The sequence below is a fragment of the Rhinolophus sinicus genome, linkage group LG14, assembly GCF_036562045.2.
Source record: "Rhinolophus sinicus isolate RSC01 linkage group LG14, ASM3656204v1, whole genome shotgun sequence".
In the NCBI taxonomy this organism is placed as follows: Eukaryota; Metazoa; Chordata; class Mammalia; order Chiroptera; family Rhinolophidae; genus Rhinolophus; species Rhinolophus sinicus.
The window spans coordinates 47479861-47601756 of record NC_133763.1 but is presented as its reverse complement, the minus strand read 5'-3'; the positions used below and the strand labels follow the sequence as shown (position 1 = coordinate 47601756).

The 121896-nt window shown below is 37.5% G+C and overlaps 1 protein-coding gene across 1 annotated transcript; it reads right to left on the bottom strand.

Moving 5' to 3' along the window:
- Positions 1 to 1818: 1818 nt before the first annotated feature.
- On the bottom strand, positions 1819 to 116652 carry MAN1A2 (mannosidase alpha class 1A member 2). Its single transcript, XM_019730603.2, has 13 exons — positions 115689 to 116652; positions 97614 to 97869; positions 91003 to 91099; positions 80559 to 80677; positions 74732 to 74812; positions 59246 to 59340; positions 48811 to 48934; positions 47768 to 47861; positions 29875 to 29990; positions 26449 to 26665; positions 23369 to 23541; positions 19833 to 19948; positions 1819 to 7474 (listed from the first exon to the last, which is right to left on the bottom strand). The coding sequence occupies exons 1-13, from the start codon at positions 115988 to 115990 to the stop codon at positions 7342 to 7344; spliced, it is 1923 nt and encodes a 640-aa protein (XP_019586162.2). The 5' UTR covers positions 115991 to 116652; the 3' UTR covers positions 1819 to 7341.
- Between the last annotated feature and the right edge of the window lie 5244 nt (positions 116653 to 121896).

Sequence of the window (121896 nt, the reverse complement as noted above, 5' to 3'; positions counted from 1 at the left end):
TTCTATACAGTTTTTAAGCTGCTTGTTTCATATATATTATGCCTACATTTGCCTGTCATTAAACTTTTTTATTAACAAAACTGTATGAGTTTATTTCATAGACTCATGAATGAAAACTGAAACACAGCCTTAAAGAACATCTCGTGCTTTCATTTACCCTCTTTTGGTTTCACTTTCCTTCTGAATAAAATGAGGAAGAACTGGTTTTCTTGGCTCTGTCTGTCCTGTTCGAATTGCACTTCCCCATTATTAGTTTCTTTCTATTGCTTTAGGGATGATGACTGCAATGTACTAATGAAGAGAATGAAAAACAGTAACTAAAGTTGTGAGCTTATTTCAGGCCAGGTACATGGATTTTTCTTTTAATTCTCCTAAAAATCCTGTAGTATCCCCTTTCTAAAGGTAAGAAAATTGAGATTATTTTGGGGCTAAAAAGTTCAGATTTTCTTCGGGGCCAGAGAGGATGTGGAATTATTGCTTAATGGTTACAGAGATTGTTTGGAATGATGCAAAAGTGTTGGAAATAGCGGTCATGGTTGCACAGCATTGTTAACTATTGCCACTGTATTGTATACTTAAAATGGCTAAAATAGCAAACTTTGTATTTTATCACAGAAAAACATTTTAGTGTATGTGCTGCCAGAGCGAGCACCAGAAAAACATTTTAAAAAATTGTGTTAGGTTAGCCAACAAGATACTGTCTCTCAACATCTGAACTTGTACTTTTAAAAAGGTTTTAAGATATAATTGGCAAAACATGGTGTAAATTAAGGTGTATATTTGCTATACAGATATATTATGCAATGATTACTATAAAAAGATTAGTTAACACATCCGTCACCTCAGATAGTTACTTTGCGTGTGTGGTGAGAACTTTTAAGATCTATTCTCTTAGCAACTTTCAAGTCCTCAATATTATTGATTAGTCATCATGCTGTACCCAGAACTTATATATATGGGAGTTCATACCATTTGACAATTACCTCCCCATTTCCCTCTAACCCCGAGCCCTTGGCAACCGCCAATCTACTCTGTTTCTATGATGAACCTATCCTCTTAACGTGAATGCTATCTGCATGTTACAAGTTTTTTGTAACCCAATGAAATAATGTAAAAATTTAAGGTGTCTGGCAAACAGAAAGATGCCCGAATTTTATTGTACTCAGGGACCCTTATTCTTTCATCTGGTCCTGTTTTAGTTGCCTCTGAAAAGGAAAATCCACAATTAATTTGATACATCCACAATGTAAAATTTCCCAGTTTAAAATTTTGATTTAAGTTGCAATCCACTGTCCCAGGAAGAATTAGACCTCAAAGATGTAAACTGGCTGTTATTTCGGGTTTCACCACTACCTTATTTGATGGTCTGTGGGTACAGGGTTTTAACCACTATCTATCATCTAGCTGATCTTATTCCTCAAACCTCTTAGGCCTATCTTTGCCCAAGAATCCCTTAAGCAGGATCGGGTCAGATTTTAATGTGACAGAATGATATTTTGTGATTAAGGTATTTTTAAGCTCGACAATCTCAGAGGTTGGGCTAGACTAGGTCTTAGAGATAAGAGGCACAGTAATACTGTAAGATTGTCACACAGCTCTATAGTTTTTCTTAAAAGCAGATGGAATAAAAATTACCCTATAAGCAAACTCTTCATCTTTCTGTAATATCAAAGAACGTGAAGATTGGCCCACCCGAAAGAAAGAAGTCTCTGAATGTGGGAGACTGAAGACTACCATTTGCTGGAACAAACTTGTTCTATAAATAGAAAGACTGAGCTGCAATGTCAGTGGGTACAAATGAAGGTTAAACGAAGCCTGTTCACTTGAAGAACATCTTTATTTGATCTTTAATATACAATATTACCTTTAATTTATAAAAATTACATATGGAGGACGACACAGGATTGGTTCAGGAGCGGCCAGTGGATACCGATTTAAGAGGTTACACTTATCCCAAAAATTCTGTCAGTGAATGTGAGACCAGTGAGACTGAGGAATGGCATTTCAACTTCCAAATCCAGGAATTAAAACCGGGGATACTTTTAAAAATTAATCCAACGAAAGCTCCTTTCTAGATTTTCTGAAAAATCACTCTCCCCAGGAAAGAGCTGAGCTTATCTCCACGGAGTTTTCTGGTATGCAATCTGCAGAATTCTGTAGTCGTCAGAGCCGTAAGACATTTGCAGTTTCAAATCCTCTGCATATTGAACACGCATGCGTGTGGGTTCATGGGTTTGTATTCTCACCTACTTTCACACTGAGCTGTAGAGTATGTCGGACCTAGAAAAGCAGCTCATTTACAATGCGTGTGGCCTCCCCCTGTCACTCTGAATACAGGCCTCCCCTCAATTCCCCCAAATACTGAAATATTTGACAAACTTTGAGTGAAAAAAACCTATTATGTCTCAGGGTGATTGGTGCATTGCAATGTATCGGCTAGTCATATGGTGTTGTGTAATTTTATGAGTTCTGCTGGGCTCGGAGTTTAAAATGGATTATTGGTTAAACAGTGGAAGTGTAAGGTTGACTTGTAAAGGATTTGAGGCGAGTTATGCAAGGAAAGAAGGGGAACTGTCCTTTTGGATACATCTTTTCTCCACAGTCCTCAGATTGTAGAGGTAACAGGAACAATACCTTGCTGCAGCCTAAAAAAGGGGTAGCGGATGCCAGATAGTAAATGAGGCACATAACCCATTTTCTGCGGCTTAAAATTTTTCAACAGATTGGTTTCTGCAGCACAAAGGTCAGAAATTCCATCGTATTCTTGTCATCGAGTTCTCAAGTGGAGGAATTTCTGCTCCAGCAATCCAGAGTCCTGGTCCAAAGGTCAATGAGCAGGCAGAACTTAGAGAGAATTACCATTTTGACACCACAGAAACGCTTTATTTTTACATGGGGACTCTGGAATTGTGGCATTGAATGACAAGGCAAGGAGACTGGCTGACAGCATACCCCAAGAACAAAAGAAACGTGCCTCTTTCTTAAGAGTTGCCATCATATTGAAACCTGAACCGAGTCCAGAGGAGTGCATCTATTTTCAAGACAAAATATATAGCTTTAGGTTACAAATACATACAACCAACCGTACATACACACATCTTTTTGCTTTAAAAATCAACTATGTAACTCAAACACAGAGATAAGATGTAGATCAAAGACTACAGGGTCTTACACAAATTAAACCTGGGATCAAGGGTTAACCACCATGACCTGTGGGCCAAGTCCAGACCTCCTTGTTTTTGGAACACAGCCAAGCTCCTTCATTTACATATTGTCTATACCTGCTTTCATGTTTCTATGGCAGAACCTGAGGAGCAGAGATAGAGGCTGTATGGCTCCTAAAGCCTGAAATATTTATTATCTGGATCTTCAGAGAAAAGCTTGCCGAGCCACTCAAGATCAAAAAGAACATCTCTGTCATGATCAAAACAAGCTGAAGTAACAGAAAATCATCGTCGCCCATGTTCTTGACCAGAATAAGGCCATTAAAATATCTCCAGATCAGATTTGGTTATTCAAATATTCTGTGTACAATTTGTGCAGCCAAAACCAGTTCATAATTGTTTGTTAATTAATCGTCACAGACAGTATTAAAAATCTGTGTAGAACTACTTAGGTAGATATCTATGTAAAGAGTGATAACACGGGTTAGACAATTTGAGGGTAAGGAGACCTAAAAGAAAAGCAAGAATATGATTACTAGGAACTGTTATGTGGAACGCAGAAATAGTTTAGTATATTTTTCTTTCATATTTAGTAGCGTGGGACCACTAGGAGACCCACAGCAAAGCAAAAACAATTTACTACTGCCAAGTTTTACCCATGAATTATGGGACAAAAATTTTTTGAATATAAAATCACCAACATTTCTATACAACATTAATTTTTAATTATGTAACTAAAGTGATAGAGCAAAAGAAGAATGTTCTTATTTATTTCTAAATATTTTAGTCAGTTGCATCAGAAGTCAAGTATTTCTTTGACATTTTCCAAGAGACTTTAGTTATGAACTACAATGATAGCTGTTAGTATTATACAGTAAGACAATGCTTAAAATATATTATAAACACTTTCTTTTTCATTTAAATGAAATACAAAAATTAAGGATTTTGTAAGGTGATTCATACTGGAAAACATTTAAAATGGTATGAACTACTCTTACACAGAAATGCCACTGGAATCACAAAATGTTCGAATGCTTGAAAGTGCATTCACATAGTAGGTACGCCATGGCACATAGTAGGTACGCCATGCTTGTTCACTCACTCTCTCATTCACTCATGCACTCATTCCAAGAAATCCAGGTAAGGAGAAGTTGCGTAACGAGAATGGCAAGCACAATCTTTTATCAACATGCTTGTTGACAAAGACTTTGGCAATGGAGGTGAAAAGATGACCAATATTTCAAACGGCTAGGTTAAAATTTACCAAGTGAAGCCCAGGGCTGCCCTAGATGACATCATAGAAAATCACGGTCAATATTCCACAAAAGGAATACATTCCTTTGATAACCCGGGTTTTACTTTTATATATAAACATCTCAAAAGATAGGAATAAGCTGGTGTCAGAGACACAGAACAGCATAAACCTACCAGAGAGTAAGAACCCTCGGACAGGATTTATTTTCCTGCACTGGGGCTTCTTTTTGGGTAGGGCCACATTCTCTTGGCTTTAACTTTATACTGGTCTGAACAAAAACGTGTGATCCTAAAATTGTAAAAGAGAAGTAAGTGTAGAAATGTATAGGAGCGTTCGACATCTCTATTTGTTTTCTTTTATGTACCAACTGATCTATCTATTTTGCACATTTGTGCCAAAGGCATAAAGCAAGGTGTCAGCTCTTCGAGGAGACACCTAGAAAGGAGCATATTTAGGCTCTTTGCAGAAGGTCTTATAAACGTAATGAGTTATTTAACCTGAGTAATAAGGTCTATAATATGCAAAGGACTGTAGAGCACAGAAGAAAGTAAAGAATACTCATGGAAACTAAGCAGAATATGGCATAAGGATTGATCTTGGAGAAAATCATGTAAAAAATCTGTAACAAAAATAAAACATGACACTGGCAGGTCATTTGTAGCTGACTTTAATCGCCTTTGGTATTCAGAAGGAAAAAATGGAAGCATTGTTCTAAGCTCTAGTCTTCTCCTCATCACAGGCAGGCAGGTGGCTGGTGGTGAAGACCCGCCCACTGTCCCTGTCAGTCTTGACTTGTTCCGGAACTGGTCCTGCTTCTCCACGTCTCCCTCCTCGCAAGCTCCAGTCATCTGAGAAAGCGACAGAGCACTCAGGAGTGGGGCTTCTGTCTTCTCACTCCTTGAGAAGCTCCTGGGAACCAAGAAGGCCCCTTTACTCTGCATTTTCTAAACAAAGCGAGGGAGGCTTCGTCACCATCTACACAGCTGCTCTGGGTCCTTGCCAGCTCGAGCTCTTCACTTTTTCTGAGAACCAAATACTTTCCCTTTCTCTTCTGAAGCTATAGTCATCTACCCTTCTCCTTTAAAAATTTTAATTGTTCAAGTAGTAGAAGATATTACAATTTCAAAACGTAACTCTGCAACTGGCTCCACACCCCCGTCTTCTATGAATATGGGGAAGTCTCGGGGTGGCTATCAATACTGACGTTGGGCCGCACTGTAAGCTCTGACTAGTTGTAGCATAAGATGATCCCCCTTGGAAAGCAATAAATTACATTAATTTATTAAATCTGTCCCCAATGTAAACCTACTGCATGCTCATAAAAGTTTAAAAAGAAAAGCTATCAAAGTAAGGGAATAAGCCTTCAGAATTCCAAGGTGGGTTTCTTGCACAGACATTTGTTTCAGGAAAGCTTCAAATTCAGAGTAAATATTAGCCTAATTATACTATTCCCAACTTTTATTCTCATTGGAAGCTGTTTGTATTAAATGTAAAGAAGAAAAAGTGTCTTGCACTGTGACACAAATTCAAGGGACAGAAGATTTATAAGTGTTAGATATTTATCTTATAATATAGTTCTTGATAAAATTTAAGTTCTTTCTGCAAAATCTACTGATGCTAAGAGAAAGTCCTTAGCTATATTCCAAATTTTGTGTAATATGATTAATTACAACACACTTTTATCACTAAAAATTATTTTGAAGCTATTTTGGATTTCTATAACTATCCTTAGAGAAAATAAAAGTTGAATTTATTTCTTGCATAAAATATTGGTGAAAAGCTCACTAATCTGATGAGATAATAAATAAAGGATCCCCCTGGCTCCATTTCAGATAGACTATTTCAGGAAGTTTCGCTGTATTTTGTCTTTGATTTAATAAGTTGTAAAAGTAATTTGACTCATCAAGGTAAATTCAGAGCTGCATAATAGTATAGTGAATTTGGCCAAGCCACATAAATAGAGTTGTAAGTTGCGGGATTCTACTACGTTTATAATGAGGTTAAAATGGATAAAATTTACTTGGTAGATTTGCTGGTTTGGGAAAATTATCTCCTACCAACAAAACCAAGGCTTTCTCTTAGAACACATTTCAAGGTGACAAAGTGCGGCGTTTCCCCCGCTTTCTGCCATGCTACCAACACTAGACTGGCCCACATGCACAACATCCCAAACCCAGGCTCCTAAGTAGCGGTTATGACAAAACAGCAGTTTCAATGATCCGTATGGACACAGACTTGAAGAACATTCTTTGTGAGATCGTGCCCCCCGAGAAACCTAAATTTAACCAAGAAGTTGCAATGGAATAGACTGGGATTTGAAATGGCTGCCGGTCTGACCACCTGACAGGGAACGTGAAAGCTCAGACAGGGAGAGGTGCTTCTGTTTCTTTTCCAAGTCTTCTCGCTGCCGGTGCAGTTCTACTGTTCTTTTGTCCCTATTATTTTAGTTCATTCCATTATTAAAAACGCAGAAAAATGGGATAAACAATGCGTAAGTATCGGACTTGAAAGCTGCTCCTCTTTGGGAGGAAACAAATATAAACTGGTTCCAAAGGCCACCTCTCACTCCTGCGACATGCCCCCCATTCCTGGCTTATGCTTAGGGAGTCGAGCCTCCAGATTCCAGGACTCTAAACACGATATTGTAGCAACGAGCAGAATCTCTCTGTGACCACCTCCTTAAGAATCACAGCACAGCAGGTCTCTGTCCCACACATACCCGAGTATGTTTTGGTCAGGTACAAAATGGAATTATTTCAAAGCTGAGATATGTACAAGTGGACAAGTCTTCTGGGGAGTCATGTTCCGCCCTGCCATGTGGACTTCAGAGGTCCAGGTTTTCAAAAGTCCCCTCTCCAGACTAACTTCTGTAGTGGTCCATGTAAACAAAACACAGGTGAGAATGGTCTTTCGGAGCTGCTTTCATCGAACAGCAGGATTTCCTGAAAGTGTGGTGTTGGCTAAATGCAACACAGGCAGAGGATGGGCCTCTGTATTAAACACCCAGTGGTCTAAAGGTAAAAGGTCATCGCCGGAGAACAGCAGATACAAATACCTGAGAATAGAAGGAGGAGAAATGAGGTTCAATTAGCGTTCAATGGGAAGACCAAGAGATCTCAGTTGTAACGGCAGAGGACACCGACACCTGTTGTGAGCAGCTTTGATGAAAAGCACATCAGAGGACGAGCCTCAGTCACTCAAATAATCTAAAACACAAGGATAGTGTGTTCCAGAATAGTGCACAAATTCAGTCAGCCGCACAACAAGACCTCTGAAATAACATAGTTAAAAAACAAATCCCACACACCTGTCTGACACACATGAAACAATGCTATAAAATGGTATAAGAAAAACCACATCACCATTTTTCAGACACCCTTTTAAAAATAACATAATATCAATCATATGTTTTGGCAGCTTACACAGTATAACTAGAAAGTAATTCGCCATTATAAATAAATAAACACTGAAGGAAATAAGTAAAAGTACATTATTTGGACATAGCAAGGACTTTCACACGCTCCTAATACATCAGTAGTTTTTACAGGTACTGCAAACTGTTAAATAAAAGTTTCAGAAACATGGACTTATAGGAGATTAAATAGTTATGAGTCTCTTTTCGTGGGTAAATCGCAGTGTTTAAATGAAGGCAAGGGTTCCTGACCTCTCCACGAGCACTGCAAGCCACAGTGGTTACTTAGAAATTAAAAATGATAGATTTAACACACACAAAGCTGCTTACCTAGAATGCTGAGCAAGTTCCAATCTGAATTCTTTTAGTGGGTCATGCGCGTGAACATAAAAAACTAACTTACCAAGTCAGGAAATTTAGGTTCTGACCCTTGATCTTAGCAACAACTAGCTGGGCCTTACGAGGCTCCAGGGAAGAATTCCTTTACAGTAGTTTATCTAAAATGTATTTATTTAAAAAATAGGCACATTGATGTCTTCTCTGATTACTGTTATAAGTCTGGAGGAGAGTAAACACACAGCATCGAGGTAAATGGGAACAGCGTGGCAACTTGACATTAATAACTGGGAAAGCTGGGATAGAGGGCACCAGGGAGTCCAATCTCACCCCTAGACCGTGAGACCCGCTTGACCTTGATTTACTCACGGGGTTGCAGCCGAGACACTAGACCTGGAAAGACAGACTCGGCTGGCTACAGCAAGCGTCTCTTCTGTCCGCTGGCTCTGCTTACTGTACAAGCTCTTGGTGTCTGGGCACAAAAATGTCCAGGAGAGCTACATTCTACGCGATTCCATGTCTCTTCATGTGCCCTGGTTAAATATGGGCTAATAGACCAGGCTCTCTCTCATCTCATCACTTCTTGGGAGAGAAAATGCACGAGTTTCCTGAAAAATGAGTCCTTTCCATGGGAGGTGTTACGGAAGTACCTCATGTCAACATAAATGTTATAAAAATCAGTAAGATAATGACTGTGAAAGTTTTAGATAACAAAAAATGGTATTATTGTATTAGAGCCATCATTTTAAAGACAGGATCTTAATTAACTATGAATACTACTTTAGGGGGCTGAGTAGTGCCTCACCCCAACTCATTTCCACCTGGAGCTAGAATGTGATCTTCTCTGGAAATAGGGCCTTTGCAGAGGTAATCATGCTGGACTTAGGGTGGGCCCTGCATCCAACGACGTATATCTTTACAAGAGAAAAGAGGGGGATCTGGACCCAGAGACACAGAGGGAAGAAGGTCATGTGAAGACAGGTAGACTGAAGCTATGCTGTCACAAGCCAAGGAACGCCTTCAGGGGGTGCTGATTTCAGACCTCTGGCCTCCATACTGAGCATAAATTTCTGTTATGCCCCCGAGTTTGTGGTAATTTGTTACAGTGGCCCTAGGAAATGAATACAGCTGTCATCCTGCCCTCTAGGACAGCCCAGGACCTTAAGCACCGCTGCTTGGTCCTGGGGTTTTGGAGCAAGGCTGACCGCTCTGGGAGAGTCGGCCCCCTAGAGAGTAGTGGCTGACACTAGACTTTTAAAAATTTATAACAAATCAGTGTTGGAAAAGCAGTATAGCTAACAACTCTTTTTCACGTTGGATTACACATTCAGAAAAGGATGTCAGGGACATGATGCTCTATTACTGATTCAAATGTAAGGTTTTTAACCTGGATTTTAAACATGGAACAATTGGAGAATGATTTTTGCTGTGAAGTTGAGAAACGTCTACAATCTAAATTAGTTCTCATACTAGGTATTTTTTCTTCTAATAAAGATTTTTTTTTTTAAACTATAGTTCAAGGTTAAAGATAATAGATGACAAATGGCATTGACAAAAGCCTGTAGGTAGATGCGTATAAAAAGAGGCGAAAGCTCTCTGCGATTTGCCATGAGAATACAATGAGAAGTCGGCAGTATGTCACCCAGAAGATGGCTGTCACCAAAACTAGACTATTTTATGACCCTTATCTTGGACTTCCAGAACTGTGAGAAATAAATGTTTGTTATTTATAAGCCACCCAGTCTACACTACCCTGTTATAGGAGCCCAAAATAAAACCAATTAATTTTCAAAACAGACAAGGAAATCCTATCACACAATAGCAAAACTCAAGTAACTCAATTAAAAATGAGCAATGGACTGCAATAGGTATTTCTCAAAAAAAGAAAAAAAGACATAAAAATGGCCAAGAGGTATATGAAAAGATGCTCAACACCACACTCATAAATCATCAGGAAATGCAAATGACAGCCACAGTGAAATATCCCCTCACACCTGTTAGGATGGCAATTATAAAAGATAAATACATAAAAACAACCAGTGTTGGCAAGGAAGTGGAGAAAGTAGAATTCTTGCCCATTGTTGTTGGTTATGTAAAACGGTACACGCACTTTGGGAGCCAGTACAGACACATCTTGTCTTTCTGTAAGACGGACACGGAACGCACACAAGTGCTATTTGCTGGATTTGGGCCCTGGCTCCTGACTGATACATTCTAAACCTATACCATACTTGACTTTGCCAGGCTACTTCTAAATATCTGGATTTTTGATTCATGCACATTATGGTCTTGAAATAGTTTCTTAAAATGTTCACATTACTTTTGGTATTAAAGACATTTATAATTTTAGTCAGTTTGCAAAATAAATGTACCCAAATGGAATCAGACTGACCAAAACTTTAAGGTATCACATCCAAATGCAGCTAAGGAATCTCCATCTTCCAACCCCTAGTATAACTCCATGGGAATTAATTTACTCTTTTAGTCTTCCTTTTTTAACACAGTAAAAAAATGAAAATAAAAATAAATAAAGAAAGAAAAAGATGCTTAAATACTTCAGTTTTATTGGATGTCCTGCTTGCTTTTTGGAGCTATTTTTAAATGCTGTTCCCATACATCTCTTTTTATCTTTCTCTTATGTAAAGACAAAACACTCAGAGGAGATGGTGGTGCCAGATGTGATTAACATAAATATTGGTGTTAACCGAATCGAGAAGTTTTTCAGAAAGAAAGGTCAACCAAATCTGAGGAGAAGCATTTAAGTGTCTACAGAAAAATGGTAAGGCTAAAAGAACCAACTACCAAGTTCATGGGCCCTTCCTTAGTCCTTTATGTTAATTTATGAAACAAGCCTTGAGGACTTTTCACAACCATCAATGGCAGTCTCACGTGTATCATGGATGTGACAACTCTAAAAAGAACTGCATTAAGGACTACGAGGAACTCATAAGACTATTTGAAAAATAATTTACTTAAAACTTCCATTTCATTTGTACTTCGACTGCTTAAATAATGTCTTTGGAACACACTGGTTAAAAATCAAATTAAATGGAAGGGAATTAGATGATGCCTTAATGCATACAATTATTAATCTCTCCAAAAGATCTGCCCTCTGCCCTCTGCCCTTCTCCACGTCTTTCATCAAATCTTAAAGGTGTTTTCTGGGGAAATACCCCAGAAAGGATGAATGGAAGGATGAAGGAGTGGGAAGAAAAAATAATGAAATAAACATGGGGATATAATGGATTCAAATGCGAAAGACACATGCACTTTTTAAAGATGGACTAGAGGCAGGCTTTTCCGCCATCTGCCATGGTTTAGGTTTTGTTCTGAGATATAAGGGAGCTAAAGGGAATTCACTGACCCCTCTGCCTTTAGGGGTCAAATAAGTCAGGATGACTTTGCTTACAGGACACAGGATACCTAAACCGCAGACACAGTTGGGGTTATCTCATATAACAAACAGACCAGAGGTAGCTGGTAGCAAAGGTCGCTTAAGTCAGCAGTAAAACATGGTTGGAGCTCCCTGTTTTGTGAAGGTTAATGAAAAAATATGAAAATTTTCCTGCTGCTAAAAGACCTTAACTCCTCTTTCCATTTTCTTAGATCACTGCTTTGAAAAAACTTGCAATTGTACCTTTGATTTGTATGTGTATCTATTTAAAAGCCAAATAAACCTCCTGCCAGTTGTGCAATCCAGGAATGTTTTTCTTCAAGGCCAAGGAGCGTGTCTTTGAAATGTAAACACGGAGGAAGATAGCACCCCAATCTCCCTGTCACTGTGGGAGGTTTGCTTATGTGCCTTTCTCAAAGCTGTAATGAAGACACAGAAGTATTATTTTTCCTTTGGATAAAGGCAATTAACTAACACAAATGCCCCCCCAGTTACCACGTGGGTTTCGAATGAACTATGTTTAGCAAGTGGTGCTGTGGAGAAAGTAGTCTTATATAAGGACAGTCGCCAAGTATCTTCATGTAGGTAATGGATTGTGTCCAACCTGGTTGTATAGCAAGGTGAGCTTTCTTTCTCTTTACAACCTGCCTGTGACGTAAATTAAATTGCAGTTGGGCTTAATGCTTATTCAACAAGAAAATGTTTTCTTTCTCTGCTACATTTGTGGAAAGGATTTTCTGGGTTGGCACGTTTTGTTTTTAAATTTTTTTCCACAGTAATCAGGATCTCGGTTATATTCATGACTTTTTCCTCGGAATTTTAAGATGTTCCATGCCTACAGCTCCGCACAAAAAGTTCAAAGTCAGAAAGTAAAGGCAGACATCTCTTCAGGTGCGGGTCTATGCTGACATTCTAACAGGGTGTAGTGATATCTCTTTGTAGTTTTAATTTGTACCAATGATGTTGAGCGTTTTTTCATGAGCTCATTTGACAACCTTGGATCTTCTTTGGTGAACTACTAAACTCTTCTGCCTGGTTTTACATTGGGTTGCACGTTACCTTATTGTCAAGTTTTGAGAATTCAATTCTAGACACAAGTCCTTTATCAGATATATATTTTGCAAAGATTTTATCGTAGTCTGTGGCTTGTCTTTTCATTGTTTCATTTGATTATCTTTCATTCTCTTTCAAGTGTCTTTCAAAGAGCAGATGTTTTTTAATTTTGAGACGACTCGATCAATTTATTCTTTTATGGATTATGCTTTTGATGCAATATCTAAAAACTCTTTGCCCAGCACAAGGTCACAACATTTTTTTCTCCTATGTTTTCTATTAAAAGTTGTATACTTTTAGGTTTTCAAGTTAGGTCTCTGATCCATTTTGAATTGATTTTTGTATATGCATATAGAAATTCAATGATTCCAGCAGCTTTTATTGAAAAGCCCATCTTTTCTCACGGCATTGTGTTTATGCCTTTGTCAAAAGTCAGCTGTCCATATACGTATCGGGTTTCCCCACCGGACTCCCTATTCTGTTGCACTGGTAGATCGATCATTACACCAGTAGCACTGTGTTTTGATCTTTACAGCTTTGTAAATCTTAAAATCAGGTAGTGTTAGGCTTTCAACTTTGTTCTTTTTAAAATTTGTCGTGGTTACTCTAGGTTCTTTGCCTCTCCACTTGAAGTTTAGAAACAGCTTATTAATTTCTACAAAAACAAGCCTCCTGTGATTTTGACTGGGATTGCGTTGAATCTATAGATCAATTTGGGCAGAACTGACGATATTGAGTTTTCAGAACCATTAAAAAAGGGAATCGCTCCATTTATGCTTAGGTCTTCCGTTTCTCTCAGCAGTGATTTTTAGTTTTCAGTGTATAGGTTTTTCATGTAAGTTTTCTCAAGATTTATCCCTAAGTATTTCATATCTTTATGCTATAGCAAATTATTTTTTTAAAATTTCCATTTCTGATTGTTCATTGCTAGTATATACAATTGATTTTAAAATATTAATCTTGTATCTGCAACCTTGGTAAATTCGATCATTAGTTGTAATGACTTTTTGTAAATTCCTTAGTATTTTCTACATTGACCATCATATCGTCTATGAAAAAAGACAGTTTTACCTCTTCCTTTCTAGTCTGGAAGTCGTTCATTTCTTTTTCTTGTTTGACTGCATTGGCAACAAACTACAGTACAAGGCTACACAGAAGTGAAAAGAACAACCATCCTCATCTCGTTCCTGAGCTTAGGAGGAAGACATTCAGTTTCTGGTATAACGCTTAGCTGTATGTTTTTCACAGATGCCCTTTATCAAGTTGAGGAAGTGCCTTTCTATTCCTAGTTTGCTTAGAGTTTTATCAGAATGAATGTTGGATTTTGTCAAATGATTTTTCTGTGTCTACTGAGGTGATTATATGGTTTTTGTTTTTCAGTTCACTGATTGATTTTCTTCAAAAACTTTTTATTTCTGTTTTTCAATTATGGTTGACATTCAATATTGTATACGTTTAGGGGTACAGCATAGTGCTTTTATATAACTTACAAAGTGATCCCCCTGATAAGTCAAGTACCCACCTGGCACCACACATAGTTATTACAATATTACTGACTATATTCCTTATGCTGTACTTTACATCCCTGTGACTATTTTGTAACTTGTAACTATTTCGCCAATTTGTGCTTCTTAATCCCTTCACTCTTCCACCCAGCCCTCTAACCCCCCTCCCATCTGGCAACCATCAGTTTGTTCTCTGTATCTATGAGTCTTGTTCATTTATTTTGTTCTTTACATTCCACAATGATTATTTCAAATAATTTGATAACAGTTATATAGTTAATAACAGCAAATTAGATATTAGTTACCTTTAAGGAAAGAATTTAAAAATTCCTACAGAGAAATAATTAAGAGCAAGACACAAACATAATCCCATTTTTTCCCTGATTCCTTTCAAAAGCATATGACTAATGAACCAATAAAAAAATGAATGTATAAACAAAATGTAGTATATCCATACAACAGAATACTGCTTACTGATGGAAAAGAATGAACTACTGACACATGTAACAACACTGATTAATCTATATAATACTATGCTGGAAAAAATGACAAAAAATAAGTACATACTGCATGATCCCAATCATGTGAAACTCTAGAACAGGCAACCTACAGTGACAGAAAGCAGCTATGCGTTTGGCTGGGACTCACTGCAAGACTAGGACAGAAGTGACCCAGGATTATATATTGGTATTTGCCAAAATACAATAAACTATGCACTTACAATACTTCAATAACACTGACTTTTAAAGTTAAAAACGAAAGATTAATGGAAAAGGATGGAGAAAACATACCCGTATTATTTGCTATTGCTACATAAGAACAATTTGGGTTGTAGCTCCCTCTACTGTCGCACAGACAAAATTGGCAAGCATATTTCAAAGTACAGTTTTGAAATTGAAAAAAAATGTTTATATTGAATAGTACAAGTGAAATTCACTCTATATGTGTGTGTGTTTCCTAGTGTATAATATTTGGATCGCACCGTGACACTGTGACAGGTCCTCAAAGGGATTAAACAATGTGGAGACCATGTTCTGGTCCCTCAGGCTACCCTCCGAGGAGACGGGGTTACATGAACTCGCAGTGAAACAATGCCGTGCCCACCTGACCTCCTGGGGTACGGATGAATCCCTTACTCTCTATTTGCTTCCACAGAGGGTTCACTGAGTCACAGGCATCAGTGGGTCCCAGTGTGACCGTCCAGACCAGCAGCATCACCTGGGAACTTGTTACAAACACGCAGGTCCTACTTCAGACCTACTGATGAGAAACTCTGCTGGCGCAGTCCAGCCCTCTGTGCTCGCTTTCCAGGTGATTACGCTCCAGTCTGAGAACCTCTGCCCTTCTAACTTCCAACAAATAAAAGGCTGTTAAAAGGGTATGTACATTATAAATATATATTTTATATGTTTGTATATACCCAGAACATCCCTAAAAGGATACATCAAGAACTGTTTAATAATAGCTATCTCTGGGAAGTGAGACCAGATGTAGGGTACAGAGAAACTTACTTTTGATTTTTTCTTGTCCATACTATTTAATTCATTTTGCCATATCCACATATTTTTATAATTTAAAAAATAAACTAAAGCAAGAAGGAAGCATCCTGCTCAGTGTCATGTTCATCGTTCTGAGCAGCTAAAGCACATGGATAGCTACCCTTTAATGAATTCACAATAAATTTCAACTATTTGATAGAATACACAATTTTAAATTAAGTTACTCAGCTTCTCACAAAGCCTATTTAAATTAATTCATATTTGAGAAAAATCTATGGAGTCATATTCCTCTTCATTCCTCCATAGAGTTTTAAGCGCTATCTTAATAAGAAAAATATAAACCTACATCAGTCTTCACAGAAATGTCTTGAATCAATTTTATTTCAGTATTATGCCATCAGTTTTTATAAAGAGGAAGTTTAACATTAACAGTGTTTTTGCATCTTCTGTAACATCAATGTTTGAAGGTATTTATTATATCATCACATATTAGGTTGAACCATATGAAATTGCCAGTACTCAGTTTTTTTACTTTAAAAAAAAAAAGCAATTTCGTATGGTTCATCTAATAGTTCAGTATTTTTTTTTAATGAACTATCAAATTAAGTCATCTTACAATTAAGCAGTAGGGAAAATTCTTGTTTCACCTGTTAAAGTAACATGTGCTCCTAACTCAACAAGATAAAAATGACACCGAGCAGGATGCTTCCTTTTTACTTTATTTGCCAGGAAGCTCAGTGCTGAACGCAGTACTCAACTGCGATAATTTCCTAGTCTGGGTTTTGTTTTAATTACCTATAAGATCCCACTGGTTTGGTGTTTTCCACTTTTGCTTATCCAAATATATATGAGTTTTTCTGAAAGTATTATAGCAATTATGTACATATAAATGTAACTGGTTATATTCAGGAAGCATTCTTCCTGAATTTGGCAAGAAAAGCACCACGGTCCACTGGTGTTAGTCCATATATTACTGGAAGGGAAAAGGCAGCAGTGCCACACGTTTGCAGCCCTATCCCATGTGATAAAGTGCTCAATGTCTGTACTGATGAGGCATTTAAGAATTAGTCATGAAAGACAGTCTGCAAGAGATGAGGTCTGAACTGAATTTAGAAAGAAGAGAGGGACCAGTAAAATATGAAATAGTGAAATGCAAAAAAACAAATTTTATCGGTACGCATATACAGAGGGTGCCAAAAAATGTACACACATTTTAAGAAAGAAAAAAAAAAAAACCTATTAATTGTTAATACTCAATATATACCGATAACAAAAAATGAATACAAGTCACGTTTGACTTCTGCAATTTCAAGAGGTGCTCAAAGTGGTTACCATCAGCGTCCAGACACTTCTGATTATGGTGAACTACTGCACGAGCAACACTGACCAAAGTGTCCACTTGTATACATTTTTTTGGCACCCCCGGTATATACCCAACACCAAGAACAAGTCAGGTCTTTGGGTAGGGCACACTCTAACTTTTAAGGGAAGTGGAAGTAAAATCTAGACTGATTTTACTGGGCTGGAAGGAAGGCTTTATGTCAAAAATTTGCATATCGCAGCTTTTGCAATCTTTCCTCTCTTACTTAATGACACTTTCATTTCTTAGTTGCTCAGACCAAAAAGTTTAGTGTCATCTTTGACTCCTGTTTCTCTCACAATCCACATATGACCCATGAGCAACACAGACCAAAGTGTCCACTTGTATGCATTCCTTTGGCACCCCCGTATATCTATATATGCACATGTATGTATGTTTATATATATGAATATAGATTAGCTTGGTTTTAGATTAGAATATTTAAATAAAACAAATGAGAAATGAAGGCAGAGAGGAATGAACCACTGTAGCTTTTGAGGAGGAAAGTGACATAAAGAAAATGGTATATGAAAATCAAAGTAATTTCTTTTTAAGACTAAAAGAGGCTTCCATTAGCATTTTACCACCAACTACTATAGTAATATCTGATTCAGGCAAGATGCTAATAACACTGGGTGGAAAGACTGTTGGGAAAAGGATATTCACAGTCTCGAAGTTATCACTCTATAGATCACTTATTAATTATAAAAAAAGATTCTTTATATGACCTTATACTCAAATCTAACCTGATGATCAAACTTAAAATCACCAATCATGGGCTAAATTATTATCATGTGCCTCTTCAAAGAATGCAATGAGAACACATCATCTGTATAATATTTATGCCAAAAATTGTAAACTAAACCCAATCATAATGAGACAATCACAAATATATAATTGAGGGACATTCTTCAAAGCAACTGGCTTAAATACTTGTGTCAATGTCATAAAAAAACAAAAGTAGGGAAACTTGGGCCTAGTTAAATGGGAATAAACAGACATGACAACCAAATGCAACACATAATCCTTTGGTGGTTAAAAACAGTTATAAAGTATACTATTAGAATAATTGAGAAATGTAAAAATGGATTACATATTAAACAATTGTATGAATGCTAAGTTTCCCAAGTGTGATAACTGTTTTGTGATTACGTAGGATTACGCTCTCTTCTTGAAAACTCTTGTGTTAAGTATCAGAAATCTGGCAACTCTCAAATTATAGAGTGTTGCAGGGTTCCACTGAGCAAAACAAGAAAGAACCACATGTGCTTTCGACTTCTCATGCATGGCTTAACTCTGGAGTGTGACATACCTGCAAAAGCAGGATATTAGGTTGCTTTGAATCAAAAACAAGGTTTTCAAATATTAATAAATAGTAAAAGTGCGTGTGTGTGTACAAACATATACAATAGGGGGGAGGGAATGTGGCAAAAATTAATACTTGGTGAAGGATACACAAATACTCCTATACTATTTGTACAATTTTTACGAAATTTTGGTCTTAAAAAATAAAAGATATAAATTTTTACGAAATTTTGGTCTTAAAAAATAAAAGAAGATATATTACATAATCTGGGTCAAATTCCAGTTTACAGATGTAATAACTGACAGTGAGGAAATTTTATTTTGACATGCTCATTCAGCTAGGTTCTAACAAGTGTATAACTAAAGCTCCATGGCTTTATTTTCCAGACCAGCGCTCTTTCAACTCTCTCACAGGGTAAACCAAACAAGGAATGACTAGAGGTAGGGAACCGACCCCCATGCAGATATTCTAAATCATCTCAGCAGTTCTCAGGGTGTGGGTTAGGGTCAACTGTAGATATACAGAGGAGCAAAATAAAGAAACAACGTAACAAGAATTTAAAGACTTTGTGACCTATTAGGTGAAAAAAGAATAATGCACAAGCTGAAAAGATGGGAAAATAGTAAGAGTACAAGGGATAATGAAAGAAAAATTGGAATAAGATGGCCATTTAGAATAAGAAACTTAGTTTGAGACATACAAATTTCAATTGTAATATACCAACTGTAAGCTAGAAGTCCACTAGCATGAAAACTTCAGGTGAGTAGGAAATTTTGTCCTTTGTGTCTACCATATATCCCTAAGTAACCTGAACAATGCCTGAAAACACACTTATTTTTGAACAAATGAAGTGATAGTTTATGAGGCATTCAGGTACAAATAGAAATATGAAATTTAAGAGAGGGTATCAAGAGATATTTCCTTTGTAGTCTTTAGGGAAGTGGACGTATTTAAGGTCTCTGCCTTCTTCCAGTTAGTTTAGTGAGAGCTCTGCCGCGAGTTCTGAGTATAATAAAGGTGCCTTTTTTCTTCTCCACTGTTTCCTTTATGTATATCTTTATGGGAAACTTCACTGGAAGGATGGGTGGCTATGGTCCTATACCCTCTAGTGCCATCAAAACTCCATGATTGTTCCTAACAGATTTCATTAGCTAGAGCAGGGAGTTCAGGGGTGTTTCCAGGACCAGCACCACCAGCACCACCTGGGAGTTTGTCAGAGATGCAAATTCTCAGGTGGCACCCAAGACCACTGAATGAGACACTCTGTTGGTGTGGCCCAGTGACCTGTTTTTTAAAAGGCCTCTCAGGTGATTCTACTGCATGCTAAAGAGCTAAGGACAAAATAAAGGTAAGAAACTCTTAATTTCACAAAATATTTACCTCATAGTCATTCTTCTTGAGATGAGCTAAAAATTTAAGACCCAAATACATAAAAAGGTATTTGTACTAAAATTTAGTGTAACATATTACGTAGTCATAATTCCTCATGTATGGACCACACAGCAAAAGCAGCCCACAATAAAAAATTTTAAAAAGGCATCTACGTACTTTAATGTTTCAGCAAGAAAGAAGCTCTGCTGTACATCGTCGTGTGCAGGAGTAGAAGAGTACACGTCCTTCACCCCAGAAAATCCACCACTGACGCGACAATACTTTTCAATAGCCTGTGAAAGGGATCAGACAGAAGAATCAATTCCACAGACTTTAAAGTTCTGAAGGTCAAGTTAAGGCACCACAGTCAAAAGTTCACAGGGAATGACAGCTAAAGAATAAGATTTATCATCAAATGGAAATATTCTCACACTGGAAAAATTAACTGAGGCATCCTCTTTCCTGTGGCGTTTCCCCCTCTTCAAAACTCTTTAATTTTTTTAAAGACACCTTATATTTTCCTAACTTAGGAGTCAAATTTAAGCTATTCACACTGAATTATAGACCAGTATAGCACAATAAAGCCTCATAAATTCTGACAAATTAAGAGGGAGGTCACTGTGAATTAAAACTTTGAAATGTAATTTTATCGCTTCCAAGGAGACACAGTAACTCAAAACATACTGAAAAAGTATTTTTTGAGCTTAGGAGTCTCCATAGTAACAGCGATGAGATGATATTTACTTGGAAACCTACTAAGTGACAGACACTGGATTATCATCATCCCGAGTCAGGCGTTACAGGTGGTACCAACTGACAGGAAGCGCCCGCCCCACACACCTACCACAGTAATTACACTATGAAGAGCTAACAGTTATGAAGTATTGACTATGTGCTGAAAGCTCTTCTAAGAGCTTTATAAACATTAACATTGAAATTTCCAACAACCCTAGGAGGCTGTCTTAATAGCTCCACTTTTCAGATGGAAAAACTGAGGCAAAGAGTAACTCTATGTTATTATTAACTGCTGAGCTGTACTGGCCGACTGGGAGCTAAAATCCTTAATTTACCTCTCTTTGCATCTTTGAACATGTCTAAATAAAATACACCAAATCAAATGGGATCTATTCGAAACCCTGCTTTTACTTCAAAGCAACCTAACGTCCTGCCTGTACAGGTGTGTCCCACTCTCGAGTTAAGCTCCGCGTGAGAAGTTGAAAGCACACATGGTCCTTTCTTCTCTTTCTCTGTGGAACCAACCCTACAACACTCTGGAACGAAGATACGGGGACCATTGTTCCTGGTCTTGCTGCTTTTCTTCTTCTTCTGGGCCTCCTCCTTCCTAGTGAAAAGCTAATTAACACTGAATGTGTTTAATCAAATTGTTCTTTTTTACATAGTTCCATTTTGATTATGGCTGGGTTTTCAAGTCTTCTTACCAAAGAGCTTAGCACTTTATCTAAATATTTTAAACATAATTTGGATACACAAGTTTTGAAGCACCGTGTTCTTTCCAATGACCTCGTGTCTCCTACCACAGAACTGGCGAAGCAGTTTAGGAACGCTGAGAAGGAGCAGGGAGGCACGACCAACCATCCAGCCATTTAGAGTCATTTTTTTCCTGCATAATATACTCAATTTTGGATTGGCCGAAGCTCCAGAAGACATGAGATACTACTGCTCTGTCTCAGCCTGTTTTCCCTTTACTTCCTTCACACCCAACAGGGGAGGGCAGTGGTGGGCAAGAAAGCAAATTCTATTTACGATGTGAATCCTCCTCTTTCGTCTCCAACCTACCCCTTTTCTCTTCACCTGAATTTGAAGCAGAATTATTTCCGTTCTTGTTCTTTATACTTTGAATTTGTCTGTATTCATACAGGCTATATAGAAGCAAAATTCTAACTCATAATTCAAATTTGGACAGGTTCAATTTTGAGCTTGTCAAACCTCTTTTTAACAGCTAGGAGTAGAGCCAACCTTTAAGCAGGTACATGGGAAAAAAGGGCCTTAGGAAAAGGATCAATTATCCTATAATGTTTCAACGAGAGGACATGTTTCTGCCACCACCCCTCACCCTCCTGACTCACATGATTCAGGTTTATTTCCCCTGTTCCTCTAAATTAAAACTATTAAATATTAGTGGACACTCAAATCAGATTCATTGCAGGATTGCTTTACCTATTCCGTCTCTATGAAATACTGCTTGATTTACATAAGCATTAGTCAGCCACTGCTGCCAACAGACGTGTGCGTCCAGCTCCCCAGCCACGGGGGCAACAGCTTGGCCCTCTCCTCAGCTGCGGCAGGATCCTCCTGCAGTTTCCTAACAGCTGGGTTCCCAGTTCTGGAGCCAGGTGGCCTGGGAAAAGCAGCAGCAACACGTGCTGCATCTGCTGCTGTTCTACGTAACCACGTTTTCCCCTTCACATTGGCTTATAGTTACGCTCCGTAAGGGCTACCTAGAGACGTGTGAATGACAAAGGACACATGAGTGTCTGTACCTTGGTTCCAATCTTGACCGTGTTATTCCCGATTATTGCAATGGGCTCCAAAAGCCACCAGGTTGCAGATCACAACCAACCCTTTGTTTGGCTACTCCCCACTATGACATCTTTAGTAGTTCCTTCCAATTTGAAAATCCTATAATGGATTCTTAAAGCTGGGGAGCTTTGGTGCGTAGGAGATGGTGAGGAGAAAGAAGATCTGATGGGCTTTTTAGGTGCCAGGCAAAGGGCTGTCTTTCCCCACGTGAGAAACCTTACGTGGTAACAGAGAAGTGAGTGTTTGTGTGTGTGAGTGTCTGCTGGTCCTGCAGCACTGAGTAAAGCAGACAGCCCTTCACCGGTATGTAACGCCACCCAATGACTGCAAACTTCCCTCCCGCCGGTTAGCACTGTGAAACCTTTTTACACAAATTGCTCTCCATTCTGCCCTAAAACATATCCTGAACATTCTTGTCTGAGCCTACTAACACTACTTATCTCACCTAGAATGCCCTCATTCTGTCTAGACTGCAAGCTTAAGTCAAATGATTTGAATACGAATATTCACCATAATTAGTACTATTTATCATAATTAGTGTCTCTCGGAGAGTAAAACACTCCCTCACTCCCAGGAATAAGCTCTGCTTTCATGAGAAGACTAATCATTTCTTCCTCCCCACGTACTAATAGCCCTGGGGTTCTCTGAAAGGTGAGCATTTTAAGAGTAAACAACTTGCTTCCTTTACTTACTAATCATTAAAAATTCCTCATTTCAAATATATGTATTTGTCCTTCAATCTGGAAAAATTTTAACAAGTCACTGATTGTTCTTACAGCAATCCACTACCGAGTTACTTGGAACACAAGCTAAAATGAATAGGGGGGAATCCACTCAGGCTGTGAATCTGGGCAGATTTATAGTAATTTTGTTTTGGAACTTCAGCAGTAATTGTATAAAAATTGTATAATCATAGTGAAAAACTGCCTTTAAAGGAGTCTCTATAGTTATTCAATAATAATGAGTGCATACGAGTAGGAAACTAGTTCCAATAGAGAACTAAACTGGATTCTAAGGTTTACTTCTGTTCTTAGGAAACTTATGTGTTCCGTCAGATCAACGGAAGTAGCCCTATAGTTACTGAACATGAGAACATAGATGAGGAAACACGACACTACAGGAGGGCCTGATTTAACACTCTCGCACATGAAATGAAAAACTGGCGTACTTACCAGTGCTGCTTCCCAGCCCCACTGCCTGTATCGCGGGTCGTGAGTGAACCGCCACAGGTACCAGTAGGTTTCGATGACTTCTGGACGCAGGATGTAATACTTCTCAGCCTGCCGGACCGCTACGGCCTCTACTGCGCCATCAAACTTGAAGGATTCGGGACCCAGCTTCAATGCTGTAACATGACAAAAGAAACAAACGAACACAATAAGCTATCTGTGTCTGGATGCCAGAGCTTTTTTTCTGAGGGAATGGGGGATGAAGGAAAGTTATTTTTGTTGTTTGTTTTGTTTTTATTTTGCTGTTTTGCAAAACCAGTGACTGTAAAAGATCCACATTTGGCTTATAATAGACATACATATTCCTCTTATTTTGGCAAGAAATATTTCTCATAAATAATGCACACCAACATACTGCTGAATCTAACTCTACTGACAAGAGTCTAGCAATCCTTCGGAAACAAACGAAAAGCTAGATGTAAGCACATTCATTGTATTTCTGTTTTGGTACAAAATAAAATGAGATAGATAATTGCACTGCGCAGATTATTTTTAAAGAAAGTCAAGACAGTTTTAAAGTCCTTTTAATATAACACACACATAAGGAAACATTTCAGAGCTCAGATCTTGAATCAGATTTAGTTGTAGATTACATATTTTTAAAGCACACTATAGGATATAAGAAACAATATATTTTAAAACTTAAACCAGTTTTAAAAATATTTCTCTTCTATTCTATATACAGCAAGGAAGGGGTCAAATTGCCAGTCACCAAGAATTTCATCAGTAATTGCCCATTTATCAGTGTGCATACAACATGACCATTACACATATATTTCAACAAGACATACTGTGTTTCCCCGAAATTAACACCAGGTCTTATATTAAGGCTTGCTCCAAAAGATGCATTAGGGCTTATATTCAGGGGATGTCATCCTGAAAAAATCATGCTAGGGCTTATTTTCCGGTTAGGTCTTATTTTCAGGGAAACACGATACTACTCCTTGAATGCTATGATTTCCATTCAGGCTGGAATACGCACTACATGAAAAGCTCTTAGAGAAATTCTTTCTAATCACACCCAGAGCCCCAAACCTGGGCAATGTAAAGTCGTCTTTCACTGGGGCACTGAAGTCACACACAATTACCAGTCTCAGCTGCCATCTTTCTTTTTTTACTAGGTTGCACTGGTGGCAAATACTTTCAAGATCTCTCACGTCTTTCAAGATAATGCTGCACATTTTCATATTTTCTCAGAAAAGAAACGGTAGCACAAGGACTATAATGCTGGTGGACCATAAACAAAATCACAACATCCTGAGGAAGACGGGGTGGGTATGATTATCCCAGCTTTTTGCAGATGGAGCAACTGAGATAAGGAAGGTTAAATGATCTGCCTGGGGCTCATGGATAATAAATAGTGGGACATGAGATTTTAAAATCCTAATTCACATGTTCTTTCTATAATGTTACAGTGTTTCATATCAGCATCAGTTATGTCCTCATGAAATGTGAAAGTCAGAAATATAATATGGAGAATTCTTCCATAACTCTGGCATTCTATGAATTCCTCAGAGGCAGGGGTATGTCCTGTTCATACTTTAACCTGTAAGCATCCAGCATAATACCTGGCACATAACAGGTATGTTTAATGGAGTGAACAATTAATTATAATTACTATGGTGTATCATATTTTTAACATGTCTGCTTTATGAAATCTTACTATTTTACATCTTTTTGATTTGTGGTCAAAATATGCATAATGGTAAATCTTATTATCATGGGTCCTAATGCAACCGCTGAATATCCATTCTAATCCTCAATGTCTTACTAATTTGCTCTGTATTTTAAGTATATTTAAGTATATATTTTAAGTATATTTAATACTCTATGTCATCAACATGCTAATATAATTTAGTTTCTATTTGTAACTCAGATCACTGACTTTACATGTACTACACACTAACACTTAAACTACCCTAAAATAATACCTGCTTCAATGCCCTTTGACTTAGTTAGATTTTGTTAAATGGAATCCTTGATTTAGTTACTGAGGGAATTAAAGGGTCGATTTGACCATAAGTTCAATTCCTTATTACATAAAAATAACTTGACAGGTTTCAAACCAGAATAAACTTTAAGCCAATCATATTTGTGTGATGGTACCTGATGATGAGTTAACCCTAAGAGAAATTCAGTTATTTAATAAAAACAATGTAACTTCTGAAATCACAAAAAGAAATCACTTCAATTTTTTAGGGAACTCAGTATCCATTATTTCACATAGAAACATACATTTTTAAGTCAGAGAAAACTGTAGAAGCTCTAGTCCAATGTTTCTCAATTCTATTTTCAGGCTTCATAAAACCCTGCTTGCCTTCTCTCTCCATGAAATTTTAATAACATATACTGTTTACCTGTCTATGATAGTACGCATATCTATGCTTTGTACATAACATTTTTTTTCACCCCAAGAACTAATTTTTGTCACCACTGAGAATCATCTCATTTTCCAGGTAAGGATGCTGAAGCCCAGAAATATTACATATTTGCCTAAAGCAATGCCAAAGGATCTTTTTAGGTAAGGGCACAAATAACTCAAAAATTATTGGTGAACTGACTAAGAGACAAACTACTAGTTTCCAAGATACCAATTATACATTCAATGTAACTACTATTATGTTTCGGTTATTCTTATTTTCTCAAGAGGACAGGCAAGGTATGTAACCTAAATTAGTCCAATTTGTGTCCTTCTCAATAACTGTTTTTATAATAATGAGTGGCTAACTGGATTCTTACTATATGAAAACAATGTTATCCCAGGCATCCCCAGATGCGCTACCCGTTGTCTTTAAAACAACTTCTTCAAAAGCTTTATTAACAACATCAGTAGCAGAATTCAGAAATAATAAAAAGAAATGATACAGAACACATTTCCAGAATTAAAATTCAATTCTTAAGAAAATGATTTACTGTATTAACTATTTTGAAGTAAAAATGCCTATGCTATGTGTTTTCTTTCTAATTCCTGGATATATTCTTATAGGTTATTTTGGACTTAGTAGTGTTATTAATGTTCTTACCAGTTCTGTCATATGACTCATGACATGTACGTGCAATTTCCGCCCCTAGCTCTAAATAATGACCGGCTTTGTCCTTGGAACCATCTGCTCCTAGTGCAAACATCCCCCCAGCGAAGCAGGCCAAATGCCCCATCTTCTTTTCCAAGTGCCCATTCTTCCATTCTCCAATAAAGGTAAGACCTCCACGGGACTTCTTAATAAGATGTTTTTCTATAGCCTACAAGAAAGAGTAGATATTCCAAGTTTTAGAAGCAAAATGTTAAGTGTTCAAACTTACTATATCCTTCTGGCTATCACAAAACCTTGGTAATAAGATATTCCACAAAGCAGTAACTTTCCCAAACTGGAAGGCTTCATTTACAGTAAGTAAGCTTTGGGATGAATAATCAAGTTGCACAAATTTGAACAAATACCCCCCTCACTACTATAACAAGACAAGGTGGAAGAGGGCAGACTAGCCTAAAGATTACCTTTCTTCTTGAGCTAAATGAAATTCATAATTATCAGTCAATTGAGATCATGATGGAAGTTAGAACCCAAAAGGCTCTGCCGATTTACTTTCTATTTCATACAAGATGGAAGAATACCTAAGTTAATCAAAAAAATATAATTTTGATAATTAGTTTAAAAAGTTTCTCCTTTTCCAAGTAACTATACCGTCCGTCAAAGTACTTTGAAAAGGCACCATGAGGTGAGACACCTTATACGCTATAAAGCTGACAACACTCCTTTGAGTTGACAGTTCAAACTCCTCAGTCCCAAACTTAGGCAGCTGTTTTGGATGCTGTGTCACGTTTAAGAAAGGCCACGTGGGAAACACAGTCCACCCTCCTGGAAAGGCCATTTTACTCAAAAAATCATGGAGCTGGTGAGGGAAATATTTTATATTAAATTTAACTATAACACAAAGTAGAGTCTAACAGTTACATTTAATTTCAAAAATGAAATTTTTAAGAGCTTTGTTACTTTGGACTATGTTCTCACACTTTGCTGAGGAGATATGGATTAATTCTCTACCTCTAGAGGTTGTTCTATGGAAAAGTGTAAGAAACTGCATTAATTCAGTTTTATTTGGTGGAAATCGTTACATGATTAGCGACTATACTTTTCTGACAATAAAAAAGAATTAGAATTAACCCACATTTTTACTGTGGGGTGCTCTCTAACAAGCTTAGTAACAATCACCTGTGGAAAAAATTATTCCACATTCTTGATAATAATGTTTTACAGAACTACAGGGACTATGCCTTATCACCTTAGACGCCACAAAGCCTGAAAGTGTTATATGCACTCAGTAAGTGCTTAATTAATAAATCATTTTATAAATAAACGGTAGACAATTGTATTTGGCCTGTTAGGAGAACAAGGACTGCTTGATACACAAAATCAGGGACTGTGTTTGGATTATAAATTTTAATTGTTGGTGTTTGTTGTCTTTTACCCATAGTGCTCTGAAGTGCCTATGAAAAGATTAGTGTTTTGAGTCCTGGGACGATGTTTTTCATCTTTGTGGACCCCATGGCATCCAGCGTGTTTTCCACATGTAAGGTATTCAATAAATGCCTCAAGAATGACAGCCATAGTTTTGCTGTACAATATTTTCATCATTTTGTTATTTCTGTTCATTATAACATAAATCATACTGCATTATAATTAAAAGATATCAAACATATCCCCATGGACCTACTAGGATTAAAGTAAAACATAGGTAATAATAAGACTTTTTTACCAGTAGTTCATTTGCAGACCCCTGAAATTTCTTGTATAGCTCTCTTTTCTCTCTAAAAATATGACAAATGTCTAAAAGTTCAACTTATATAAAATGCCAAACTGCTAAATTGCCGTTAAGAGTAACAGTATTGCTCTTCTATTAAGTGTTAAACCAAACTTGAGGAAATTTCAAATATAATGTTCTTTTTCCTTTAGGAAGAATTAAGTAAAAGAAAAAATGGTTTAAGATTCAAAATATCATAAAAAGGCAGCAAACTATGAAGAAAATGATTACATGGTATCTGACATGTCACACTTTCTCAAAAATAAAAATATTAAATATGCTCATTAATTTATCAAATACTTACTGAATACCTAGTGCTTTGGGTATTGTACTAGGTGCTGAGACAATGATAAACAAACCAGTGTGCCTTCAAGGAAACCACAGCCTAGTGGGAATGACTAAGGGCTATTTTCAACACTATTATTCCAAGAATATTACATTCTTCCTAGAGAATGACTTTTTTTAGATCATAAAAATTTCTAGACAAAGTTTAGTAACAGAGAATAAAACTCTTCAACTTTTCAAAACATAAGACTTCATACAGAATTTTAGAAGTCACATACTAAAATGGAAATTGTTGATTACACATCAATTTAATTTAATTTCTTAAATTAAATTAACACAATTTAAGTTAACTTGTGTCAACACAATTCCTCAAGAAACTTATCTAATGGCTGCAATGGGCAAAGCACTATACATCACATTCTTAGTTCAATTCCTGAGCATTTTCATAAACAATTATAGAAAATTAATTCCCTAAAAAGTAAAGATATAAAATGGGTAGTAAGATCCTTGGTTTAATTTAAAGACAACAACAACTATAACTCTAAATATTGATCAATGACTATAGTCACAATTGTATATAATTTGCAGTATATACTAAATACATGACTTTTAAAAAGTAATTAAAATCGTTAAAGGGATATGTGTTTATACTAGATCAGGAAGCAAATAACTCACTAGCTAGTTAACACGCTTTTTTCTATTTCACAATTTTTGCTTGAAAATATTGCATATTAGTGTTTCCAAGAATGAAACTGGTTCCGATTTTAAATGGTCACAACATTGTGGTATGAGCTTCTAACAATACGAAACCATACAATGCAGTGGTTAACAGCACAGGCTCTGGAACCAGACTGCCCATTCCAGGCTCCATCACTTACTAGCTACGCAACTTCCCAGCAACTTAACCTCTTGATGCCTTAAGGTCCTCCTGTATAAAATGGTAGTCAAGATTAAATAAATGATTTCACATATGTAAACGGGGTCAGAACTGTGCCTGGCATGTGGAAAAGACTATATAAATGTTTTGCCCTTATTATTTACCCATAAGGCTCTCAATGTGCAGGTTGAATGAGTCATTGGAAAGAAGAAATACTCATGGAAATGTATGTGAAGTCAGAGGTTTTCAGTCCCTGTACACAAGAACTGAAAGTAATTAAAATTAAGTTTTCATAAATATGCTACACTAAATTCAACAATTTTTTAAAAATACCACATAAAGGAAAACTTAATATGACTTCTATATTAAAATACTAACAAACTCTCCAATGAATGTATATAATAAAATGCATGTAAGACGTTCATCTGTCACTATTAACCACACTGCACATTCGATATGTTAAACAGGTAAATGTTCTGATAATAATTACCTCAATAGCATCATCGTACATTTTTCTCGCCTCCTGGTCTGTTTTGTCTGACATCAGCCATGCTTTCAGTAAGTATTCATAAAAACTGTCTCCCAGCCCGCCAACTGATGTATGATCTGTAATGTAGGTGGAGAAAAGAGAGAAGACAATGAAATATAATTTTTCAATTATCATGACTATATTACAGGTCAGTAATTTTAAAATTATATTGACAGCCCTATTTCTAACATACTTCAAATGTGGTCCAGTACGAGTATACCATAATCACTCTCCTCTGCATGATTTCTGGAAAATCTTTTTCTGCTGGATGTGGCATTTCACATATTTAGTTGTCTTTTCTTCAGTCACATACATAGTTTGTACATTGTCACACATCCAAACGTTTCCAGAACTGAAAGTAATTATGTTTCATATACTAATGGCTTTAACTATACAGACTATAGGATTAAATATAAGAGACAGACTTAAATCTGATGTTAACCAAAAAGAACTCATTTTTCTATAGGATGGTTAATGGTGATTTCTATGCCTCAGGCAGAAAATTAAATCTACAAAAAGAAAAAAAAGCCCAAGAATTCCTTTGTAATATCACCTTCCATAATAAGCTGTTGAATTGATACCTTTAATTACTATTTATACAAGTTATTAGTACATATTTGTTTGTCCTAGGTATGTTCTTATTCTATCCTACCTATACTTTTAATGTTAATAAATTTAACACTGTTACCTCCAAGGCTATAAACATAAGCTTTTATCCCTAACTTTCTATAAATTCTGCCCTGTATCCTTGAAATTTGTTTCAAAACTTTCATCCTCCCTGTATGAAAAGAAAAATACCACATATCTTAGAACCTTTCAATCATTCATACAGTATTATCATTGGTTTTTCAAATTAGTGAGGAACGGTTGGACTATTTGGCAGTTTATGGGAACAACTGTCTATTTGGGGGGAAATGCATATTAATATTTACATCTTTAGCTCACAAAAATAAATGTGTGGTAGCTTAATGATTTAAAAGTAAACACAAAACTTAAGTACATCAGAAGAAAATATAAGAAAATGTCTACTCTTCCTAATCAGATGAGAAAATGTCTACTCTTCCTAAACAAAACACAAAATGAAGGAGCCATAAAGGACAAGATTTATAGTGTCATATGGTAGATACAAGCTATCATAAATGAGTCTGTAAGACAAAAAAGAGAATGGGAGAAGATATCTGTGACATATCTAACAGAAATAAGGGTTCGTATCTTACACAAAAAGATCTGACAACTAGACAGGGAAAACTGATAGAGGGCACACACAAGTAGTTAACCAAAAAAGGAACACAAATTGATACTTAACATAAGGAAGGAAGCTCAAGTCCACTACAGATCAGAGAAAAGCAAATTAAAACAATGAGATATCATTTTTGTCTACTTAAAGGGCAAACATTTTAAAAGACTGATAACATCCAATATTGATCAAGTTGTGGTTCCTAGTTGCTGGGATTGGAGGGCAATTTTGTGGTAGCTGTTAGAACTTAACCTAGGTTTTCTAGTTCTGGAATCATCCTGTAACAATACTTGCACAAACATACAATTACAGATCTAAAAGGAACAGGTTCATCACAGCACTCTTTCCATTAGTAAAATAAATAAGATAACCTCAAATATCTAGGAAAGCAGCCACATAAATTACGGTATAAACATACTACAGCAGACCCTGAAATCATTAAGGAGAATCAGGTGACTGTGATATTGGAGGGTAGCTGTTTGTACGCTGTTGAGTGTGTGTGGGGAAGCAAGTTTCAGAATAATACAGTTTGACAGCACTAAAACTCTGTATGTTTAAAGAATGTTTTGTGCACATAGAAAAGGTTTGAAAAAACAATTATCAACAATGATTATCTCTAAGGAAGAAGCCCTTCAATTTTTACTTTATATAATGGCATATTACCAGCATACATGTAACTTATATAATTAAGTCATATTTGAAAAACAAAATAAAAATTATAGTAGGTGAGAAATACAAAGAAACTCATAGAGTTTGAAGTTTCTGTTTCTTGGAAGTGAAGTAAAGACATCTAGAAGTTTCCTTTCTCCAAGGTAACGGGGAAAGCATTTACTGTGGTGGGGACTCTGGGTATAAAATTGGTTTCCTAGATTAGCAGGAGAAAGCAGAAAACAGCGGCACAGCTGAGACTGGGATAAACTGCTACATATTTTGGGAACTAGATATGTAATATCCTTAGAAGAACTGAGAGCCTAGTATAAAAATGACCAAGTTCTGAACTGACGAGCCAGTTGAGGTATTAATATAACTGCCCAAAACGGAGGAATAAGTGAGGAGAATGGAAAGGAAAACAAACATTGTGAAGCTCTGACTCTAGATGAGCTTCCAAATGAAAATGCCAACGCACACGACAGAAACCAGTCAGGAAAGAATTGCTAACAAATTCAACTACACAAAATAGGAGAATTCACTATATCAAGAAAAAGCAAATAATGGAGCAACCTTCTGAAAACAAATTTAAAGTAAGTATATTTTAAAAGTGGACTAAGAGAAAAAGTAAATATACATAGCCCAAACTGAAAACTACATAGAAAAATTGGCAAATATAGCTTTTAATACACCTATTTGAAAACTGATAGCGCAATCAGAAAAAAATTAGATAATGAATCTGAAAAGTCTTGTTTAATATGCTGAAAAGTCTGAATTACCTAAAAAGAAATTAGATTTTCTGCTAAACGATGAGCAACTTGACAACAGACACTCGTATTATTGCCTTAAGCTTCTTTACATACCCTACAGCACCCAGCACAATTCCAACTTACAGTAACGTGTGCCTAATAAGCAATATTAAATGAATGACTGAATTTCCATTTTCAAGTATTAATAGCATTTCACAATTATAATATTATACTTATCTTTAAGGTACTTTTTCTTTTTTTAATGAATTGGACTTTTTTTTTTTTTTTTAAAGAATACATTTTCATAGCCTCACACTCTTTTCCATTTTAGGGGGAAAAATACTATGAGGTAAATAATAATACCTAGCATAATACCTAATACTTATAAGTTCAACAAAAAATGTTTGCAGAATGAATGCATTAAATACCTGAAGTACTCATTTTTTTCAAGTTTTAACAAAATTTCCATGTATACATTTTAAACTTTCTTAATTCCCTCAATACTAAGATGTTTATAATTATAATGTATTTAATTGTTTACGTGAAATAGCCATTGAAAAGGTAATTAAAAAAAAAACTTGTAATACTTCATTAATGTGAATTATCAGAAAAATGCACAACCATCTTGATCCTAAGATTTTCCTTTTGGAGTTTTTAAATCTCCTATAAACACATCTTGACGCCTGAACTTTTTAATTGTCACATAGCTCAATGTCCAGATAAAATATTTTAAACTACTCAGGTGACTGTAGCAAGAATACTCAAATACCTAATTCCATCCCTCTCCCTCTTTGAAGAGTTTGTACTGATTGCGGCTTCTTTCTCATCACCCACTCGCTCCTTAACCCCCTACAACTGGCTTGCACCCCGCAGACAAACCAAATGTCGCTCTGCAATAGTCACTTCTCAGTCCCAACACGTAAAATAAATTTTAAGTGTGGGATAAGGTGATTGGATCATACAAAGAGCACTGCAGAGGGTGAATTCGTAAAGGGAGGTACTGAACTGAGGGACAGAACTGAAAGCCAAAATTAACCAAAGGGAAAAAGAAATGAAGGAACAGATGTTAGAGGTACTAAAAAGGTAAAAGCAATAGGACGGGAGTCTGGTCAGAGACCCCTAAGTTTCTGGCACAGGCCAGACTATGTAGAGTGTGGGTAAATTAAGAAGCCACGAGGAAGACTGAATTTTAAATAAGAGATAATGAGCTCAATTCTGTGCATGTTGAGTTTACGGTACCTACAAAGCCTACAAAGTAACTGGAAACAAATATCCTATACATGTGGAGATATAGGTTTAAGGCTCAAGACAAATCAGTAATGAAATATATTCCTTGTTTTGTTGTGCTTCACTTTATTGTGCTTCGTGGATATTGAGGGGTTTTGTTTTTACAGATTGACCACTTGTGGCAACCCTGCATCTAGCACGTGCATCGGCACCAATTTTTCCAACAGCATTTACTCACTTTGTGTCTCTGTGTCACATTTTGGCAATTCTCACACTATTTCAAGCTTTATTGTTACCATTATATTTGGTATGTTGATCTGTGATCAGTGATCTTACTACTGTCATTGTTCTGGGGTGTCATGAGCTGCACCCTGTAAGATGATGAACTTAAAAAATGCTGTCTGCGTTCTAACTACTCCACCAACTGGCCAGTCCCGTCTCTCCCTCTCCTCAGACCTCCCTATTCCTTACTGAAATTAAGTCAATTAACAACCCTACAATGGCCTCTAAGTGTCCGAGTGAAAAGAAGAGTTGCATGCCTCACCTTAAATCAATGCCTGGAAATGACTAAGCTCAGTGAGGAAGGCATATTGAAAGACAAGACAGGCCAAAAGCTAGTTCTCCTGCACCAATTAGCCAAGCTGTGAATACAAAGGAAATTAAAAGTGCTCCTTCAGTGAATACACAATTGATAAGAAAGCAAAACAGCCTTATCCCTGATACGAAGAAAGTTTTAGTGGTCTGGATAGAACATCAAACCAGCCACAACATTCCCCTTAAACCAAAGCCTAATCCAGAACAAGACCCTAACTCTCTTCAATTCTATGAAGGCGGAGAGAGGTGAGGAAGCTTCAGAAGAGACGTTTAAAGCTAGTAGATGTTGGTTTATGAGGTTTAAGGAAAGAAGTATCTTCACAACATAAAAGTGTGAGGTGAGGTGAAGCACAAGTGCTGATGGAGAAGCTGCAGCAAGTTACCCAGAAGGTCCAGCTAAGATAATAACATGGCGACACTAGACAACAGATACTCAATCTGGATAAAACAGCCTCACACGGGAAGAAGGTGCCGTCTGGGACTTTCATAGCTAGAGAGGAGCAGTCAATGCCGGGCTTCAAAGCTTCCAAGGCCAGGCTGACTCTCTTGGTAGGGGCTCATGCAGCTGGTAACTTTAAGTTGCAGTCAGTGCTCACTGACCACTCTGAAAATCCTAGGGCCCTTAAGAATTATGCTAAATCTACTCTGTCTGTGCTCTATAAATGGAACAAAGCCTGGATGACAGCCATTGTTTACAACATGGTTTACTGAATGTTTTAACCCCACTGCTGAGACCTACTGCTCAGAAAAAGATTCCTTTCAAAACATCACTGCTCACTGACAATGCACCTGGTCACCCAGAGCTCTGATGGAGACGCATAACGAGATTAATGTTGTCTTCAGAGCTGCTAACGCAACATCCATTCTGCAGCCAAGGGATCAGGAGTAATTTTGACTTTCAAGTCTTACTATTTAAAAACTATGCTTCATAAGGTTAAGGCTGCCATAGTTAATGATTCCTCTAATGGATCTGGGCAAAGTAAACTGAAAACCTTCTGGAAAGGAGATCACCATTCTAGATGCTGTTAAGAATATTTGTGATTCGTGAAAGAGGTCAAAATATCAACATTAACAGAGTTTGGAAGAAGTTGATTCCAACCCTCATGGATGACTCTGAGGGTTCAAGACTTTAGTGGAGGGAGTAACTGCAGATGTGGTGGACATAGCAAAAGAACTAGAATTAGTAGTGGAGACTGAACTGCTGTAATCTCGTGATAAAACTAATGGGTGAAGAGTTGCTTATGGATGAGCAAAGAAAGTGATTTCTTGAGACAGAATCTAATCCTGATGAAGATGCTGTGAAGACTGTTGAAATGACAACGAAGGATTTAGAATATTACATAAACTTAGTTGATAGAGGAGGGGCAGGGTTGGGGAGGACTCACTCCAATTTTTAAAAAGTTCTACTGTGGGTAAAATGCTACCAACCAGGAACTGCACGCTAGAGAAATTGTTTGTGAAAATAAGAATTGATGTGGCAAACTTTACTGTTGTTTTATTTTAAGAAATTACCATGGGCACCCCAACCTTCAGCAGCCACCACCCTGATCTGTTACTGCCATCAATATAGAAGCAAGGCTCTCCACCAGCAAAAGATTACAACTTGCTAAAGGTTCACATGATATTTAGCATTTTTAAGCAATAAAGTACTTTTAATTACAGGACGTGTATATTTTTAGACATACTGCTATTGCACACTTAAAAGACTATAGTATAGTGTAAATATAACCTTTACAGGCACTGGGACATCTAAAAGGCTGTATGACGTGCTTTATTGCCGTGGTCTGGAACCAAACGTGCAATATCTCCAAGGTCTGCCTGTACTGATTACAAGGGGAACAATTTTTTTCTCTAAAGGGCCAGATAACATAATCTCTGTTACATGTTCTTCTCTTTTGTTGTTGTTGCTGCTGATAATGATTATTTAAACAGCCCTCTAAAAACGTAAGAACCATTTTTAGCTCATAGGCCACAAAAAAAGGCCTTACTAAAACAGGCCACAGGTTAGTCTGCCATAACTTGCCAACTGCTAATTTGGATATCACCAATATTTAGGACATAGTTCACCCTGTAAGAAGAGATGAGGTTGGCGAGGCAACTATGGAAAGGATAAGAAGTAGGAATACTAAGAACATCAACATCTAAGAAACTGACTGAAAAAGAATATGAAACAATTCCCATCCCTTTAAAGTGGACTGGCCTTGTATCTTGCTTTGTGCAACCAAATGTGATCAAAAGTAACAGTGTTTCACTATCAAATCTAAGCCTCAGGAGGCCCTATAGACCTCACTTCTTTTCACGGGACTCTGTTCCTGTCATGAAAAGAAGCATGGCATAGCCTAAAAAATGGTGAGAAGACCACAAGGAGAGGGCTGACTCTACCCAAATGGGCCCATGCTGGATCAGCCAGCCTCCAGCCAATTTGTCAGCTAACTGCCAACACGTGAGCAAATCCAGGTAAGATCAGCAGAACCTCTCAGCCAATCTGTAGACTTTGGAGAAATAATAAATTGCTGTAAGCCACTAAGTTCTACAGTGGTTTATTATAGAGTCATGTACCTCTTAATGATGGGTATATATTCTGAGAAATGCATTACTAGGTGATTTGTGTCATTGTGCAAACATAAGAGTGCACTTACACGAACCTAGACGGGACAGCCCCCTACACGCCTACACTGCATGGTATATGGCCTCTTGCTCCTCGGCTACAAACTACAATCTCATGTACAAAACAACATGAGATTAAATCAAGCATAAGAGAAAAGGGCGCGATCAAGAGATGTGGTAAACACAAGACGTTTGAGACTGTTGTCGGTATAATACAGCATATTACATTACAGCAAACATTTTTCGTAAGTAGAAAGCATACACTCTAAAATATCGATAAAAAGGTAAGTAGTGACAAAGAAGATATAAAAAGATCCAACTGAACTTCAAAAGATGAAAGTTACAATGTTAGAGATAAAAATACACTAGAAGAGATTGACAGCAGATTAGACAATGCATAAGAAAAGATTAATGAACTTGACAACATTGCAATAGAAATTATTCAAGATGAAACAGAGAGAGAAAAAAGAATTTAATAAAACAGGAAGTAAAAAGCATCAGTGAGCTAAGGAGCCTAACACACAGATAACTGGACTCTGAAAGAGGCATGACAGAAAAATTATTTGAAGAACTAATGGCCAAAAATTTTCCAAGTTTGGTAACTGTAAATTCACAGGAAAATAAAAACACAACATATCAGAACTTATGGGATGCCATTAAATCAGTACTTGGGAGGAAATTAATAGCACAAAATCTTTTCAAAAAAAGAAAAGCTTTTCTTTTCAAATCAATGACTTCATTTCAACCTTAATCAACTAGAAAAAGAGCAAATTAAACACCAAATAGGTAAAAGAAGTTAAGTAATAAAGATCAGGACAAAAATCAATGCGACAAAGTCTACTGATGTTAAAGGAATAATAGAATATTATGAACAACTTTATGTCAATAAATTAGAAAAATCAGATGAAATGGATAAATTCTCTGAAAGACAGAAATGACAAAAACTCACTCAAGAAGAAACAGATAATCTGAACCACTTTTTATCTGTCAGTGAAACTGTAGTTAAAAACCTTCGCAAAAGAAAACTCCAGGCCCAGATGGTTTTATTGGGAAAGTATGGCAATCATTTAAGGGAGAAATAATATCAATTCTGCACAAACTTTTATTTAAAAAACTGAAGAGGAGAGGTGATTCACAACTCACTCTAAGGCCAGCATTGCAATGATACTAAAACTAGACACAAACAAACAAACAAACAAAAACCCAAGAAATTGTAAAAGGATAAATGCATCATGAATAAGGGTGATTTATCCTAGGAATGCAGTGCAAGTTTAACGTTTAAAAGTCAATGGATGTAATTCATTCTATTAACAAACCAAAAAAGACTATAAATGCAAAAAAAGCATTTGACAAAATTTGACTTCTATTCCTGATAAAAACTCTCAGCAAACCGGGAAAAAGGAACTCCTTCGACCTCCCCAAGGGTTTGTAACAAGAAAATCTACCGCTGGTCTCATACTTCATAGTGCAAGACTAAGCACTTTCTCCCTAAGATCAAGAATACAAGACACCGCTGTTCACTTTCATCCCTTTTCTTCAACTTTGGACTGAAAGTTCCAGCAAGTGCAATTAGGCCAAAAAAGAAATTGATTAAAATGCATTTAAATAAATGACATTCATGTTGGAAATGAAAAAGTAAAACTGTCTTAAGAATTAATACGGTCGTCTATGTAGAAAATTTCGTGGCATTTACAAAAGAGCTACGAGAACTAAAAATGTGAGGTTAGCAAGTTGCAGATACAAGATCAATATACTAAAATCAATTTAACTTGTACATATTATCCACAAAATATCAAAAACTGAAATTAAAAATACCATGTTTAATAGCATCAAAAATATGAAATATTTATAGATAAATCTGGAGAACCCTGTGAAAGACCTGTACACAGAATATTTTTGAGAGAAAATATAAAAAACAGCCAAATGAATGTAGAGATGGGTATAATTTGTGTATGGATAGAAGATATCAGCAGTGTCAGTGTTAGGATAGTTTAAGATGTCCATTCTCCCCAAACTGATCAGTAGATTTCAATGCCATCCCAGCCAAAATCCTCACACTTTTCTATGAAAATTGACAAGGTCATTCTAACATTAATATGGAAATACAAAGGACCTCAACAGCCAAGGCAATTTTGAGAAAGAACAAATTTGGATGGCTAACACTACTTGATTTCAAGACCTGTAATAAAACCGCATTAATGAAAATGGCATGGTACTAGAATAATAATAAGTAAACAGATCAACAGAACAGAATAGAATCCAAAATTAAACTCATACCTATACAGACAATTGATTTTTGACAAGATGGAAAAAAACGCAGTGGAGAAAGAATAGCCTTTTTAATAAATGGTGCTGGAATAATTAGATGTCCACATGCAAAGCCACAATAACAACAACCTTTGATTTCTATACAAAAGTCAACGCAAAGTACATCACAGGCCTAAATATAAAACCTGTATCTATAATGCTTTCAGAAGAAAACATAAGCGGAAATCTCTGTGACTGGGTTAGGCAAACACTGTGTTTCCCCGAAAATAAGACCTAACCAGAAAATAAGCCCTAGCATGATTTTTCAGGATGACGTCCCCTGAACATAAGCCCTAATGTGTCTTTTGGAGCAAAAATTAATATAAGACCCGGTCTTATTTTTGGGGAAACATGGTACTTCTTAGATATGACACCAAAGAACAATTCATAAAACAAATTAATTAAATGGCCTTCCTAATTGCAATCTTTTTCTCTTTGATACTGTTAGGAAAATGAAAAGACAATTCAAAGACTGGGAGAAAATATTTGTCAAAAATATATCTGATAAAGGACTTGTATCTAGAATATGTACCAAACTCTCAAAACCCAGAAATTAAGAAAACCACTTTTTTAAAAACAACGGGCAATTGGAAAGAGGTCTGATCAGACAACTCACCAAAGAAAGTAAGTGGATGGCAAATAGCACATGAAAACATATTCAACATCATTAGTCATTTGGAAAGTGCTAATTAAAGCCACAGCAAATTATCACTACACACCTACTAAAATGGCTAAAATTAAAAGACTAACCATATCAAGAGTTGCTTAGTATGTGGACGAACACTATCAATGGGAATGTAAAAAGGACCATTCACTTTGGAAAAGTTTGGCAGTTTTTAAAAATGTTAAACATACACATCTACCACGTGATACAAACATTAAACTCCTAGGTATTTACTCAAGAGAAATGAGAACCTATGTCCACACAAAGGCTTGACCATGAATCTTCATAGCACTTTATTTATAATAGCCCCAAACTGGAGATAACCCAAGTGTCCATCAACAGGGGAATGGATAAATGAACCGTTGTATTCCACAAAGTGGAATTCTACTCAGAAATACTGATATACACAACATGGACAAATCTCACAATAATTATGCAGAGTGAAAGAAGCCAGACAAAAACAGAGTACATAGAAAGGATTCTAGTTATATGAAGTTCTAGAAAATGCAAACTTATTGAATGACAGAAAGGTCAGTCGTTTGCGGAAGGAGTGAAAAGGGGAAAAAAGATTCATAAAGAGTATGAGGAAACCTTTTAGGGTGACAGATATGTTCATTATTTTCATTGTGGTGATGGGCTACTTACTTAAAAACTCATTAAGTTGTACACTTTATTTTTTAATTATTTTACATGAAGTTGTGCCCTTTAAACATGTCCTGTTTCACTGTAGGTCAATTATACCCTAATGAAGCTGCTTTTAAAAAAGCAAGAAAACAAAAATACATTTGGAATTAGTCCAAAGCTATCAGCAACATCAAAATCGCTCCTTTTAACTCAGTTTTTAAAATACTGAGACTCTCACACGTGAATGTAATGAAAAAAATGTTTAAATCTACATAAATACTTTTTACTAAAGACATACCTAAACTAAAACTGCCCAGGAAACTGAACATGATGAGCAAAACAGAGCTGGGAATTGACAGGAGGTTTATAAACAAGACTTAAGGAGAGTAAAGAACAGGAAAGTGTTCCAAGTTAAAGAATTGTCAGGGGCACTGGCCATCCAGTTGGAATTGGCAATTGTAAGTTATAAATAGTGACTTTAAATTGCACCACGGATCATTTTCATCAGCAATGCCCAACTGAACCTGTACATGAAGGGGAAAGGTAGGTGACTGGGTGATAGTTTGGGGATTTCTAGGACAGATCAAACAGAAGGGTACAGGTATGCGAGTCTTCTCACATTGGTTTGGATCCCAGGCCGTCGAGGCTGGACAGAAGAGGAAGCAGCAAGCAATCCTGCCCAAACCTTCCGGATCCTCGCGCCACTGTTTGGCTGTTGCACCCAACCCGTAAAAGCCCAGCCCAGATGTCAGCCTGCTCTACTATTATCGCCAGTTCACAATTTTCACCATCCATGAGGACTGCAACATTGCTTTCAACTTTCCCATCACTCCGTGATGCGTGCTCTTTGCCATTCTCTAAAGCAGATATTTGAAATCTCTTCTTCCTCTACCTTCTTCCTCAAGCTCAGCAGACAGCAGGCCTCCGAACTCACAGGAAAAACACAGACCATTAGTTGGGCAGGAAGGAAAACAAAAAGCAAAAATATCTTTCAACTTTGCACCCCTACCTATCATTTGATCTGTTCCCCTCTGCTTGTTAAAGAAATGCTTCTTCTCTACTCTGCATACCTCATCTACTCTGGCCCCTAAACATGACACTTCCTTCTCAGGAATCCTCTCGTCTTGGTCTGTCTTCAACTTCTACCCTTCAGCTGAATCTACCTCTTAGCATTTAAGGGCTTATTATTCACATCGTAAAATAATCTAATAATATTTCTTGACTCTACCCCCATCTTTTAGCATGACAACTATCAGGTGTTTACTGAAAGAGTGAAGAAAGAGCACTCACAGGTGATGTCTGGATTTCTGGCTGGGCAAATGGGTGACCAATGGTGCCCATCAATGACACTGGGATACTGGGGTGGGGGAAGTGGCTTAAAGGGGGAGGGGGACGACTTTTGGGCGGGATGAATTTGAGGTGCTAGTTGGATACCTAAGTGGATATGACAAACAGGTGATCAGGCATGTGGAAATCCAGAGAGCGTGCTAAGTTGGCGGTATGCGTTTGGGAGTTATCAATACATAAAATGGAGTTCACTCAGAGAGAATGCATGGGGTAATTAAAGGACACAAATGGTTCTCGGGGGCATGACGCATATACAAGTAAGAGTCATTCAAATAACATAGAGGGCGTTTTAAATTTTTGGCCTCATACATATAATTCTGGACATGCTATAGATTTAAGGAAAGAACAAATGAGCAGAAAAGAAAACAAGGTGAAGAAGATTTAAGAGAATTAAAGGTGAAATAACAGGGCAAAAAGCAGAGAAAAACAACAGTCAGGCATGGTTTAGGGAAAATGTTTTTCAGGTCTGTGAATCACTGCCAGAGTTTACAGATTTAGTTGAATGTCACTCAGGTTGTAGGATGTAGTCCCAGTGCCACCCGACAGGTTCTTTCCAGCTCTTCCAGACAGTTGCTCCAGTGGGAGATTAAACACATATGCTCTATAGATGAATCCACAGCAGGAGCCTGAGACCCATGGTAACTACGGAATGTATCCCTCAGTAGTCTGACTTTCTTACTCAAACCACTGAATCATGCCTGGTAAGGTGTCAAGTTCAATGAACCATGTCACTCCAAGGTACTTCTGATATTCGGAAATCGATTACACATTATAAAGCACTACTAAATATCAATGATTCATATAATCTATCTCAGCATGTCATGAAGTTAATGGCAGGTTTCTAACACAAGCTATTTCTTGAAGTGTTCTTATAGAAAATTCTAGAATAAAAACTAGTATTTATATCGGGTATTATAGTTTATGAGGCATTTTCAAATACATCATTTCATAAACATAACCCACATGATCAGCCTATTAAATAAGTACAATTAGAACAGATGAAGAAACAAAGGCATAGAGATGTTCAATAACTTACCTAAATTATTAAGCAGGAAAGTCAGAATTAGTCTCCTAACTCCAAACATTCTACCCATTCTTGGTTTTTCCCACAATTTTTAATTTAGTAGTATACAATTTAACGACTCAGTCATGACCAATTTTTATATTTCCTTCACTTTAGTCATTAAATGGCACAGGCTAAGCATTGTACTTAGAAAACTAGTGAAAAAATAAAGTAAAAAAAAAGAAAAAAGAAAAAAAATACTAATGATATGCCTTTAAATCTAGGTTCCTTACTATATTCTTTTGTATCTGCTGCCAAGTACTTTTCCTGAAGGTAATTACAAGTAATTATTCTCTGTGATTGCTATCTGCATGTCACAGACGTTATCATTACTCTAATTATAATAGTTAGCCAAAGCTGAATTGTTAAATTTCAGTTCAATTCACTATTTGTTTTGCAGACTATTTATAGATATGACAGATGTATACTGCTCAAAGATAATAATGGAATTTGATATACTTTTCAGAAGCTGGTATAAAATACACAAAAACATTAAAAGGAACAAATTGGACAATGTAGCAGGAACTGCAGCTGCTAAGGGGATATCAGGGCATCTCCCCCAGGATTTTGAAGACCCTCTGCCAAAATAACCAGTGACTAGATTTCTACAACATTCACAAAATTAATAACTGGTAAGAGTGAATACATTCTAAAGAAATAATTTGAATTTTATTTTGTGGGGAACAAACAAGGAAGAATGAAATAATTATTTTTATTGCAATCGTTTATTGTGGTATACATAACATGAAAGTTGCCATTTTAACCATTTTTTTAAGTGTACCATTTAGTGGCGTTAATTACTTCACAATGCTGTACAATCATCACCACTATTTCCGAACTTTTCATCACTGCAAATAGAAACTCTGTACCTATTAAGCAATAACTCTCCATTCCCCTCACCCCAGCCCCTAGTAACCTCTAATCCACTTTCTGTCTCTATGAATCTGAATACTCTAGATATTTAGTGTAAATGCCATCATACAGTCTCTCTCCTTTTTTTACTGGCTTTTTTTTAAATTTCGAAAAATGTTCTCAAGGTCCATCTGTGTTGTAACATGTATTAGAATTTCATTCTTTTCATGGCTGAATAATATTCCATTGTGTGGATAGACCAATTTTGTTTATCTGTTCACCTCAAGGACACTTTGGCTGTTTCCACCTTTTGGCTACTGTGAATAATGCTGCTGTGAACACTAGCATACCAGTATCTTTTTCGGCCCGTTCTCAGATCTTTTGGGTATATACCTAGGACTTGAATTGCTGAAACACATAGAATTGCATGTTTAACTCTTTGAGGAAACATCGGACTCTTTCTCACAGTGGCTGCACCACTTTACGTTCCCACCAGCAGTGTGCAGGGTTCCAAATTCTCCACATCCTTGCCAAGACTTATTTTCTATCTTTTTGAATGCAGAGATCCTAGTGGGTGTGAAGTGGCATCTCACTGTGCTTTTGATTAGCATTTCCCTGATAACTAATGATGTTGAGCATCTTTTTCACGTGTTTAATTCCATTTGTGTATCTCCTTCGAAAAAATGGCTATTCAAGTCCTGCTCTCACGTTTTTTAATTGGGTGTTGTCTTTCTGTTGTTGAATTCTAGTTCTTTATATAGTCTGGATATTAAAACCTTATCAGATAAGTGATTTGCAAATATTTTCTCTCATTCTGTAAACTGTCTTTTACTCTCACGATAGAGTCCTTTGATGCACAAAATTTTTAGTTTTAATGAAATTCAATTTATCTATTGTTTCTATTGTTGTCTCTGCTATTGAAGAAACCATTGCCAAATCCAAGGTCATGAAGATTTGTCCCTGTTTTCTTCTAAGAGTTTTATAGTTTTGGATCTTAAACGTAGGGTCCTTGATGCGTTTTGAGTTAATTTTTGTATAAGGTGAGGGCCCAATTTCATGCTTTTTCATGTGGCTATCCAGTTTTCATAGCATTTGATGAAGAGAAAGAGTTATATTTTTAATAATTAAAATGCCATCAATGCTATATTGCTGCTCATTTCAAAGGCTGGCAATTCTCAAGCAGTGACTGATTTTTTTCAGTATTCTAAGATTTTGGTATAGAAGATGGCATCTTCTTTCTTTCTTTAAAAATGTTTTTAACCTTATTTCAAAAGTAATAGATGTTCATTATCAAATTTAGATTAATAAAAGTAATTAAAAAATAAAAGAAAAATAAACATTCATAAAAAAACACAGATAACACTTTGGATTCTATTTTTATAGTGTCTATTTTCTCTCTCTTTCTAATTTCTAGATATGTCACATTCACCTACGAGTATGTCAAGTATTCTATAACGTAACTTTTAAGGCTGCATAATATACCACATCTGGAGGGACTGGAACTTACTTAACCAAATCTTTCATAGGTTTAAAAACTGCACCGTCTAATGCACTAGGCACTAGTCACAGTGGCTATTTAAATTAACAGTAAATAAAATTTAAAATGCCCAACTGTACTAGCAATGTTTCCAGTGCTCAATAACCACATATAATTAGTGATTGCCGTATTAGCACAGATATAGAACATTTTCCTCATCATAGAAAGTTCTAGACAGGACTGCTTTAGAATGTTTCCAAATTATCCCAATTATAAACAACTCCAAAATTATTGTAAGCAAACTTTATATACCTACAGCTCTGCAACTTTCTTTAGAATAAGACCTAGAAATAAGTCACTAGTTCAGCAGGCACACGAATTTCCACACTTTTGAAGCACGGTGTACAGGGATGTGTTCATTTCCTTTATCAATTTGATAAAGAATAATGTCTTCTGTTTAAAAGCCACATGGATTTGACTAGGGAGGTGGCGAAGTGGAAAAAGAGAGGGACAAAGAAAGCTCTCTGGTCTGTGGAGATGCTACAAACATAGTAGCAAACATGGTCTCTAAATTCTACTATAGTAGCATCAGTCTGTACACAAAGAGGGTTGTCACATTACACTGGCCCCATGTACACGCCACTTTGAGGGTTAAATGTGAACATCTGTTTATTGGCCCATTTCTGTTTTGTTTCTTCATGACTTTTCTCAGTCTATTTTCCTATTGGGGTAATCATCTTTTCCTTGTGATCTTGTAAGAGTTCTGGATATCGAGAGGATATAAAAGCTTTGTTTTCCAAATATGTCCAAATAAATTTGCTTAGCTTGCTACTTGCCTTTTGTTATGAACTGTAGGAGATTAACATTTAAATATGTAAAAACTGATACCTTCTTCTTTACGGTTTCTGCTTCATGTGACATGCTCAGAAAAGGCTTTCCTGATGATAATCAGCCAATTTTTCGTACTTTTATGGTTTCTTTTTTTCTTCTTTTTTTTAGTTATACCATATAGAATATATACTGGTTTATGACATAAGGAAGGAATGAACATAATCCCCCCCTAATGTCAGAATATTCCCAAATCTTAATATAAAACTTAATATAAAAAGGGGAAAAAAATTCACCCAAATTACTGAGCAGACATCCAACCAGTCATCCGTAGCTAAAATAAGAAAAGTATATTTTTATATTTTAGAAATGCTGCTCCCATGGTTTTGTGTTTTCAGAAAGTATCATTTTCACTCAGTCTAGGAAGCTGACCTAGAAGATGAGCCACTTGTAAAGAATTTCAGGAGGAAAAGAACAGCACATAAGAGAAGCCAAAAGCCTGAGATTTAGACTCAGATCCATGAAAGACGTACCTGCATTGACCAGTCTTCTTTCCTTTCATAAAAAAAAAGAACAATTTCCTTGATAGGAGCCCCAAAGACAATTCTGTGACAAATGTTTTCCTACTCTTAGTAGCAAATACCAGCATAATTTCCTACTGACAGGTTCAACAGTGTTTCCCACACATAAAATAAAGCGATTGTTACTTCTACCTGTGTTTTTTACTACTTCAGTGTGACGTGATTAGTCTCAAAAATAATTCAAACATGGTACACTAGGGGGAAAGTCACAACTTCTATTTGTTTTAGGTTTCCTATCTTTCAAGAGAGGGTACCACTGATAACCCCTAATTTATTAAAATTCTGTTAAGTTCCACATATTTATTTTTAAAAAATTAATTCCTTCAAAGATCAAATCTAAAGCTACAATAAGAAAAACCACCCCCTCCCCAAACAAAATACTTTCTCTTCCTACATAGGGAGTCCCTTCTGCCATCGTCTCACCTAACAGTTCGTCCATTCCTCTACTGTAATACTTATCACATTATATTCCTACTACTTCTAAGCGTGTCTGCCTGCCTGCCCTGCTGGCCTGAGAGCTCCCTGAATTCAGACTAAGTCCTTCCCCATCTCCAGTTTTATCCAAGAACTTGGCACCGAGCCTGGTAAGTAACAGACACTGATACCTTCTTATAAAATGAATGACTGGACAGAGCTTGTCCAAGAGCAATCGTCCTCTTTTCTAATCATTTAAGATACTCATTTGTTCTTCATACGCCTTTCGTAAATACCTACCACGAGCAATGCCCTTACTTACAAGAAGATACGTCTCATAAACAGGGGCTTAAAGTATAAGCCTTTGCAAATGCCACATTATATTTTAACAAATAACTTATACATACATGAAATAAAATACTCTTGTGAGGCAGGCTGTTAATGTTTCCATTTGACAAGTAGAAAAACAAGCTACGAGAGCAGAAACTTGCTGAAGGTAACAGCACTAGGAGATCACAGGGTTAGGCACTAATGGGGGCTTCTCACTCTCCGTGCAGTGTACTTTTCACTACATCAAGCGAACGTTTTCAGACATCATCTTTTAACAAAGCATCAGCTGTACTAGAAATACTTACACTGACCCCAGCGACCCGTTCTGGGGTTCAAATAATTTGGATAAAGACCATTTGGACGATCCATTTTCTGAAGTAGTTTCCGAATGTGCATGACCTATACAAAATAAAATTCAGAATGCAATTAATAAAAATTAACGTGATCATGGCTTTATACTAATCTAGGCTTTGTGTTTTATCCTCACTCAAAACCTACTCCACCTCCCCTGCTTTTTTCTGGGTGTGTGCGGTGGTCAAGAAAAGCTCTGTTTTTCAAATGGCTCATTTATGATGACATATGATCATCTTTCAAAATCAAAGAACAATACAAAGAAAAAAGCCATTGGTGTTTTGATTGGCATTGAATTGATGCTACAGATCAATGTGGAGATGACGGAATTCTTATGATGTTGTTGAACTATACATGCACATGACATACCTCTCCATTAAGGTCCTCTTCAATGTTACTCAACAGCTTTGAACTTTGTTTACCTTTCGTTAGATTTATTTGTAGGAAATTTACACTATTGTTCCTAGCACATAATGTATGTTTTTGTAAAGTGATACTTCCTTGCCTGTTGCAGCTGGTGCAGAGAAATTATTTTTAATATCTATATTGATCTTGTATTCAAAAAATATATTCAGCTTTTATTTCTAATAATTTTAGTGTAGACTGTCTTAATATTTTAGGTAGAAAGTCATGTAATTTGTGATTAATCACTGTTTTCTTTCCTCCTTTTTAATTTAGTTCAATTCTTGAACCTTTTCTTCATTTTGTTTTTCTTGCCCTACCATGCTGGCTAGGAATTTCAGCACAATGCTGAACAGAGATGGCAATGACATTTTTTAAAAGCCTACTAGTAGTTACAACTTCTCAAATAACAGTAAATATTTGAAATACGTTCTAAATAGAAAGGACATTTCTTTCGATAATTTAAAAAGAACGAAGGCCAGAGTCGGATAAACATAGTTCGAGAAAGGCAAACATTTTCTAAGCATTAATCAAGTCTTTTGGTAAATCTTAAAGGACTTTTTTATAACAAAGAAAAGAAGACAAGAACACTAACCTTTTTGTAGTAAACCGGGTCGCCTGTCAAGTAGCTGAGGTGGACAAACTCCATATGTAACGTGCCGAATTCAGCCAGAATGCTGCTACCTGCCGATGCCCAGCCCCAGTTTCGCCCCACTCCACTGAACGACAGCACAGGTAACAGGAGACAGAAGGAAAAGGACCAAAACATTTTTTTAATGAACACATAAACTTTAAATAAATCTCTTAGAGATTATTGTATCTAACACAATTTATATCTAAAATTGTATTTTATTATTTAAAAAATATTCTTGAATAGTTAACATAACCACCTTTCAAAAATTGAAACAATATAGAAAAGTATACAGCAAATATGTTTCACTCCAGAAATCTCATCTCTCTTCATGTCACCAGGTCCCACAGATAATCACTTTCAGTAGCTTCTCATGTATCAGGACAGAATTTTTTATGCATATATAAGCAATCCAAATATATATTATTTTCCTCCTGTCTTAAACAAAACTATATAGCAAAGTATACTTACTGCTCTGTAACTTGCATTTTACTCTTAAGATGTACCTCAGTGGTCTTTCCCTATCAGTTCACAAATAACTTTCTCATTTTTTTTACAGCTGCACAAAATTCCATGATATTAATGATTTGCAATTGGAATGCCCTACCCCAGAGGCATATGAAAATGTGTGAGAGCATTCCGAGTTGTCCCAAACCTTGAAGATACAACTTGTGTTTACTGTGCTGGGGACAAACATGTAACATATCCTGTAATGGTCAGGACAATATTCTACAATAAGAAATTCTCCATTCCCAAGTGCTGATAGTACCTGTGAAAACTACCACAATGTAGAAATAAATATAATTTGATTAATCCTCCATTTGTGGTCCTTCAGCATATTTCTGGTACTTTGCTATTATGAAGACTTTTACAGTGAATAATCTTACATACAATTTTTTGTTCAGATGTATTTCTAGGATATCTTCCTGCTATTTTTTTAGCCTGCCTTATAATTTTTTTACTAGAAGCCAGAAAAAGTGTAAAAGTGTAGACGCTTTGGACGTTATCATCTAAGAAAGGTAAGTTTCTTCTGAAACAGAGGGTGAGTACAGGCCAGTTACCTTGGTTTTAGCCTTTGTTAAGGATAGCTTATTCCCTCTATTGTTAGGGAGTAGCCCTGAGACCTCAGCTGAAAGCTTGAGGTGTTTACCAAGGGACCTACCTCCATCCTGCTAGCCTTCAACACTAACCTTTGTGTCCCCAGTACTGTGTGGCTGTTAAATTTTCTCCTTAGCCCTTTAGCCTCCAACTGCCATTTTCTGTTGGGTTTCCTTGAGTCTTGCTCCATGTGTGTGAAACTTAAGGAATATTTGTACATAAATTTGGGGGTTTTTCCTCTGTAATTTCTTCCTGTCTTGAGAGTTTGTCCCTCAGGTCTCAGCCATTTGGCAGCTCCACCACCCAACCACAGTCTCCTCTGCCCCAAGCGACCACCACTGTGGCTTGGCCTCTACTGCCCTGCATCACGACTTGGAAATTGTCCTCAGAGAAAAAGCCAATGTTTATATGGAGATGACCTTCTCTTAGCAAGTCCTACATGACTTAGTTGCTCTCCAGCCCTCAAACCATTTTGTCAAGCTTTTACGATTATTTTTGATCGTATGTATGGTTAGTATGGTATGTCGGGTTAGTATGATATAAGCTATTCCATGGCTGGAACTGGAAATCTAGATTAATTACTCAAGTAGCGGAGTTTATGGGTTATTCCCACAAGAACTCTAAACCATTCTCCAGGGTCTTTTCTACTTGGAGGAGGAAGTAAAAATTTAAGTCTTTCTGCCATTTTATATCCACTTGTATACTGCCAATTCAATATGACATATTTTAGAGTTAGAGTTGAGAAAACAGGTATCAGCACATATCACTCTACCTGGCTTAAAGTTCTTTAATTGTTTGGTGCTATTTGTATGTTGTCTTTGAAAATATGGTACCACTAACAGATTTTTTTTGTAGCTAGAAGTGAGAATCAAGGAAGAAACGTGGATATGTATTAGTAAGTAACTACGTAAGACAGTCATTCATTTCCAAACAGTAAGTGCCTATGAGGCTCCAGGAGATACAGCAGTGAACCTGATACATAACATTCCTGCTCCCATAATAAATAGAAAATATTGTTATGAACAAAATTACACAGCGAAATAGAATAGTGGGCACTAAGGAAAAGGTGAGTTAACAGAAAGGCTCTTTATGTACAACGTTCAGAGAAAGCGTTTTGAAATGACACAATTTGAGCTGAGACCTGAATGATGAGAAGCAGCAAGTGATGAATGAGCTGGAAGAAGAAATTCCTAGCAAAGGAGACAGCAAACGAGGAAAAGGAAGGGGGCCGGTGTGGCTGGAGCTCAGGAAGCGAAAACAAATGAGAGGAGATGAGGCTGGAGAGCTGGGTACAATCCAGACTGTGCAAGGATTCTGTGAGGCATCGTAAAAGTAAAAAAGTTTATTCTACGTATGATGGAAAGTCATGGAGGCTTTTGAGGGATGCAACCTAAGATTCAAGGACTAAAGCTCACCACTTAGAAAGATTACCTAGGTGTCAGCATGGCCAGCGAATTACAGCACAGCCAAGTATAAACGTAAAGTCCCTAGGAAGTCCAACAGTTTACTACTCGTCCCTTTAAAAAATCTCGTCTAACAACTCAGAAAAATAAGAAAATCCCTAACAACAAGATATAATACTGATGAGGACTAAAGAACTTCTATAACTGTAAAAATGCGATGAGCTGCCAAAAACCAAGCAGCTCATAATTTCATGCAAATGCTACGACTTTTCAATTCCGGCTTTTACATGTACTCCCTTATTTACTCTTTCAGCCACTCTTCATTGCTAATGTGGATTTGCCTTTCTGTCTACTGTCATTACAAAGTTTCTTTAACATTTCTAATAATAGAGGACTGCTGGCAATAAATTCTCTAAGCTTTTTATTTGTCTAAAGATGTCAATTTCACCTTCAGTTTTGAAAAACTAGTTTCAGTGGTTACGGAATTCTAGATTCACTTTTTTCTTTCAGCACTTTCAAGATGCTGTCCATTGTCTCCTGGCTGGCATGGCTGCAGACGTGAAGCAAGCAGTACTTCCAACCTTGTTCCTTGTGTGTAATATCTTTTTTCCCTCTGGCTGTTTTTAAGACTTTTTTTTTTCATTTTCATTGATTTTTCAGCCATTCATTATGTTTCTTTATGTCTATCTTCTTTGGGTTTCATCAGGTGTCTGGCACTTGTGGGTTTATAGTTGGTCATTAAATTTGGGCAATTTTTGGCCATTACTTCTTCAAGTAGTTTTTCGGCCATTCCTCCTACCCCTCCCCCAAAGCACTCCACTATATGTAAGTTAAACGTTTGATATTTGTCCCACACGTCACTGGCTATGTTCCTTTTATTTTTCTCTCTGTGCTTCAGTTTGGATGGTTTCTATTGCTGTGTTCAAGCTCACTGATCTTTTCTGATGCGGCATCAAATCTGCCGGTAAGCTTGTCAAGTTTATTCCATGTATTTCTCAGACTAGAAGTTCCATTTCGTCCTTCTAAAAATCTCTCTTCTCATTATGTTCACATTTCCCTTTAAATTCTTGGGCATACTTGTAATAGCTACTTTAAAGTCCTTTACTGCTATCTCCATCATCACTATTATTTCTGTATATGTTTCTATTGACAGTTTTTTTTCTCCTCGTTATGGATTACATTCTCCTGCTTCTTTGCATAAGTAGTACTTTTTATGGGATTCTGAACAGTATGAAAATATGTTGCTGAATATCTGAATTTTACTTTCTTCTGTTAAAGCCTTTTCAATTTTCTTTTGACAGACGGTTAAATAACTTGTGGGTAGTTTAGTTCTTTCAAGGACTTGTTAGGCTTTGCTAAGACAGGTCTACAGTCACCGTTACTTTACTAAGACATACCTTTCTGTAGTTTTGATCCAATATCCCTGATGTTCAAAAACATGTTTTAATTTTTAACTGACCAATTTACTCAACTCTTTTATTATTCAAATGGTTTTTTAATTGACCACCTTCCCCCCCCCCCAGGAAAGCAATCATATGATCTGTAATGAATTATAATTTTGTCTCCAGTCCATTATTTTTACTTTATTCCTTTTTCCTACTTGGTTACACTTGTTAAAATCCCCAGAAAAAATATTAAACACTGTCTTGTTCTTGATTTTAATGTGATGTATCTAACATTGCATTCACTCTTTTCTTTAACAAAGACCTGTTGTTAAAAGAAAATGGCAAGTAAATAATACACTATGCATATATAATTACGTAACATGTCTGGAAGGATACTCAAGAAATTTTTAATAGCGGTTTCCCTGAAAAACTAGGGGTTTGGAATTGAAGGCTTACTTTATAGTGAGTGTGTGCTATTTCAATATATGTACATTCACCCAATACATGTATTTCTTTTTCCAATTAAAACATCTAGCTACATAAAAAAAGAGAGAGAGAGAGAGAGAGAGAGAGAGAGAGAAAAGTGAGGGCGAGAAAAGGAAAGAAAAAGCGAGGAAAGGAAGAAAGGGCGAAAGGGGGTGAGGGGCGGAGGAAAGGAGAGGGAGGGAGGGAAGGAGGGGGAACAGAGAGAGGAATCTATTTTACTGTTGCTTATGTAGTCTAAGGAGAAGGGAGAATACGTAAGAAAGTGAATTCTGATTTCTACTTACGAGTAGCCAGCATGATAGAATATGCTTTACTTAACACAAAACTGGGTCATATTCTTATATATGTTGCTTTTTCACTTAATACATCACAACTATCATTCTTCTCTAAAAATTCACTTCCAGAACATCATCTCAAATGGCTGTGTCACGTTCCACTGTATGGACATGCCACTCTTTTGTATTTAATGTGTTTCGTTCTATGTTCATTAATATAAACGTCACTGCCATAAACATCCTTACAATTAAATCTTTGTACATACTTTCACTTACTTCATTACAATAAATTTCTATAAATGAAATTACAAGGTCAACAGGCAGGTATATTTCAAGGTTTCTGAAACCTACTACCAATCTACCTTCTGAATTAGTCAAATTTCCAATTCCAACAAGTGTATATGGTTTCCATTTCTTCATTATGCCATTCCTAAATACCATCATCCTCCTTTTGTCAATTTTCTAGGTAAGAAAATAGAATCTTATTTTAAATCTAATATTTTTATTACTAACGTGAAGATTTTTTGCTTATTTTTAACAGTATTTCTTTTTTGAATTACCCATTCATGTATTAATATTTACCAGCTTTTAAAATAATTGGTGGGTATTTTTCATAAGTCTGTAAAAGCTATTTATATGTTAAAAATGAATTCATATGCTTTCAATATCATTATTGCTATTAACACTTTTCCTAGTTTGTTATTCCCCTTAAATTTTATTCACGATGCCTTAGAATATCTTTAAGTTCAATATGATTGAAAAATTTGAGAGAAGTATATGCTTAAAATTTAAATATTTCCTGAAGTAAAATTTTGTCAAATGCCTGTTTCCTCTTCCTCTTTGATTGAGTTTTCCAAATTTTAAAGTGTAAAATCTTCTTAAAGGTCCTTATTTTTATCCACTTACTCCTTGAATAATGAGAGATCAATCCACACTGAGTATTTATCCAAAATCACAGTAGACAATTTCCTCTTAGAACCCGTCACTGAGCCCTGGTTGATAACAGAACTTCCTTCTCTGGGCAAGATGGAGAAACTCAGTGACGTAGCAGTTTGAGGGTTGTATGGAGGCTGCCTAAGCTGTTGGCTGGGAAATTTCATCTCTGTGTGGTTTCTTCTCTGTTTGTAATGAAGCCTTCCATATATGGTTTTCTGCTCAGCTCAGCTTCTATTCTGCGCATCCACTTAAGTTTCATTCCGTATGCTTTTACCACCCATGTTAGAATCATACCACTGCTTAACAGACTTTTATCCGGGATAAGTGTTACCTGCATGCATTCACCATGTAAGTGTTGAGTATATATTGGTGAACAAAACAGGCATGGTTCTGCTGGATGGATGTACATGTACATAGTAAGAGGATTTCAAGAAAAGGACTTCCAGTTTGTCCCATCAGTTAACTCACAGAATTAGGGGCCATTAGGGATGACAAGGGCTTTATCTATGCCTATACATCTTGCTACCTTTTTAGAGAAAAGAATTTCAAATACACTCTCCAGATCTTCCTTCAATATCCTGATAATGAAATTTATCTCAGTAACTCCAAGGCGAACCTTCTGGTTAAAGGTTAAGCTTCTTCACAGAAATGGCACTTTCACCCTTTCATAAATCTCCTTACTTAAAGGATTAGCTGAGGCATTTGGAGGGTCGTATATACTGCTTCCCCACATTTCATCACCAGCCACTTCTCTAAAAATCCAACTTTCTTTCCTATATTTTTTCATCTGCACATCTCTTTTTGGTTATTTCGCCCACTTCTGATGCTCTACCCATCTGTACCACCTATTAACATCTTACTCCTCTACAAAAGCAAGTTAAAGTGCTCCATGAAAACTCCCTAATCTTCTTGGATACGTATCATGTTGATGCCCTCTACTTTATCGCATAGTATTTGGGTACCTGCCATGTTACTCCACTGACTATCACAACCACGTAGCCCTCTGAAAGTGTGTATTATTCACCCAAAATATCAACAGTATCTTGCTTAGGGTACTGTAGAAAAAAATTAATTAAATGCCATTCTTTACTGAGTGTACGATATTAGTATAAAAAGGAAAATATGTAACATATGATAGAGAGCAAACAAATACGAGGATATAATTACTATATTATGTCAGATGAACAAAGTCCTAGGAGCGTAACATTAAAATTTACTTAAAAATAAATAGAAAACAAATTATCTAATGTACTTTATTTAAGTGATAAAAGACATTAAATCAGCAGTATAAAAACTCTCTCAAAATTCTAGGACCATGTACTTTACCGTAAGTTTCTACCAAGCCTCTGAGGATAAAAACAATCCTTATACAAACTCTTCCAGAGGAGAGATAAAGAAAGACTATTACCCAACATGTTTTATAAGAGAAGCACAACCTTGGTGTCAAAACTGGACAAGAATATTAAGAGAAAAATACAGATCAATATCAGATGAAAAAAAAAAAAGATGCAAAGGTCCTAAAGAAAATATTAGCAAACAAAATCTGGCAATCTATAAAGAAAATAGTATATCATGATCAAATTGGGTTTATTCCTTGAATACAATAATAGTTTCTCATTGGAAAACAAACAAATATAAATGACCGTAACGAAGAGTTTTAGGAAAAGAATTCTTAACATTTCAAAACTACAAAAAATGTTTGAAAAAATTCAATAGTACAAGATTTTAAGAAAAACTTTAAAAATATTAGAAATAAATAGAACTGGTTTAAACTAGTAAGAGTTCTCTACAAAAAACCTACAGCTAACATCCCGGTAAAAACCTCACTTTCTATTGAGACAAGACTCCTTGAGCACCATTTCTAGTCAATCAATATTGTACTGTAAGTCCTAGCCAGCACAGTAAGGGGGCACAGGAAACAAAACTGTCCTTGTTCAGAGGTGACATGATTATTTGTAAAGAAGATGCAAAATAATCTCAGATAAATGATTGCTATTAACAGGAAAATTCAAATTCAGCAAGATTATTGAATTCAAAATAAGTTTACAAAAACAACTGCATTCTATGTTTAAGCAGAAGATAAAAACTTTAAATAATACAATTTATCATAGCATTTTTAAAAAAATGAAGAATCTAAGAATAAATCTAACAAAATTTTTTCTTATTTCTGCTTGCATGACCCTGAAATCTTTTTAATGACTGAATTAGTCTCGCCTGCAGAAAAAAATTATAAACTCCACACAAAATTCAAAATGACAATGACCTAAAGTCATTGAAGAATGAACAAAAGCAGGCAGATTCTGAGGACAGTGAAAACCTGGAAAAACAGGCAAGCTTGGGGTCAGTTTCCCATTTTTTAAATAGCTTTTAGCCCAAAGACAAAGGCCATCATACTAGGCAAAAGAACTAAAATCTGATAGAAAACTTGCTGTCTTTCTGTTTTAAAGAACTGGAAGCCAGATTTTACAGCAATTACAGCTGCTGAAAAAAAAAAGGGAGGAGGAATCCTGGGGAGGAGAGAGCCAGAGAGGGCAAGCCCCTAATTCTGTGTATGAACTCTGTCCTTGGATGCCCTATGAATCACGAACGCTTGAAAACAGACTCAAAGCAACACAGTAAAGAAATGAACTGAGACAGTTTTAATTTCGATTCCAACTAAGTGACTATTTAATCTCTCTCTCTCTCTCTCTCTCTCTCTCTCTCTCTCTCTCTCACACACACACACACACACACACACACACACACGCAACCTGAGAGAAATATAACAAAATCCAGAGTCTACACAACAAAACTTTCAGAACGTCCAGTGTACATTCAAAATGTTACCCAGCCTCAAGTGAAAAGATAATCAACTGAGACCAACTCCAAGATGACCCAGACGTTAAATATACAAAGATTTTAGAACAGTTATTCTAACTATGTCTGATAAAATACAGGGGAATGTGTTCACAGCGAATGAAAAGATAGGAAACATCTGCAGAGAATCAGAATCTAGTAAAAACATCTAAACAAAATTCTAAAAACTTCAAGTGTACATTTCTATAATACACCATCTATACATCACATTGTATGTTCACCACTCAGAGTCAGTTCTCCTTCTATCTTCATATATTTGATCCCTTTTACCTTCATCTACCACCCTCCTCCCCGCTTACCCTTTGGTAACCACTAAACTGTTGTCTGTGTCTATGAGTTTTTGTTTCTTTATTTGTTTCTCTTGTTCCTTTGTTGCTTTCAGTTTTATATCCCACATATCAGTGAAATCATATGGTTCTCGACTTTTTCTGTCTGACTTATTTCGCTTAGCATAATTTTACTAACCATTGTCACCCCAATAAATTTTAATTTTAATTTAAATAAATAAATAAATAAGATGATTATCAGAAACCAAAAAAAAAATTCACGGATGGGCTTAAAAGTAGATTAGAGCAACAAAGGAAATAATGAATTTGAAGCTAGATCAATGGAAATTATTCAATCTGAAGAACATAGAAAAAAAATGATTGGAAAATAAAAACAAGAGCTTCAGGGTCCTGTGCGGCAGTAACAAGAACGCTAAAATACAAGTAATTGGAATTTCACACGGAGGTAAAGAAAGAATGTGGCAGAAAAGACATTTGAAGAAATAATGACCAAAATTTTACCATTATATTTAGTGAAAGACATATCAGACTTCACAAGCTCATCAGCAAAGCCTATGCGGGATGCAGAAGGAACAAAATTGGACAACAGCCATTCAAATTCTGACTTATCAGAAACCATGGAAACCAGATGAGAGAGAAACAACATCTTTAAAGTGCACAAAGACAAAAAAACCATCAATCAAAAATTTGACATACACTGAAAATATCCTTTAACAATGAATGCAAAGACTTTTTCAAATGAAGAAAAACAGTAAGAATTCACCCTATCGTTGAGCACCACAGGAAATGCTAAATAAAGCTCTTCAGGCTAAAGTGAAACGATACCAGGTTAAAATTCAGCTCTTCAAAGAGAAACAGAGAACACTAGATATACAGGCTGGTAAATATTAGGGTAATTAATAGACTAGTTTTCCCCTGGGTAAATATTAGACTATTATTCCCCTCAATCCTATCAAATAAACAGGTGCGTTTCAAACTAATATTTTAACAATGTATTCTGAGATTTATAATATATTTGATGTAATTCACTTGACAACTATAGCATATAAATGATGGGAGGGAGACAGTAAATGGACAGGTATGGTTGAAATGTTCCTATACTTTACACAAAGTGGTACAAAATTAATTCTGTTCACTGAAAAATTATTTACAGTGTGATTCCTATAGCAAACTCTTAAAAAAGCTAATAAATAAAGATCCTAATACAAAACTAAAGTATATTCATCAGATACTAAAGTATATTCATTCGTTAGATAAAAAGAAATGAAGGAAGAGAACTTAAATCAGACCGCATTAATAATTACGTATCAATAGACTAAAAGGCAGGTATTGTCAGACTGGCAAGATTCAACTATATGCTGTCTCCAAAAAAAGGACTATAATTCAACGATACAGTTAGGTTGAAAACAAATGAGTAAAAATGATATATGTACCATGAAAATCGTAAGCATAAGAAGGGTGGAATAGCTGTACTAACATCTGATAAAACAAACTTGTCAGAGAAGAAGCGGGACACATCATAAGGATAAAAGGGTAAAATCATCACGAAGATCGCAACTGTGTAAGTACCTGACAGTGGGGGCAGATCATTAGAAATTTCTAAGACTAAGAAGGGCCAAAAAATCAGTCTAATTATTTCAGAATAGGAATAACCACATACAAGTAGAATTTACCTCTTTAGATTCACCATCGCCCAGGGAATCCCAGTAGGTGTGTTAAAGGCAGGAAGGAGTTTCTCAGCCAACTGGGCTGCTTTAATCTTGAATATCTAAGATGAAACATGAATATTCATGAATTACAATTATCAATTCATAAATTATAGCCATCACCATTTGCTGGTCTCTCATAGGATACACGGCAACGTACTGGATACATAGAAGAAGTACAAGTGGGAAAATAGCATCTCTTTGGTATCATGCACCAAACAGCAATCAGAAAACAATGTTTGTACAATGGATAAGGAGGAAAGCTGCCCAACGTGTACCGGCCTGAAATAACAATTAATGGAAAGGGAAGGATATGGTTCTTGTGTTGACAGTATCTATATTTTCAACCGGCAAAAGATCTAAGAGAAAACATCAGACTAAAACATTCATCCATGGTACACAAGCTTCGTACAAGTATTAAAACAAAAGAGATGTTAAACCAATTTGGATAAATACCCTTAAAGTACTATAATCACGTCTATGTCTCCACATTTTCCATCAAGGTTTATGCAAATGATTAAAGGAAAACAAGTTTGAGTTCGCATTCCAAGTTTAATTTGAGAGTTATAAATTCTTCATCACTTGGTCTCTATTGCTGCTTTTATTGGTACTCCCCAAAATAAATTACCTAAATATCAGTGGTTTCCAAACTTTTAGAATCATGTACTATTAACAAAGATATACATATTGCAAAATTTCTAATATTCTTAGCATATCAAAATTGATAGGTTTGTGTACCCCACTTTGGAGACTATTGACTTAAGAGGCTCCAAACTGAGATGAGGTCGTAATATCCTATTATGAAAAGTGGCACGTTCTCCTGTATGTCGCAAGCCTATCTTCTGCCAAGTTGATTTCAAATTGATTGGTTATTTAAGGAGCCATCTTTTCACTGCAGTCGAATGTTTTTGATAAAATATTATTAGATGCTTCAAATAAGTAAGTAGTTGAAGGACAGGAACAGATCAAACTAAGGTTATAGTAAATAAAGCACACCACTATTGGGGGTAGAAAATATTAGAGAGAAATACGTCCAAGTAGACAAAGAAATATGTGAAGATATTTGCAAGGTTCCTTAAAGATGGGAAAACTTCTTAGCAGAACTTTTAATTAGATATTCTTATAAATCAACAAGTTACCATTTCCTTGAATACTTACTTGAATACAAAAATTCCAATGAAAAATGTAACAATTTAAGATAAAAGTTTTAATTTTCTCATATTCATCCCATTAATTCAGAAAAGCAAATGTAAATTCAGTTCTCTCTGTATTAACATTTATGTTAGTAAAGGTTAAGTTACATTATATCATAAACAGATACTGCTTCTATTTACCACGAAGACAAAGGGACTAACTAAGCTCTTATCTAAGAACTAATATTAATGTCATGTATTTAGTAATCACATTTTTGTATCATGTCTTTTCTATATATAAAATCATCAAAATGGTAAAGTGTCTTACAAACATTAACTTTTTCTAAATAGAAAGCATCCTTATTTTACTTCCAGAAGTAATCAATGACGTATTTTCTAATTTTCAACTACCTGTGTCATCAATAACAGTTAACATATATAGTAACCAGTTATAGTATACAGCCCCCCAAAAAATCCTAATGTCATTGAGAAAACTTTCCTTATAAGTAGAATGCCTACCTTAATTTATTCACGAATATACAAAACTTTCAACGAGAAATACATCATAGCATTACATTCCCTATTTCAGAACAATATTTTGGTAGACAACAGCAACAGCTAATTTAAAAAAAAATTATGTTTAGCATGCAATGCAGAAAATAATCCAAAATCCAAAAAGTATCAATTCTTTTCCAGCCCTATCCCCCAACTACACAGCTCCTTGTACAGTGCAAACAGCTATCACTTTCTTGACCATCTAGTAAATTTTTTGGGCTCAATCGGTTCCATGGTATGTATGTCACATCAAATCCTCCTTTCCCGGCTCTCCCAGAAACAGAAATGCTCTTATGGTTCATACACACAGAGCTTTCGTCTCTGCCTCTTTCAAACACAGAATATTGTACATTCTATTCTGAACCTGCTTATGTCTTTGATCGTGCCCCGGAGATCTTTCCAAATCAGACCACAAAGGTCGCTGCCGCCTTTACTTCAGTGGCTGCAGAATGTCCCCTTCTGTGGATACGCGCGTGTGGTAGAAGTCTCTGTTGCACCACGCTGAGCATCACTCTACCGCGTGGGAAATGAGAGCCGTGGTCCCACAGGTACCGCCCGCCTTGGCATCTCCTTTCTTGAAGATTGACATGTATATTGACTGTTTCCAGTCTGTAAACCATCGTTTTGTTTTCCGTATTTGTGGACATATTCTTGTTAGGATTTTGACAGTTCATTCTCTATGGCGTGAAATAAATTTATCGTTATCCCAGCTACTCTAGTGATTTCTTTCTTCCCAATACTTTCAGGGCAGCTCTCACTTCATTTTCTAGAATTACAGGTTCTTCCTCACAGTAATCTTGTTCAAAGGTATCTGTCATCCTTTCAGCTCTTCTGTACAGGTTTTCATTATATTGTTTCCACCTTACCTTTATTTTCTTCTGGTCAGACAAGGTCTTTCCTTGTTGGTCATTCAGCATTCCTAGTCTAGGTTTGAATTTCCCTTTTACTTCTTGAATCTTCTGGTAGAGATCTCGTTTTTCCTTTTTTGTTCTCATCTGTCTTCTTACATTGACAATTGTACAGTTTTCTTTATCGCTACATGATAGTTGTTGAAAAACTGTGTTCGGGAGTCTAACCTGATTTTTCACCGTTTACTTTTGCCCCTCGGCTGTTTCTAACAATTTCTACTGTTCCTTCGGTCATTCGTCTCGATTTTTCTTTCCTTTTTACTCCAGCATCGTCTTTTCACATTCTTTCCTAATATTTCTAGTTTCGGTCCACAGTTCTTCTTGTTCTCAGTCAGTTAAGTTTAACAGTGCAAACCTGTTTTTTACGTGGACTTTAAATCCATCAGGAATGTTATTCACACGCTATTTTGGCACTGTGATTCTTTCACCGCTCTTCCTCGGCTGTACCTTGACGTTTGATGTTAGCAGTCCATGATCAGCACCCCGATCTTGTTCTGGCAGAGAGAACACAGCTTCTCCATGTCCTGCATGCAATTACACAGTCTATTTGACTTCCAGATCGGCCATCTGGTGATGTCCATGTACACAGTCGTCTGTGCGGTGGTTTGAAGCATGTGTTTGTGATGAACAAGTTGTCGGCTTCGCAGAAATCCATGAACCGATCTCCTGCTTCCTTTGTGACCTCTAGCACAAATTTCCCAATGATGCTTGATTCTGTTTTATTTCCTACTTTTGCATCCCAGTCACCGATCATTACCAACACGTCTTGTTCTGGTGTGTGATCATTCTTTTCTTGGATACTTGCATAAAAGCTTTCATCTTGTTGAGCCTAGTATTCGGAGCGTCGACTTTAATGGTAGTTATGTTCATAGGCTTTCCTAGAAGTATGACTGATATTAACCGGTCAGAACTCACATTGCAGCCCCTAACTGCCTCAGTATTTAAGCCACTCCATTTCTTTTTTGTCATTTCCGGAGTGGCACACTTTGTAGCTGGCACGCGAGGAATGTCCCATTCCCGTCCATTTCAGTTCACTAACACCGAGCACTGCAATGTTCAGACGCCCCTTTTCTTACCTTGGTCCATGCTTCTCACGGTCCACATTCTGCCTGCAGGCGTTCTGCGGCGGCGTGCTTCCCTGCAGCCTGTGCGCACAGCAGCCTCTGGTGTCCTCAGCTTCGGGCCAGTTGCATCATTAACAACAATGCCATTCAGGGTTGTTCTCTGCTCTTCCCCAGTAAATAGTCTCAGTGCTTTCTGACCTGAGAGTCTCGTCTTTCGGCACTATCTCATGTTTCATTCTGGACAGTCTCATCATAGGATTTTCAAAGTAAAACCAAAGATTACAACAAGAAGAGACAATCAGAAAGGCAAATGCAGCAGTGGTTTACAACTGCCTCCTGCTGCAGTAGGTGGGTCCAAACCACATGGGCTCGAGTCTGTGGTGTTGCAACCACCAAACGCCTACGAAATGTAAGCGCCCCTGGGCGCAGACAGAGATATAGACGTAGACACGTTAAGATTAAATAATTCAAGGTGCAGGAACACGTCTATACATAGACATATTCCTATACCTTATATTATTTCTTAATTTTTACAGTCAGTAACTAAATTCCTCAAACATTTTACTAATTTATTGCACACCTATACCTTACATCCTCCCTCCTGAATGACAACTTGGCTAACATAAAACTGGGTTGGCAGGTATGTTATCTCAGCAGTTTAAATCTACGCATTACTGCAATGTCTCTGGCATCTACTGCTGCTGAGAACTCCGCTGCCAGGTGTCATTCTTTGTAAGCGATCAGCCCTTTCCCTCGGGTACTTTTAATATTTCCTCCCTCATTCTTGCTATCTGTTCAAATACTGATTCTCTGTCCATTCTATCATTTATTTCGTTAAACTCATCTACGACTCCTACTAAACATTCTTTGAAACTTCTCACTCTATCTTATACTCTCAACTTTTCTTAATCTCTCTCTCTGATTCTCTATCTTGCTCTCTGCAGGAATTTTCATTATTACCATGAACAAGCATATCCATAAAAGTTAGACCGGTGCTCTTAGGCCCAAGTGAAGGTTACTGCAAAACTAGGTTCACACAGACGTACAAACATATTTACACACACCTCCCACTCAAAATTAGCCCGCAAACAATATTTCAAAACGCATCATAAAACCTGATTTTATTCCACTTACAAGCTAACAAGTTAGCCTGCTACAGATTAATGAACATTGGCAGCCGACTAAAGTCCACTGAGTCAGAGGTAAAAACTCTCTTGTTCATGGCAAAGTAGCCGCCAAAGCCTCAAGTTCATTTACACTGGTTGGACGTGCCCCACCCTCACCCCCACCCAAATCCCACAGGGATGATCCAAAGGGTGACTACGGATTCCTGCACACACAGTGGTCCGTGTTACAGGAGAAGAACACTGAGCTTGGAGAATCTCTTTTATAATAAGTGAAAGCAGCCCATTTGATGACATTAACGCATCCCTGCGAGCACAACCCTGATGACCTGGGAGACTTGGGGCCTGTGTCCTTGGTATTCCTCGCAAAAGCGTGAGGACACTCCAGCACTAGCGTACGTTGCTTTCCTAACACTTCACACGTCAGCAGCGCCTTCCTCCAGCAGCAGCTGAATCCACTTGGCAGTTTTTCCAACACTTGCAGATCTGGCTGTATCCCCCTCTCTCCCCTCAGCTAAGGACAGCGAAAGGAGGACAGCCCGCCACCACTGTCATCACAGGTCTGTTTCCACTCAGCACAGCCCTTCCTCTTAAGTTGCTAGGATGTAGTAATTAAACCTTTTCCCCACATTCCCTCAGCCCTGATTGCTTTACGTAGGAGCCACCACGACACCTCAGAGTATTTTTTAAAAGTATAGTTGATATACAATATTACATTAGTTTCAGGTGTACAACATAGTGATTCTACATTTACAAACCTTATGATGTGGTCACCGTAAGTCTAGTTACCATCTGTCACCATAAAAGTTATTACGATATTACTGACTCTCTGCCCCGTGCTACTCATTTTATCCCCGTCACTTACTTATTTTTGTATCTGGAATTCTGTGCCTCTTAATCCCCTTCACCTTTTTCATCCATCCTCTCACTTCCCCTCCACCCCGGGCAATTATCAATTTATTCTCTACATTTATGAGTCTGTTTCTGGTTTTGTTTTGTTTGTTCGTTTGGGGTTCTTTTTAATTCCACATGTAAGTGAAATCATACAGTATTGGACTTTGTGTGTCAGACTTATTTCACTTAGCATAATACCCTCTAGGTGTTCTTTTTTAAAAAATAAATTTTATTGGGGAGTATTGGGGAACAGTGTGTTTCTCCAGGGCCCATCAGCTCCAAGTCATTGTCCTTCAATCTAGCTGTGGAGGGCGCAGCTCAGCTCCCAGTCCAGTCTCCATTTTCAATCTTTAGTTGCAGGGGGCACAGCCCACTATCCCATGCGGGAACTGAACTAGCAACCTTGTTGTTGAGAGCTCGCGTTCTAACCAACTGAGCTATCCGGCCACCCTTCTGAAAGCTCAGCAGCAGCTCGTTGTCTTCAGTCTAGTTGTGGAGGGCACAGCTCACTAGCCCATGTGGGAATCGAACCAGCAACCCTGTTGTTCAGAGCTCGCGTTCTAACCAACTGAGCCATCTGGCCACCCTCCAAGTATTCTTTTTAACCTCGCACTTACCAAGTTAGCTTTATGGCTAGTTAATAATTCTTTACATTAAATTCTCTCTGTTCAAATAACTGGCATAGATTCTGTGTCCTAACTGGACCCTGAATGATAAATAAATAATCCATATTTTGTTATTATCCATTATTAAATACATGCTCATTTTAAAAACCAAGATAATGAAAAAAGTAAAAGGAAACAATTAACTCATACAGTCCCTGTATTCTATTATTAATACTATTAATATTTTGATATATTTACATCTTCTCTTTTTCTGTACATACATAAGATTTTAAGTAGCTGGATTTTTATTCTATCTTTTCCTGCTACTAACATAACAAAGTGGCTTTCCATTTTACAAAATCATCTATTTTACTGTATCTATTTCCTCTCCTCCTACTCATTACTCAACCTATCCCACCACGGCTTCTGCCCCCATCATTTCACTGAAATGGATCTTGTGAAGAATTAGCCACACATTTGAGCAAAGAGCATTTTCAGTCGTCACTGACTAGTTCCTCCTTAAAATACTTTCTTCCCTTATGTTCAAAAATTCTATAATCTCCCTGATTCCTTCACTGACTCATCTCCTTCATTCATATGTGACTTTTACTGTTGTGTTTCTTGAGGCTGGATTCTAAGTCCCCTTCTCTATTCTGTATCATTGTCTCTCTGAACTATTTCACATGCACTTGCTTTCAATTAGCAGCTACACAGCAACTGACTCTCAGATTTACATCACCACTCAAGACATTCCCAACAAGCACCAGACCCACTGCATCTGTCGCCTACCTCTCTACGGCAATATCCCCTCAAGCTCAAAGTACTTAAAATGAACCGATGATCCTCCTCTCCCAACCTACTATTCTTAAAGTGTTCAATACCTAGTAACTGTCACACCATCAGTCTAGTACCAAAATGCCGAAACCTGGAGACAGGACCATTCCTCCTTCTGCCTCATTTCCCCCTCCCAAAATATCACCCAATCTTTTGGAATTCGCCTCCCAAATCCCTTGAAATCATTTATATCTCTCATGTCTAAAACCCATGTTAGTCCAAGCTGCCATTATTTCCTACCCAAAATACTGCAATGGCTAACTGACTGGATTAGTGGCACACACACACACACACACACACACACACACACACACACGTCTACAACTTGCTTTTACCACTGAATATACCAAGCATATTTTTCTTAGTTAAAATACATCAAATTGATGTTCATAGTTGCACAGTACTCTATAGTAAGGCACGTATTAATGTATTTAATTCCCCTCTAGATAAGTATCTGGCTCTCTTCAAATACTGGCTACTACAAACACACTAGTGCAATGAAATATCCTTCTAAATACACCTTATGTATCCACATTGTTACTTTTAGAGAATATATTCCTAGAAGTGGGATGTTAGGTCAAAGAGCATTTTAAATTTTAACTGTTTACTTGACGCCACCAAATTATTTTCCAAAAAGGTTGTGTCATTTGTATTTCCTCCAATAGCTTATCATACATGGTTTAAAATTCAAATTACACATTTAATTACATACTATACATTTAAAGTGGGTGCATTTTATCGTATGTAAATTAACCTCAATTAGAGCTGCTTAAAATAAATAAAAGTAATCTGGGCCTTGAAGTTCTTCACCAGGCAGAAAACATGAAAGGATGAAAGTCTATTTCAGAAAGAAAATTGTGGTTCAGTTTTATAAACACACGGAAATAAGACAATGTGGTCTAAATACATAGTTTCACGTATGAGGTCTGACAATGAAGTATGTGAATTGGTTGCAACGATGTTGCTAAGCCTGTCTGACATCAGAGGGATTCTTCAGTATGAATTTGTACCAACTGGATAAACAATTAGCCAAGGTTACTATTTGCAAGTGCTGAAAAGGCTGCGTGAAAAAGACGAAAATTACCTGAACTTTTCACCAACAATTCATGGCTCTTGCATCACGACAATGCACCAGCTCACAGGGTACCATCTCTGAGGGAGTTTTAGCCAGTCAACAAATAACTGTATTGGAATACCCTCTGTATTCACCTGATCTGGCCCCAGTGACTTCTTTCTTTACCCAAAGAGAAAGAAAATATAGAAAGGAAGACATTTTGATGACACTCAGGACATCAAGGGTAATACGACGACAGCTCTGATAGCCATTCCAGAAAAAGTCTTCCAAAATTGCTTTGAAGGGTGGACTAAGCACTGGCGTCAGTGCATAGCTTCCCAAGGGGAGTCTTCGAAGGTGACCGTATTGATATTCAGCAATGAGTATGCAGCACTTTTTCTAGGATGAGTTAGCGAACTTAATTGTCAGACCTCATTTGCAGAATTTGGGGCTTCTCCTCTGTGGCTCCCTCCTTCCTGGATTCCACCCCTAAATTTCTAGTTCCTGTGATGGCTCCAAACTGTTCTGATTTGTCAAACCAGTAATCATAAACAAAATTATCAGCTATGACTTGGTATTAGTACTGTGACTTTAAACATGTATGAATATGTACAAATGTGTAGACAAACTCTCATACTTAACAGGAAAATGAGAGTGTATTTTAAAATGTCATCTGGGTCAGCAAAGCTTAGTGGAATGTTTTGCCCAATTACAAGTGCATCTGTCGAAAATAAAAAGCTTGAATTTTCAATGGAAATAGCAGCAATTTCTGAAGCAAAATCAGGTTTTCCAAATTACAATGAGGATTAATGCAGTAAGAACAATAATGGTTAATATCTACACCAGGAAAAATTTATACGCTAACATTTTTTCCCCCAGAACTTTACTTAAAGGAACTTAGGTCAAACAAGGATATTCTGTCTTAGAACTTATTTAGAAACGATCTTACCCTATGCAGTAGCATTTGTGGTTTGGTAAAGAAAGATTTTGTTGTTGTTTCTTTTATTTTGTTTTTATCTGTGAAATATGTATTAAACTCCACATAACCATTTTTCTACTTTATCTGACAGATTTCAGATGCAGCTATCCACATAAATTATGTTATTATCTTACTCAGGGAAGGTTGCCACTTTGATAACCATTAAAAAATGAGAAGAGACAACCCTGTAAAAGAAATGCCATCTATTTGAGGCTGGCATCAAGTAAACATAATAAATCACCAAGATTTTTAACCTGTGAGTATTTAATATAAATAGCCTTGTTCTGAGAAAATAAAATGATAAAGTTTCCCATTTATGATATTAATAAATCAACAGGAGAGAGGAACACTTTGTTAGGATGGCATATAACCCTCATAGCGTTCCCTATGAAAATAAGGAATGCAGGAAATAGAATGCATGAAATGTCCTGTAAGGAAAGCATTTCACCATGTTATAAGTTATGGTTAATTTTCTGGCTTATGTGAGACATAGGAATTTACTGTTTTTCTGGTATTAGAATAATGTCATGTTCAAATTACTTTTCTATGTTTTATTTATTTTCAGCAGACATCACGGATTTGTTGGTTTCCCAGAATACATGTGGATTAGAGCTTTCAATGTAAAATGATCAAGGAGAAAAATAAAATGGTCAAATTCTACTGCATGAGAAAGCCAGAAAAATAAATCATGTTTTCTTTACTTTTTACTTGAGTAGACTGTAACCCCAGAAATTAATATGTGGTATCTATTTTAAAATAAGTAAAAGGTCCCCACCCGTTAGAAACAGAATATTCACTACAGGTGAACAGGAGGAAGAAAAGTAAAGTACTATCCACTGAGTCTACGTATGTCAGGTACTTCCACATAATGTAACCTCACCGCTCTCAAGTGAGCTCTCACATTTTCACAGCTGAAGAAAAGTAAGTTACAGAAGGTGACTCCTTTGCCAAATACCCTCACAAAAGGGAGGCAGAGTAGGGACTCAAACCTCCAACTCCAAAGCATATACGCTTCCCTCTGCTTCCAAATGTTTCTTACTGATGCACAAAAATGGCAAAAAGAGAAATACTGGTAACATCATGTACTTTGTCAGCATTTTGGTGTTTTCCTATGACAACAACAACCAGAATTTCAACATTTTGCTTCAACTTTCAGATAGGGGGCCTAATGTGAAACCGCCAGCTACACACAAAAAGTCTACTACTTCCTCTACACAGCCAGATGAGCACGAAAGTAAGGGGAAAATGCTCTCCTTTCTCAAGGACACCAGGGTGGGGGGTGGGGAGTCTGAAACTGAAAGCAACAAAACAGTTCTGTTTTCTTCCTCCCTTCATTGTTTAAAAATACTTCACTGCAGAAGCTCCTGAAGTTGAGGTCTGTGCCCAGAAGGTATGACTGGAGTCAGTAGTGACGTCCTGCAGAGAGAGGGCTTGGGACCAACATGAGGAAGGGCAGGCAAACCACGCAACGGCGTAACGTCTCAGAAGAGTCCACGTGAAGAAGATGTACTCCACAAGGCACAGCCGGCCAGGTCAGCACAGTGCTGTCACACCACAGGACTGAGCAAAGGGTAAACAAACAGAGGGTGCCAAAAACATGTATACACATTTTAAGAAAGGAAAAAAACTATTAAGATTATTATGCTTAATATATACTGATAACAAAAGGTGAAAACAAATCACGTTTGACTTCTGCAATAACCAGAGGTGCTCAAAGTGGTTACCATCAGCGTCCAGACACTTCTGATTACAGTGAACTACTGCTTGAGTAACACTGACCAAAGGGTCCACTTGTAGACATTTTTTGGGCACTCCTGGTAGATGAGGAATATTAGGAGGCAGGTTTCTCACTATCATAAAAGAGAATTTGAAATACGAAAAGGCAGAAAGTTAGAATGAACCTTACGGTGTTGGGCTGCAATTAAAAGTTACTGGTGTGAATTCATGGCTTCCAATACGTACAGATCGAAGCAGAAAAGCGTATGGACAAAGCGACCCTCTCTGAGGCACAGGCTTACAGGTGCTATGTCCCCGACATCTGTAGTTACTTCCTCCACTGAAGTCTTGAACCCTCAAAGTCACCCATGAGAGTCGGAATCAACTTCTTCCCAACTACTGTTAATGGTGGTATTTTGACTTCTTCCCAGGAACCGAGAATGCTCTTAAAGGCATCTGGAATGGTGAATCCTTTCCATACGGTTTTCAATTTACATAGAAAATAAAAGTAGCCAGAATAGCCAACACACTTTTGGGAAGGAACAAAATCGGAGGACTCACACAACCTGATGTCAGGACTTTCCATGAAGCCATAATAACGAACAGTGTCGTAATGGCAAAAGGACAGACACAGATCGACAGAACAGAGAGTCTGGAAGTGGACTCCTCACACATACATGGTCAACTGATCTCAAGAAAGATGCAAAGTCATTGAAATAGAGAAAGCGTAGTCTTCTCAACAAATGGTGCTAGAACTTTTGGATGTCTATCTGGAAAGGAATGAAGCTCCAACCATCCCTCAGAGCACACAGCGGGCCTCCCTTATCCCCAGGGGAGACGTTCCAAGACTACCGTGGACGCCTGAAACCGCGGACGGTACCGACCCCTATATATACTGTCTTTCCTATATACATATATCTATGATAAAGTTTAACTTATAAATTAGACACAGTAAGAGACTAACAATAACTAATAAAACAGAACAATTACAACAATATACTGTAATAAAATTCTGTGAATGTGGTGTGTATCTCTTTCTCCTCTCAAAATATCTTACTGTGCTGTATTCCTCCTCCTTCCTGTGACTGATGTGAGATAAAATGCCAAACCTATTCCTGAATCTGTGTAACCATCCTTTACTTGCAGTAAATGGCTGTGTCATTCATTTCAGGGGACCCCTTGCTGATGTCTTCGTATAGGCTCAGTGCTTTCTGGTTCAACACATCGCTGTCAATGGAACATGTTTTCTGTTCATGTTTTCCACCCACAAATCTAATGCTTTTTCCATCTTAACTAAGCACTTATCTCATACTGTGGCCGTAACTTTGGCACTTTGAAGTCTGGCAGCAAAACTAGCACAAATTTCTTTTTCCTTCTTCACAAGTGCACAGACAGAAGATTCATTTTTACTGTAGATCTTAGCAACCTTAGCATACGATTTATTTTCTTTCTTAAGTAGCAAACTTTCACCTTTTCACCTAAAGGAAGCACTTTAAGGTTTCTCTTTGGCGAATCCAAATTGCCAGCTTCACTACTGTTATGCTTTGGGACCATTATTAAGTAAAATAAGGGTCACCTGAACACAAACACTGTGACACCACGACGGTCAAGCTGATAACCGAGGGGGCTACCAAGTGACTAATGGGTGGGTTGTGTGGACATGCTGAAAAAAGGGGTGATTCCCGTCCCCGGCAGGATGGAGTGGACAGTGCAAGGTTTCATCCCGTTATTTAGAATGGTGCACAATTAAACCATTTATAAATCCTTTATTTCTGGAATTTTCCATTTATATTTTCAAACCACAGATGACAACAGGTAACTAAAACTGTGGAAACTGAAACCATGATTAAGGGAGGGTCTACTGTATGCAGCATTTAACTCAAAATAGATTATCAATTTAAAAATAAAAATGAAGGGGCAGTTGGTTAGCTCAGTTGGTTAGAGCACCTGCTCTTAACAACAAAGTTGCCAGTTCGATTCCCGCATGGGATGGTGGGCTGCGCCCCCTGCAACTAGACTGAAAACGGCAACTGGACTTCGAGCTGAGCTGCACCCTCCACAACTAGACTGAAGGACAACAACTTGACTTGGAGCTGATGGGTCCTGGAAAAAAACACAATTACCCAATAAAATTGAAAAAAGTAAACATGAAGTAAAACTATAATACTCTTAGAAGGAATCATATAATATGTTTAGAAGGAAAATCTCTGGGACTCTGGATTAGGCAAACATTTCTTAAATAAAACACCAAAAGCATGAACCATATAAAATAAAACTAATAAACTGCACTTCTTCAAGAGGTAACAACTTCAGTTCTTCAAAAGATACTGTTAAGTCACTGAAAAGACAAGGCCCAGACAGGGAGAAAATACTTGCAAACACATAGTTTATTAAAGGCCTATGTCTGGAATATACAAAAATCCACACACTGTGGCCGTAAGAAACAAACAAAACAAATTTTTAATGCGAAAAGATGTGAACAGACAATTCACCAAAGAACACGTATGACGTCCAATGAGCACAGGACGAGGTACTCAACCTCATTTCTATCACGAGGTAAAAGCAAAACAAAACCACAGTGAGATACTAGTACACTGCTATTAGAACCGCCAAACAGTATTACTAAAGAAACTCACAGTACCAAGTATTGGTCATGATGGGAGGCAAATACTGGAAAAGAGTCTGGTAGTTTCTTTCAAAGTTAAATATACACTTCTAGGTGTATACTATACCCAACAGAAATTAAAAGTTACGGTCTTACAGAAATCTATAGGCAAGTGTTTATAGCAGCTTTGTTCATAATTTCCAAAGCTAGAAACATATCCATTAGTAAATAAACAACAGAATACTATACAGCAGTAAAAAAGAGTAACTACTAAACACATGGATGAACCTCAAATGAATTACCTACATCAAAGCAGCCAGTATTCCTAACTGTAGGGACAGAAACAGATCAGTAGCTACCAGAGCTTGGCAGTAAGGGTGGTGTGACCATCAGTAGGAAAACAGTATTTTGGGGAATGATGGAATTCTTCTGTGTCTCGACTGTGCTGGTGGTTACTAGACTGTATTCACTGTCAAAACTCACATAAGTATACAATAAAATGGGTGCATTTTATTCTATGTTGTAAGTAACAACACAATAAACCTCATTTTAAAAATGCTATCATCAATTAATTTACAATGATTTTATTCAAATAAGCTAGGTCAGAGTTTATAGAACCAGCATTTCCAAAATCACCTTTAACAAGGAGTCTTGATAAAAAAGACATAAATAATGGTCTCCACACTAAACCAGCTGACTCACAGTCCTATGAGAAGGGCTTGGAATCTTCATTTAAAAAAAAAAATATATCCTATGTGATTCTGATACACACTGAAGTTTGAAATATACTTGGCCAGATCATAAGACATTTATTTCATTAAATGTGAATTGAAGTGTTCTAGTTAGAAAGATAGGTTGGAAGCATAATAAAGTTACATAATAAAGTCTGACAGTAAAATTACAAATTAATGTTATTTATCTAACATTACATATTAAATACCAGTATCTTCAAACATATTACTTATAAAAAAACATAAAAAACAGTGCATGAAAATCTCTCTCTTTACACACAAAAGCACACAAAAATAGATGAAATATTTAAATATAAACATGTAAAATTATAAAAATCCAGAAGAAAAATGAGAATTTTTGTTTTGTGATAACACAGACATGGGGAAAGCTTTCTAAGGAACAAAATCTAGAAGGCACAAAGGTAAAAAAAAAAAAAAAAGAAAGAAAGAAATCCTAAAAATGACTACTTTAAGGTTAACCACAAAAACTAAAAACTAAAGACAACATAGAAATCCATCTTACAACACATATAACAAAAGATGAATTTTTTTTAACTTACAAAGGTCTCTTACAATCATTTAGACCAACAAACCAATTAAATATATGGGCGAAGTAGCTGCTCAGAAAATGATATAGAAATGACTTAAACGTCCGTCCTTTAGTTTCTCTTTCTCCCACTCTCCAACCCCATTCTTTCACCCATCTGAGGAGTGAAAAGGAATTTCCCACATCCACCTTCCCAGCATGGTAGGTCTGAAGCGTGTCTGTGTATATTACACCAAGAATTCCAGAAAGGAGAATTCAGAGTTGTTTTAATGTATAGCAACAAACTGGATTCAAGTCTCGAACAGACAATTTTAATAATTAATTTTTGGTCTTAGGAGGATCCGTATTCATTCCTCCTGTTTCATTCCTTAATTCTGATCTTATAAATTCCCCCTACCCCTTTGTTTCGACCAGGCCATTAACTGTAGCAGCAAAACTCGAAAGAAGGAATGCAAAGGAGACATGGTGTATACAAAGCTGGGATCTGTGATGAATTTATGTTTCACCGAGATTCTCAAAATGGAAAAATCATTATTCCGAAGGAACAGTCCTACCCAAAGCCTCCAGTTCTTTCAGCAAACCTTAACAATAGTTCAATATTAGACAATTAAGAAAAATGATATGCTGCCGGGGAAACCTTGCGTTTTATGAAATTCCATTTATAAGCCCTTCCCCAAAACAATGTATTACTTGATTTTGCTCACCTCCTCTCCTGAAAGGTAATATGCTGCGAGCAGGCCTCCAATAAATCGAATGTTGACTTCAAACACAGACACTTCTGAATTCTGTGAAAACATATGGAAAATATTCACATATACACGAAGCTTTATAGTTTTAAGAATGTTTTCAATACTTCATGTTTCTTGCAAACACCCTGTGGAGAAGGTTCTTCTACCTTCTAAATCTTCATTTCTCATACAACTGCAATTTCACCTCCCATCTGTAAAATGTTACTGAAACGCTTCCATTACCATCACCACAGCTTCCCAACTGCCAAAAACAAGGGGCCATTTTCGTGGACCCTACGTATTGTGAAATTAGCAAGATATCTGATCCTGTTGACTAGTCTCTCCTCATGAAAGCCTCTACTTCCTGAATTCTGGAACTAGCACTCTTTCTACTGGTCCCTTTCTTTGTTCTAATCGCGACAGTATAATGTCCATTTTCACTTGCTTCTGTCCTCAAGAATTTTAAATATTTTTGCTAGTATATATAACTTAATAAACGTTAAAAGAGACACCAAAAATAATGGTAGGATGATGGATTATTCAATTAATAATGTTGACAAAATTGACTCCGAAGTAAAAAATTAATTTGGATACTCATTTCTTATATATATATATCTCAAAATAATTTAGAAATATAGAAAAAAAAATCACAGCAAAAAAGTAGAAAATGTGCCAACATATAAACGTCCTTGAGAAAGCAGGTACTTTTTAAGCATAAAATCAATTGATAACAAATGATAATAGAAAGACTTGAATTTCCCCAAAATGCAAATTACCCATAAGAAAAACATTATGAACAAAATTCAAGGGCAAACAACAAACAGAAGGAAATTTGGCATAAATATAGCAATATTAACAACCTTACTACACAGAGTCTGTATGTTTGTATTTAGATATGGACACAGACACTGCTGGAAAAAAATTCTAATACATGGAAAGAAAAGAAATGGCCGAGAACATGACCAAAGAATCCACAGAATATATATAATTGACCAATATAAAGATAACATTTATAATTAATTTTTAAACACAAATTAAAAGGGAATGTATATTACCTTGAATTCTTTCCAACATTTATAGACAGAACATCATTTGCTAACAAAAGTATATTTCTTCAATATAGAATTTTTACAATACAGTATAATTTTTTAATAACATAACTGTTATCACACACCATCCTCAAAAGTGAAGCATTTTATATTACTTCATATATTCCCAACATACAGCATGCTGCAGTAGACAGTCACTAAATGTAGAGAGGAAGGGAAAGAGGGAGGGAGGGCCTCTCACCAGAACAATAATCTTCTAGACAGCTTCCCTGATTTCATCTTTACCCTCCTCCCTACACTCTATTTATTCAGCGTCCTATGGCGAGAGTGAGCCTTTTAAATCTCACGTCAGTTTAGGATACTACTCTGTGCAAATCCTTACAATGACTTCTGGCTATACTCAGAGTAACACGACTGGTAACACCCCACATAATCAGATTCCCCACAAGCCCTCTGATGTCGTCTCCAACCAGTATTCCTTTGACTCACTTTATTACCAAATGGGTCTACTTGCTGCTCCAGAATTGCCCAATTCATTCCTGTGTCAATCTTTACATTGTACTTTACTTGAAGGTCTCTAAACAAATGTCACCTTATCAGAAAGTTTTTCTGGTCACATGATATAAAATAGTGAAATAATCCCTCATCACTAATATCCCTCACCCTGCGTTATTTCCCTGAGTAGCAGTTATCATCTGATTATAATTCTTTACGTGTAAAATTCATATCTTCCCTCACAAGAGAGACAGAAGAGAAATTCTAGAGAAGTTCTAGAGGGAGAGAATGGGAGATAGACAATATCCAAAGGAGTAATGAATGAGAATCTTCCAAAATAGATGAAAACATAAATCCTCAGGCCAATAATACATTAAGTCCTTTAAAGAATAGACACGTAATAATGAAATTACAGAACAACAAAGCAAAAGAGAAAATATTAAAACAAGGGGAAAAAAGACAGATTATTTTTGGAAAATTAGACTGGTAGCAGACTTTTCAATAACACAACATACACAGGAAGACAATGGATCTGTACTTCTAAAAGGTTAAGACAAAGCATCATCAACCTCTAATTCTACACTCAGCTACACTATCCATTAGGAGAGAGCCTTATATCCACACGGCTTCCCTTGCGTCTCCTCTCAGAAGTGGCATCATAAGTGCTTCAATAGCCACCCCCTGTAAAATAGCAATCCCCCACCACTACTTACTCCAATCCTACTTTCTCTTCTTTATTTATTCTCCACAGAACTTATCACCAACTGACATACTATCTATAACTTGGAATACTCGTTTACTGTGTGAAAAATTATATAAATGGAGCCATTTCAAAATGGCGTTGGAACCACCATCCCAGAAGAACTGCTTTGCATGTCTTACTCCTCAAACCTTTGCAGTATTTGAACTGGGCAAAAATAACCTTTGGACTGGGCCAAAGCACCATTATCTTACAACCGTGTGTAAAGCTAACAGAAAAGCAGACAACCTGACTATAAGGACGAAAAATTAAGGACATTCTTTGGAATTAGCACCACCAAGTGTACAGCTAGAGAGTAACTTGGCTTATTAGCACCAACAGAAACTCCTTCCTTTTAAATCATGTACTTATTCCCCTTCCCTTTTTCATAAAACCCCTTGCTTCACCTCCTAATCAGGACATAATCTGGGTTTCTGCCTGAATCTATGTCCCCAGATTGCCATTCTTTTAAAACGCAAATAAACATTTGTTACCTCTCATGTTTGGCTTTTTAAGTTAACAACTGTTTTTCTCCCAAAACTAGAGTATAAACTCGAGAAAGACATAAAACTGTTTTGTCCATTACTGCAACCACGGATTCTAGAACAGTGTCTGTCACAGACGAAGCATTCAATAAACTATTCATTCCTTTATTTGGAAGTTTTAAATACAAGTTGGGACCAATAATTACACATAAGACAAGAGCAAGATTAACTAAGTTAAAGAATTCTAAATCATGGTGTTCAGAAGGAGGATAACAAAAATGATTAATTTTAAACTTTGATAAAAATACATATACAATTTTAAGGGTAACCCCAAAATGAATGGAAATGGAAAGTAAAAATGTCCAACTCGTAAAGGGAAAAAGAAACATGAAGTAATTTAATCCAAAATAAAGACAGAAAATAAACACAAATGAAAAGTATAATAATATAGTTTAAAAAAAAAAGATGGAAGCCCCAACACCAAATATATGTTATAATAATAAATGCAAATATTTCAAACTTAACAGTTAAAACACTCCAAGACTGGATAAAAATAACAAAACTCCAAATACTACCGTATGTATAATAAACAGCTAAAACATATGACACAGAAAGGTTAAAAGCAAAGGGATAGCATCTGACTGTGCTGATTATTAAGCTATCTTTCCTCAGGTTCAAATCCATCCTTCTATACTCTACTCTGGTATACCGGAATTGGAACTCTGCAAACGCATTTCTCATTTGCCAGCTGGCTGCCTCACAGGCCACGCCTATAGGAGGTTTACTAAGACAATACAAGGCTAGAGGAAGGAGAAGGGACTTATTCCTTCCAATTTATTTCTAGCTCCTGACAGTGTCAAACCAGCCATGGTTCTTCACCCTGGCAGTGGCAGGTGGCTCCAGGTTCCAGATCTCCTGCCCCACAGACACATTCTCCAAAACAACTTCACTGCAGCCCTTCGCGATACCAGCACTAGCTAGGGAGCCCGTCCTCAGAGGTCTGAGCCCGGCTCTGAGAGCACCCATGTAAGAGCTCCTAAGGTAGCAGAAACAGAATCCCAGGACACTGTATTTTAACCGTCCCAAGCTCTTTACATTGTTCTCACAGACCCAGCCGTGGTAGCTGTTTACTATAGTTACCACCTCTTGTGATACCACGGTGTTCTCCTTTTGCCTTTTCAGTTCCCCATTATTTGGTTAACAATTCTAAACATTAAAATAAACGGTATAGTTCTGGTTCCTGATAGAGCCAACTGATACACTGATATACTAGCAAATTATTAGGCATAACAGAGCTGCCACATTAGTGAACAGGAGTATTTGAGCCTGCACAGATGTCAATTCTCTCCAAATTAATTTATAAATTGAATGCAATCCTCATCAAAATTTCAATAATATTCCAGAGCTTAAAAGAACAAACAGCTGAGAATTAAGATAATTTCCTAGTAGAACAAGATGGGATATCAAGATTCAAACATAGATATGAAGCTTCTTATAAAAATATTGTAGTTAAGTCAGTTTCAAAATAATGTAGGGATAAAGAAAAAAAGCCAATAGAAAAGAATAGACTAATATGACTAATGTAGCATGTATAAATAGTGGGGAAATAAATGGTGCTAGGATTGATAATGCTTATCTCACTCTACATTTTAAAAAAATCAATTCCACATGGATTAGAAACCTAAATGCAAAAGCAAACATTTAGAATTAAACACAGTAATATATCTTCATGACTCTGGAGTAGGGCCTTCTGAAGATACAGGAAGTACAACCTGTAAGTGCTACACAGCCAAACAGGAAAAAAAGACTGCATTTGTCAACCCCCCTCTACAACAAGACGGGGCCCTATGATGATCTACTCAACAGTAAACAGCATACAAGCAAAAATGGGGTGACCAACTCCCCAGAAGTGTTTTTAAAGAACAGTCACCCCTCCTCTGTTCTGCAAATGGCAGGTTTACCCACCTTACCTGAGGCCCCATCCTGTACCATGAGGCTGAAGCTACACACTGAAGGTGACAGAGCAACAAAACAAAGGACCTTACGTACTTAAATAATCGAGAAGCTACCCAAACCTGCCCTAAACTGCTTTTCTCTGTATTTCATTTGGATGAAAGAGAAATAAACAGCTGTCTTGTTTAGGTTGTTTTATATTAGGTTTTCTGCCACTCACAGCCAAACCTAAACCTAATTGACAGTAAGAATTGTTCTCATTGAAATGTGTCTGAAATGTTAGTATAATATGAAAGAAAGTCATCAGTTGTTATCTAGTTAGCATCAGGAAAGACATCAGAGAAGAAATAATTATGGATTTAAATCACAATTTGCAGAGTCTGCCAAAGAATCAAACACACAGAGAAGCAGTGACTTCTGACAGCATGCAGAAGGAACAGGAAGCACAAATATCATCAAAGATGATGATGAAGATGACAAAACAGTCCACACATCTTTTAGGTGAAGACGGGTAATCAGGAAAATAATGGCTACCATTTACTGAGCTCTTTACATGTACCAGATGGCCTCAAATAATCCTCACAATATTGCAATGGGATAGCATTTTTATGACAGGTTGGGAAAGAACAAGGCCCTTTCCCAAGGCACACGGCTAGAAGGTAGCTGTGCTGGGCTTCAAACCTAAGCAGCACCGCTAAACAACTGTGCCCAAGTGCTGGCAAGACGGGCCTAGGCCTGACTGGGACGTCTCATCAAAGCTGGGCCAAATCATTAAACCTTTAAAAAAATAATGAAGCACTTATTATTTATAAAGTAGTTTATGCTTTACTGATAGTTCCAGTTCAGAGTGTTTTTCCCCCTAACTACTGTCTTACCACATTGCCTCAAATGATAAGGGCAAGAAAAGTAAAAGGCACATGGTAAGAAAGAGTGTATTTTATGCAAAAATTAAGTAACAACTGATAATCCCAAAAGAAAGGGACTTAGGATTTCCTTAAACTACTAATATAACGCTTAAATCCATTCTGCTTAGACTCTCTCTTTTCATAGTCAGTCAAAGCAATGATCGGTTGTGTACTCACCACACTGAAATCAAGGTTGTCTTTAATCCATTTTTGCCCATCTCGGAATTCGTCGTGAAGTCCCATGATATAAAGGGTATCCAGAGCATCCACTATGGTAGCACCCATTTGTGAACTTCCTGTATTTGGAGGGGAAAAATTGTCATTAAAAAGATGCCAGTCATATAAGGTCTGTTATGACCGTATATATAGAAAGTAAATCAAGGTAGGAGTATCAGGACTAAACAGAATATCCAACATGGTTCGCTTTTCCATAAGAATAGGTAATATACATTGTTTAACATATTTTCCTAAAGATGACACACTGACAAGTAATAGGAAGATAAAGAAAGACTAAAATTATGATTCTCCTTAATTTTCTTCATCATAATATGAAATATCTATTTACTTAACTGAGATAGGTTTAAAAAAAGGATTAATTCAAGAAATGGGGAAGCTGGTTCAAGACAACAAGCTGTCATAAGACAGCCATGCTCTTCTAGGGCAAATTCATAGGAAGGACAAAAAGTATACTTAAAAAAAATAATGGAAGGACAACAAGGCTAGATAACCATAATAGAACAGACTTTAATAATACTTAGCAATCAAAAAGCAGGTTGATCATACTGAAAGAGGAAGCCATGAAACAAAACATGAGTAGAGAAAATCAAAACAAAAAGATCTACCATCTTGAGCACAGAGATAATCTTGATCTTATAGGAAATGTTTCAGTGAGGAAGGAACTAATTCAACAACGCTAGCTGATACCAAAACTAGATACTGTCAACACATGACAAGAAAACAGGCCAATCTTACCAATTAACGCAACTGTAAAACTCCTGAATAAAATAATAGCAAACCTGATAGTGTAGTAATCAACCCCAGGAGGGCAATTATTATTTCTCTCTTCTGAGAATGCAAAGCACCCACACAGCTTCTTTTACTATCTACATTAACATGACTTACTGTTAGACTGTCTTCAGCAAGAGTTTCTGCTCTAGGAGTCTCTTGCTCAGAATGATAAAAGTTGCAAGATAATATTATTGTTCTCTCTAGAACTTCCTGAAAGACTCATCAACTCTTCAACAGAAAGTAACAAATGATGTCTCACACCCCAAAACGCAGAACTCTTTGCCTCTAAATGCTCCGCTTATGAACCCTAAACTATTATATCATGATCCTTATCCAGTCATAACCAAGCATCCTCCAATTGAAAAGCCCATCTTAAACCAGATTTTAAATCTCAATAATTATCTCAATTTTTTCCTTCCCCGTGTGACAAGCTATTAGGGCTCTGGGGAGGTAGTGGTCTGCCTTATTTACCACCGTAAGCATTAAACTCAGCTTTGTCTTACCCACAAGTTATCTTGGTGATAGTTTAGGAGTTAGCATTCAACATTACTTAGCTACTATTCTTTCTTTTCTTTCCTTTATTCTTCCACTCCGTTCTCTACTGGATAAATTGTTTTCTTCTGATGGTTTAAAACTACACAAACTTGTTCTTATAATGGCTGTCCTTAACTTATGTCACATTTTCTTGTCCACGTGCTCCTAGTAACTTATTCAACTTATCAATAAGCATATCTTCCCACTAACAAGTACTCCAGCACGCGCTCATAAAGTCTTTGGTCTTCTACTCACTCAGTTCTCTTCATGTTGATATTAACTAGAATGTTTGTTCTGCGCTATTACAGACATACTTTCCTTTTTCCTCAGCTTTTTTAGAGTAACAAAAACTTTATCAAGCCGTTGAATCACCTATATAGCCTATGTCTTGGATAATCACTTAAATACATATATATATATTTATTTATTTTTTAATTGGGGAATATTGAGGAACAGTGTGTTTTTCCAGTACCCATCAGCTCTAAGTCAAGTCGTTGTTTGTTTTTCCAATCTAGTTGTGGAGGGCGCAGCTCAGCTCCAAGTCAAGCCATTGTTTTCACTCTAGTTGTGGAGGGTGCAGCTCACTGGCCCAAGTGAGAGTCAAACTGGCGACCTTGGTGTTATGAGCAGTGCGCTCTAACCACGGAGCCAACTGGCCGCCCTAATACGTATCTTTTTACTTTAGTATTTCATACAAAATTTTTATCATGTTTATTTTAAATCCTTAAGAGTGCCAGTTTTTATTCTCATTTCAAAGTTTATAGGTAGTTATGCTCCTCAGTTCTCTAGTTATTATATCGTCTTGTAAGTGCAAATTCCTCTAAGGTGCCGCCTACTCTGAAATGGAAAAAGGCCTGACAAGCCTATTCTGTACCAATTCTGGTTAGTTCCTCAAGAAGAGGTCTCTGCCATGGGCTAAACATAAACAGCCCATGGCAGAGACAGGCAAAATTGGAATTACTGGCTATCACTATGACTGTTTACCTAGATGACTCAAGATTTCAACTGAAAACAATTAAAAGGTCTAAAACTACCCTTGGATCAAAAAAGAAGTAAAACATGATATTGCAGAATGTATAAAACATTAATAAAAATTTATTATGAGAACACAAATCAATAAAAGCAGTTCTCAGAGAAAAACATAACTTGATTTTTTAACAGTATTTAATAAGAACAAATGAAAATAATTGAATTCACAATATTCTACTAAGAAGAAAAAAAATGATAAACTAGACCAACAAACTAGAAAACCAGAAAAGCTAAAGGCAGAAATTAATGGATCAGAAATTAATAAAAAAAACTGTCAAAATAATAAATTCAAAAGATAATTCCATGAAAATAATTATACATGAATCTACCACTAACCAATTTTTAAAAACCAGTCAAGGGAATACACAAGTACATAATAAGAAATGAGACTGCCTCAACAAACAGATGCAGAGGAAATTAAGAAGATGATAAAAAGCCTATTTTAGTCATATCGTCCCAATAAATTTGAAAAAATGAGTGGAATTGATGATTTTGTAAGAAAATATATATATTATTTTGACTTATGAAAAAAGAAACAGAAGATCTAAACAAACAGACCAAGGAACAGGAAATAGAGTTCTCAAAGAACACCCACTATAAAAGTACCATGCTCTGGAAGTTTCATGGAATAAATCCTACTTTAATTTTAAGGATGATTAATTCCTACATAAACTTTTATAGAACATAGGAAAATAGAGCTTAAGATTCAATTTATGAATCTGCATACCACTGAGGCAAAAATCTAAGTTGGGAAGAAAAATAAAACTGCGTTCTGCTCTCACCGTGAGCATCACAGAAAAATTTAGGAGAATTGCTGAGCTGTATGGTTTATGTTTAACTTTATGAGTGACTGACAAACTTCTCCCCAGAGTGTACCATTTTATACTTCCAACAGTAATGTCTGAGAGTTCTAGTTGCTCTACCATCCTTGTCAATAATGGTATTGTTTGTCTTTTAATTTTCGTCATTCTAATGGGTCTGGAGGATATTACACTGTGGCTTGAATTTTAATTTCCCTGATAACTGATGTGCTTTATTGGCTATTCATATACCTTCTTTGGTATATGAATTATTTATATATACTAGATATACATCCTTACATACATATTATCACAGATATTTCCTCCAAATCTTGTGGCTTGACTTTTTATTTTCTTAATGTCTTTTGGAGAGCAGACATTTTTAATTTTCATGAAGTACAATTTATCCATCTTTTTTCTTTTATGGTTTATTCTTTTTGTATTCTAAAATTTCTTTGCTTACTTCAAGGTCACCAAGATTTCTCAAATGCTTTCTACTGGAAGTTTTATCATTTTAGCTTTTATGTTTAAATCTATGGTCCATTTCAAGTTAATTTTTGTGAAAAATGTGGATTCATTTTTCTAAACGAATATATAGTTAATCCAGCACAATTCACACGACAGACTATCCTTTTACCCGTTGAATTACCTAAGCACCTTTGTTGAAAGTCCATTAACCATGTATGTGCAATTTTATTTCTATTCTTTTTTACTGATCTCTGTGTCTGTCCTTATGCTAAAACCATGCTTTACAGTAAGTCTTAAAATCAGGTAATATAAATCTTACAACATTGTTCTTCTTTTTAAAAAAATTATTCTGACTATTGCACATGCTTTACATTTTCATATAGATTTTAGAGTCAGCCTATCATTTATACAAAATGTATTTTATTGGGATTCCTTTAAATCTAAATATGAATTTCAAGAGAACTGACATTTCAACAATATTGAGTACAATAGTCTCCCCCTCCCCCATCCATGGGGGATACGTCCCAAGACCCCTAGTGGATGCCTGAAACCATACTACTGAACCCTACATACATTGTTTTTGCTATACATACATACCTATAATAGTTTAATTTACAAACCAGGCATAGTAAGAGATTAACAGCAATAACTAATAATAAAATAGAACAGTTATAACAATATACTGTAATAAAAGTTACGTGAATGGCTTTGGGGCCGTTATTAAGTAAAATAAGGGTGAGCTGAATATAAGCACTGCGACAGTCAATCTGATAACCAAGATAGCTAAGTGACTAATGGGGGGCAGCGTACACACACTCTAATTGCAGTTGGAAAAATTAGTATCAGTGCTAACTTACATCTGGCAACATTTCCTTCTCCCCACTCACCAGCTCCAGGGGTGAGCCCTAACTGGGCAAAAACCAAACAAATACATCCCGTCCTCCTGGGTACAGAAAACCCAATTAGAGACAGCAAGAAACAATGGGTCTTGCAATGATTTCTAAGAAACGCAAGTGCTCTCTTTTCTACAGAAGTGGTGGTGTGGAGCTAGGAAGCTTCAAGCTGCTGCAGCCATCCTGCTGAGAAGCCAGCTTGAAGATACCAACACACAGAGAAAAACAGAGGAAAGAGATAAAGAAAAAGGCTGAGCTGCAATTTGATCTACTCCAGGACTTCACTGAACTGATTAAATTTCCTTTTTCAGGTTAGCCATTCTGAGATGGATTTTCTGTTATCTGCACATGAAGAATCCCCTGATGCCAAGGACGAGACAGAAGGCAGAGGAACACTAATTTCAGTTGCCATATAAAAGAACTGTTTAATAATCAGACTAAGAAAAAGGAACAGGATATCTTTGAAGCTGTTTTCCACAAACTCTAACACCTTCCACATAATATATAAGCACCTAATTTTGACCACTGAAAATTCTGCATGTTGCATTTTCACTTTGTCTACCATTTTACTATAATTTTCTTCTCAGAATGGATTTTTCCTGTGTGCTGATACTAATTTTTTTCTATCTTGAAGGATTTCTGAAGCAGTACAGCATAGTGGTTAGAAGCATAGATCGTGACACTAGAATGCTTGGATTCAAATCCTGGCTCCCTTGTTTACTGTGTGACCTTGGGGACGTTAGTTGACACTAACTGTGCTTCGATTTCCTCGTGTAAAATGGGAACAATAATAAGTACGTGCCTCAGAAGGTTGCTAGTAGTAAATACGTTCAATTCACATAAATCTCTGAGCTTAGTCACTGGCATACGCTGCTGTAACAGAATACCATGAACTAGGAGGCTTAAACAATGGAAATTTATTTTCTCGTCGTTCTGGAGACTAGAAGTCCAAGGTCAAGGCTCCAGGTTTTGGTGAAGGCTTTCCTCTTGTCCACCTTCCCACTGTGTCCTCACATGGCTTTCCCTGGTGCATGTGCAAGGGGAGAGAGAACTCTGGTGTCTCTGTCTCTGAAGACGAGGAGATTAGGGCCCCACACTTAGGACTTCATTTAATCATAATTCCCTGCTAAAGGCTCTATCTCCAAGTACAGTAACATTGGGGTGAGAGCTGCAACATATGAATCTGTGAGGGGCACAATTCAGTCCACAGCAGCATAAACTACATAAACTCCGTTGACGTTTTTACTATTAACGTGTATATGACTATAAGACTAAAAGAAACTATAGTCTTATTCACAAACCAAATTACAGAATCTAAAGCAAATAACTGACCTCACGTCAGATTGGTAGCAAAGAAAGTAAAACTTTGTATTAGAATATGTATTTCATTGTTATTCATTTGCATAATGACCCCTGTGAAATGGAGGACCACTGGGAAAAGCCTGCTTCTGTACCCAGTTAACTCAGAATGAATGGGCTCATTTGTACCATCTCCCTTTCCAACTCTAACCCCCTTTAACTTCTATGACCTCACAAATAAGTCTAAGTCTACCCAGTAAATCAAATGAAGCGCTCCTGATGACCAGCTGGCAAGAACCCACCTGACAATAATCTGAAGCTCCCAGGCCGTCATCATTTACCAACCTAACCAAACAGGGATCTACGAAGCTTACATCTGAAGAAGGCTGACAGAATTACCGAAAATTAAAACTGCCTTTCATTCTTTAAAAAAAAAAAAAAAAAAAGCTATTATTTTTAAAAAGAAAAAACATTAAGTCAAAATTTCTCCATTAGGATTTTAACAAAATTACATTCAGTTAAGAAAGTAACAGCGCTTTTGCTCACTTACAGAAAAGACTGGTATTGACTTTTAAGAAATGAAGTTTCTAAAGTTACATGAAAGCTTATTTATCTTCTAAATTTAAATTCAGCAAACAATCTTTCCTCACAAAGTTACTGCAACGATTAAATGAAGCAATTTATTTATGTACTACCTCGCCTAGGACCAGGATCTATTTGATAAATGTTAACACACTAGATGTTCTGAGAATAAGTGTTCTTAAAAAAACAAGTAGAAAATTAATATCCAACTCTTATTTTCAGTACACATTTATGCTCCAATCCTTTAAAAGGATTCATAGTTTACCACTAAGTTTACTATAAAGGGATATTTACTAGAAGAGAGGATCTAATTTTAATTAACCATTAAACATAATGGCTTTTACTTCACTAATGTCTCACACTGGCATCCACAAAGCAAGGGGAACTTTCCTATCTGTAACCTCTGCTGAGGAAATACACTTTATTTCATTAAGTGATCACCGCTAAATTAAATGTCATATCAGGAGATCTCTGGTGTCTCATTCTAATTAAAAAAAGATTTTTAATTATAATATACATTTATAAAATGTTTTTCCATTATTCCTCCATCCCAACATCTTTCAGACCCAGGAGAAATGATCTTTTCAGTTATTGTCTTTTTTACAAACAACAACCAAGCAAAAAACAAATTATAAGAGAAATCATAGCATTAGAAAAACTCTTCTATCATTTCACACTCCCAGAAAAATGCTGTTATTTAGATTACTCTGGTGGTACGTTATACTTAGTAAAGTTAACTGCGTTGCATATCACTGGTTTATGGGGTACTCTTACCCCATTAATACTTTCTTGCCTTCATCCATCAGTATCTAAGAGATATCCATGCCATCAAGAAGGATTTCAATGGGGGCAGAAGTGACGACTGTAAAGAACAGCTTGATAATTCTCAAAACTTATCCTTTGTCTAAGTAAAAGCTGTTACTTAAGATAATTAAGTAAGTTAACTTACGCTTTGAAACTGAGAAGTTTAACAAGTGGACAGAACTCAAGAGAGGTGGAAAGTTAGAGAGAACTCAAGCCGAACACAGCTCATCCCCAGACCTCCTTGCGTATGCATATAGTAGTTAATTTTTCCCGTCTAACTGTGAATGTACAACATAACCCACGAAATTTACCAAACAAACCACCTTGGCCATGTTCATTTTATTTTATATACAGACATACCTCGTTTTATTGCGCTCACTTTACCGTGCTTCACAGATACTGCATTTTGTACAAAATGAAGGTTTGTAGCAACCCTGTGTCAGGCAAGTCTATTGGCATCATGTTTCCAACAGCATTTGCTCATTTCGTGTCTCTGTGTCACATTCTGGCAATTCTTTCAAATTTTTAAATTATTATTTTATCTGTTCTCGTTATCTGTGATGTTATTTTTGATGTCACTATTGTAATTGTTTCAGGGTCTCACAAACTGCACCCATGTAAGACAGAGCCCTTAACCAGTAAATGTGTGTGTTCTGACTGCTCTACTGACAGGCCAGTGCTGTCTCTCCCGCTCCTCAGCCTCCCTAGTCCTTATTGAAATGAGGCCAATTAATAACCTTACAATGGCCTCCAAGTGTTCGAGTGAAAGGAAGAGTCACATGTCTCTCATTTTAAATCAAAAGCTTAGTGAGGAAGGCATAATGAAAGCCAAGATAAGCCAAAAGCTTGACCTCTTGAGCCAGTTAGTCAAGTTGAGAATACAAAGAAAAAGTCCTTGAAGGAAATTAAAAGCACTGCAATAAGAATAAGAAAGCATTGTTTCACTGATATGAAGAAAGTTTTAGTGGTCTGGATAGATCAAACCAGCTACATTTCCCTTAAGCCAAAGCCTAATCCAGAGCAAGGCCCTAACTGTCTTCAATTCTATGAAGGCTGAGAGAGGTGAGGAAGCTGCAGAAGATAAGTTTGAAGCTACCAGAGGTCGGTTCATGAGGTTTAAGGAAAGAAACCGTCTCCACAACATACCGTGTTTCCCCAAAAATAAGAGCTAGCCAGACAATCAGCTGTAAAGCGTCTTTTGGAGCAAAAATTAATGTAAGACTGACCGAGTCTTATATTAATTTTTGCTTTCATCAGTCTTACATTAATTTTTGCTCCAAAAGATGCATTAGAACTGACTGTCCGGCCAGGTCTTAATTTTGGGGAAACACGGTGGAAGTACGAGGTGAAGCACAAGTGCTGACGGAGAAGCTGCAGCAAGTTACCCAGAAGGTCCAGCTAAGATAATAACATGGCGACACTAGACAACAGATACTCAATCTGGATAAAACAGCCTCACACGGGAAGGTGCCGTCTGGGACTTTCACAGCTAGAGAGGAGCAGTCAATGCCGGGCTTCAAAGCTTCAAAGGCCAGGCTGACTCTCTTGGTAGGGGCTCATGCAGCTGGTAACTTTAAGTTGCAGCCAGTGCACACTGACCACTCTGAAAATCCTAGGGCCCTTAAGAATTATGCTAAATCTCCTGTCTGTGCTCTATAAATGGAACAAAGCCTGGATGACAGCCATTGTTTACAACATGGTTTACTGAATGTTTTAACCCCACTGTTGAGACCTACTGCTCAGAAAAAAAGATTCCTTTCAAAACATCACTGCTCACTGACAATGCACCTGGTCACCCAGAGCTCTGACGGAGACGCATAACGAGATTAATGTTGTCTTCAGAGCTGCTAACGCAACATCCATTCTGCAGCCAAGGGATCAGGAGTAATTTTGACTTTCAAGTCTTACTATTTAAGAACTTTCCAAAGGCCATAGCTGCATAGACAGTGATTCCTCTGATGGGTAAGGGGAAAACAAACTGAAACCCTTCTGGAAAGGATTCACCGTTCTAGATGCCTTTAAGAACATTCTTGATTCATGGGAAGAGGTCAAAATATCACCATAACAGGAGTTGGGAAGAAGTTGATTCCAACCCTCATGGAGTTCAGCATTTCAGTGAAGGAAATACTGCAGATGTGGTGGAAATAGCAAAAGAACTAGAATTGGAAATGGAGCCTGACGATGACTGAATCGCAATCTCATGACAAAACTTGAACAGATGAAGAGACGCTTTTCATGGTGAACAAAGAGAGTTCTTTTCTGAGATGGAGACGCCTCCTGGTAAAGATGCTGTGAAGATTATTAAAATGACAACAAAGGATTTAAAATATTACATAAACTGAGTTGGTAAAACAGAGGCAGCGTTTAAGAGGATTGACTCTAATTTTGAAAGCATTTCTACTGTGGGTAAAATGCTATAAATAACAGCATCGCGTGCTACAGAGAAAATCGTTCATGAAAGGAAGAGTCAATCGATGCATCAAACTTCACCGTTGTCTAATTTTAACAACTTGCCACAGCCATCCCAACCTTCAGCATCCACCCCGATTAGTCAGCAGCCAACAACACTGAGGCAAAACCCTTCACTAGCAAAAAATTACAACTCGCTGAAGACTCAGATGATGGTTAGCAATTTTTAGCAATAAAGTAGTTTTCAATTATGTACACTGTTTTCTTAGACACAGTGCTACACACACTTAATAGACTGCATTTACAGGTAACTGTAACTTTTCTTTGCACTGGGAAACCAATAAATTTGTGTCTTGCTTTACTGCTATATTCACTTGATTTGGTGTTCTGGAATTGTACCTGCAGTATCTCCAAGACATGCTTGTACGCTGCACTACTGGCCTTCCCTTTCCTTCCCCTCGCCCTCTATAATATGTGAGTATCAGGACTGGTATTGTGTTGAGGAAAAAGAATTAGAATTACAAATAGGTACCTAACTTTCCAGTATTAAAGAAGAAAATGACTAAATGACTGAAGCATCTGTATGTAAACAGAAAATCTACCACATATCTGTGTATTCCAAAGCAACCATAACCAATCTTGATTGAAACTTACAAATAACAAAAAAACAAACAAACAAAAAAACCACATTGCTTCAAATTATAATTCCATAGAAATACTCAGGCTTTGGAATGCATTTAAAAAGTTAAATCCTGTTTTAAAAATGGAAATAGTAATTAGAAAAAGTAAACTTACCAAATATATTAGTGGAGTGTCCTTTCTTTGCAATAGGTCTGAGTTCATTATGTCCCCATCCATATATCCTATAATTATCCCAAGCATGTTTCATCATCTGAGAAAGAAAAATTATAATCCATCAAGTTACATTATTCACACTGTAATTTAGGAATTCTATCACTATATCCTTACACATTCTCCTACATCTAATACATTAGTGTCTTATTCTATTAACACTTTTATCAGTGTGAAAACACACATGAAATAGTGTTTAAGCTCAGGGTCTACACAACAGAAGGAAAAACTGGGTGTCACAGACAAGTTTTTATTGGGGAGGAAGGTGTCTGCTTGGCATTCTTTCCTTTTAGGAACTGCCAGTCCTTTAGGGAACAGACCCCCTTCCCTCACTGTGATTATGACGGAGCTGTCAATCAAGGAGCTCTGATTTCACAACCAATTAACACAGCCTGGCTAGAGAACCCCTCACTCTCAGACCAAAGATCAGCAAACTCAGACTTTAAAGTAAATACATTAGGCTTTGCAGGCCATACAGTCTCTACAGCAACTCCTTAGCTCTGCTGTTGCGGCACAAAAGCAGCCCTAGACAATGAACACATGGGCATGCCTGCTCCGTTTACATTTCATTTTTAAAGAACAGGCTGCAGGCAGAATTTGGCTCACAGGTTGGATTTCACCCAACCCCTGACAAAGTGAATGGATACAAGTGATTCAAGTGGGGACAATCAAGTCCTTTTATGCATATTGTTATAGACACTAGGAGACAGAGGGACTCTCATTTTGCAATTCAAGGTCTAAGCAATATATAATCCTGAAGTTCATGGGGGCTAACTCTCTTCCAACATGGAGAAATTAAATAACGAAAGGAAAGAGAAAGACAAAGATACATATTATTGACAATAACATCTACAGACTTGGATTCAGCCAATCTTGAAGCCCTAGTTTAGTCACTACGCTAATAAATATTTTTATATCAATTAGTTTGAACTGAGTCTCTTACAACCCAAGGAGTCTAAGGAACACAATAGCAGAGTATTTAATTATATATCAGTTGAATTATTTAATAGTAGACTGTGGAGTATCAAAAATCTATTCATTTAACAGTACACTATTTATTAAAATGTTTCTCAACTTGTTTTTCTGCAACATTACTCAGACACCAAAGCCAGGCAAAGACATTATAAGGAAACTAAAATCCAGTATATCTCAAAAAACAAAGACGTAAAATTACTTTACAAAAATCATCAATATATAAGGACACCATGACCCAGTGCAGTTTAACCCAGGAATGTGAGACTGATTTAACATTCAAAAACTAATCAATGTAATTTATCGTGTCAACAGACGAAAAGGAAAAACATCATCCAATAACCTTTATAGATGTAGACATTTGACAGAATTTAACGCCCAGTCATGATAAAAACGTTCAGTGAACCACAACTACAAGGAAAAGTCCTCAACCTGATAAAGGGCACCCTTCAAACACCTACTGCTAACAACACACTTAATGGGAACAGGCTAAACGCTTAACCCTAAAGCTGAGAACAAGGTAAGTATGTCCGTTCTCACCACTTCTTTTCAACAGTGCAAGGAGAAGAAAAAGAATTAAAGGCATACAAATCAAAAAGGAAAAAGTATCTCTATTCACAGAGGACATGACTCTATATAAAGAAAATCCTAAGCAATCTAAAAAAACAAAAGTCACTAGAACTAATATATAACTTCAGTAAAATAATGGGAGACAAGTTCAGCAAACTAAAATCAAATATATTTGCATATGCTAGCAATAAAAAACAGAAATGGAAGTCTAAAAACAATTCCATTTATGATAGCATCCAAAAACACAAAATGCTTAAGAATAAATATAACAGAATGTGTATAAGACATATTTACTGAGAACTACAAAACACTGCTGAGAAAAATTAAAAACCTAAATAAGTGGAAAGATATCACATGCTCTTGGAAGACTACTGCTAAAGACGACAATTCTTCCAAATTCATCTACAGATTCAGTAAAATCCAGTAACCTTTTATTTTCGCAGAAAAGCTAATTCTAGAAAGACAAAGGACCTAGAACAGCTATGATAATTTTTCAAAAGAACAAAGCTGGAGGACTTAACTGATTTAAAAACTTTACTATAAGTTAAAGGAACCAATACAGAGTCCTAACGGCATAAGGGCAGGCAGGTAGATTAATGCAACAGATGAGTCCAGAAAGAGACTCAACATCTACTGATTCTGTCAATCGATTCTGAACAGAAGTGCCAAAGTAATTCAATTGGGAAACGATAATCCTTTCAACAAATGGTGCTGAAACAACTAGAGAGCTCTATGGGGAAAACAATGAAGCACGGCTCTTACTTCACACAATAAACAAAAAAATAACTCACAACAGATCACAGACTAAAGTGTCAAAACTAAAACTAAAACGTGTACCCACACACAGACTTGTACACAAATGTACATAGCGACTTTATTCATAACAGCCAAAAACTGGAACAAATGTTGAACAAATATACAACAGATGACTGAAGAAAACAAATCACGGTATATCCATACAAAATGCAATGCTGTTAAGAAAAAAAAATAACTTTATGTGCAATCTGCACAGATGAACCTCAAAACTAGTATGCAAAGCAAAAGCCCAACAACAAAATATCACACACTTTATTATTCCATTGGATTGAAACTCTAGAAAAGACAAATCTAATCCTTAATTACTAAAAGAAAATCGGTGGCTGCCTGGGACCAGGGAATCAGGTGGACGGACCAAAGAGGGACCCAAGAAAACCATTTTGAGATGACGGACATATTCACATCTTGATAGTAACTGTTATTACACAGGTGCACACATCTGTCCAAACCCATCAAGCTGCACTGTTAAAACAGGTATATTTTATTGTATATAAATTATGTCTCAATAAAGTTGAATACTTTAAAAATCTAATAACCTGCCATATCTTCCCCTCTGGTAATGCCCACTCTCCTGAGACAATTACTTAAACTCTTTCAACTGTTTTTTTCTATTTACCACTATATTTCTCAATGTAGTTTATAGTGCTATTTCATGATTATTTTTACATTTGAGAGATTTACTCTATTCTGCAGTAGTTAAGATAATTAGGCGCTCTTCTGCCACTACCAACCCCTCCCCACATACATTTCCCTGACTCACTCTCCCAACATAGTTGACATGTTTTTCTTATAATTATTACATTACTTTGTACCATTTTTGTTTACCCTGCTGTTAACCACTGATGTGAGGGTTTGGGTTTTCTTAGTTTTTAATGTAACAATTGTGAATTTACTTCTGAATTATGAGTTTCACAACGTGTCTCAATATCATCAAACACATGGGATCTACTGTCAGTTCCACTGCTGTCTCTGCTCCAGCCTTCCTGAAGCTCTCTATGCTCCTCCTGGAATCTGGACTTCTGTTCTCTCCATCTGAAGCACAGCTGTCATCCTACAGATTCCCTTACTCACAATCCCAAGACTCCCCTTCCTTTTTCTCCCTAGGGACAGATACCTTGTTTCCAAAATCCCTTCTTTTCCTATTTTTTGTGCTGAAGCATATTTTCCAGGAGTAACCTGAGAAGATGCCTAAAAATAGCTTTACCTTCAGATTTCATTATTTGACTGGATATATAATGCTAAGCGTTTGCTCCACTTCCAGTTTCCAATATTATTGTTGAGCCATTATATACAATCCCAATCTTTTGGTTGGAACCTTTTTTCTTCTCTGTAAACTTTTAGGATCTGGTTTTGTTTGTCTGCTTGATTGTGTTTGTCTGTCTGAAGATCTGTTTCTTATGCCTATTTTTCTAAAATTTCAGGAGCCTTTCTTTTGCTCATTCTGTTGGATTCCCGGCAGATCCTTTCAATCTGGCAACTCAGACCCTTTAAGTTTTATCCAATTTTCTTTGAATTGTTTCTTTGACTTCTTCGCATCTATTTTCTCTGTTCTCTTCTAAAATACCTATCTGATCATTTCTTAGATGTTCTGGATTGATATTATGATTTTATTTGTTTTATTTTGTAAATGCTCCTTTTTATAACTTAAGTGTTCTCATTTTATGAATTCAATTTTTTTGTCACTCTAATGATGTGAATTCTTTTCTGACACTTTTTCTGCTCCCTGTATTGTTTCTGTATCCTCTGAATTCCTTTCTTCCATCTGTTTTGTTCTCTCACGTGAAAAACTTTCCTTAAATGTCTGGTGATCTTTGGTTTACTGTTCATATAAGAGTGAAGCGCTGGAGACAATCAAAGGCGGTCAGTGAATGAGCAAGGCTTTTTGATTGAGCCTCATCTTAGGGACATGAGGTGAAACCCAGGGGTGTTTCGCTGAGGAACAGTAGGTCTTTTCTCTTGGGCCCGTCTCCCCAGAGAGAAGGCCTCCATTCTCCAGCTTACTGAATATAAACCTGGCTGCCAGAATTCTGAGAACTAGGCAGGAAAAAGTGGTCTCAATATTCGGAACTCATTTTTCACTTAATTTTCTCTACTCCTCCTCCCTCATTTTTCAGACCTCTGCACTTTTCCCTTAGCCACACCTGTGGCATTCTCAAAATTCCCATCTTCTCTAATCCATCCCTCCAGAAGGTTAACTTTGGTCTTCTGTTGGGAAAGGGAAGATGGTAGCTAGGATGCACTGGCATGAGAACTGGGGAACTAGTGGTTAAGAGCTCCTTTTAAAACTTCCAAATAATCTTTTTCCAGCTCTATTTTACACCCCTGCCTTCAGAGGCAAATGCTGTCTAATTCTTGAAATGGTTTCTAATGCCTGAAACTTTCAGGTATTCTGCAGTTCACAACACATTACGGCTAGTTAGCTTCTTCCCCCGCAAGCTTAGATTTCAACTTTCTCTGCTCGCTACATCAGTAGCCATAATGGGTACAGGCGCATACACAGGGGTCTTTCACGTGTTTTGTGTTGATTTATAAGAACATCGGATACTATGGATTACTTCAGCAGGTCTGGGTTATTCAAACCCTGCGCATCCCAAAGAAAGGTCTGGGCTGTGCTGAACTCCTGGAAAATAACCTTTAAAGCTTTATTACCCTGCCTGTTAACAGTATCTTTGTTTACTTGAGGCCTTGGGCCAGGTCAGATAGTTTATGCTAACAATATGATTTATGGCCTCGGGCCACATAGTATCAGCCTGGCCTCTGGAGGGGCTGGAGAACTACGCTCCCCCAAACCTACACAACCAACACTGGACAGCAAGGCACGGCTGAACTTCCCTGGTTGGCAAGGCTTCCTGCACCCTGACTGCCACGCGTCATTGTTGGGAGAGCTAAGCACTGCCCGCGTCCCTCTGCTGGGAGAGGACAACTAGACGGCCGCACCTTGTCTCTCCTGCACTCTGTCCTATGCACCTGCTCTATTACTGATTTTAATCGGCAGCTTTCGCTGTAATAAACTGAAAGCACGAGTACAACAGCTTTGCTGAGTTCTGTGAGTACTTCTAGAAAATCACTGAGCCTTTGTGTCCCCCAAACATACACTGTTAATCTATCTGAATTATTATGTACATGAGAAAGTATTTCAGTAAATTCGAATGACATCTGAAAAAACCAGGTCAGGCATCTGAAAAAAAAAAAAAAAAAGGTCTACTGATGTCTCTCCAACACTATCCAAAAAAAGTGCCTTAAGCAGTCTGTGCATAAAACAATCATCAGAGATGAGGTAAAATCAGAGTACAGCTCTACTTTGATTCCATCAAGGTCAAAGTCTTACAATAATCCATAAGGCCAAGTTTCAAGTACATGCTAAATCTTTCATATTCATTATTAGAATATATGCATATAGATTTTTGACTCTTTGAACTAAACTCATTGTCTGATTTTATGATAAACAATGCCTGTGAAATACTGTTGATGCTATTACATCCTGCCGAAATCTTCTTCACAGGCAGTGTAAATGCAAACTCCACCTGGAATTAGCAGGAGTTCTAATTAACAAAGTTCAACTGAAATATTCACTAGACTTTTCCCTCCCCGCTGGTATTCTCTTTACCTCCAAGTAATTCCTAGAATAAATCAAAAGACTTCTGTGACTAAACAAATTTGAAGAATTCTGAGAACGATTCCTCCGCATTCCTCAACCCACTGGGACTCTCTGGAAGGAATGTGTTCTTAATCTGCTGTGTAGTTACGGGATTTCATGACATCTGCCTGAAAAGATGGCAGATATAATGCTAACTCTTCAGAAGCATGTTTATGAGGAGATGCATTTTATCTAACAGAGGCCCTTAGAACTAAACACTTAAGAAATTTCTATTCAGTGATAAATTATGTATGGATCTAGTCTACATTATTTATGAAATGCTGAATATCAAAAGATCTCTGTATGCAGGGGTGAGTGATGTAACCATCCAAACAACATTATATCAGAATTTTAAGTGTCCAATAATTATATTATGATCCATACTAAGAAAGGGACAGAGCTATAGCCCTCACTGCCAACTTGGAAACTGAACTACAACTATGACCCAGAAACAAACAAGATCAAAGCGTAACACCATAGATGGGTGTGTGTGTGTGTGTGTGTCGCCAGTCAAATATATATCCATAACCACTCCATATCATAAATCTCAGCTCATTACCTCTTTAATTTTTTCCCTTTTCTTTCTTATGTCACTGTCTTCTGGATCTCCACCATTTATTCCTATAAGGTTCGGTATAGGGACTGGTGGCAGTGGCTTTTTCTCTTTTGTCTTCATTTCTTGGACGACCTTAACTTTTTCTGTCTGAATTTCTGCTCGGATTTCCTCTCTCGACTTTTTTAATTTTTCTTTTGCTTCTTCCAGGGCCTTCTCGTGATCAGCTCGAATTTTATTTCTCAAGCGTTCCTCTTCTTCCCTTAAGAAGAGGAGGAAAAAAAGACTGGTTAGAATGACATTCAGAACTTCCACCTTTAAACATAAAACTTAAAGTTTCCTCCCCCAAACCCTGAGACTTGTTTCCTACTCCTGCCTTTAAAAGGTAGCAATGATTAGTGAGAGACTCAGATCTGCCCCAAGGACGGGATAAATGTAACTTGCTATGAGCCCTGGATGCTGAAGCACAAACACTTCCCACAGTGGAGGAAGACAGAACCTAGGAAGAAACTTATAATTTCAGGGTCAATGAGAACAGAGAAAACAGCAGTCAGTCACTTATCAGGAGACACATGAAAAAAGGTGGTGGGGAGGGGGACGGAAGGAAGGAAGGGAGACACACAGTGAAAAACTAGATGGGAGAGAGAAAATAAAGAAACAGAATTAAGAATTAAGTCTGAAGATGGACAAATATGTAAACATAGGGTCAAGGAAAGAGATAAGCAGAAAAAATAAGAGAACAGGGCATTTCTCATTTGTTGTATAGTAAGTAGTACATCATATGCTTGTAAACCGTTTGCATTTTGGAAACACCATAGATCTTATAGCACAATGGTTCCCACCTGATGAGGGAGTGATTGCTTAAAACTCTCTTGCGCCCTTGTTAAAAATACAGATTCCAGTTCGGCAGGTCTGTGTGACACCCATGAATTTACGTTAAGCTCCCTGATGGTTTGGGTGTGGACACACGTTTGGAAACCACTACTGCGGTGGACATCTACTGGGTTTCCCCCCAGCACGACTTCGAGAGCTCCATCTTCTCTCCACCTCCACCCCCAAGCCACGTGAATGAATACAGGAGTGGAGTTACTATTTTCCAAATCACCAATGGTGACTATTCCAAGGGTAAACATTTCACCCAACAGTCACCTTCCACACACCCCTGGTCCTTGAATAGACAAATGACAACAAAACTAATAATTGCTATGGCTTCGATGTCTGAGGCACGGGCTTAGTCAGTTACTTAGATTATCTTACTTAATTCTCACACCAGTTTACGAGGTACCCTCTAGTAAACACTGTTTTCCATTGTATTATGAAACAGGAAGGCACCAAGAGAAAAACTAAGTCATCTGTTCAGGGTCACAGAGCTAGGAAGTAGAGAGCCTAAGTACAAACACATGCGTTTTGACGTCTTAAACACTATGCAAATACTGCCTTTCACAAAAGACAGAAATTTTACTTAAGAGCTTCTCTTACTATAGAGATACTAACACCTGTCTCTCAATATCTTTTCCCCCTCCTCCTTAATCCCCCATCCCCTCCCTCGCCCCACCCCAGGCCACGTAAGGACACAGCAAGAAGGCAGCTGCCTGCAAGCCAGGAAGAGCCTTCACCAGAAACTGAACCCTGCTGGACCTTGATCTTGGGCTTTCCAGCTTCTAATACTGTGAGAAGTAAATTTCTGTTATTTAAGACACCCAGTCTATGCAGTCTGATATTTTGTTATCGCAGTCCAAACAGACTCAGACAGCCCCCTAGCCTCAGCTCCAAGCCCTGAAGTCCACAAACTAATGAGGACACAAAAGTTTTTCATTTTAATGAAGTCCAACTTATCTATTTTTTCTGAATTTTAATAAAGTGCAATTTATCTATATTCTTCTGTTTCCTATCTTTTGGTGCCATATCCAAGAAATCATTGCCAAATCCAATGTCACGATGATTTTCCCCTAAGTTTTCTTCTAAGAGTTTCATCGTTGAAGCTCTTACATTGGGTCTTTGATCCATTTTGAGTTAGTTTTTGTATATGGTGTTGGATGTAAATTTTAAATTTCAGGAGAGCTTGAAAAGGAATCTACTCCCTTGAACTAAGGAAAGGGACCAGAAGCAAAACAAGAAAGTGAGAAATAATGCTCCAGCTATAGAGTGCAGACAGTGAAGCAAAGGCAGCCAGAAATAATTCGGAGTCCTTCTTTAAGGCGATCCTCATAAGCTAGTGCTTCTCAGATGTACCACGGGCATTTCAGGCATTTCTCTTCTTTGTTGTACAGAACACCAGGGCACTGTTGAGTGGCTGAATTCCTGGCCTCCATTTACTAACTGTCTATAGCGTCACCCTTCCCTTCACTGTGATGATCAAAAAATGCCTCCATGTTTCCAAGATCCCTTTACGGGGAGCTGTAGTAGCCCCTATTTTAAACCACTGCACAGAAAGTGCTGAAAGGGTAGAGTCCATCTAGGAAGACTGTTTATATCCACATTTCTAAATAGCACAGCACAAGTAAGAACTTCATCTCCAACTATAATACAAGCCACTATAGTAAAACGTAGAGTTCTTTTCAATTTACTTTGTATTTCTTAAGATGTTAATAAGTGATCCCCTATCAAAATTCAGGAAGTCGCAGGTATATTGGTAGCAGAACCCCTTCTCTTCCTACAGAAGCCAAAGTTTCAAGGTACCTTATCTTTCTAGCCTGTGAAAGCAAGGCAAGGCCCTGTGACCTACGGCTCAGGCAATCGGATGCTCTGGCTGCAACTACACATCTGAAGGAAGTGACATACAGAAACAAGGATTCGATGTTAGAAATCACTCAGAAAGCGAAGGATCCAGAGTCCAGAGGCAGCAAAGCTATAACCAAGTGCTCGGTGACCAGCAGCACAGACCACAACCGTCCACTAACTGTCCCTTCACCTTCATTATGGTTCTGTACACCTGCCTTCCTTTAACGCCTATCGTCTAAACCTACTTCTCCAGGCTTTATGTTAATTCTGAAAGCGAACCAAGATCCTCTCAATAAACACCTATTTTACATGCATTACAGTTGATTTCTACTATTTGTATCCAAGATGCCTCTCCGACAAGCCTTTTTAATGCAAATAGAAGAGGTATTCTGGGACTATGACCTAAGCACATGTCTTTGATTCACTCCCTCTCAATTGCCTCTAAGGCAATTCAACCAATACAGAACGGACACTTCTGACTGGCCAACACCACTGAAAAATAGAGGAGTCCCACCTACATGCTCAAAACTCCAAGTTATCCTGAATATGGTATGAATAAGAACAAGATGGAATACAGGAAGGCAGTCAACCAGCCCATAATTACAATTAATGCGCATTAATGCGGTAGTTTCAGGAATCTGGGAAGAGACCTGGGAACCCAGCAAGGCACTAGCCTGCATAGGCTGCTCTTCTGCAAAGCTCTTCACATGCCTGAGCTGAGAACTGCTGTAACTTCCAGCACAGGTAAGGGCCCGCCTCAATCACTATTGGAAAGAGGTCCTCCTAATCATCTACACATTTCAAAACCATCGCCTAAAGGAGACTGAAAGGTCTCCAGAGAAAAGGCTCATCCCAACAGGCATCTACTTTGCCTGATGTGGGATGCTAGCTATAAACAGGTTGCTCAGAGACTACTCCACCGACAGCTCATCTAGACGTAACTAAAGTCCATACACTAATAGCAAGGAACACCAGTGAGTAAACCAAACTCCCCAACTACAAATCCACTCTTCTCTAATCTGCTCCTTGATTCTGGAACTTAGACTCTGCAAATTACCTCTCTCTCTATTGTCAGCTGGTTTCCTATTCGGTTCAACCAATAGGGAGTACTAAAGGGAGACCAGAAAGAGAAGAATGGGATCTTGATAACCTAATTCTAAAATAGTTATGGAAGTGAATTTATCAAGAAGACATAACAATTAAAAATGTATACACCAAACAACATAATTCCAAAATATATGAAGCATTGATAGGACTGAATGGCGAAACAGAAAATTTTACAGTAACAGTTGGAGATTTCAATAACCCACTTTCAATAATGGCTAAACAGCTAGACAGAAGATCAGTATGGAAAGAGATCTGAACACTATAAACCCACTAAACCTAACAAACATATATAGGACACTACCCAGCAACAGTAGAGTCCACATTCTTCTCAATTGCACATAGAACATTCTCCAAAATAGACCATATGTTAAATTCTCAATAAACGTAAAAAGATTAAATCATACAAACTATCTTCACTGACCACAATGAAGTTAGAAATCAATAAAAAAAGGAAAAATTAAAATTAAAAATATGTATAAATTAAACAACACATTCGTAAACACCAACAAGTCAAAAAAGAAATCACATGGCAAATTAGGAAATATGAGACAAGTAAGACAAAAATACAACATTCCAAAAGTATTGGGGTGCAACAAAAGCAGTCCTCAGAGGGAAATTTATAGCAGTAAATGCCTACATTTAAAGATCTCAAATTAACAATGTAACTTTAAAACTTCAGGAATTAGAAAAAGAAGAGCAAACTAATCCCAAAGCTAGTAGAAAGTAAAAAATAATAAAGATTATAGTAGAGATAAACAAAATAGAGAATAGAAAACCTAGAGAAAAATCAACAAAACTGAAAGTTAGTTCTTTGAAAATATTGACAAATTTGACAAATCTTTAGCAAAATGACAAAGAAAAAACAAACAGATGATGGAAATAACTAAAGTCAGAAATAAGAATGAGGATATTACTATTAACATTACAGAAATAAAAAAGATTAAAAGATAATACTATGAACAATTGTACAACAAATTCGACAACCTAGATGAACTGGACACATTACAAGAAAACACAAACTACAAAAACCAACTCAAGAAGAAACAGAAAATCTGAATAGACCTGTAACAGGTAAGAAGCTTGAATCAAAAATCAAAAGCCTGCTGACAAAGAAAAGCCCAGGACCAGATGGTTTCACAGGTGAGTTCCACCACACTTAAAGAATTACCACCAATCCTTCTCAAACTTTTCCAAAAAACAGAAAAGGAGGGAACACTTCTTAACTCATTCTATGAAGCTAGTGTTATCCTGATATCAAAGTCAGACAAAGACACCACAAGAAAACTACAGACCAATATCTTTCACAAATATAGATGCAAAAATCCTCAACAAAATATTACTGATCCAAACAGCATAATAAAACGATTACACACCATGATCAAGTGGACTTTACCCCAGAAATACAAAGGTGATGCAACATAAGTAAATCAATCAATGTAATACACCACATTAGTAGAACAAAGGGAGTAAAATACATAACATCTCAACCAATGCAAAGAAAACCCCAAAGCATCTGACAAAATACAGCACCCTTTCATGATAAACATACTCAGCAAACTAGGAACAGAAAAGAACGTCTTCAATATGATAAAGGGAATTTATGAAAAACCCACAGCTAACATCATACTCAAAGGTAAAAGATTGAAAGCTTCCCCCTAAAGATCAGCATAAGGCAAAGATACCCGCTTTCACTACTGCTATTCAACACTGTACTGTAAGTTCTAGCCAGAGCAGTTAGGCAAGAAATTAAAAGCATCCAAATTGGAAAGAGAAACGTAAAACTATCTCTATTCACAGATTACATTATCCTATATATACAGAAAATTCCAAACAATCCACAAAATGACCACTAAAGCTAATAAACGAATTCAATAAAATTGAGGTCACAATATCAAGGTGTAAAAATCACTTGTGTTTCTCTACATTAGAAATGAAAAATCAAAAAAAGGAAATTAGAAAAACAATTCCATTCACAATAGCATAGAAAATAATTAAATATCTAGGAATAAAGTTAACCAAGGAGGTGAAACACTTGTACACTGAAATATATAAAAACATTGCTGAAAGAAATTAGAAAAGACCTAAATAATAAAAAGCTATCCTGTGGTCATGGATGGGACGACAATGTTGTTAACACAATAATACTACCCAAAGTGATTTACAGATTCAACGCAATCCCTATCAAAATTCCAACAGCTGTTCTTGCAGGAATTGAAAAGCTGATCCTCAAATTCCTAAGGAATTGCAAGTGGCCCAAAACAGTGCAAATGATATTGAAAAAGAATAACAACGTTGGAGCACTCACACTTCCCAATTTCAAAGCTTGCTACAAAGCTACAGTAATCAAAACAGCACGGTAAACATACTCCGACGAATGGAACAGAACTGAGAATCTAGAAATAAACTCATACATGTATAGTCAACTGATTTTCAACAAGGATGCCAATACTATTTATTAAATAGGGAAAAAATAGTCTCTTCAACAAATGGTGCTGGGACAACCAGAGAGCTACATTCAAAATAATAAAGATGGACCCCATCTGATATCATACACAAAAACTCAAAATGGTTCCACAACCTCAATGTAAAAATTAAAATCATAAGTCTTAAGAAAACAGGAGTAAATCTTCATGACCTTGGTTTGGCAATAGATTCTTAAATATGACATCAAAAGCATAAGCAACAGAAGAAAATAAATTAGGCTTCATCAAAATTAAAAGCTTTTTGCATCAAAGGATATTAATTATCAAGAAAGTGAAAGACAACCTCACTTTGAAGAAAAGGAGAAAATATCTGCAAACCATGTATCTGATAGGGATCCACTGTCCAAAAGATATAAAAAAAACTCCTACAACTCAAAAACAAAAATACAAACCACCCAATTTTAAAATTAGACAAAGGACTTGGATGGACATTTATCCAAAGCAGGCCAACAAGCACATGAAAAGATGTTCAACATCATTAGTCATTAGGGAAATGAAATCAAAACCATGAACTACTACTTCATATACACAGGATGGATATAATTGTTTTTAAAGTGTGGACAAGGATGTAGAGAAATTGGAACCTTCAGACACCGTGATGGAAATGTAAAATGATTCAGCTGCCATGGGAAACAGTCTGGCAGTTCCTCAAAAAGTTAAACATAGACGCACCATACGACCCAGAAATTCCACTCCTTGGCATATATGCCAGAGAGAACAAACAAATTCATTCACACGCATGTTCATAGCAGCACTACTCACAGTAGCCGAAAGGTAGAAACAGCCCAGATGCCCATCAGCAGATGAACGAACGCACGAACAGATCATTATTCCGCCATAAAAAAGAATGACGTAGTAGATGAGTCTCAAAAACATTAAGCTAAGTGAAAGAAGTCAGACACAAAAGGTCTTACACAGCGTGATTCCATTTATGTGACATATTTACCACCCAGGTAGTAATTTTTACCAGAATAGGTAAGTCCTTAGAGACAGAAAGCAGACTGGTGATTAGCTAGGGGCTGGCAGGGAGTAGGGAGAGGGGAGTAACTGCTTAATGGGTATGAAGTTTCCTTCGGGATATGAGAATGTTTAGGAACTAGACTGGATAGAGCTGGTGGAGCACAACCTTGTGAATGTATTAAATGCCACTAAACTGTTCACATTAAAATGGTTAATTTTAGGTTATACAAAGTTTACCTCAAAAAAAAAAAAAAAAAAACCCACACCCATTTACAGAGGAGCTTAGACTCAAGAAGGGCAAACACAATTGTAAAGAATAAGGTAGAAGAACCCATTCTCTCTTATTAATCAGCTTGTGCTGCTATAACAAAGGACCAGAGGCTGAGCGGTTTACAAACAACAGGAAGTGATTTCTCACTGTTCTGGAGGCTGGAAGTCCGAGATCGAGGTGCCAACATGGTCAGGTTTGGGTGAGAACCTTCTTCTAGGAGACAGACTGTCCACTTCTCACATGGAGGAAAGAACACATAGAGAGAAAGCAAACTCTCATGTCTTTTTATAAGGGCACTAACTAATCCCATTCCTAATTACAGGAATATCACCACCCAAAGGCTCCACCTCCTAATACCTGTACCACAGCACTGGGGACCAGGATTTCAACACATGAGTGTCGGGAGGACACAAACATTCAGCCCCTGCCATCACCTAAAGCTACACTTATTATTATTAAAACAGCAGGCTACGCTAGTCCAACGGAAATATACAAAAGGCATAGAGTGCCCAGAAACAAACGTATGAAAATCAGAAAAATTGTTATATGGCAGAAATCGGCATTACAAATCCATGGGAAAGGACAGGCTCTTCAGTAAGTAGCACAGGGACAGGCGGACACCTATGTGGAAAAATATAAATTCAATCCCAACATACACAAGAATCAAAACGAGGTACGTTAAATCCCTCGACGTGGAAAGCAAAACTTTAGAACTACCAAAATTGAAAATAAGGAGACTATACCTTCAGGGTAGAAAAATAGTTCCTAAGCAAAATCCAAAAAACAATACCATAAAGGAAAATACTGACAATTTCAATTACATTAAAACTTCTGTAAAACTAAGGATACCATAAACAAAGTATAAAAATAAGGCATCCATTGCAAGAAGACATGTATAATGCAGCTATGTAACACAGTATTCACCCAGAATGGATAAATAATTCCTACAAATGAGTAAGAAAAAGGAGAACAACCCATAAAGAAAACTGGCTAAAAGTGTGAGTGAGCAACTCAATGACCAGGAAACCCAAACCACCAATAAATATGTTTTTAAAAATATTCTACCTCACTAGTAATGAGAGAAATACAAACTAAAATGGCCATCAGATTGGTAAAGATTTTTTAAATACTCGTACAATACCATGGTTTGCGAAGATGCAGGTGGGAATGTAAACTGGAACAACCTACTTTAGAGGCTCATTTAGCAACAAAATTTGAGTGAATAACCCACATACTTTACAATTTAATAGTTCTATTACTAAGTTTCTACCTTGGCGAAAAATCACAGGTGCCCAAGAGCACATGTACAAGAATGTTTTTGCAGCAAAAATATGGAATTAACCTAAAAATCTATCAATGGGGGAATATATAAATAATTGGAGGTTTAATCATACAATTTTATCTAAGTAGATAAAATAATTAAACCACAGCCCAATATATCAAATACATAAACCATTATAAAATGTTGAGCAAAAACTTGCAGAATGAGATATATATATATAATGTTTAAGAACATGCAAAACTATATATATAATTTATATTGATATATATATAACATATCAATATATAGGTTGTAGAAGACGAAATCACGGACTGAGAAAGACAATGTCAAACTCAGGTAGAGGTTTACCTCAAGAAGAGTAATCTTCAGCTAAAATAGAAAAATATTGAGACTTGAAATAGTGGGTACAGTGACATTAATATTATCTGTTAAGACTTTTATATGTGCTTATAACTTTTTAAAAAACAAGAAGACAGAGGATTTATACCAGACAGCAAAACATAATATTATAAAACTATGAAATTAAAATAGGTTGGTGCTTTTGGGACTAACCAGAAAGATCCATAAAGGGGTTAAAAAAAGGAACTCACATAGTGTGATATATATCACTTATTTAACTAATCCCCTGTTGACAGCTACTTGGATCATTTACAGTATGTCATGTTACAGCTACAGAGGACATTCTCGAACATTTCTTTGTGCACTGACATGAAGATTTCCCAAGAATAAGTTCTTAGAAGAACTGCTGAATCAAGAACATGCACTTTAAATTAGTTGGTATTACTGAATTGTTCTTCACAAACTTCCATTCATTTAGACTGACACCAACAGTGTAAACACAAGAGGAACCCGCTGCTCTGCCCACCACACGCTGGGTATCACCAACCCTTTCAAGTAGAGGAAGAACTCGACGTCATGAAAAGGGAAGTGTTTTATAATGGCATCACAAGTTCACAGAAAAATAATTCACATGTATCATTACACACATAACAGACCTATACCAAACAAATATAAACTTCCTATCAGATGCCGTCTTAACTGCCAAAGAATTGAAGAGGTCATGTACACACATATAACTTCATAAATAAGCTTACAGCTATAACCATATAGAGCTATAAATAGTTTCAGATACATAAATACATACAATTGTCCCAGATCTCAATTTAGCACAAGACTGGCCTATTTTTTCAGATGCTAGGGTCTGATTCCTGATAGAAAAAAGCTGCAGGGACACTGCACCTTATATCCAGGTAACCCAATCCATATGGCAGAAATGCGCAAGTTAATGACATAAATGCCTATTAGAAAAAAACAAAAAGGAGGAATAAGGCAATAATTATATGAAGTCTCAAAAAGTGCCAATGACCTAAATGCATGTTACCAGAGCCTCACCCAAGTGAAAAGGACTAAAAGTCCTAGCATCAGACCCCAAATAATACACGCTTCAAGAATGACGTTAAGATTTGAAAAGGTTTAAATCTTTCAGTAGTGTCTGAATCAAAATTAATCTTCTATAATATTTTCCAATAATCCCCAATACCATGTTTCCCTGAAAATAAGACCTAGCTGGACCATCAGCTCTAATGTGTCTTTTGGAGCAAAAATTAATGTAAGACCAGGTCTTATTTTACAATAATATAATTTTTGCTCCAAAAGCCGCATTAGAGCTGATGGTCCAGCTGGGTCTTATTTTCGGGGAAACACGGTACTAGTATAATGCTTTGTACTTAACAAATACTCAAAAACACTTGCTGAATAAATGAATGTGACCAATATTTTTTCATGGTAACATCAACATCACTAAGGAAACATCAAGAAATCTGCATAAGTAACAGAGGTTGATTTTATAAATATGTAAATGTCAAAATATAAAAAGAAAACAAGACACACATTGCTCTTTGTAGTCCAGATTACTTCAAAGCCTTTATTTCCGCTACCCTGTTTCCCCAAAAATAAGACCTAACCGGAAAATAAGCCCTAGCATATTTTTCAGGATGACATCCCCTGAACATAAGTCCTAATGCGTCTTTTTGAGCACAACTTAATATAAGACCCGGTCTTATTTTGGGGGAAACACGGTGTATATATACAACTTGTCCTAAAGTTCTTGTTAAGATATGGAGAACAAAAGCGAACGCTTCCAAAGGTATCTCTCAATATGAAGGTTAGGAAATTGCGATCTTAAATCAAAGAAAATTTCACAGGGTCTGAGTCTGGAACTACTCAAGGACTCTTGGTTTTCCACAGAATCTAACCTAAAGCCTTAGATAACAAATTATTAATAAGAGATGTAACTGTTAACTGGGCTCAAAAACGACACCTGGAGGTACTGTTGTAAATATACCTGTTAACTTGAGGCTGGCATATAAAATGTTCAATAAATTAAACTTTTTAACTTACAAAAAACCAGAATGTATTAAAACAGCATTACATTCATTTACTTTTTAAATTGGTACAGATTTTATTATATAATCATACCGTGACCCCCTTTATCGTGACCCCCTTATCGGCAGGGGATACATTCCAAGACCCCCAGAGGGTGCCTGAAACTTCGGGTAGCACTGAGCCCTATATAGACTGTATTTCTTGCTATATATACACTCCTTTTCACTGACTAGAAGCTCGTCACGGCTTCTCTTTGGCACACCCAAACTGCCAGCATCACTCCTCTTGCGCTTTGGGGCCGTTATGAAGTAAAGTAAGGGTCACTTGCACACTAGGACTGTGATTACCATGACAGTCCATCTGATAACGGAGATGGCTGCTAAGTGACTAAACGGCAGGCGGCGCACACTGCGTCAGGTAAGCTGGACAAAGGGATGCTCCACGTCCGGGAGGCAGAGTAGGATGCAGTGGTATTTCACCATGCTACTCAGAACGGTGCACAATTTAAAACTTATGAGTGGTTTATTTCTGGAATGTTCCATTTAATATTTTCCAACCACGGTTGACCGCGGGCAACTGAAACCGCAGAAAGCCAAACTATGGCTAAGGGGGAACTACCGTAGTATTATATAAATTAATTAGTCACTTACAATATAATTTTTTAAACCTTTATTTTTATATATAAAAATGACACTGCAACTCCTACTTTATTTTCACAGTATTTGTGATGTCCTGAACTAAATTACTGCACATTCTTCAGTTCCATACTTCACAAAATTACTCATATTTCTTACGTATGAGCTGGAAGGAATCTTTAAAGATCCAATCATTTCCTCATTTCAGGAATAAGGCACAGAGAAGTTGATAGCTTACTGCAATACACTCTAACAAGTAAGGACAATGCTGAAACAAGAGCCTCTCTCTTTTAAAATGGAGCCCAATATTCTTTTAAATATACAGTGATGCTTTCCTTCTGGGCTACATAAAATTCCAAGATAGATCACTGAAATGAAGGCCCTTTGAAGGAGCTTTTTCTTCGTAATAAATCCTAAATCCCAGTGCCTTCTTCATTACGGCCATGTTCTTAAAGGAAAAATGTTCCAGCAAAAATTCAGTGGCAATCAAAATAAACTTTTCTGACTGAATATGCAGAATTATGGAAAATCACAAGTAGCAAAATGATTTTCCCAGCCAATAATTATGTAGAGTCCATCCAAACTACAAGTTAAATATTCTTATAATTTTCAAACAATAGTAAACGTAACACTGGCCCATTTAATCAATTAATGTTTACCGTGTACTACTGATTCTGAATAAATATTGGGCTTCTGTGGTGCCAACTTTCAGTATGACCTAAATTTTATAGTATTTATAAAAATGTATTAGTAATACCTAACTTACAGAGCTGATGTGAAGACTAAAGGTTAAATATATGAAAACACTCATCACATACTCTAGTTTCCTTCGTTTTCCTTAAAGAAGGAAAAACTCAATGTGAGGGCATGCAAAATATCTTAGATACATTTACAGGAACACATGTGTTCTAGGTAGGGTTGATACAAATTATTCCCTAATTTTTGAAATTACTTTTTAGAAGGGCCTTTATTAAAACTGTATCCTTCTCACTTTAAGACATCATCCCTCCTACTTTTGTATCTTCTCTCTCAATTCTTCCTTGCATTTTGTTTAAACCTTCTCTTGTGGAATTTATCTCCTTGCCATGGACATCATTTATTCAACAGGTACACACTTTTACTAAGGACCAAACATACTTCGAACATTGTTGATATAAAGATAAGTAAAAGATGGTCATTTGTCCTCAAGGAGCCCATGTTCTATTGGGAGTGACAAATAAGGAAGCAAATAACTGTAAATATGCAATCATAGACAATACATGAGAAAGATAAAAGTACAGAGGGAAAAGACTATCTAGAGACAGAAGACATAAGGAGGTAAATCTATATGTGGATTTGGGCAACCTCAACTGTCCAAATGGGTAAATTAATATTAACAAGAACCCTGCAGACCTGAGAACACTATTGGGAAATAACATTAAATGCATGCACATCACTCAGAGTAATTTCAAGCACAGTTTTACAATAAATAATGATGACAAAAAATAAGATCTAATCTTAAACTACATGTTACAGAGGCTTACATAACCTACATTAAATCTATGCTAATAATTTGGAAGGAATATTCTGAGATTGTGTGTTGTATCCTTTAACAAGAAACTCCAAAAGAAATATTAACAAGAGTAAATAAACATTGCATACCCCAGAATGCTTCTTATAAGACCCCCCAAAAATTCTGAAAAGGCTAACATAACTTTTAAAGCCAAGAAACAAACTAATGCTTGAACAAACTTTATTTCCTTGAAACTTTTAACGTCACCCAATAACTACTGTTCACCTATTAACATTCAATTTCTGGGGCATTGCACACTGTCACCTCCTGGGACTTCCAACACTTACTGACCAACAGGAAAATCAGAACTTACACCTTGGCGTTCTGCATTTTAACTATACCTTACTAATATTTTATTCATTTCTGAGAATGAAAAACATATTGCTACATTCAGTGATTTTATAATGCTGAACTAGAAAAGCAAAGCCACTGTCATTTTGCTTAGGGTCAAAATCAGACTTTAAATAAGAGGATACAAAATGTCATTCGGTGAGCAGCCCCAAAATACAGCCTCTTACAAATCACCATTCATTCTTAGGAAAGATACAGAAAATGATAAAAACTCAGAATATCAAAGAAGTAAGAGCCGCCATGTCAGAAGGTCACAGATGCTAAAAATGACTATCAACATCAAACTACACACTTTACGTTGTTATCTCGTATAGTATTCGAAAACTAAATTATCTATAAACCAGTCAACAGAACGGAACATATAGGTTTTCTCATGAAAACACTTTCTCTTAAATTCAGGTACTATCAATTACATAAATTTAAATATTAATTAAATCTAGTGCATATTTCTCAGTAATCCACAGCCATGCCACCCAGAAACTGAGTTGTCCCCCCTCCTTCTACCTTCGCCCCCATATTCAATCACCCACCCATTTCTGTGCAACTTCACAGTTTAACATCTCTGCAATCAACCAGCTTTCTCCGCTAATTTTTCCCTTCTCCACTCTCATCCCTGTGCTCTGAGCCAATATCCTCTGTGACCTAGACCCTCCTGATTTCCCATTTCCTCCTGCTCCTCTCCAACCCAGTGTTTACACTGTAACCAAAGTGGTTATTTATTACTTTTTTAAAAATGATTATGTCATTCATCCTTGCGTTAATGAAAACCCTTCAATGACGTCCCACACTATTTAGTATAAAGACCAAAATTCTTACCTACAAACTCCCCAGGATCCTGCCTACAGATTCCGAACTCAACAACAACCAGTTAAATATTGAGTCATTAGGTTTGCTTACCTGGCAACTTATTGACTGGCATAAAATAAAGAGCGCGTGCCCGCAAGAGGGAGGGAGACGCTGCTGCCCAGGGCCCCCTGAATGCGGCCCTCTAAAAGTACAGACTTGGGTATTGCCATATCCTCTAATTTTTCCAGAGAAATATCAGAAGTCCAGACTTGATGTGAAATCTCCTGATATGTGAATGCTGGCAACTAATTCAAACTTTCTGAACACCAATAAGGAGGCGAATCTGACCTGCCACCTAGTCCCTCACCTGGGCCCACGCCACAATCTCCACCCCAGCCGTACTGAGCATTTCTCAGATCCTCAATGATGCTGAGCTTTGCTTACCTTAGGGCTCACACGTTGTATCCTCTGCTTTGGCCACTTCCCACCCCCCTAACCCCCCACCCCCGCTTCTATTTCACTCAGCATCTCCTACTTGTTCTAAGTTTCAGAGCCACTGTTTCTCAAGGAAGCCTTCCCTCTCCCCCTGCCACCGCCTCCCTCACCCTGGTGCCTGGACAGGCTACCACTGAGAACACTTCCTAACACTCATCACACCTCAAAACTAAATCTATTCATTTGATGCCCATCAACCCCCTCGAGGGGAAGCTTCATAAAAGCAGGACATGAAATACACACAGTCAACATGAAATATACATTTGCTGCTAACTATGAATAGTTTGGTTATAAAATGTTCCTTTAAATAAGATTCTTATGTACTTTTAAAATACTAATTAATCTGTGCCCATCTTTTCAGAAACATGTGCAGTATTTAAAGGTAAGCAGACTCAGAAGTAAAAGATTCAATTGAAACCATAATTATTGACAATACTAATAGCTAATATTTATTGAGCAGCTACTAAATGCTAGGAACTGTTGAGCACTTGGCATGTACTATCTCCTTCATTTTAACAATTTGTAAAATAGATGCCGTTGTCATCCAGAGGAAGAAACTTAAGTGTAAAGTTTAAAAATTTGCTCAAGATCACACATCTAATCAGTGACAAACTAGGGTACGAATCCATGCAATCTAACTCCAGAGCTTAAGCACCTCACTACCATAATAAGCTAACTCATTAATAAAAGCCAATTCAACAACTATCTCTTCAATACTGTGAATTAAGAATAATGGCCATAATTCATTTTCCATTAGTTACCCATTAACGTAAGGTTCCTCATTCCTCTACCCTGCACCCTTCTACACGCACACAAAATTAAGATACAATATCAATTTGTATTTTCCGAATTAAGAAATGTTTTTTTGACCCACACACAAAGTAAGTACGACCTTAGCACCAACTAATTCTGTTAAAATGCTATATTGCTTAATTATTTTTAAATAAGTTAATGTTTATACATTAGTTTGATGCTCGGTAGTTCACATTTTAAAGGTACTACTTGAATGAGCTCTAATTTGAAATATACTTCATTGCTCAAATTAGAATACTTAGCACTACAGACTGTGTGTTCAGATAAGGTAAGTAACAACTTACCAACAACTTACCAAACAACTAAGCAAATATAAAAATAACCTGATAAAACCCAAAAATATGCATAGAGATAATACAGGGATCCCCTGCTACCTGAACTCCCATTATTTGAATTCTTGTTTTCCCAAACACAGGAACCAAAAAGATTACAATAAATTTTCACATATGTCACTTGCTACCCAGACTCTCACTATCCAAACTCAGAATTTAGGTCACTCACTATCCCTTGCTATCAGAACTCAATAACCAATATCTCACTCCTAACTCTGGAACCCAATAATTCTGGATAGCAATATACAAGCATATGTAGTCACAGGCCGCATAAATTTAAGTATTGTGTAAGAGATTTAAGTAAGCTTTTAAAAATATGAATAAAATGTATATATCTATATTTTCATTCGCATTTAAAATTTTAATTCCACTTAACTGAGAATTTTTCTATGTGAATGTTTTTAAACTAGAATGTTGTCATACATATTTTTTTAACCTTTAAACCACACTTAAAACATAAGGGAAACTTTAATACATATATGACAAAGTTAAATAATGTTAATGAGTGACTGTCAAAGAGGTCTGAGGCCAGTCTTCACAGGTTTTTTTTTGTTTTTCAAATATTTATCACAGTTATGTAAATACCCTGGGAAACAGGTTTTCAAGGAAAACAGTACTTTCAGTGTTAATTTTTCAGGAACATATTTCACAGATCACATCAGATTTTTCTTGAAATCACAAAGAGCAAAAGGCAAAATAAAAGAAACACATACAGAAGAGTACAGAAGCTGAAAATGATGGCAAAAATTCCAAATTAATTTAGTTACAGAATAATGCATGAAGCAATTTTAGAAGTAACTACTCCATAAGGTTCAGCCAAAACTCAAAGAACCAGCAAGCAATAAGTTAACTAGATTGAGAAAAAGGAAAACCAGCTCTCATGACAACAGTGCATTTCCCCAAGTAGTTAACTTGGGCTCACATTTGAACCTAAGCTTTTTCAAAAACGTTGTGCTTGATGAAAAGTTAAAACTAATGTGTTGAAAACAGCATGCATATGATTTTTACCACATACTCAAAATTTATGTTAAGAAACAGAGAAAAGAGGGAAATGATTTAGCAGGTAAAAAAAAAAATGTAGGTTTGACAAAAGTAAACTACTTTCCCAAACTCTTCTTTTGCTACAAATTATATATAAATGATTTAAAGGGACTGTAACTAGAGCTCCCATTTTATCATAATTTGACCAAACTCTACCAAGAGCTCACTTCAGATCTGGTAATTTGAAAGAAAGCGAACCTTTTCATTGACCATATTCTAACAGTTACTTGACACACTCCATCCCTCACATAAAAAAAAATAAAAAAAATCAGGCAGGGCAAAATTAAATTTAGAAACATAGCCAAATTTTGTCTACAAGGCTCACAAAGTGAAATGACTTAAGAGTCAAAGACATCTTTGACTGCATACAGAGCAGCAAACCATGTCCTCTGAAAATAAGAACAATGGGGATATTTTTGCATGTTAAGAAATGACAGGTATATTCTGCCCATGTTTGTCTTCCTAAAAAACTAAGATTCACTACTAAGCTTTAACTACAAGACAGAGAATGAAAGCCCTTTGGGAGAGAACAAACCCACAGAAGCTGTCAGGATTCAATATATCTATTTCACTGGGTGGTACAACGAATGCCAACACACTCTTAATAAATGAAAGTGCAAGCACATGTCATTATTTCTTTAGGTTAGCTCTGGGCACAAATGTTTCTCCTATATAAAACGAAGGAGCTGGACTTTAGATGGGGCTCCAGGAACCCTTTCCGTCTATGGGTCTACTCAACCAGTTCTGAAATAACAATACAACTCGCAGGGAAAATTACATTTCACTACAAAAAAAAAAAAATCTGATGCAATAAACCATACCTTGCTCTGCCAAGTGTTAATACCAGAACTTCTGAAATAAACAAACCTGTGTCTATGTTCATCGGGTCCATGAATCAGGAAGACTCCAGGATTTTTAGCCCCTTTGCTGGCATCTACATGAGGAATTAACACATCTTCCAAACCCAGATCAAAGCGTTTGTGTTTTGAAGAGTCTGGAAGGAAGAAGAATGCCCCAAAACACAGGGTGATGAAGGCACTTAGAATGAGGAGGAGGATAAACTTCTCCGAAAGTCTCAAGGTAGCCCTGTGATGTGGGAAGGAAGGCGGCCCCAAGTTCAGAGGTGGTATCCGTCGTCCAGACAGGGGCAGCAGGGCTGGGGTAGTCATTGTTTACGCTCTTGGACACAAGATTTTATCAAGTTCTCATCTTATACCAAACGTACCACACATTGAACAGTCTTCAAAATCTTGGCAAAAAGGGGGGAATTTCAATTTTCCTCCTCTTAAAGGCGTGTTGTGCTTTTTGATAGGGCACCTCTTTCTCGCTTGTTCAATTACATTCAGAAACGTGTGGCCCCCAAACGATCCCTAGTTTATGTCCGGTGATATTCCCCTTGCCATTTGGCTTTCACAGCCTCATGGGGTTATTACCAGACGCTTCATTCCTAAGGGTGGGTCAGGCAGGCAACACGGCAGACAGGACGCAAGGTGGCTTCTTCCATTCCTGCACCTCAGTGCGATGCTCCAGCGTGGTCTCCCGCTCCCACAGGGCGACCTGGCCAGATCCGAGGAGTGGTCGACGGTTCCCTTCCCCTCCTCTGACGCTTCGATTCCAGAATCTCTCAGCCTCGGTGGTGGAAAAATAAGGGTCCCTTCGGAAGCCGGCCAGCAGGGAGGAAGGTCTCCCACCTCGCCGGAAAGCCGACGCGGCGGCGCGGGGCGAAGCGGCGGACGGTCTCGGCCGCCCGCGCCCCCGACGCGGCCCCCGGCTCCCGGCGCCCGGGCGAGCTCCCACGCTGCCCACTCGGCAGGCGGCGCGAAGGGCATCCGCGTCCCCAGTACCTGCGCCTCCCGGCCGCCGCCGCCGCCGCCGCTGTTGCTACCGCACGGCTCCGTCAGCGAGCGGAACTTCCTCCTCGGGCGGCCACTGAGAAGCCCCGGCGTGTGGGGGAGGGAGCGCGGGCCGCCCCGCCGGCTCCTCCTCCTCCGCCCCGCGGCGGGGGATGCTACCCCCGGCGCCTGCCCCCGGAGCGAGGCCGCCGCTGCCCCCGCCGCGCCGGGTCGCGGTGACCGAGTCCCCACGGCTCCGCGGCGTGGGGAGAAGCCGAGCCGCGGCCCCTCGGTCCGAGAGCCCGGGGCAGGCGCCTGCTCATTCCTCGCTCAGCGCTGGGGAGGCGGCGGCCCCGGGAGCGCGAGAGCAGCCGCGCCGCGGGCGGGCAGAGGTCCGCCCGGCCGCCGTGGGGGCCTCTCCGCGCTGCCTCGGGTCGCTCGCAGCGGCTCGCTCTGGCGGCGGCTGCGGGAGATGCGGCGCGTCCACGCGGTGCGGGGCTGCGGCCCGGCCCTCGTCCCCTGCCTCCCTAGGCCCAGCGGGCGCAGCACAGCCGGGCGCCGACAACCGTTGGGCACACGCCGGAGCGGGAGCCGGGATGCGGAGGGGGCGGCGGGGCGCAGGCTGGCCTGGCGGCCCCGACTCGCGAGTGGGCGTCCCCGGGCGGCGGAGGGTGAGGTGCGCGCGCACGCTCCCGGCCCGCCGCCGCCCCTCCCCCGCCCGGCCCGCGCTCCGGCCTCGCGCCGCTGCGGGCTCCCTCGCCCGCCCGCCCGCCCGCGGCCCGCGCGCCCCCGAAGCCGCCTGCCGCCGCCGTCTGGGCGCGCGAGGGGCGAAGGTCGCCCGTCTGCGCTTCCCTGGTAACTTCACCGGTGCCTGCCGCTCTGCCATCGCCACTTTGGGGGATGGACCCGGCGTTTGGGCGAGAAGGAGGAGGGCGCTGGTCGCGGAGGTTGCGCTGCAATTAAGGGTTACTGGAATTAAGGGGTTCTGACGGCTAAGGCTAACCTTTAATCTTGCCCTGTGGAAGGCTTGTCTTTAATTACAGACCATTGGTCCCAAGGGCTCAACGCCAGGGTCTCAAACTTCTTTCACGCAGCCCAAGTTCACGTACGTAGTGGGGCACCCGAGGCCCGTTTCATCAATATTGCGCACTAACCATGTGCCAGGCTCTGTGTTAAAAATAAAATGGCGACCATGCCCTTTCCATTAGGTTTCCTTTCTGAGGAATCTATGACAGCAGCCCTATGTGACCCTATATGACAGCAGCCTTACTGGTTCAATGCCTAGGAGACGTCCTCCTGTCATCTCCTTCACACTCATTACCACCACCCTCCCTCCCATACAAGATACTAAGTACTCGAACTAGGAGGTACTAAAACCCAAAAAGACAACAGTATTGTGTAAATTCAGACTTAAAAGCAATCTGAAAGAATTCTGTTATCCATAGTATTGAGAAGAGCCACGTTTTGATTAAGTCCCAAAAAATTCTTTGCAATACATGTATAGTCTCGCTTCCAGATTGTTTTATTCTAATGTTAAGATACGTCGTCATCCCCTCCATGCATCCTTACTGATGACGGGCAATTGGAGAGGAGGCCCTTAAATGGCGGGGGAGGGGGGGGAGTCAGACTTAGCTTCAAAAGCAAGCAAAATATCCTCATGTTCAATGACACAATTCAAAGTACATTCCAGTCTGCACGATTTCCAGAAGCTCTGCATATCTACCCACCTACTATATGACAAAAGACATCATTGTCATGGACCTTGCTTCACCAATAAAACAAAGACATACAAATCTTCCAGGACAGCTCTCACCAGTTCACCCAGTCAGGCTGGCAGTAAAGAGGGCCCAATCCAAAGTGAGATTTCTGTTGGACACTTGTGAAGAGTAGATGTAAGGAACTTCCTGCCTTGCCAATGTGTCTTTTTAAAATGTCAATTTTGTGAAGAGGTTTCTAATGCTGACCTTCTCTGAAAGGAAAAGAAACACTTTGGTTTCCATGTGTTGAGGTCATTATTTTCCATGAAAAGAACAGGGAAAATAAATATTGACCTCTGAATGAAGCAGCAAGTTCTAAGAGCCTTGAAAAGTAAATATTATCTAGGTTGACACCAAATCATTAACCACAGAGATATCAATCACATGAAACCTGAAATCATAGTTGACAAGTGTGACTTCAGCAGGCTCAACCTATTAGCGGGTAGAGAAGGCCTGTATGTGTCCGTCCTCTTTCTTGCCTTTGCCTGTTTTGGAAAATTCATTTTTCCTTCAGGAGAGTAAAAACATCATTACTTAAATGACGGGTTATGGCAGATGAACAAATACAGTCTACAATTCTAAGGCCATCTGACACGAGCATTAAAAAGTATGGGGTGTGTGTATGTGTGTGTTGATTTCTACAGACTAGGTCTGTCTCAAACGAATTTTAAAAGAATCAGTACTATCTTGTTGGGGTTTTTTTAAGCAAATTGCAAATTTATTCATAAGTTATGATTTATAAGTATATAAAATACGCATATAAAAAGATCAAAAGGGAATATTTGCAAAATGTTATGGCTGTTGTGTTAAGATGTTGGTATTACATATGGTTTTTCCCCAGCTGTTCTGTTGGTGTTACTTTTACAATGAAATAAATAAATAATTTTAAAGAAACTGGTACTTGAGAAAGTTAAGGTCAGATTTCAGATAGATGGACTGTGTTGTATCAAGGTGAACACACAGATGGTTCCATCTGAGGGCAATCAACAGAAAACAGAGTACTTGAAATATATATATATATATATATATACACACACACACACACACACACACACACGCACACACACACATACAGAGGGTGCCAAAAAAATGTATACACATGTTAAGAAAGGAAAAAACTGTATTAAAATTATGCCAATGGTAACCACTTTGAGCACCTCTTGTAACTGCAGAAGTCGAACCTGACTTGTATTCATCTTTTGTTATCGGTATATATTGAGTATTACAATTTTAATACAGTTTTTTCCTTCCTTAACATGTGTATACTTTTTTTTGGCACCCTCTGTATATATACAAAAGGGAAAGATCTCATTCTAGAGAGTAAAGAGGATATGTCATCTTCACAGAGTAGTTATGCTTCAATCAAAGGTACAGACAAGATTCCAAAGTGGCCACACAGTAATGATTTCCCTTTCACAAATCCATATAAATTAATCAGTATTTTAGGAAATCAGACTTACTAAATTCCTAACAAAACAAAATTGACCTGTACATATTTCAGAATTATAGGCCCATTCCTGAGATCCACTTAATGTATTGCCGTATAAAAATTACTTGTATTTGTTCAATCATATGTTCACGTTTTCATTATTGAAACAATTTTAACACCTATTACACACACATGCTGTCTAGCTCTGTGTTAAGTGAAACTGGAGTTATGCTAGAGAAAAAAGTATCCAGTTATAGGTATGCAAAAAGAGGCTACTGATTCACTTACATGACCTGTTCCTTCTTAGTTTCAACTAGTTCCCAGAGTATCCGAGAAGATGTCAGAGAGGAAAATACCAGGTATGACCATGTGTAGAGAAATGCAGAAAATGGGGGGGAAAAAGAATAGGCTTTAGCCTTGCTCTTTCCGCTCTTGCATTCTTCTATGAAGCGGTTTTCCTCAGTGGTCAGGGGTAACTTGAAGTTCAATGTTAAGAAACTCTCAAGTTAGCTCCATGCAAGTCAGCAAAGCCAAAAACCTTCAGCTGTTTCTCCGAGACAAAGTATTTGAGGCTCCTTTGCTTATTTGTTTATACAAGTCCTCTGTTGAAAGACTACTGTGTGACAAACCCTCTACTAGGTGCTAGAGATTGGGGAGCTACGTCAGACTCCCTGTCTCAATGAGCTCACAATCTCATGTGGGGAGATAGATGAGCACGGATGACTGCGGTTAGAATAAAGCCCCGGGGGGCTCATGGGAACACTGCAGGGGCAGCAGACTGAGGGGAGGGGGATTGACAGTGTGTCAGGGAAGGTTCCTGGATCACATGCCACCTCAGCTGAGCCTTTCATTAGCCAGGAGGAGAGAAGGATGGTGTTCCAACCTGGGGAGAACATGCACAGGTACTCACAGCTGCTTTTTCCTGCCACTTATTCAGAACCCTACATTACGCTTCCAATCCACAGCTTGCCTGGCCCTAATTCCCCAGCACTCTTGAACTGGGAAAGTGAAATTTACAACTATGAAAAAAACACATGACTATGTAAACATATCGCTGGGGCCTCTCCCAGTGACTAAGACAGAGCCAAGCAAAGAGAAATCCAGAAGCTTAAGCTTCACTGATCTCATAGCAAGTCTATTTCTGCTCTGAGTCCAAGCCATATCGACGGCTAGTTCATCCTGTGAACTTCTCAGTTACACAAGCCTATAAATTTCTTTTTCCGCCAGGTAGTGTCTGTGGCTTGCAGTGTAAAGAGGCATGGCTAATACTCAGTGTGTCTTTGCATAGAGATGCTGTGGCTGCCAGAAGTAGGGGATGCATCAGTAGTTCTACAAGCATAAAGGATCAGAGACCAGAAGAACCCAGTCGGAGCAGCCAACAGACTTGGACCAGGGACAAAAATGGGGTAGAACCAAGAGAGAGCAACTGTCTTCTTGGGCAGCCAGGGGGAGATGACCTAAAACTGAAAGGGCTGGACAGAGGTGATATAGCCTCTAAACAACGGGATGTTCATATCCACTTTTATAAAGAGCAATCTGATGCCAAAGGAGGTGAAACATTCTTCATAAATCCTCGTATTAGAGTTGTTTTTAATGCACTCAAGGCAGTTAGCTTGAGAATCCATTTCACTGATTTATATATTCATTCATTGAATATTATCGAGCATCTTTTCTCTGCCAGATGCTACCCTGGTGTTCTAGATACCTGAAGATGAATCAAATATGGGAGGCAGCTGGATATGGTGGGGAAAGAAATGTAGGCTCTGAAACTAGAGAACCCTGGGCCTAACCCTACCTCTGCCACTTACCTGTGTGGTCTTGGAAACCTTCCTTGTGCTCAGCTTCTTTAGCTCTAAGATTAAAATTAAAATGCATACCTCACAGGGTTGTTACGAGGATTAAATGAGGTAATGGATGTGACAGTGCTTCTCCCATAGTTGGGATGCAGTAAATATTAACTATTATTTCCATTATAGGCATCAGGATGAGAAAGGAGTTGGCAGGTGAAAAGAGGCGGGAAGAACCTGCAGAAAGACTTGAAAGAAGGGGAAAGAGCA

Bases quoted from the DNA above. Each gene is read 5' to 3' on its own strand.
- MAN1A2 (XM_019730603.2), bottom strand. From the start codon at position 115,990: ATGACTACCCCAGCCCTGCTGCCCCTGTCTGGACGACGGATACCACCT. The intron at 48,935-59,245 runs GTAAATTCTACT...GCTGTCGTTCAG, and splicing joins GCGATGGTGAATCTAAAGAG to TGGAGTGGGGCGAAACTGGG. The intron at 7,475-19,832 runs GTACGTAGATGC...TTCTATTCTCAG, and splicing joins TTTCTTGCTGAAACATTAAA to GTATTTGTATCTGCTGTTCT.